The following is a 144,179-nucleotide window of genomic DNA, read 5'->3' on the forward strand; positions in this document are numbered from 1 at the left end:
ACAACTTTCCTTTCTGGTTTTGGGCATGGCCAGCCTTGGTCTAGCACTTCAGTAATAGACTGGTTTATGCCCAGTTTTGGTCCCCACACTTTTTAAAAAGGTATAAATTCAGGAGTCTATAGAAGGGGATCAAAATTTTTCCAGAACCTGGCTCAAAGGTTTAAATTTTTCACTAGCAATACTACAAAAGACCACAAGATGGCAACAAAAGAACTCCAAAATGCCACTTTTTTTTTAAGTCGATTTGGAAGTGTAACAGACCAGATGTTCCTTGATGAAAACAAGAAAAAGAGTTTAAGAATGCATATATTTTAAAACTTACAGAATAATCAAAATACTTGCTCTGTAAATTTTTGCAGAGTAAATTTGTGCTTACTTATTGTTTAGGTAAAGGATTTCATACACGTTGAAGGATAGTATTGTAGTGTCACTTACACGTGAATCTAAAAAAACACCTCAAACTCATTGAAACATAGAGTAGAAGAGTGGTTTCTAGGGACTGGTGGGGAGCAGAGGATGAGTTGGTTAGATGGCATCACTGACTCACTAGACATGAATTAGAGCAAACTCTGGAAGATAGTGGAGGACAGAGGAACCTGTTTTTTGATGTGCTACAGTCCATGGTGTCACAGAGTCAGACATGACTTAGCAACTGAACAACAACAACCGCCACATCTTTACCCATTCCTCTGTCAGTGGACACTTAGATTGCTTCCATGTCCTGGCTGTTGCAAATAGTGCTGCAATGAACACTGGGGTGTATTTTTTTGAATTATGGTTTTCTCCAGATGTATGCCCAGGAGTATGATTGCTGGATCATATGGAAACTGTTTTTAGTTTTTTGAGGAACTTCCTTATTGTTCTTCATAGTGGCTGCAGCAATTTACATTGCCACCGACAGGGTAGGGGGGGTTCCCTTTTCTCCACCTCTCACCAGCATTTGTTATTTGTAAGTCTTAATTTCTTTAGGATCAATTTCTGGATATAAAATTGCTATATCCAGAATGGAGACATTTTAAAAAAAGGTGTTGCTAAGGTAAAGTGCCTTCCAGAAAGAGGGCATCCCCATTGATATTGAATAGGAAAGCTCATTTCTGTCCCTTAGGAATAGGGCTTTCTCTGTTAAGCTCCTTCAGCCAGTTTGACTGCTTCAGTCTTGGCTCCTGTCTTTAGGTATCTTTAAGGTGGGGAGGCACAGCTCATCTTCTTCTTGTCCACAGTCTGCATCCCAGAGGCTGGCTCACTACCTTGCGGTATATACCTTTGTCCCACCTAGAGTCATTTGGTGTGGGCTGGAGGGGGCCCGGAATGACCTTGACCCATCACCTGTCCTGTTTCTGTGGCTCTTTTTGGATCCTAATCAGATCTCCCATCATGTCTCCTTCTTCACTTTAAATTTTGGGGGGGGGGGGGGCTGTGCTGGGACTTTGTTGTGGTGCATGGTTTTCTCTCTAATTGCTTAGTTTCTCTCTGCAGGCTTAGTTGCTATGCAACTTGTGGGCTCCTAGCTCCCAGACCAGGGATTGAACCTTGCATTGGAAGATGGACTCTTCACTGCTGGACCAACCACCAGGGAAGTCCCTCCTTTACTTAGCATTCAGTAGAAACTTTTGCAATGTAGTAAGGTTAGTATGGCTTCCCTGGTGGCTCAGAGGTTAAAGTGTCTGCCTGCAATGTGGGAGACCTGGGTTGTGAAGATCCCCTGGAGAAGGAAATGGCAACCCACTCCAGTATTCTTGCCTGGAGAATCCCATGGACGGAGGAGCCTGGTGGGCTACAGTACACGGGGTCACAAAGAGTTGGACACGACTGAGCGACTTAACTAAGGTTAGTATATCTGATTCACACTATTTTGGGATTTCTGTCTAGGCAATAAAGGCACCTCTTTGCAAGGCTATTTATGATGTTTACTGTATGTTTTCAGATAGATCAATTTGACTGAAGCTTGTTCTTTCCTGCCATAAATAGTCAATTATATGACTTAGAATAGTTTCTGACTTTGAGATACAGAAAAACCAATTCAAACAAATTCTTTGTTTTACCTAACAGTAGTAGAGAGTGGGCTTCAAACTGGTAAAACTCAGCAGTGGCTCATTTATGTCATTATTGTTATTGTTGTTTAGTTCCTAAGTCATGTCTGACTCTTTTGTGATCCCATGGATCCCGTCAGGCTCCTCTGTCCATGGGATTTCCCAAGCAAGAATACTGGAGTGGGTTGCCATTTCCTTCTCCAGGGGATCTTCCTGACTCAGGGGTTTCTTTACTGCTGAGCCACCAGGAAGCTCTGTGTCATTATAGAACCCAGGTTTATTCCTCTCTTCATCTACTATTATCTGCAGAGGCTTCATCATAAGGCCGCCTTCTCGTGGTGGCAGGGGAGCTGCCAGTAACTCGGGAGAATACCATAGACTTCCTTGGTGATTTCTTGGAATAGAGGCAGGGAGGATCTTATTCTACTAAAATGAAATCTTTGAATTTGTTATAGTATTGCTTCTCTTTTATGTTTTGGCTTCTTGGACTGAAGGCATGTGGGATCTTACCTCCCCAACCAGGGATTAAACACATATCGCTTGTGTCAGAAGGCAAAGTCGTAACCACTGGACTACCAGGGCAGTCCCCTCACTTTTTAAAAAAAATTTTACTTTTATTTATTATTTATTTTTTGGCTGCACCTGGTCTTAGCTGTGGCAGGTGGGCTCTCCAGTCTTCATTGCAGCATGTGGGGTCTTCAGTTATGGCGTGTGAACTCTTAGTTGCGCCCAGGCCCTCTGCATTGGGAGTGTGGTCTGAGCCACTGGTCCACCAGTGGAGAAGTCCCTCCTCAATCCTGAATCAACTACTGTGACATGAGAATGGAATATTCTGATTGGTCATGTGTCTACTACGGTGTGTTTGGGGTGGGGGGTGGGGGGGTGGGGGTGGTGCAGATCAGCAACACATAAACTACTTAGAGGTGGTTCCCTTCTGGAAAAGGGTTTGGTTGCTGGAAGAAGACAGGAAAATGCTGGGAAGGCAAAAACAACAGTTGCTCACTATGATGGTATTTTATTAATAGCAGTTCAGAGGAGGTTAATTTGACTAGAGCAATGGCCTTCAAGTTGTGGTCCCTAGACCTACTGAATCAGAATCTCTGAGGATGGGGCCATCAGTCTGTGTTTTAATAAGTTCATCAGGTGATTCTGATACAGGATGAAGTTTGAGATCCAGTGATAAAAAGGTTTCCCTCAGGGGCTGTGGAAGTGCAGTGGACTATCAGTTAATTCTGGGTATACGGGGATTTCTTATGGGAGGCCCAATATTGTTGGGTCCTAAAGTAGGAGGAAGACCTCACTGAGTGAGGAAATTTCCATTTCGTACTCTCTAATTTCCTGTTTTTCTTTTTCACTGAAGCCTGTGAAAGCCTTTCACTGTCAGTTTACCATATTTATCCTGCCTCTTTCAGCCACTGTGACTCATCTTTTTTTTATCCTAGAATATCCTTTTTTTTGGTTGTCACGGATTTAAACCCTGTATATGTGCTCTGTGCTAAATCTGTTCAGTCGTGCCCAACTCTTTGCGATCCTGTGAACTGTAGCCCACCAGACTCCTCTGTCCATCGGATTCTCCAGGCAAGAATACTGCAGTGGGTTGTCATGCCTCCTCCAGGGGATCTTCCCGACCCAGGCATTGAACCCACATCTCCTACACTGGCAGGTGGGTTCTTTGCTGCTAGTGCCACCTGGGAACCCCTAACCATCCTTGAAGGTTCAGTTTAAACTTTTCTCTTTTCCAGGAAATCTTACCTGGTAATCTCAATTTTCATACGTTTAATGATTCCTTGTATACCAGGTAGCACCGTGGTAAGTACTAGAATTGTCTAAATGAATTATACTATTTGGTTTAAAGGATATATATGCGTATTTTTAAAGACACTATTAGAATGCCCTCTAAAAAAGGCTCTACCAGTTTACACATTCACCACCTTATGAGGATACTTAGTTCCCTGCATTCCCCTCGTCAGTATAGACACTATCAGTCTCTCTAATTTTTGCCAGTCTGAAAAATGAACTGTATCTTGTTGCTGTTTTAATTTGCATTCCTTTGACTTTTACTATATCTGAACATCTTTTCTTTGTTGGCTATTTGCATTTCTTCCATATTTTTCTTGTTAATATAATACCTGTGTCAGTTTGTGCTTTGTCAGAATATTCTAGAGTGAGTGACTTATAAACAGCAATATTTAAAATATTTAAAATATTCTAAGTCCATTAGTTTTCTTTTTTAAATTATGATAATAGTAAGTGGTAATACTTGTATTATGAAAATAATAAAGTAATAACAGAAAAAGTGATCTTTTTCTTTTGGTGTACTTTTTTTTTTGCATTTTAACACATATATAGGTTTATGTAACTGCCACCATAATCAGGATAAAGAACAGTTTTTGGACTTCCCTGGTCGTCCAGCAGCTGATTCCACACTCCCAGTACAAGAGGCCAGGGTTCAATCCCTGGTCAAGGAACTTGATCCTGCATGCCACAACTATTATAAAATCAGGTGCAGCCAAGCAAAAAAAGAAAAGAACAGTTTCATCATTCCAAAAACTCCTTTGTAGTCATACTTTTCCTCACCCATAACTTCTGACAACTACTGATCTGCTCTCCATAACTATAGTTTTGTGGCTTTGAGGATGTAAAAAAATGAAATTGTATAGTCAGTTCAGTTCTGTTCAGTTGCTCAGTTGTGTCTGACTCTTTGTGATCCCATGGACTGCAGCACGCCAGGCTTCCCTGTCCATCACCAACTCCCTGTAGCTTGCTCAAACTCATGTCCATCGAGTTGGTGATGCCATCCAACCATCTCATCCTGTATTGTCCCCTTCTCCTCCTGCCTTTGATCTTTCCCAGCAGCAGGGTCTTTTCAAATGAGTTAGCTCTTTGCATGAGGTGGCCAAAGTATTAGAGTTTCAGCTTCAACATCAGTCCTTCCAATGAACACCCAGGACTGATCTCCTTTAGGATGGACTGGTTGGATCTCCTTGCAGTCCCTTGGACTCTCAAAAGTCTTCTCCAACACCACAGTTCAAAAGCATCAATTCTTTGGTGCTCAGCTTTCTTTATAGTCCAACTCTCACATCCATGTTTGACTACTGGAAAAACTATAGCTTTGACTAGACGGACCTTTGTTGGCAAAGTAATGTCTCTGCTTTTTAATATGTTGTCTAGGTTGGTTATAGCTTTTCTTCCAAAGAGCTAGCGTCTTTTAATTTCATGGCTGCAGTCACCATCTGCAGTGATTTTGGAGCCCCCCCAAATAAAGTCTGTCACTGTTTCTTTCCATTGTTTCCCCATCTATTTGCCATGAAGTGATGGGACTGGATCCCATGATCTTAGTTTTTTGAATGTTGAGTTGAAATTGTATAGTATGCAACCTCTTTGACCTAGCATGATGTTTTGAATTCTTTCAAGTTGTTTCATGTATTTGTTCCTTTTTATTGCTGAATAGTATTTACTGTATAGATGTACTAAAGTTTGTTTATCCATTCATCTTTTGAAGAACCTTTGGGCTGTTTCCAGTTTGGGATCATTGCAAATAAATCTGCTACGGATATTTATTTGTATACAGTTTTTGTGTGAACGTAAGTTTTTATTTCTCTAGGGTAGATACCCAAGAGTGGGATTATTGGGGCATACAATAAATGTATTTAGCTTTGCAAGAAAGCAGCAAACCATTTCCTAGAGTGGCTGTATCATTTTGCATACCCACCACAATTTATCTTATTACCTTACTGCCTTTGCCACAACGAATTAAATCAGGGGTAAGTGCCTTAGACTTGTGAGTAGACTGGCATGAGAACTCTGCAGCAAAGAGGACAAGAACACCCTCAAAAATTGAATTTGAGATTCTTAAAAAGAAGAGAAGCAAAAGCTAAAGTAGAAGTGAAGCACAAACCTAGAAATACTGAGTCACCTGTGTAGACTTATTAAGTAGGGAACAATAAGTGCCTGTTTCAGAGGGAGTGAAGAGATAAATCAGCAGAGCTGCTGTTGGATCATGAACGATGAAAAGCTCATAGCCCATTGTTCCTTGAAAACTGGCCTGGCTGCTGACTTGAAGACTTACACTTCTTATTTTTTTTCTTTTCTGTGTAGCCTTAAACTCTCGTTAATTATGAAAAGAACTATTAATATAAAAGCTTTATGAGATATAATTCATATACCATAAAATTCATCCATTGAAACTATTGTTTTTCGTATATTCATAGTTAATACACTCATAACCACAATCATTATTAGAAACATTTTCATTACTTCAAAAAGAAACTCAATACCCACAACAAAACAACCTTTCTTATTATGGGGACCAGGTATAGTTCCTGCTTATCCCTAAGTAATAGGTTTACTTTTCTTGCATGCCTATGAACGTATTCAAACAAGGTAATCGCAGCTTACTGCAGGAACCAGGTATCAACCTACATTCTCAAAATTGCAGAGCTTATCTTCCACATGTGATTATTTACTCCCATGGGGTCCCGTGTGATGTCCTCCTCCCCAGGCTGTAAGTATAGTAAGTGAGAGCAAACTGCTCTCAATCTCATTTTTCCAATGTTGGTTGTCATGTGTTCAGTCATGCCCTTAATCCTAAAATGGGCATCCCAACTTCACGAATAGGGCGATTAAGAAGGAAATTAAAACAAGCGCCCAATAGTAGATTTGAGTAAGCAAATCAGCACACTTTAAAATAGTTAATTGAGATTTTCTCGTTTCCTTCCTGAGGAGCAGGAAGGAAAAAAAATATATAAATTTTTTAAAAAGAATAAACCCTAAGAGGTATGTGGGACAGCATCAGACATAGCAATATATTACAGGAATCCCAGAGAGAAAGAAAAGAGAAAATATGAAAGAAGGACATTTTGAAGAAATAATATACAAAAACTTTCCAGATTTGGTGAAAGACATAAAATTACACATCCAAAAAGTTTAATGAATTCCAAGCAGTGTAAGAGAGATCACTGGAAGACACAATATAGTCATACTGTTAGAAGAGTAAGACAAATCTTGAAAACTTCCTTGTAGATTTCTCTCATCTATAGAAAGGAGGCAAGAGAGAAAGGACCTATCTTGTACAAGGATGCCTCAATAACAATGACAGCCAGTTTCTCTTCAGAAACCATATTAGCTAGAAGGCAGTGGGATGACTTGCTAATGTGCTAAAAGAAAAAAATGTCAATCAGGAATTCTATGTCTGGTAAAACTATCCTTAAAAGGTGAAAGAGAGTCATATTCCTTCAACTGCCATTGCTGCCATCCCCAGAAAGATGGAAGGTGGGAGAGGAGCCCATGTCACTTGTCACTCAAGTCCTCCAGTTGTCACCCCAAAGAGTTTAAGATAGCTCACGTATGCCAAGCTTGTTAGCACTCCAGCTCTGATCCAAACTGGATCCAGGATTGCATCCAGTGCAGTGTCTACATCATCAGTATTCTGTTTGACTGGAAAGAGCTCTACAGTATTTAATGGGGCCCGGAATGTGTGTGTCTCAGCTAATCCAGTGGGAGTTTCCACTGGATTACTAGAAGCAATAAGCAAATTGCTTATTTTGCTAGACTAGAGCAATAAGCAAAGACATTGATAACTACAGCCAAATTTATTGACACAAGTGCTGTAACAGAAGGAATATCTGGTTCTGGTGCTGGTATTGAAACAGTCTTTGGTGGCCTTATCATTGGATATGACAGAACCCCTTCATGAAAGAAAAACAGTTCTCATATGCTATTTTTGGATTTGTCTTGTCTGAAGCACTGGATCTCTTTTGTTTGGTGGTTGCTTTCTTGATTTTTTTTTTTTTTTGCTTCATAACAGAAACTTCTGCTTAAATGTTTTCATTTGTATTAATTACAGATGTAATTGTGTATCTTACTGTGACTCTGAAAACTATAGTGTTGGTGTTGTGGAAATGTATGTTATTTCCAAAGTCACTTTATTGAAGGTAAAAACAAAAGACAAATGAAGGAGAAATGAAGATATTCCCAGATAAACAAAAACCAAGAGAATTAGTTATTAGTAGACCTGCCCCATAAGAAATGATAATGAAAGTCCTTCAAGATTAAATGAAAGAGCACTAGACAGTAACTCAAAACTATATGAAAAAAAAAATAGTAGAAGTATTGACAAAGGTAAATGTAAAAGTCAATATTATTGCAAGTTTGGTTTGTAACCTTTTCTTCCTATATGATTTAAAAAGTAAATCTATGGTGTAAAGTAATAACTATAAATCTATATTAATGGGTATGCATTATATAAAGATGTAGTTGGTGACAATAACAACATAAGGAGGGTGGAGCTGTAAAGAAATAACTTTTTAATAAGATCAACATTGAATTGGTAGAAAGTTTATTTTACCTAACACCAGTATAGCCTCTTCAGCTTTTTATTATTGGTATTTGCTTGATATTGTTTCCCATTCTTTTACTTTCAACCTAATTGTTTCAGTCAGTCTGTAGTGTGTGTCCTGTAGACAGCATTTATTTGGACATGCAATTTTATCTATTTTGATGATCTCTGCCTTTTGATTGGATTCTTTAATCCATTCACATATAATATTATCTATATGATGGATTTGTGTCTATTTTACTTTTAGTTTTCTATTAGTCTCATAACTTTCTCCCTTCTGTTCCTCCTCTATTGCTTTGTTTTGCATTATGTAGTTGTTTTCCTGGTGTACCATCTTAATTCCTTTAATAATCTTTTTCTTTATATAGATTGTTTTGAATTATTTTCTTAGTTCTTGCTCTAGGGTTTACCATGTACATTTAGACTTTTCAGAACCCATTCAGATTTGTACTGACTTTGTAGTGATATTTAAAAGCATTACTCTTATATAGTTCTAGTGCCTTGTCCCCTTTTCATTGCTTTAAAAATAACATTATATATGTTACACATGCCAAAATATAGTGTTATAAATATTACTTTATATAATTTTATGTCTGTTGGAGAAGCTGAGAGAAGAAAGGAGAGCAAGGCTATATTTACAGAATTTGGTATAGTAACCTTCTTATTTACCATTTTTGGTTCTCTTCACTTCTTCCTGTGTTTTCAGGTTACCACCTGGTGTCATTACCTTACTGAAATACAGATTTGCTTTCATTCATTTTCTTCTATTATTGTCAAAATGGATTACATTTCTATGTGTTGAGGTCAACCATACAATTATATAACTGTTCTTTTATAAGTTGATTTTTAAATCACTTAAGAGAACAAAGGAAAATAAATAAACATTTATATTGCCTTTCATAATTACCTTTACCATGGTGTCTTTGCTTTTTCATGATGATTTGAATTACTGTCTGCAGTCTCTTGTTTTCCACCTTAATAACTTTGTTTAGCATTTCCTGTAAGATAGGTCTTCTTGCAACAGATTCTCAGTTTTTGTTTATTTGGAATGTATTTTTTATTTTTATTTTTGGAAGATCGATTTGCTGGATATAAGATTTTTGGTTGACAACTTTTTTCCTGCAACACTTGATTATGTCATTCCACTGTCTTTTGGTCCCCATTGTTTCTGATGAGAAATCATTATGGCATGAGTCATTATTGTATTGTTGCTTTCAAAATTCTTTTTTGTCTTTGTCTTTTAACATATTTACAATGATTTGCTTGTAGGTGGATATATTTATATTACTTGGATGAGCTTCATGGATGTGTCATTAAATGCTTCTCATCAAATTTGCAAAGTCATTGGACATTATATCTTAAATTCTTTTTTTAACTGCTCTTTATCTCCTCTCTCTTCTTCTGGTACTTTCATTATGCATATGTTGGTGTACTTACTGGTATCCAGCATTCTTCTGAGGCTCTGTTCATTTTTCTTCAGCCTTTTGTCTCCTGTGTTCTTTAAGTTGCATAATTACCATTGGTCTGTCTTCAAGGTGCTTCGCTGGTGGCTCATGGTAAAGAATCCACCTGCCAATGCAGAAGATGTGAGTTTGATCCCTAGGTTGGGAAGATCCCCTGGAGAAGGAAATGGCAACCCACTCCAGTAGCCTAGGAAATCTACAGTCCATGGTGTCACAAAGAGTCAGATACAACTTAGCGACTAAACAACAATAGCAGCAACAATGAATGTTGTCAAGACACCTGACTCTTTCTTCTATTAGTTCAGATCTGTTGTTGAACCCCTTTAGTTAACTTGTCATTTTAGTTATTGTACTTTTTTTACCTCCACAATGTTAATGTAAGTTCTTTTTAAAAATTACTTATGTTTACTGACATTCTCTACTTGTTACAACTTTGTCATACCCTTATCTACTTCTAGCATGGTTTTCTTCAGCTCTTTCAATATGTTTATAATGGTTATTATGAAATCTTTGTTAAATCCAATACCTGGACCCTCTCATAGCCAGTTTCTGTTGCCTACCTTTTTTTCCTATGTAAGAGTCAGGCACACTGTCCTGTTTTTTTGTATGCCTTGTAATTTTTTTGTTGAAAATTAGACCCTCTAGATCTGTAGCGAATCTGGATACTGATTAGCCCTCTCCCCTGGGACTTGTTTGTTGCTCTTTGTCTACTTAATTGTTTAGTGACTTGACTATTTTAGTGAAATCTATTGCCCCTGTAATATTCAGACTTACTTGCTCCTCAGAGGTTATAGCCTTCAATGTGCACAGATTGCTCTGGGATGACAGTGTTTCAGCAGGGCTCACTTTGTGTCTTTCCCTGATCTCTCTGTTAAGCTGTCTGCCTCTATTGGTATCACACCCAGCTTTTAGGCTGATTTTTCTGCTGTTTCTGTGTGTACCCTGGGACATAAATTACTTTGTAGTTTGGTCCAATTTAATTTGGCCTCCTTTACTAGGGTACTTTTTGAGACTAATCTCTTGACATGTTTTCTGTCCCTAGAAGGCTATTTTAGCTTTTTCTTTTGCTGGTTCTCTCTGTTAAACTTGCTGACCTAACAGTTTAGCTTGCTGTCATTATTGAAGCTATCAGACTTCCTTTTAATTTCTTAACTCAATTTTTCCATTATTTTTGATATAATATAAAAATTGGCTTAGGTTTGAACTTCCCTATACTGTTTTAAATAAAGTAATTTCCTCTTAGGAGAGATTAAGAGCTCTCTGTTGTTATGGCTGCCTCTCTGCCTGGGCAAAGTTTCTGAGCCACTGTGCCAGAGCAGGTGTTGGGGACAGTGGCCCACTTCTTTTGGAATGACAGCCCTGCTTAAGAGCAGATCACTGGGTGGGGGCAGTAGCCTCTGGTCTTCTTGGAATAGAATCTCTGTCCTACCAACAGCTTGAAGGAAAGTGAAAGTGTTAGATACTCAGTCATGTCCGACTCTTCGGGACCCCATGGACTGTAGCCCATCAGGTTGTTCTGTGCATGGAATTGTCCAAGCAGGAATACCAGAGTGGGTTGCTATTCTCTGCTTCAGGGGATCTTCCTGACCCAGGGGTCAAACCCAGGTCTCCCACCTTGCAGGCGGATTCTTTACTCTTTGAGCCAGCAGGGAAGCCCACCAACAGCTTGGGACAAGGCCAATTAGGGCCACAGGATCTTTGGCCTGCTGCATCTGGGACTGAGCCTCCAATTTATGTGTGTGGCCTAGGTTTAAGAAGGGAGCCCTAAACCTCTTTGCTGTACTTGCCTAAAATTTATTCTCTGTGACACAGAGTTAGGAGGGAAAAGAAATGTTGGTGGCTCATCTCTCCATCACATGAGATTGGTGGGAGTGACAAGTGAGTGGGTTATGGGTAAAGTGCCACAAACGTTCACTTCTTACCAGGAATTAGTAGATTTTCTTAAATGTTTCTTCATTTGCCGTGTGCCTTAAGGACAATTTACAGAGACTTTAAATTATTGTTTTTTAAAATAATTTTCACCAGTATGTTTGGTTCACTGAGGGGTATGTCTATAGAACTCTCCATGCTTCTACTCTTGAAATGGATCTTTTTCTTGAGTTGCTTTTGTAGCTGGTATGTAGGATCCATACAGAGATGTGTGTGTATGTGTGTATGTGTTGCTCAGTTGTGTTCAACTCTTTGTGACCCCATGGGCTGCAGCCCACCAGGTTTCTCTATCTGTGGAGTTCTCCAGTTAAATCCTGGAGTGGGTTGCCACTCCCTTCTTCGGGGATCTTCCCAACTAGGGAATCAAACCTGGGTCTCCCGCATTGCAGGCAGATTCTTTACTGTCAGAGCCAACAGGAAAGCTCACATGTAGAAGTATAGTGGTAAATCATTCGTAAGATGAAAATCCTGAAGGTAAAAGATTATTCTCATATTTTATGCATGAGGAAACTATTTATTTGTACTGCATAGAGTTCAAGTCAAAATTCTGTTATTTCTAAATGCCAGGTGCTTGTTCACTGACCAATGTGCTTTTGATTTGTATTTTTAATGAATTGAGACCCTAATCTTCAGATAACAAAGACATTTGTTATGTACTGCTACATAAAAAATTACCCTGAAACCTAATGGCTCAAAACAAAAATATCCTTTTTTTTTTTCAATCCTTACCATTTCGATGGGTCAGGAATTCATAGCTGGGCAGTTCTTCCTTTGAGTCCGGCATGAAGTTGCTTTCAGGATGTTGATTTAATGTAGTCATTTATGCTTCACTGAGGCTGGGGGTTCTGTCTCCCAAGTGACTCCCTGAAACGGCTGCCAATTTCGTGGTAAGTTGTTGGCTGGAAGCTTTAATTTCTCTCCTTACAGACTTCTCTGGCTTTCCCTAGTGTGAGTGATCCAAGGAGAGAAGGGAGAGTCAGTCAGAGTTTACCCTTTTCATGGCCTAACCTTGCAAGTCACATAGCATCACTTGTACCACATTCTGTTCATTAGAAACAATCTGGTAAGTCTAACCTTCCTTCAGAGGAAATGGAATTGGGCTCTTTGTGAAGTGAAATGTATCAAAGAATTTGTGGACTGATTTAGAAACCACCTTAAGAAGAGGCAAACAGATTTCAGTTCACCATTGCATTAGCTATGATAAAAACTCAGAAAATTGACTAGTTTTCTTGAGTTAGTTTCTACAGTTCTTTATATATTATACTTGGCTACACAACTTACAGTCTGGCATAAATCCTGCAAAATTCAAGTATCAGTAAGAACTATGTTTTCTCAATGCTTGTGTTCTGTTGCAGGACCTGAAATGGTGTGGGATTTCTCAAATTTTCATCATGGCCGCTTGTCTATCCCAGTACTTAGAGTTGGATTTTAAAGACAATGGTTGCCCCCAAATTCTATTAGGATAGTTGCCACTGAGATGAAATGGCGATGAGATTCTTTGTGATTGAAACAAAGCCCCATTTATGTTGACAAATCACAGGATATGTTTGTGATGACTGTTCTTTTTCTAATAGTTTAGGCATTGACTGGGACTGTGCTGAACAGGCAGAAACTGGGCTCTGGATAGAGCTGCTCCGTACTTGTCTGATCAGTCAGAAAACAGAGTGAGTAAAAGAAGAGGATGGGGAGTTGCAAAATAAGGGTGAAGGGGAGAAGAGGATATGGGGTAGGATAGCTTTTTTTCTGATAGTAGACATTTTTAGATGGGAATGAGAATATCTGTAAGTGGTTCAAGGAGACTGCTGCTGCTGCTGCTAAGTCGCTTCAGTCGTGTCCGACTCTGTGCGACCCCATAGACGGCAGCCCACCAGGCTCCCCCGTCCCTGGGATTCTCCAGGCAAGAACACTGGAGTGGGTTGCCATTTCCTTCTCCAATGCATGAAAGTGAAAAGTGAAAGTGAAGTCGCTCAGTCGTGTCCGACTCTTCCTGACCCCATGGACTGCAGCCTACCAGGCTCCTCCGTCCATGGGGTTTTCCAGGCAAGAGTACTGGAGTGGGGTGCCATTGCCTTCTCCACCAAGGAGACTAGATGACATGAAATCCTGGAGTAGCATGAATATAGTAGACTCTAAAGAGCCTGGCAGGCTACAGTCCATGGGGTCACAAAGGAGTCAGACACAACTTAGAGACTAAACAACAATAAGATTAAAAAAATATTTTGCCATGAATATTGATAAGCATCCTTCAGGAGATTTCCAGACTCACATCTTAATAGGCAAGCTAATCTGGTCCCCTCCCTTTAAAGAGATTGAAACTCAATGAGTTTAGTATCAGAGCAGGGACTAGAAAGGTCAGTTCCTGATCTAGTGTTTTATTCAGTGTTTTTATATTGTCTTGAGTGGTTCATAAGGCTTTGCATTGTCTGGTTCCTTGATCCCTCTCCACCCTCAATTTCCCCTGCATCCCGTCACCTCAGCTGAGCTGGCTTTCTTATTCCTCCAACACACAACATGCTCTCTCCTCTCCAGGGAGGACCTCTCTGATTACCTTCATGAAAGCATTACCCTGCCCTTGCTTCATCATTTTCCCTTACTTGCTTTATTTTCCTTTAAAGAAGTTATTACAGTTAAATGAGATCAGATGGGTGGGCCCTTATCCATTATGACTGATGTTCTTTTAAGAAAAGGGAGAAACACCCAGAATACAGAGGCACAGAGAAAAGCCCACTTGAGGACACAGCAAGAAGGTGGCCAACTTTCTTGTCCAAAGAGAGAAGCCTCAGGAGAAATCAAACCTGTCCACGTCTTGATCTTGGACTTCCGGCCTCCAAGACCATAAGAAAATAAGTTCTTGCTGTTTAAGTCATCCAGCCAGTAGTATTTTGTTATGGCAGCTCAAACCAATATTCCCGGTTTCCCTCCACTCATCTCCTTAGTTACTCATGCTGTTGCGGCCTTGTTGGCCTTCTTGCTGTTTCTCAAATATGCCAAGCTGGCTTTCACCTCAGTGAAACACCTCAGTGTTTTACATTTACTCTGCCTGGAATACTCTTCCTCCCAGATATCTCTGCAACTTATGCTTTTTCCCACACCTTAGTCAGGTTTCTGCTACATGTTGCCTTCTTTATGATCCCATCCTATTTAAATTTTAGCCTCTGTCACTTCCTGGTTCCCTATGTCCTGATTTCTGTGTTTGTTTTTCCTCATACCACTTATCACCATCGAACATACTACATACTTACTTTATTGTCTGTGCCCCCCCATTAAGGCTGGAGATGCCATGAGAGCAGGAGTTAGTGTTGTTTTCTGGTTTGCCACTGATACTTTGGTACCGAGAGGGTTCCCAGCACAGAGTAGGCCCTTGAGTAATATTTATTGTATCAGTTGGTGGATGAACAAATGGTACTGGCCCATAGGTAGGCAAAAAGATTAGTACCATAGACTAGAGAGGACATAAATCCATTTTTATATATAGCAATTTAATAATTTGTTGTCATTTTTTTTAAAGGGAAGAAATTACAGAGAAGGGGGAAAATGGTTGTTTACTTAATATATGGAAATTTCATGGCTGATCTAATACATTTGGAAGAAGACAAAGTTAGGTTGCTACTTTTTATCATAAAAAGAATTCATCTTAGATTAATTGAAAGTCTAAATGTAAAAATGTTATAAAATTGTAAGCAAAAATATAGAAATTTTAGAAGAATTTTTGGATTATTTCTGTGTGTATATGCTTTGGGTTGGGTGGGGTGGTGAGATGAGGCTTCTTAGACCAAAAGCAAACAACAAACAAAATGCCCACGCCATTTAGAAGTCATAACAGAATAAATGACAAATTTGATTACATTTAAATTTTATAATGGCAAAAGACACTAAGAAATAAAAATTGTCAATGAGGAGGAACCAATTGCAACATATTTGACAAAGGGTTATATTCCTTGTATACAAGCACCATCTCCTGATAAAAGAGACAGCTAGCTCATTAGAAATACAAATTATATTAAAAGGGCTTTTTTTTTTTAAAACTCATCAGGATCATTCATCCTTTCATCAGATATACACTGATTTTATACTGTGTGCGAAGTATCATTCTAGGTATTAAGAGATAAAGCAGTAAAAAAATCAGATAAATGTCCCTGACGTCATAGAGCTCATGTTCTAGTGGAGGGAGATAGGTAAGAAATAATGAGATAAACTACATGGTATGTTAGAAGGTGATAAGTACTATAGAAATAAAGCCATGTAAGGGAGCAACATAATGGAAATGAATATAGGAAGAGGTTAGTGTACCCAACTCTAGGGAAATGAATTAGAAAACTTAGATGGAATGGATACTTTTTCTAGGAGAATGTAAATTACAAGAATGGTTGTGGAGGCAGGAGAGAAATTCTAGTGAAATTATTACATATCATAAAATATCTAGAGAAGGTTGTTTAAGAGCAACTCCTAGAAAAAGTGCCAGAAGAGGTATTTCAAACATGAATTCTACCAAGCTTAAAGAGCAGACAGGTCCATTGATTTTTAAACTATTTTAGAGTTTAGAGAAAGAAGTGAGGTTGTAGAGGATGATCATTTGTTAACATATTTAGTAACAATGGGAATTCATATAAGTTTTTTGAAAACTGTTGTGTCAATATCTAGTAAAATTAAATTATCTATCTCCTTTAATCTGGCTGTCTCACTATTGGGATTCTTGCCTTTGGAAATAAAAATATCAGTTGGTAAGACTGTATAAAACAACGTTTGTAGTGTCAACTTTAGTGTTCAACAGATTGAATTAATTGATGGGTGAGTTATACTATGAATATTTTATGCAACTATTTAAAAAAGAATTTATATGATTTACTTGGAGAAATGTCAGTAATCAGGAAAGCAAACAGCAGGCTAAGGTATAAATCTTTGGGAAGAAAAGAATGAAGAACATTTCCTATTACACGCAAATAACATGTTTGTGTATGTTTATATGAATATAAAGAAATATATGAAAGGAAATAATCACACTTGAACCTTGATTATTTGGAATTTGGGAATAGCTTGACTTTTTCTTTGTTGTTTTTGGCTTGTTGCCTCTATCAAGATTTTTAGTTTGAAATGAATATCCAGGAAGATATTTTATAAAAGACTTTTCTTGCAGCATTTTGTATGCTAATTTTAATGTGAATGAAAGAAGTACATCTGTTTGGGTACTAGATAAAGCTGATGCTCCAAACGGGGTTGTTGATATTAATTTGGTGGTATCCAAAAGGCAGGATATGTGAATTTGACCAGATTTTGCCAATGATTGACTTTTTTGGTGGTATAGTAGAGTTACTTTGAGAAGTTACTCAAGTTCTCTCAACCCAAGGTTTTTAATTGATAAAGGTTAAAAATATTTACCACATTAGGTAGGTGTTTTTATTGTTTAACAACTCAAGAAAGGATCTTTAAAGTGTTAAGCTTTTAGCTCAATAAGATTTAATTGAATTCAAATTTCCTGACATTTGCAGTGGCTATGATATACCTCGCATTATTGCAAGCCTATATCTATTTCTGTATCTTTATATAGAGGATAAAAGGCAGGCAAAGCATTACAATATCCAATGCCAGCTGAATACTGTTTATTTTAATGTATTATTGAAGGCAAAAATGATCAGGGAAGACTTAATGGAGGAGGTGAGACAATGCAGGTCTTACATATGCTCATGATTTGGACAGGACAGTATTGGACCGGCACAGAACCGGCAGAGGCACTGATACCGGTGCCGGAGTTTTGCCACGGACGCCTGGAGTACCACAAGCGAGAGCGCCCCCTCCCGGAACCAAGTTCCTCGGGTTGGTTTCTCGTGTCTACGGGAGAGCCCTGGGCCGGCGGTACGCAGGCGCCGGCAGCAGATGAGGGCTCGCAAAGGCTCGACAGACGCGCATGCGTGCGGCTCTCTGGAGGCGGTAGCTTCTTCGGCGTCGAGACTGGAGCCTGAGTGCTAAACTGTGGGGCGCAAATGGGATCCGGCGGTTAGTCGGGTAGGCATAGGTAGGACGGCTGCCTTGTGGGGAACAGGGGGCTGGAACGCGGGAGCCCAAAGCGTGGGGGTCCTGAGCCTTTCCTGTAAGATCCAGGCCGACTATTGTATCTGTGTCGCAGCGACTGCGCACAAAATGGCGGCGGGCTGACGGCGGGGGCGGGAGGAGACTGGGGGACCCCCGGGATGGGAAGGGAGCTTGGCTCCCCAGCCACAGCGTCGGTTCAGCGCGCTGCTCCGGAGGGCCAGCTCGGGCGTCGGGGCTAGGACCCTGCCTCAGAAAGAGCCGCCTGACGCCTTTGCACTGGGCGGAGGAACGAAAACAGCCCTTTGGCAAGGCCGTGGCTGCCCCTTCCCCATCGGCGCAGGGCCGGCCGGGCCGCGCCAGGCCTGACAGGAGGAAGCGGTGGTGAGGGAGCATCGCGGAGGGAGGAACCATTCCCGTCGGGCCCGGAGGAGAGGCAGTGGAGCTCGAGCTGAGCCCATTAGCGAGCGACATTGTATAAGAAGCGTGGAGGAGAAGAACGTGTTTGTGTTTGGGTCTGGGGAAGGGGGAGTTGAGGTGAAGGGGGAACGTACGATGTAGCGGCTTGGGCTGGTCCAGGGGTCCTCTGCCTGCCTTGTGCGGGAATGAAAGCAAAGAGAATGTCATCTCAGATACGAAGAGCTCATGAACTGCTCTGATACTTATTTCCAGATTTCTCAGAGGAATCGAGAATTCGGATCGCTAGTGTTTCCTAGCTTGGGCCCGTTCTGTTCAAGTTGGGGGGAGAACGTGTAACCACATACAAGAATCCTTGAGGACAGCTGAAACAGATCTTCTGTTGAGATAACTGTGAATGAGGGAGACTTCTATTATTACAAGATCTTTAATTGAACTAGACTGCCTCAAGCTATTTCCTCTTAATTTTAAAATTTGCTCCTAGGCGAAATTTGCGGGGGGGGGGGGGCGGAATCTGTTTTATCTGGAGAAGTTTTGAAAAAAATTTGTTATCGGGATCCGGCGATTTATGTTGGTTTAAATTCTTTTTCTAATCAGCTTTGGAATTGTGCACCCAAAAAAAATTTTTTTTTATTTGTTGTAAAGGGTTAATTTATTGTTCAAGGATGTCTGTTGGTTCAGATTTACAATTAAAATTGATAAACTGAAAAAACTTAAAAAATGAGTTTAATGAAATTTATACAGAAAAATGAACGCATAATTTACATTATTTCAACATAGCTTTAAATATTGTTGACGAGGTATTCTAGACTTAGTGGGCCTATGTTGTATTCTTTTTATTTTTGGCAACATTTCATACACACTTTATTTTGTATTCCCATACTTTGTAATATACACTTTTAAATAATTACATAACATCAGTTTAAAATAATATGTAATATACATATTTTCTGTAATAGACACTTAAATATTATATGCTTTTTAATAATTAAAAATTAACACGTTAATACACTAAAATATGCTGGACCATTCTCTTCTTGATTGGTTGTTGAAACCAAGTGAGGGAAAGATAAAACAGTTGGAAGAAATCACAAAATCTCATCCGTTTTTATTACTAGCTTTATGTCACACATATCTAATACCTTGAGTATTGGTTATATTTTAGTTTTGTAACTAATGTGTTATTTTGTTATGGAAGGTGTATACAGCAGATAGTCAGGTTTTAAAAATGCTTCTTAGAATCAGTGACCACTTTGTATTTCATGGCTGTCTTAAAGGTTTTCTCTTGGGTGCTCTTAAGAAGGTCATCTCTGGAAATTTTGTTTTTATGTAGTGAAAGAAAATGAGAGACAAATAGTTTAGTGGAAAGAGAATAGGCTTTGGAATCAGAAGATTTGGCTTCGAATCCCAGTTTTCCTCTTACTGTCTGAGTGAGATGTGGGGTAAGTTATTTTAGTCTTCCTGAACTTTTATTTCCTTATCTGTAAAGTGGTAATAATACTGCTTCCTGCCTGGAATTATTGTGAGGGAGAAAATGTGTGAAAAGTCCCTATCCTTTGATACATAACTAGGTGCTTAATAAATGTTAGTTGTTATACTGCAAATTTTTAAGTGCTTAGGAAGCATCTTTTGATAGAAAATTACAACCTGTGGATAGTCCCTCTTAATAAAAAGAAGAGGCTTAAAGAATGTAGGTTAAATTGATGGAATTTTGGAACTGAAAGATCATCTACTCTTTCATTAAAATACTTTGTTCATCTGTAAACTTTATGTATACCTCTTACTTTACGTATACCTCTATTGAAGCACGTATCAAAATTGTAACTATTTATGTGATTGTTATGCTCATCTTTGTATCTGTCTTAATGCCTAGTTTGTGTTAGATACTAGCAGGTCAGGTGAATGAACTCAACTGATGGTTGCCTGAGTCTGCGTAAGAACACAGGCTTTGGGATCCAAATCATGCACTGTTTGCTATGACTTAATGTATATGGATCAGGGTTTGGAAAAAAATCTGTCCAAATGATTATTAATAAAATGCTTTATATACTGAGAAATAGTGCTTCTAGTCTGGGTACCCAGTAACATATTTTGGGCTGTTTTGCAAGTAAACAAGCCACTGAATGTTGAAATGAGGTGGTTTAGAGATCCTCCAAACTGAAAGTAATTATACTTGTGGCTAAAGCCAGTAAACCCTCTTTATATTTAACTTTACTTACTCTTTCACTACTTCAACTTATTTGTTTATTGTAGTCTGAAATTTGTGATTGAAATGAAAATGAGAGGAAGATAGGTACATGGAAAATAAGAGTAATGGAAAGGAAGAAACCATGGTAGGGAAAAGGTGAGGTATAAAATAAAACACGGCTCTAATGATCAGTGAAGATCAAGAATAATAGTTTTGTACTGAAAAGAGAAAAAAAGTTCAGGGGATATAGGAGAAGGAGTTTTTAAGGTGTGCATATTTTGATATTTTCTTAGTGCTACCTTGGGATACTTAGGTTTTGGATTATTTTTCAACTCTTGAGCCCCTTAAATACCAAAATATATTTATTGTTACAGTCTTTAAGTTTTCATACTTTTTCCTTGCCTCATTTCCACAGTCTTCATTTTGTTAAACTTTCAGGTGATTTCTTTGTTGTCTCTGTTAATGAGTGAATGTTACCAACTTTCTATTCTTTTTAATTTCCTCACTTGTTAAAAAAATTTTTTTTAATTAGGGAAAATTTTAAGCCTATACAAAAGCAGAGAGTATTATATAATGATGCACCCATATACTGATCACCCAGCTTCAACAATTATAATATACAACAATTATAAGTAAATCTTGTGTCTACTCTCCATCCTATTATTTTTAAGCTATTCCTGTAACATATTCCTCAACTTACAGTTCAGAATTTTTCTCTAGAATTTTAGAAAAAGACATGCATATCACACCTAAAGTAATAATAATTCCTTAATGTCAGAGATTCAGTCAGTTATTGAAATCTCCCCATTTATTTCTTACACGCTACACCACCATATTGAAATTTTTGGAAATTACCAAGGTCTTAATGAAAGAAACTATTACCTGCTTCTTAAGTAAAGCATTTTGTTTATTAATGTAACATTTTTTGAGCCATCTGTTGCATGTTGGGGGGTATAATTTTAATCATTTTTTACATCAACTTTACATGGAGTCATGGGTTAATCAACTTGCTGAGGCTCACATTTTTAGCACTCCAGGATCAGAATTAAAGTGCTAAATCTAGGGTCTAAGTTCTTAAAAAAAAAAACACTATGCTATGTTAGTCGTAAATTTTATTTTCGGGAGTTACCCAGTTTTGCATGAAATCACTTGCTGGCACCCTTCGTAGCAGGGTGGGTGTCTTCAGATCAGTGGAAGTTTCCCCAAAGATCAGATTATTATGGATTGCATAATGGTCTGACTAACAGTCAATAGTTAGGGAGTGAACATGATGTAGAAAAAGAATAGCCAAATCCAAAAAAGTGCTTAGGTCTGATTTTTTTTTTTATCATTGCCAACTTTCTGCCTGTTGCCATACTTGCTTATAGTCCTTTTTTGACTGAGTATGTAACTAAGATGTTAGGTAGCCCATTGTTGGGTCATTAACTATTTTTGAATGAGTTAAAATGCTGACTGACAGGGGAATACCCTGTTTCCCTTCCCTCTATCCTTTTGCATGCTTGAATGTGCACACACCCTTATTTTTTCCCTGAACTATTATGGAAGTAACTTGCACATACTGTACTCCTTTACCCTTTATTAGTTTATTAGTTAGTTTAGTAGTTTATTTCCTAAGAATAGGATATTTTCTCCTATGGTCACAGTGCAGTTATCAGTGTCAGTAAATTTAATGTTGATAATTTTTTTTTTTTAACTTTTCTGATTTTTTTTCAGTTGACCCAGTAATGTTTCTTGTAGCAGTTCTTTCTCCCTGTAGTATAGGATCAGTCTGGGATAAGGTAACTGCATTTAGATATCATGTTTTTTTAGTCTTCTCTACTTTGGAATATTTCTATAGTCTTTTTTATCTTTTGTGAGGTTGACATTTTTGAAGAATACTGTTTGCTTTCTTTTTATTTAATAGAACGTTTCTCACTTCAGATTTTTTTTTCTTCTTTTTTTTTTTAATGTTTCCCTTATATGTCCCTGGCCAGAAAAATCAAGTTTCTATGTTTCCCCCCATGGTACCAGATCTAGAGGTGCATGAAGTTCATCTACCCTTCGTGAATTATGATGTCTGAGCACATGTTTGGTCAAAATGTTTTTTTCCCCCTTGAACTAACTGATCTGTGGAGAGATATTTTAACACCACGCAAATGTCTTTTTCCTCAGTAAAATTTCACTCAGGAGTTTTGCCTGAACCAATCTTTACATTACTATGATGGTTATACAGTGATTTTCCAACTTAGTAATTCCTCTACGTTTACAATGATTGATTGCTATGGAGATGTGGACACCTGGTTTTCTTAGTGGTTTGTAATTTATTACTGTCCAATTCTTTATTGCTTTCTCTTATTCCATGTATATATGCACGTGTGTGTGTGCGCGTATGTGTGTGTATTTATATGTGTGTGTGTGTGAATCACTCAGTTGTGGCCAACTCTTTGCAACCCTGCAACCACATGGGCTGTAGTCCACCAGGCTCCTCTGTCCATGGCGTTTTCAGGCAAGAATACTGGAGTGGGTAGCTATTCCCTTCTCCAGGGGGAATCTTCCTGATCCAGGGATCGAACCCTGCACTGCAGGTGGATTCTTTTACTGTCTGAGCACTAGACAGTATATATATATATATAAAATCCTGTTTTCCACAGTGAGAATCCTGGTTCCCAGCCTCTGCTCAATCCCATGGTATATCTGAAGTTATTTAAGAATTAATTCATCCATACCACTGCAAAAAAAAGCAAAAAATCCCAGACTACTAAAAAGAGTGAGAACTCTTAAAAGTTCTCTTTCCTCCTAAGTCAAATAGTGGGTTCATAAATTACTTGCGTAGTTTTCTTTTTTCCTTTTAATGAGCTGTGGTGTTCATTTGAAAAATGAATTGGTTTGCTTTCAGTTTTAGCTTTCCCCTCTTCTTCCCATCCTTTTTACATTAAAAAAAAAAAATTACATTGTTAACCTGGTTCTGAAAGTCAAAATTATATAGTAAGGTGTACTCCATAAAATATCATTTCCATTTATTTCCTTTCAGTCCTTTCTGTTACCCCTTATAGGTAACCTACTTAATTGTTTCCTGGTTATCCTACTTCTTATAACCATTAAGCGGATATATGTGTCTTGTTTCCATTTTTTACATAAAAAGACACATATGCTGTTTTCTAGTTTGTAAAGACTTTAAGGCATTTGGCATTTTAAGACGTTTGGCCAGATAATTTAGGTATGCGTAATTGAAGATTTTGATGGCATCATCGATGCAGTGGAGATAAACTTGGGCAAACTTTGGGAGATGGTAAGAGACAGGAGGCCTGGCTTGTTGCAGTCCACGGGGTCGCAAGGAGTCGGACATGACTGGGTGACTGAACACCAACAAGTTTAAGATTTTGGAAACCCATTTTAGGCAGATGGGAACATTTTTTGGCTCATGCACTTGAGGGCAGGGAGGGCAAAGATGCAGCTTTACCTCAAGAACAGCTGGGTAGTAAATGTCTTCAGTATTGTATTTACCTCTTGGTCCTGCTTACCTGTTACATTGGCATTATTTTGTTTCAGTGTTTGTGCTTTCTCACTAAGGTGGTGAGTGCTGTCAGCTGCATTTTGGCAACAGTTTTATCAGTACTTAAGATTTCTCTCATTTCTAGTTTTAAAAAAATTCCAGAAAAGATTTCTTTATTCCAGTTTGGATCTGGTGGTTTCTTTTGGACTAATGTATTGTATTTTTTGAGAGTAGCAAAATAATAAGCAGAACCACCAAAGAACATCTCAGGGGGCATCATTTACTGGGAATACTTTGTTGTCTGTAAAGAATCATTTATGTGTGCAGTATGTATATTCCTAAAAAATAAAAAAAGCATATGATTATACTCACATATCTTGTTTATAAAAAAGGTTGTGTTCCTGGAAATAATAACTATCAAATCATTGCTATCCAAGGTTATTAATGGCTTTCATGGTAATCTATTTCTGATATTGTGCATTATTAGCAAGTTGATCTTCCATTTTCTTTCAGATCTGAAATCATGATGGTTACCAGTCCTTTGTGAAGTTTGTGATGCCCTTAATGATAAACACAATGTTTCTAGTTTTCTGCTTATTTTTTCTTTGTTTCTTTGGTACTTTCATTGAGGTGTGCCACATTTTGGCATTTTTAACATCCAGCATGATATTCTGTATTTACGCTTGTGACACCTTCAGAGTTCTGTGACTTGGATACCTTTTGTGGGACAGAGCTAAAGGTAGAAAAGAGTTGGCTGAGTGGATCTGTCTATATATACTAGAGGAGATTAGAAGGTTGAGAACCAGTTAACCTGAGAACAGCACAGAAGTGACTGGCCAGTGTACTACTTGCGTTGTTAGTAAGTGTGAAGGTAGGTTTATATGTATTCTGAGACACAGTTGATCTGACCCAGGGTATCAAATCAGGTATGTGGGTATAAAACTAGAAAAGTAATGTTAATGGTAGTTTTCCTTTTGTGGTAAGGTTATAGAAGACTTTTTATTCTTTTCTGCATGTCATGAAGATGATTTTTCTTTCCTTTGGGGAGGGTGGTCACAAATAGGTATTGCTTTTTTAATAATTAGGAAAAAAAAAAAAGCTATAAAATTTAACTTTTATGTACCCAGAATCCAGGATGGAAAGAACATTGAGAGGAGTTCAATTTGTGACCTTGCCAGTTAGTTCTAAGGCTTTATTTAATTGTAAACTTGAATTCCCTTGCTTACTTGGTTGTTGTAAGCTCAGATGAGATAATGAATATCGAAATGCTTTTTAAACCATGAAGTGCTTTAAAGTTCAAGTATGGGGTTTGATATAAATCTTTTCATTATGAATTTAATTGAAGCCATTATGATCTGCCTGACTAATTTTTGGTGATGCTTTTATATTTTTAGATTTCAGACTTCTTTATCAATATGTATAAAGAAAATGAAGGATTCCTTTCCATCTGAAAGATTGTATCAAAATAGCAGGTAGTTTTTGATTGTGGTAGTGAACATGTCAGAAAGTATCTCAAGGGATAGAATGGTGAATTTTTTAATACATCAAGCTATTTCTTCATTTCTGCCTCAAGAATTCAGTTTCTCCTAGATGCTTCTAGTTTTTCTCAATGACATTTTATTGGATATATCTAGTTTCAGAGAGGCATGTTCTAGTTGATAGGGCATGGAAGATAGTTTTTAACTGCTACTTGTCTTCAGGAGTTCAGAATGTTTTCTGACCATTAAATACCCTGTTTTTGAAGAATATTAAACATAAGAAAATAAAATGTTGATTTAAAGTAGCAACTAGTATAGTTCATACAGTGAAGTTTTGTGTACCTTCTTCCCCTTTCCATCCATGTGTGTATGCACATATACAAAACTAGAAGAAATTCCATCAAAATATTAGTTCATTATCAGTAATGATTTTACTGGTAAGGATTTCACTTGCTGCTTTTTATTGTTTTCTTTAACAAGCATATGTTATTTATATCATCAGGAATAAAAATTCATTTTAAAGGGTGAGTATTATTTAATCACAATTGTGTTCAAAGTAATTAATAATTAAGAACTCAGATCTCAATTCAGATTTTTCTAAGTTAGTTTAATGATGTGTTGATTCTCTGTAAATTTGTTGGGTGAATGAACCTCTTTGTGGCCAGAACTGGAGTTAAATGAAAAAGGATTTATAATTGTTGTCTTTATTTGTTCAGTTGTTTTCCAGGTGTTAATACTGAATTTACCCTTGTCTTACTGGTTCTTGTTTCCTACCACATTGTTTTTAGGTTATATCAGTTGCATTCTCAAAAGACTTGAAGGTTTATTTTCTTTGGTGTGGGATAACCTAATTGCTAATAATAGGCTTCATATCAAGAGCCCTTGGCTTGTTTTGCTTAATTTTACTCAATCTCACAGATAGTTTTTCCCCACCAAAATAAATATTGAAACAGAGAGGAATGAGATATGTTTGTTATCTGAATGAATGAACTGTCAGTTGAGTCAGGTGAAGGAATGATGTAGGGGAAAATGAACTAAAATGAGATTTTAGAGTTAAATCTGCCTGTTATTTATATGTTACCTGATAATCATAACAGATTAGCTGATTTTGGCTTTGTTAGACTTTGGTGTGATAATGTTAGATTTGATAGAGAAGTATGAAGTTATGTTGGTTTTATACTCTTCAACCCTCCTTTTTTGTTTTCTGTTAAAATTTTCATACTTAATATTTAGTACTTTTTTTTTTTTTTTTTTGGTAATGTTCAAATGCGTGAAAAAGTAGAGAGAAAAGGTAATGAATTCTTTTGGACCCGTCACTCACCTTCCTCAACAAATATTTTTTCTAGTTGTGCTTCATCAAACTTCCCTCACCCACTAAACACCACATTTCACCCCTGCCAAAGTGCATCCTTTGTTTTCTAGGTTATTTTAATGAAGATCCCAAGTTCTTGTTGCACTTGTTAGGTACAATAACATTTGATTCTTTAAATGCTGGTGCATCAGTGAACCTCTGTGTATAACTATAGATTATCAGTTTACAATAGTCAAGGGAAAAGTGTTTAGTTGGGGGTTGGGGAGCTTACCTTTTTCTAATCTTTTTTGCATTTTAGAGTTTTTTCAAAAAGACATTTCCATTATTATGAATTAATTGCTTCAAAACATTTTTTGTAAAGCACAGTTAATTTTGGTGATTGCTTTTATTTTTGAACTTCCAGAACAGCTGTTATATTATAGTTCTTCCAGGATGGGTCTTGTTTTCTGAAGATTTAACTCTGTTCTTCTGAATCTGTTAGGATAGAGGTTGTATGTGAAAGGAGTTAGAAATTATTTTTATGATTTCTGCTTTTGCTCATCTCTTAGCCCCCTGCCCCAAATTTAACTCCCCTCTGCTTTGCAAAGATTAAAAAATACTGGTGCTTAGGAGTGTAATTTATGTGCCTGAAAGGCCCGTGCTTAATTGAGTGAGGGGAGGAAGAGTGAAACTAACGTTTATTGGGCAGCTCCTTTATTAGACATTATACATATTTATATTTCATCTAACTTAGTCCTTAACAGTAATCCAGAGAGGAAGATACTTTCCCATTTTACTCATGAGAAAACTTATGGTCTGGAGGTTAAGTAGCTTGTCCAAGACCTTAGTAGTAGGTAGTGAACCTTGTAGAAATCAAACCCTTCTCATCTGACATACATTATTAGCTTAGAAATGAATTTGAATATTGCATGAATACTGCATTTATTACACTTACAGCTGAAAGTGTGCCATTGTTCAGTTGCTAAATTGTGTCCAGCTCTTTGTGATCCTATGGACTGCAGCATGCCAGTCTCCCCTGTTCTTCACTGTCTCCTGGAGTTTGCTCACACTCATGTCCATTGAGGTGATTATGCTATCCAACCATCTTGTTGTCTATCATCCCCTTCTCTTCTCACTGGAGTGGGTAACCATTGCCTTCTCTGGGGGATCTTCCTGACTCAGGGATTGAACCCAGGTTTCCTGCATTGCAGATGGATTCTTTACTATCTAAGCCACCAGAGAAGCCCAAAGTGTGCCATAGGAAATCCACAGAGAGATTCTTGTGGGGTGTGACTTTGAAACAATCCTGAAGAGTGAGTTTGGTTCAGAGCTAGGGGTATTCTAGGTAGTACAGTATGAATAAAGTATGGAAGCAGTAATGTTGAAAGTGGTCAGGAGATTGCAAATAGACCCATTTGACTGTAGGATACATTTTAAAATTTAACTTTACGTATTTTTGACTGTGCTGGGTCTTTGTTGCTGCGCTGGCTTTTCTCTAGTTGTGGCAAGTGGGGACTCTTCATTGTGGTGTGTGGGCTTCTCATTGCGGTGCCCTCTCATGGAGCATGGACTCTAGGTGTGCGGGCTTCATTCAGTAGGTGTGGCAGATGGGCTCAGAAGTTGCGACGCACAGGCTTATTTGCTCCACAGCACAGAATCAGTCCAGAGTCTCCTGCATTGGCAGATGGAGTCTTTACCACCAGTCAAGCCCTTGCAGCAGAAATTTTTCATTAAGTATTATTGGCTAGTAAAATGTGAAAAGTAGATTGAGATTAGATTATATACTAAATGCCAGGTTGACAAGTTTGGACACTATCTTGCAGGTAGCAATAAAGTAGTGAAGGTTTATGTAGAGGAGTGATAGTGAAAGAAATGCTTTAAGGATATTAGTAATGACAATGAATTGGGATGAAGGGCAGCTGTGGTGAGAGTGATGAGAGCTTGCAGTAGCGTTGTGATGATGGTGAAAGGAAAAAGAAAATTCTATATTAGAGATTTTGACAGGAATACATAGAATTTTGTAGTTAAAAAAGTTAGTTTAAAATGGAGAATAAGATGCTTTTGAGCCTATGTGACTGAAGGAATTAGTGTAGAGAACAGTATTGAAAAATGGATAGTTAGGGAGAAAATTCCAAAGTCAGTAAAAACAGTAGCTAAAAGTTGGCATAAAGGAGAGGGGTTCTGGACAAGTATTTTTTTCCTCTTGTCTTCATAGATAATTTTATTAAATAGTCCTGGAGTTACTGAATATTCACATGTCTTAACTGAAGCTACATTTTGTCTTGGGGAAGAATACTATAGCTTTGTCAGAAACATGCAGTTGATAAATTTAATTAGTTTTAAATTTTTAAATCATCCCAGCAGTCTCTTTCATCTTATTACAATATTTTATTTAGAAATCTTAACCTAGGCTCTTCTACATTTTCTAAAATTTGGTAAACGCATGTTGAGTAAGACCTTGTTATCTGAAATCTCTCTTCTCCCAATTTCCTCAAAACTCTAGAAGATACCCATCCTGTGAAGCTCAACTCAGGTATTCTTGACTTCTTCCAGAAATAAATCTATTGCTGATGCTTTTTAGCATTGTTGTAATAATGACACACTCTTTATTTTGTTTTTCTTGTTAGATTGCTTGCACTTTGCCTATAGGAATCATGTTTTACTTGGCTTGAATACTTGATAATGACTGTCATATTAGACAAAAATTTTTAATAAAGTGAATGAATAATTCTGAACTCATTCCTTTCCACTAAAATCAGAAGGACCGGGGGTGGGGTGGGGGGGGAGATCTTTGGTGATAAACAACAACTGAGAATTTACCGACCACAGCAACTGAATGTATATTTTCACCCCATCCCCCAATGGCATGCAGGATTTGGACACTTCTAAGAAGTTTTAAAAGGAGTTGTAATTGCCGTTATGCACCTAGGACAGCACCCAGCGCAGCATAGTGTACGGGAACTCTGGCTTGTGGTTTGGGGTTTATATTCTGGATTCAGGAAAGAAGAACAAGTTTTTGGGAAAGTTTAAAATCCTCATAAACACTAAAAATGTATGAAATGCAGAATGGTTTCATGGCTTTGTTTCAAAATGTTTTACACTGGCTGTAGAACCCACTTCATGAAGTAGTTTGAGTTAAAATGATCTAATATTTGTGTTTTAACTTTCAGCTTTGTGTTATTCTTGGAAAATTTCGCACCACTTGTGAATTCCTTGAACCTGGGCATTGCAAACCCACTTCTGTTGGGCCCATCTCCTTTGCACTTTGCTCAGATTAAGACTCAGTTGGCGCTGCAGCAGCTGAATGCCATTGCCTCACATAGTTCAACACCACCTTATACTTTATTAAATCAGGCTTTCTTGAAAATAGCCATGTCGAGACCCAGGTTTAATCCTCGAGGAAACTTTCCACTTCAGAGGCCACGAGCACCTAACCCTTCTGAGATGAGGCCTCCAGGACCATTTATGAGGCCTGGATCTATGGGTCTTCCAAGATTTTACCCAGCAGGGAGAGCCCGTGGAATTCCACACAGATTTGCCTGCCATGAATCTTATCAGAATATGGAACCACAAAGAATGAATGTTCAGGTAACTCAACACCAAACTGATCCAAGATTGACCAAAGAAAAATTGGATTTTCATGAAGCACAACAAAAGAAGGAGAAGCCTCATGGTAGCCGATGGGATGATGAGCCTCATATATCTGCATCAGTGGGAGTGAAGCAGAGTTCTGTAACGCAGGTTACAGAGCAGAGTCCTAAAGTACAGAGCCGCTATACAAAAGAGAGTGCCTCAAGTATCTTAGCAAGTTTTGGATTATCTAATGAAGACTTAGAAGAACTCAGTCGCTATCCCGATGAACAGCTAACTCCTGAAAATATGCCATTAATCTTGAGGGATATAAGAATGCGAAAAATGGGGCGCCGATTACCTAATTTACCTTCTCGGAGCAGAAATAAAGAAACACTTGGTAATGAGGCAGTTTCGAGTAATGTGATTGATTATGGGCATGCAAGCAAATATGGCTACACAGAAGATCCACTTGAAGTACGTATTTATGATCCTGAAATTCCAACTGATGAGGTCGAGGATGAATTTCGGTCACAGCCAAGCATTTCTGCATCTGTTCCTGCTCCAAATGTGATGTGTAATTCTATGTTTCCTGTTGAAGATGTGTTTCGACAGATGGACTTCCCCAGTGAGTCCTCCAATAATCAGTCATTTTTCCCAGTTGAGAGTGGAAGCAAGATGTCAGGTTTACACATTTCAAGAGGACAGTCAGTCCTTGAACCTGTAAAATCTGTCAGCCAATCCATTAGCCAGACAGTTAATCAGACAATGAGTCAGTCTCTCATTCCTCCTCCTATGAACCAGCAACCTTTTTCATCGGAATTAATTTCAACTGTAAGCCAACAAGAGCGGATCCCACGTGAACCTGTCATTAATTCATCTAATGTACATGGATCAGGAGGAAGTAAAAAGAATTACCAGTCAGAGGCTGATATCCCCATTCAGTCTCCTTTTGGGATTGTGAAAGCTTCGTGGCTACCAAAGTTTTCGCATGCTGATGCCCAGAAGATGAAGAGACTTCCAACTCCTTCTATGATGAATGATTATTATGCAGCATCTCCAAGAATATTTCCACATTTGTGTTCTCTGTGTAACGTAGAATGTAGTCATTTGAAGGTGAGTGTTTTTAAAGATCACTGTATCATGATAACTCAGTGCCCAAGTTTCATCTAAATTCTCATATGTATGCTGGTGTTAACTAGTCATTAAGGAAATGGCAGAAATTTTGATTGCACTGTCAACGCTTAGTTGTAATCTAAGTATTGAATTGAGTGTTAGGCTTTCTGTATTCCTGTGACTGGGCACACCACATGGATTTTTCCATTTATTTTGAACTTTTGAGAGGTTATCCCAGACAATGCAACATAAAATTTATATGACACAAACTGTACTTAGAAGACAATGTCACATGAGTTACTTTTATCTGAATAAGAGAACCTGTTAGTATAAAAATAAAAACTTGGAATAAAATATTTGTACTGCACACTTTTAAAGAGACAGTATATTATAGCCTTGCATGTATCTGCCTGTCTTGAGCTAAAGATAGTTAATATTGATTTAAATATTTTCTGACTCTATTATTCTTATTTGGATTTTTAGTGCTTCATGAGAAGGAGCTTCCTAAGATAACTAAATCCATACCATAGCAAAATTGAGTCAGGATAAATTATTGGGACCAGCTGTGGGCACAGAGCATAGAGTGTAAAATGATCTTTAGAGAGAAGAGTCTTTAAAAAACAAAGAAGCTTTAGGTGTCTTCATGGTTAGGAGAGTTAGAATGAAGTGTTTTACTGAGTTCCCGAAGAATAACATAGAATATATTGTTTGATAGTAATCACTGGTGGATTTGAGTAGAATTTTCTGAATATGTTTTATTTACTGTATATGTTTGGAAACTACTGTTTCTTCGATTTACTAATGTGATTTGAAGATTTATATTACATGTGACCAGGAAGGAATGTATTGCAGTATTTCCTATGGGAACAAGCTATGATTCAAGGCTGTAGCATTGATTGTATACTTTAATAGGCTTAAAAGTTTATAGGTGTTTGTTCCCTTGTTTTTTTTTTTTCTCTTTCCAGTATTGTCCTTTTATTGTCTTTCTGTTAACCCACTCACCAGGTTTCAGCCACCAAGAATCTGATACCTGGAACTGATGCTTCAGTCAGAAACGTTATTGAAAGCAAAGGAAGTCAGCATTCTACCTCATTTTAGCCAGATTTTCTGAGTGCTAATAATAATCGCCTTGCTCTATCAAAGGGAATAGCAAAGTCTTAAAAAAATCTCAGCACTTGGTTAAAATCTAGTAGCCCTGGCCCAAGTACTGAATTGAGTGTTAGCCCCTCTGTGTTCCATTTTTTTTTGAACTCTAGTCAGTCATGATGAATCTAAGAAAAAATAATACCTTAAAAATTTTAATTTTTATTCTGTTGAATAGAAAATATACACATTCAATAACTATTTAGTGGTTACTAGTTTTGTACATGATGCTACGTTAGGTGCTGGAATGAAAATAAACTATATAAAGTTTACATGTTGTTCTTAAGCAGTTTATATAGTCTCGCTGAGGAGAAAAATTAACACACCTAAGGAATTTTTAAAAAATTAGAAGGCAGCAAATAGTTTGGTGATTGTAATTGACTTATTTGGATAGGCTATAGGGGGAGAGATTGAATATTTCTATCTTGATTGCAGGCTTGTATCAGTTTAGGTCAGCATTATCAACTTACCAATACTTATTGTGTATTTCACAGTGTGTAATTAAAAATTATACTTTTTGGCATCAGGAGACTTCTATACTCCAGTTAGATAAGACTTGTTGAGTGACTAGGTGCACTAAGTCTGTCTGGACTAAAGTGATCTGGGAGGGAAGACTTCATGGAGTAGGTTGAAGGTGGTTCTTGAATGATGAGTAGACTTAGATGTACCCAGGGGAAGAGGGATGACATTTCACGTAGGAGTAACAATGATAAGTTTGAGGGGTCTAGAAAAACTAGCCCAGGGAGTTTAGATGTGAAATGAGAGGCGTTAAGAATCTACTTAAGATTCTTGATACGTGAAATGACACGTTAAAAAATATATTTCAGGAAGATAAATCTGACTGATGTGTGCAAGATGAACAGGAATGAAGAGAGATAGGGTAGGACACCTAATTTGAGGCTTCCCTATCAAGTGTGTGTTGGTGACAGTATGGATTAATATGATAAAAGTATAATAAAAATATGACCCAGGGATCAAACCTGAGTCTCCTGCACTGCAGGCAGATTCTTTACCGTCTGAGCCCCCAGGGAAGCCTATAATATGATAAAGGAACATTAAACATTAAAAGAAATCATTTAATGATTATTAGCGTTCATAGAAATTGATTGCCTTTTTAAATGAACAGATACCTTTTAACAGTTGGAACAGCACAATGAACCTAACTAACGAATTCTCTACTAGGTGACAAATGATAGGGATTTGTGAACATGGACTTAGGTAGTATAACCTACCTCTCGTTTCTGTGATGTATTTTGCTGCCCTGTAAGTGTGCATGTATTTGACATTATAAATGTGTAACCAATAAATATAAATTACGAACTGCACATTTTTTTCTTGCTAAGTAACAGCTAACAATGTTACCTACCCCTGAGTCAAAACTACAGTCTGAAAAAGACAAGAAAATGAGAAATTTTTTTTTTTATAAATTGAATTTCAGACATCAGAGAAGTCATGCTTAGTTTAGAAGTTACATCTTTTTGATTGTCACAGTTGGTTTAGAAAAGCTATGTTTTTCTGACTGAAATAATTCAGTTCAAAAAAATACTGACATAAATGGTTTTTTAAAGTAGTTGGTAGATAAGAGAGTGATATGGGTAGGTGTTTTCACAGTTGGATTCTGGGTCCACTCAAGTCTACAGTCCTTGCAGCATCTCCTGCCTAGTAGGTAATTATAACTCTTTCTCTGGAGAGAAGCCCTGCTTTTGGACCCTTGTCGTCTTGGAGAGTAGAAATTGGGGTGGTGTAGTTATATTTACTGAACCTAAAAGTGAGGAATGTCAGTAAAGTGTGTGTGTGTGTGTGTGTGTGTGTAGAACTGGACAGAGTATGCCTTAAATAACTTTTAGCTGTCAGCATTAGCTGATAGTTGCTATGTCAAATACATATCTAGTACTATAATTATATCTTCATGTTTTTTCAAGAAAAACTGAAAGTCTGGATTTTTATATGTTGGCAACTTAAATAAAACACTTTGTGGTCTGATTAAATCATGCCCAATTTGGTACCTGTCAGTGTGTCTAATGTAAACAATATTTAGTTACTATCAAAGACATGGGTTTAGCAGTACTAAAGACTCTTAACTGCCAGTCTTTTCTAGCTTTCTATTTCCCTGAGCAGGGTATGCAGACTTTATTTTTTGTAATCCAGTCAGTTCCGTGGCTTAAGGAAATAATTTAGGGTTTGTCATAACCTGCTGCTGAGTATTGCAAGTAGCATGCACTTGTTTTCAGATAGTTCTTGACAAGGCAGAGTCCAAAATTAGTGTTAACTGTGGTTTTTAATTGGATAGTTCTAGTTCGTCTTTGGCAATGACAAACTAAAATGCTTTTGAAATGGAAATGAGTAACATTTTCCTTAAAAAAGTTTTAAAATATGAAAGGAACTGTTCAGTAACTTTTCTGCCTGTCCAAATATTGGAGACACAATAAAACATTACTCACACTTTGCTTTTAACTAATTGTTTCACTTGGGGGACTCTCTTTGAAAATTGTATTGCCTTTAAAAAAAAATCAGATGTATCTTCTAGGAGCTTTTTATGGGTGCAAAATATAATTTTAGGGCAGCTTTGTGAGTGAAATTAAATGAGAAAGCATTTTGTTGATTGTAAAGTTCTACATGTAAGGCATATTATGTCTTTGAAATGATACTGCTTTCCACTATATCCTGATAATAAACATTTTGATCAGCAGCATTTTTTCATATTTTTACTAATCTTATCCTTTGTCAGTACATAGTGAGTACCTTGTTTGGAATGGTATTGGCCTAAGAGGTAGGATTTTTTGTTGTTAATGTTGTTAACTTGAAGTTTACAGTTGTAAGGCATTGAGACTGTATTTTGGAGATGCCATTTCAAATAGCATTCTATTTATAGAGTTCTTGATACTCTCTGTAGTGTGGGGTTTTTTTAAATATTTGAGATGAGTTATTTCTCATCCATGCTTTTATTTTCTCCAAGTTTAAATGTATGTTTGGCATCAAATTGAGTATCCATGGGTAGGATTTTTGAAATGTTTTCTATAGCTAAAATGTTTTAAAATGGCATCAATGAATTGATATTAAGTGCTTTTGATTGGAGTCCTTCTATTTGTGAAATTTTTATTGAGTAGCCATATGGCATTTATAACTAGGTTTGTTTAATTTTTGAAAACGCAAGGGATGCTGTGTTACGTTAAAAAGCCTAATGTCATTAGTCAAATGAGGAATGTTCTAATTTGTGCACTTTTCTCCTTTTACAATAGGATTGGATTCAGCATCAAAATACATCTACTCATATTGAGAGTTGCCGACAGTTACGTCAACAGTAAGAACAATTTTTTTCATTCTTATAGGTAGCAAATTTACAGAATAGTTAAATATTTCAGGTATGATTGTTTGATACCTTTAGTGTGGTATTTTGGAGAAAAATATTTTTAGAAAGCTATTGCTTATTTGAAATACTAATCTTATACAAATATATTTAAACTTTTTCTAAAAGGAGAGAATTAAATATGATCCTTTTTTCTGACTCCTTCCCAGTACGTAAATTTAATATAATTGGTTCATTCCTGCTACCTTGGCTTCCTTGGAATGGTTTATCTGTTTCAGAACACATAGCCTTCCCTTCTCCTATACTTCCCTCTCCTTCTTCCCACCCTTTCCTCAAAGGATAACTAGCTAAAAACCACTCAAACCAACACTAGTATTTAATTTCAGGTCTAAATCTCTCTTGGTTTAGAACCTATTTAAAAAAAACACCCTTAAGTAGGAGATGAACAAGCTAGATATGGTGCTTCCTAACCATTGGTTCTTCAGTTCTTTCACCTTTTCCTTCTTTAAAAAGGACAGGGCACCTATGAAGGTAAAAAGTATGATTTTTCTCTTATATCGTCTGGAATTACATAAAATTGTGTTCCCCTAGATTGTTAAACATGCTGATTCAGTTCTGTGTCAAATTCCTGGTCATTATACTCATGATAGTAGCATGTTCTTGAGCAAATGAATTTGTGACAGCTATTTTGTTTTTTTGTGTTGTTCTTTATGAAAATGTCACCAAATTTTTTTTGAGATTATTCATGACTCTCCTAATCATACATGATAAACCTTACTCAGACTAATTTTTTTTAAAGTAAGGAAATTTATTAGCTCATTTAATTAGAAAGCTTGGGTGTTTCTAGTTTCAAGAAGATCTGGATTAGGTGCTCAAACAAAAATCAGAGTGTCAGTAATACTTTCATTTCTTGTCTGTTTCTTTCCTCTTTGTCCTCATGAGGACACTTCTCCACAAAGCAAAGTGACCCCCTTAGTTCCAGACTTAAGTGCTCTGAATATCTAGCATTCCTGGAGTTAAAAAATAAAGCACTTCTTTTCTCATAAATTCTGCAGAGGTGTTTGGTTTTTGGACTACTGTGGGCTAGTCCCTCTCTAAACCAGCTACAGCGGTTGCGGGAACAGGGCTCCGTAGCTCGGTCGGCGCCGTGTGCCTGCGCCTGATGCACAGTGCGATGCAAGCCCTTCCTGCGTCACGCAGGCTGCGAGCAGCGGGAGAGCCGCCGGCCTGTGTGGATCTGCGGCGCAGACGGCGGTTGGCACATGCAGATCATTTGTTACTTGTATTGGACCTTACTGCCCCTGTAGATGGAAATCTCTCCTAAAGTCACAAATTTTCCCACAGAAACCCAGTGGGACGTCTCATTTTTATGAAACTAGGGGATTTAGATGGGAGGGAATTAATTGCTGTAGGTAGGCATTAAATGCAAGTTACAGGAGTCTACCTACATGCACTGCCATTAATTTTCTATGCCAAATGGCATTTATGCCTACTGAAAACTTTTTGTGTAGATAAGTCTTTTTTTCATGTACATAGCACCCTGATTTTAAAGCATGTCCTTTCCGTGCCTGCTACTTTGTTGCACTGTTTTACATTTTTACCTTTTTCAGGTACTCTTGAATAATTTCATCATGACTTTCTCTCTACTGCTCAAAAATTAACCAATTCATTAGATTTGATTAGCTGCTTTGGATCTTTCCAAGACAAAACATATGCTATTTCATTCTTTTTTTATAAGCAGCATTGTGCTTCTGTACTTAAATCTGTTTAGTCATTCCTTTACTGATGTACGTGTGAGTGCTCAGTTGTGTCTGACTCTTTGTTACCTCAGGAACTGTAGCTTGCCAGACTTCTCTGGCCATGGGGTTCTCCAGGCAAGAATATTGGACTGGGTTGCTATTTCCTCCTCCAGGAGATCTTTGCAACCCAGGGATCCAACCTGTGTCTCCTGCAACTCCTGCATTGGCAGGTGGATTTTTTTTTTTATTAACTACCGAGCCACCTAGGAAGCCCCTACTGATATATATTTAGGTTCCAATTTCTTTTCTTAAGGTTTATTATCGCTTCTCTCTCTTCACCTTACTGCATTTTTCTGAATTACAACACAGAAGTAAAATTGATCAACTTGAGAAAAGATAGTGTGTTAGCTTTAGTATTAAAAATAATAAGTAACATAATAGAGAGCTATATGCTTGTGTGTTGGGTATTCTTCTAAGTGCTTTACACAGTGCCTGTAATCTTCAAAGCAACTCTGTGAGATATTTCAACCCTGTGAAATAATAATATTTCATAATATTAACTGAAATGTTATGTGAGAGATACATGTAATGATTGTGATTTTACCAGTGAGAGGCAGCTTCTCAGCTGTCACACAGCAAATAATTGGCACAACTAATACCTAACTCATGGCTCTTTGTTAAAACTTTTCCCTCCTCAGCACTTTATTCTGAAAAGTTTCTAAGGTGCAACAAATTTGAAGGGATGATAAACATAGTCTTCCTCTTTATTAACCAATTGTTAACATTTGATGTGTCTATTTTATTATACTTTATATGCACATTTTTAATATTAGTTAATTTTTAAAAACTAGTTGAAAATACATTGCAGACATTGTAACACTTAACTCCTTAATTCTACATCTACCTCTTAAAAAGGAAAATTTTTAAAAAAACTTTTATATTGAGGTGTAGCTGATGAATGAACAATGTTGTAATAGTTTCAGGTGAACTGGGAAGGAACTCAGCCATATGTATACATGCCATTCTGCTTCAAGCGCCCCCTTCATAAGAATAAGGAAATTTTTCTACAGTGGTTATCTGTTATAACTACAATATGACACAATGATTAACAATGATTTCATAATGCCTTCTAATACATAGACCAAATTCAAATTTTCCCATTTTTTCCAAACTGCCCCTTATAACTATCCTTGCCTATTTCACTCCCCACACTGTTTTTGAGGATATTTTCATAATGGTTGACTTTTGAAATGTCTTGTCTTGTAGACTATTCCACATTCTGCACCTTTCTGGTCTTTTTCCTCTTCGTTAAATTCAGGTTGAACATTTTTGTCACAAAAACTTTATAGATGATATATATACTTATGTATCACATTGGGATATAGATGATGTCGCTTACTTAGGTCCTTGTTCTTAGCCATTATATTGTATTGTCATGTATTATGCTTCTGAAACATTTTAAACTGGTTAGGCAACACACAGGCAGCAGATATAAGAACATGTATTCTAGTGGTTAACTTAGATATGAAACATCATTTCACATCTGAAATATTATTACCCGCTCTTGAATTGGAAAGCTCTGGAAATTTAATAACTTCTTTGTGTTGACAACAAGCTGTGTTTCCAGGATCGCACGTAAGAGAAAGCTAAGGTTTACATGTATTAAGTAACTGACTTTCAGATTGTTGTACTCAGTCATGTCTGACTCTTTGTAGCCCCATGAACTGTAGCCTACCAGGCTCCTTTGTCCATGGAATTATCCTGTCAAGAGTACTGGAGTGGGTTGCTGTTTCCTTCTCTAGCAAAATGCAGTACTTGGTGTAATCTCAAAAACAACAGAATGATATTGGTTTGTTTCCAAGGCAAATCATTCAACATCAGGGTAATCCAAGTCTTGCCCCAAATTCTGATGCCGAAGAAGCTGAAGTTGACCTGTTCTTTGAAGACTTACAATATCTTCTAGAACTAATACCAAAAAAAAGGATGTCCTTTTCATCATAGGGAATTGGAATGCAAAAGTAGGAAGTCAGGAGATACCAAAATAACAGGCAAGATTGGCCTTGGAGTATAAAATGAAGTAGGGCAAAGGCTAACAGAGTTTTGTCAAGTAGAATGCATTGGTCATAGCAACCCAAGAGATGACTCTACATGTGGACATCACCAGATGGTCAATACCAAAATCAGATTGATTATGTTCTTTGCACCCAAAGATGGAGAGGCTCTATACAATCAGCAAAAACAAGACCTAGAGATGACTGTAGCTCAGGTCGTAAGCTCTTTATTGCAAAGTTCAGACTTAAATTGAAGAAAGTAGGGAAAACCACTAGGTCATCCAGGTATGACCTAAATCAGATATCATATGATTATACAGTAGAAGTGACCAATAGATTCAAGGGATTAGTTCTGGTAGAGTGCCTGAAGAACTATGGACAGAAGTTCGTAACATCATTCTAGTGGCAGTGACCAAAACCATCCCAAAGAAAAAGAAATGCACGGAGGCATAGTGGTTGTCTGAGGAAGCTTTATAAATAGCTGAGGAAAGAAGAGAAGTGAAAGGCAAGGGAAAAGGGAAAAGATATACCCAACTGAATACAGAGTTCCAGAGAATAGCAAGAAAAGATAAGGCCTTCTTAAATGAACAATGCAAAGAAATAGAGGAAATCAATAGAAGGGGAAAGACTAGAGATCTCTTCAAGAAAATTGGAGATATCAAGGGAACATTTCATATTCATGGAAGGATGGACATGATAAAGGATAGAAATGGTAAAGACCTAACAGAAGCAGAAGAGATGAAGAAGAGATGGCAAGAATACACAGAAAAACTATACAAAAAAGATCTTGATGACCTGAATAGCTATGATGGTGTGGTCACTCACCTAATACCCAGACTTCCTGCAGTGTGAAGTTAAGTGGACCTTAGGTAGCATTACTACCAGTAAAGCTAGTGGAGGTGATGGAATTCCAGCGGAGCTATATAAAATCCTAAAAGAAGATGATGTTAAAGTCATAATCCCTTATACATACATACATATATATACACACACAGTGGAGGTAACAAATAGGTTAAAGAGATTACATCTGGTAGACAGAGTGCCTGGAGATCAGTGGATGGAGGTTTGTAACGCTGTACAGGAGACAGCAACCAAAACCATCCCAGAGAAAAATTGTAGTAGTAGATGAAAAAAATCGTGACAGTTGTTGATGCTGAGTGATAGACATACTGGGTTGAAGTTAAGCTTTTTGCCTTCTCAATCTGTCACATTGTGGTAGTTACAAGATGCTTCAGCCTTCATGTCTGCTTCCAAAGCAGGAAGGATGGTGCAGAAATTTTCTCAGAAGTCAGCCAGTGGTTTTGCCACCTATACATCATTGGTTTGAACCTATCACTGGCTGTCTTCTAAAGAGACTAGGAAAGCAAATTTAGCTTTTTTTAGCCTTTGTTGTGGAGGCAGACCTGGGGAAAGGCAGTTGAGAATTGTGTGTGTGTGTGTTTTTGACTGTGCTAGGTCTTTGTTGTGGCACCCAGTCCTCTCTGGTTATGGTACATAGACTCTCTTATTTGGCACACGGTGAGAATTGCTTCTGAGTTAACCTGCCAACAATATCTGAGACAAATGTCAACAAATAAAAACTATTTTACCTTTAGTTAGTTTTCTACCTCACTTTATTTTCTTGTCAGGTGGTTTGCTGCCTGCATTTCCTTACATAGCTCTCCTCTTGGCTACTGAAATTGTATTTTTGTACATCAGCGATTTTTATTCCCATTAACATGTGGAGTCCAGATTCTCTGGAATAGTTGAAGATGAAGATGTCTTTTTCTTGGACTTCTGTGGTGTTAACTTTTCCTCCTACTTTTTCTTTCTGTGATTACCCCTTAATTTCTTTCATTGGTGTATCTTTGCTTTACTCATAATTGTTAGTGTGCATAAGATTCTGTCCTCAGCCCTCTTTTTTCCCTGTAACTCCATTCTCTCTTTATCTCGTTAACTCTTGGTGCTGTAGTTGATGCCTGATTTCTAAATATCTCAACACTCATTGTTTTCTCTAATCCAGACGTTTATTTCCAGTTGTTTCGCAAACATTCCTATGTTCCCTTCACTTCAAAAATGTTTATTGTTTTCCATTGTTTTTTACTTAGGTTCAACCTCCTTAACATGACTTCAGGGACCTTCATAGTTTGTCTCTGAGCTGTCTTGCCAGGTTTTCTGCCTCATAAATCCTTTTTGTCATGTCCATGTTGTGGTCACACTGGTTCCTGGAATAGAACATATGTTTGCCTCTCATCCTCCTTTTATGTATTGCCACTGTGTGAAACCTAACCTGATCCATGCCTCTTGATAACCCTTTTTAAAGGGCTAACTGAAAAGCAACCTTTTCTTTGAATTGTCTCCTGAGATCCTCTCTGAGGAACACTTGGTACAATATAAGGGGCAGCATTCATGTCTCATTCTGTAGAATGGTGTCCTCTAGAGTTCTGCAGACTGAGTGAACTATCTTTAACGCCTACCTAAGCTGGTGTTTTATAAGCTCTTCTATACCTCTTAACAGTTTTATGTGTATTTCCTGTTTTACCTAAATAAATGTCAAGGCATTTAAAGTATGGGGAATGTGTTTCTTTTTCCTGAGTTGCCTAAAACTTATTATTTATTGAACTAGACACTCAAAATATTTTACTTTGAAGAAAATATTCATATTTTAATATACTAATAAATCACTTAAAATTTTTTAAAATTTTTTTAAAATTAAAAAATTTTAATTAAAGATTCTTTTTTTCAATTTTTTCAAATTTTTTTTTTTTTTTTTTTTTTTTTTTGGCTGCACCACACAGCTTATGGGATCTTAGTTCCCTAGCTAGAGATTGAACCTGTGCCCTTAGCAGTGAAAACACGGAGTCCTAACCACTGGACTGCCAGGGACTTCCCTTAACTTTTGTTTTGAACAGTATTCTCTATATATTGCAGGGAAAGATTGAGCCTTATAATCTTAACTGTTCATTAATATTGTTTATTCTCAAAATAGGTATCCTGATTGGAATCCCGAGATCCTCCCATCAAGAAGGTAGTTATTTTTTTTAATAGTGGTATTATTGAAATTTGATTTTCCTTTAAAAGTAAACACGTACTCTTTTTTTTTTTTAAGGCACTGTTTTGAATAGAATCTCGTTTTTACCATTTTTATTTTTAAAGAGTAGGGAAATGCAATCATCTCTAGGAATCTTTAGTTACCCCAGTTTACCTGTAATAGCTCCCATCTGTGAACTTTTCTTTTTTAGTCTTTTCTGAAAATTCTTTATGCTTTTATTCTTATTTTGTGTTTGTGGGATCTTAGATTATAAATGGCTTGAAGGCTGAGAATGGGGTTTCCCTATTCAGTGTGTATAAATACAAGTATAGGAGTCAAATATTTGTGGAAGGCATAATCTTTGTGGGAAAATTGTTGAGAAACATTTGTTATTTCCTAAATTATTTAATATAACTTAATACTTTCAAAACATAATTGGATATAGTAGTGATATAGGGAAAATGCAAGAAATTGGTGATATTTATTTGTGAGTAAACAAAACAGTAATGTAAGCAGTTAAAGAGGTGATCATCTGCTTTGATTGATCCTTTTTCATTTACAAAACTGAACTGCATCATAACAAGCAGGTTTTTGTTTTATATAAATACATGGTATTAGAGTTTGGCATTGTTAATATCAATAGCTTGATTTTAAGAAGGTAAATCTGTCATTGATATAAATTTAAATTTATATAAAACTAATGAATCTTGTGGTTTTTTTTCTTGAACTTTGTAGAAATGAAGGCAACAGAAAAGAAAATGAAACTCCAAGAAGACGATCTCATTCCCCCAGTCCGAGGCATTCTAGGAGATCAAGCTCAAGTCACAGATTTCGTCGATCTCGAAGCCCCGTACGTTGTATGTATAGACCAAGAAGCCGAAGTCCAAGAATTTGCCACCGTTTTATTCCTAGATACAGATCCAGATCCCGTTCACCGTATCGAATGAGAAATCCTTTTAGAGGTAGTCCAAAATGCTTTCGATCAGTTAGCCCCGAAAGGACATCAAGGAGATCAGAAAGGTCATCAGGTACATTTATGTTTGTGAATAATAAGTACTTATTTTGACTAAACCATTTCAGTTTTTTTTTGTTCATTTGATTTTTTTCTTAAATTTCTGTATTTACATTAAGCTTGAAATGGTGACTTATTTACTCTTCTCAAGATATTTTTAAATGTTGACATTTTGAGATATTTGGCTCAGCTCTTTCTGAAACTTCTAAGGTTTTTAAGAAATTAAATGTTGTAATTTGTTAAATTTTAGAATTTCTGTATGAAATTTGATTTACATTACCAGCTGTTTCATTCTTCCTTTTACTATGTATCATAAGAAATGTGGGAAAGTGTATCTACATAGCCAACATCAAACTTAAAAAACCAGGGATATACAGATATCTTAGTTTGCCTTAGTAATTGATTATAGACTTGTTTTCCATGAATTAATTTAAAACATTTTAAAATTGTTCAAATTTTCAGCATGTGTCTTAATGTTGGTTTAGTGACCTTTCCAGAAATATTTTTTACATAATTTTTTTCTGAAATCTTTTCAGAGGTCTGTGATATTTTTCCTTTTTCAACTACACATGTCTGAAATTGGATTTTTCTTAAAATATGGTAGCCAAAATAGTGTATCCAGCACATTGAATGCAGAATTCTCTAATTAGAGACTTCAGATGTCTTCTTTTAAGCCCAACATTTAAGTGTTCAGGAATATAATACTCATCTAAATAATTTTTGTTTTGAAATTAAAGTTTTTTTTTGTAAAAATATATTGTTTATGTTAGCATAGCAGTTTATTATTAAATAATATTGTAAAAATTCTATATTAGTTTCTTTTGTGGTAAATATTGATACTTTGAATACAAATGCTCTTTGGAGTTCTCAGTTTTTAATAATGTAAAGGGATACTGGAATCAAAAGTGTGAGGATCTCTGGTATAAGAGAAGCTCACTGAATAAAGGGTCTTCATGTGAATACTTTTTGAGTGAAGAATTAAAGACTAATAAGTTTTTTGTATGTACTTGCCACCTGCTTGGCCTAACAGTGGCTCAGTGTGTTAAATATTTGGTCACTTGAGGGGTTATATTATTTTTTTATAAAGTTCTTTTCAATTGAAGTAGCATTTGTGTACTTTTAATAGACAGAAAAAAAGCATTAGAAGATGTAATACAACGATCTGGGCATGAGTCAGAATTCAGCAAACAGAAGCATCTTGAAGCAGTTGATAAAGGACCCTCACCAGCACAGAAACTCAAAACTGGCAGTGGGGCAAAGATGTCAGTTAAATCTACAAGCTCTGCAAAGAGTGATTCAAACATAGGAGGACACTGTACACGCCACAAATCAAAGAGTCTGGAAGGTGACACCGCATCAGAAAGTAAACAGATGGCTGATAAAACTGCTTCTCTGCAACGTAAGGTCAGTAGTTCTTTGTTAGTGGAAGTACGTACGTACACTTGTTAATATGACAAAGAGAAGCAAAGTTCAGAATTGTTAATTTTCATATTTCTGATGAAATTATGATTTGTTTTGTTATGAAATATTTTTTTATTGATTTCTGTTTTGAATACAGGAAAAGTCCAATAATTAAAATCTTATAGATTACAAATATCAAAAGTGAGAACATTTTGATTGTTTGGTGTTTTTGGCTGACCACACTGATGCGTGTTATAAGCTTTGCTCTCTGATTGGGGAAATGGACATAATCAGTAGTATTAATGAGTTTTTGTGATCTTTGTTAGTAATCTATGAGTGACTTTCTGCTGAGAAACATTTTTAATCTGTTTTATGTTTTTTTATAGTATAGTTCAGAAGCTACTTTGTTCCCCAGTGTAGAATACTAGTCTGTTTTCTGGGTACTAACAGGTGTATTTTGTAATATTAACAAATCTTCAAGTGTTTAGGTATACATTTCTCATAACATTGTCTTAACTTTAAACTATTACAGTTCCCTGCCCCCATAGAGCTTATATTTAATAGATTGAACTTACAATAATCAACCTGATACTACAGAATTTTAAAGAAATATTGAGTACAGGGAATTAATTTTGAAAAGGCTAAATTGTTCTGTAACATTCATTTTGTTTCTAGATGGCAGCAGTGGAACTTTAAAAGGTTTTTTTGAGTCAATTTTTAACATAAGTGGTAAACAATAAAGTATATTCAAATTGTATATATGAATCTATCAGCAAGAACAAGACCAAGAACTGACTGTAGCTCAAATCATGAACTCCTTATTGCCAAATTCAAACTTAAATTGAAGAAAGTAGGGAAAACCCCTATACCATTCAAGTATGACCTAAATCAAATCCCTTATGATTATACAGTGGAAGTGAGAAATAGATTTAAGGGACTAGATCTGATAGAGTGCCTGATGAACTTTGGGCGGGGGTTCGTGACATTGTACAGGAGACAGGGATTAAGACCATCCCCATGGAAAAGAAATGCAAAAAAGCAAAATGGCTGTCTGAGGAGGCCTTACAAAATAGCTGAGAAAAGAAGCGAAGCGAAAAGCAAAGGAGAAAAGGAAAGATGTTCCCATCCGAATGCAGAGTTCCAAAGAATAGCAAGGAGAGATAAGAAAGCCTTCCTCAGGGATCACTGCAAAGAAGTAGAGAAAAACAACAGAATGGGAAAGACTAGAGATCTCTTCAAGAAAATTTGAGATACCAAGGGAACATTTCATGCAAAGATGGGCACAATAAAGGACAGAAATGGTATGGACCTAAGAGAAGCAGAAGATATTAAGAAGAGGTGGCAAGAATACACAGAAGAACTGTACAAAAAAGATCTTCACGACCCAGATAATCACAATGGTGTGATCACTCACCTAGAGCTAGACATCCTGGAATGTGAAGTCAAGTGGGCCTTAGAAAGCATCAGTATGAACAAAGCTAGTGGAAGTGATTAAATTCCAGTTGAGCTATTTCAAATCTTAAAAGATGATGCTGTGAAAGTGCTACACTCAATATGCCGGCAAATTTGGAAAACTCAGCAGTGGCCACAGGACTGAAAAAGGTCAGTTTTCATTCCAATCCCAAAGAAAGGCAATGCCAAAGAATGCTCACACTACTGCACAATTGCACTCATCTCACATGCTAGTAAAGTGATGCTCAAAATTCTCCAAGCCAGGCTTCAGCAATACGTGAACCGTGAACTTCCAGATGTTCAAGCTGGATTTAGAAAAGGCAGAGGAACCAGAGATCAAATTGCCAACATCTTCTGGATCATCCAAAAAGCAAGAGGAGTTCCAGAAAAACATATATTTCTGCTTTATTGACTACACCAAAGCCTTTGACTGTGTGGATCATAATAAACTGTGGAAAATTCTGAAAGAGATGGGAATACCAGACCACCTGACCTGCCTCTTGAGAAACCTGTATGCAGGTCAGGTTAGAACTGGACATGGACCGACAGACAGGTTCCAAATAGGAAAAGGAGTACGTCAAGGCTGTATATTGTCACCCTGTTTATTTAACTTCTATGCAGAGTACATTATAAGAAACGCTGGACCGGAGGAAGCGCAAGCTGGAATCAAGATTGACAGGAGAAATATCAGTAACCTCAGATATGCAGATGACACCACCCTTATGGCAGAAAGTGAAGAACTAAAATACCTCTTGATGAAAGTGAAGGAGGAGAGTGCAAACGTTGGCTTAAAGCTTAACATTAAGAAAAATAAAAAAAGCTTAACATTCAGAAAACTAAGATCATAGCATCCAGTCCCATCACTTCATGGCAGATAGATGGGGAAACAGTGTCAGACTTTATATTTTTGGGCTCCAAAATCCCTGCAGCTGGTGATTGCAGCCATGAAATTAAAAGACACTTACTCCTTGAAAGGAAAATTATGACCAACTTAGATAGCATATTAAAAAGCAGAGACATTACTTTGCCAAGAAACGTCAGTCTAGTCAAGGCTATGGTTTTTCCAGTAGTCATGTAAGGATGTGTGAGTTGGATGGTGAAGAAAACTGAGTGCCGAAGAGTTGATGCTTTTGAACTGTGGTGTTGGAGAAGACTCTTGAGAGTCCCTTGAACTGCAGGAAGATCTAACCAGTCCATCCTAAAGGAGATCTCAGTCCTGGGTGTTCATTGAAAGGACTGATGTTGAAGCTGAAACTCCAATACTTTGGCCACTTCATGCGAAGAGTTGACTCATTAGAAAAGACCCTGATGCTGGGAAGGATTGGGGGCAGGAGGAGACGGGGACTACAGAGGATGAGATGGCTGGATGGCATCAACGACTTGATGGACATGGGTTTGGGTAGACTCCGGGAGTTGGTGACAGACAGGGAGGCCTGGTGTGCTGCGATTCATGGGGTCACAAAGAGTCGGACATGATTGAGCGACTGAACTGAACTGATTAAAATATTATGCCTATCTAGATATTTTTGAAATTATTATAACAGGCTAAATAAAGCTATAACTTCAGCTTTACCGATGATGTGCCATCCAATTTCATACAGAAAAGTGCTGTTTACCAGTTCTGGACTACTTTATAGGTCTTGTTTGTTACGACATGCTTCAGCACAGAAAAGAGCATCTGTGATTGGTTGCCTATACACTGCCTGCTGTTGGGTTTGAGTGATAAAGGATAAAACATTTCTTCTTTTTTTTCCTAGCATTTCAAAAAGTTTTTAAATGTTCCAAAATATTTTTATATGCAGAAAGTATAAGAATTATTTATATTTATTAGCAGAAAATATAATATTTTAATAAAAAAAGACTGCTTAAAGTACTAAGATTAATGGTAGAAAAATTATATTGGGAATTGTTGTAACTATGCCTTGTCACTTAATTTGATTTAATTTTCATTCAATTCAAAAATAGCTTCGGAAGGACCAGTCTTCACATTATGGTCCTGTTCTTCTGATATCTGATTTACCAGAAGATGGCTGTACTGAAGAAGAAATTAGAAAAATATTTCAACCGTTTGGAAAAGTTAATGATATCCTGATTGTTCCATACAGAAAGGAAGTGAGTTATTTAATCTATTCTAAAAAGTCGTAATTGTATTTTATAAAGACTAGTCAGATCTTTCAGCTTTTACTCCATATACACCTGTTATTGAGTTATGTAAATGTTTGGAATTGAATGAACAGGGTTCCTAAATACTCCTTTATATCCCTTAAAACTACACACTGTTCTTTTTAGACGAGCACACCTTTTCTTTGAAGGTCCAGATGATATTTTAGGTGTTGGCATGTCATAGGATTTCAACTACTCACTCTGCTGTACAAGTGTGTTTTAGTACTTCACAGTCATAGATGATATATAAATGAATACTCATGGCTGTGTTAAAAAATCTTATTTAACAAAAAAACAGATGGCAGGCCATAGTTTGCCATTCATTGCTTTAGCACTTCAGTGAGGTGATGTTAAAAAAAATAATTTTGTTTGAACAGTATTTTTTTACATTTGAATTCTATTTCTGTAACTTATATAGTAAAGTTTTATAAACTCTACAAACCCTGGAGTAAACAGAACATGAAATTAGGAGGTAAAACAAGGGAACATAGTTGGTATAATTTTGTTTGTTGCAAGAAACTTTAAAAAGGTCAAATTTAACAGCAGCTAGACTAGATCCTACCTGCTATCCTGTTGTTCAGTGAGCCCTGCCTTACTGTTTCTTACTCTTTTATGATCTGGCCATGGATTGCTTCCTTCTTACCTTGGTAATGGTATAGAAATTCCATTAGGTTAAATGTCCATTTTGTGTGTGAAAACATCCTAAAGATCAGATTATACTTTAGCAAGGTGAAAAGAGGTAAAATCAACCAGCACTTGAGATAATTTCAGTTTTATATTCCACAAGGAAGTATTAAGTCACACAGAGAATTTTAAGATAGATTTTTGACTTAAAATATGCTTCATTTTAGGCTTACTTGGAAATGGAATTTAAAGAAGCAATTACTGCAGTCATGGAGTACATTGAGACAACACCTCTTCTGATAAAAGGGAAAAGTGTGAAAGTATGTGTTCCAGGAAAGAAAAAGTCACAGGTAAACTGAATTTAGTTCTTATGCACTTCATTGTTGTTTAGTTTAATTTTTTTTAAAGTATGTTATATACAGAGAAATGCATAAAACTTAAAATGTTAACTCCATAGACTGTGTATAAATTCAGGTACACTGAACTGAACTTCGTGTATACATGTGTGTGTTAGTTGTTTAGTCGTGTCTGACTCTTTGTGACCCCATGGACTACAGCTCTTTGGGCTCCTCTGTCCATGGAACTCTCCAGGAAAGAATACTGGAGTGGGTAACCATGCCCTCTTCCAGGGGATCTTGCCCACCCAGTGATCGAACCCACGTCTCATGTCTCCTGCATTGGCAGCCAGGTTTTTTACCACCAACAGCACCTGGGAAGTCCCATATAGGTTTCATAGATGTTTGCTAATTCTGTTACATTGATATTTTCCCCTACTGGATTGCTTGCCAAAATGGCAAATTGCTTGCTGCGCTGTAAACAATTAAATGGTAAGCAATAGAGTAGGGGAAAATATGTAACAGAATTAGCAAACATCTGTGAAATCTCTGCCTAGGTCCCAACTACAACCTTGACTACATCCTGCAAGCGCCTTGCATATTTCAGTCGCTTATTTGGAGATCAAACCATGTTAACGCTTATAGATTTTCCTCATTCTTTCAAAGTTCTATGTGGCTTTACTTTGTATGAATATACCATGATTATTTTATCAGTTCCCTCATGGATTGCTTTTTAGGTTCTAGTTTTTCATTACTATAAACAGGACTTCAGTTAACTTTCTTGTACATGGCTTTCATAGGCCTTATGCATTTTGAGGTGATAGCTATACTGGACTTGTTGGGTATTAGGATATACTGTAATAAGAAATGTTGGGGAAAAAAAAGAAATGTTGGATTACCTGTTAAATAGCTGTAACAATTCACAGTCTAATAATTTATGTGAATACAGGTGTCCTCCATTATAAATGACATTTTAATATTTGCAGTTTTAAAATCCAGTATGTAAAAAATGGTATCTACTTTTTATGATCATCTTTAATGTTGTGTTTGAGTTGCTTTTTTTTTTGATGTGTTTTTCAATTGTAGTTTTTGGATTTGCTATTCCCACAAAGTTTTCTATATATGTACAAGGTATTTTAAGTTGCTGGTCTCTTTCCTGTTTAGAGAAGTTGCTTTAGTGTTTGTTGCAAAGCTGGTCTGGTGGTGTTAAATTCTCTTAGCTTTTGTTATTGTTGTTGTTCAGTTGCTGAGTTCGAAGCATGCCAGGCCTCCCTGTCTTTCACTGTCTCCAGGAGTTTGCTCAGATTCATGTCCATTGAGTTGGTGATGATGCCTAATCATCTCATCCTCTGCTGCCCTCTTTTCCTTTCCCCTTCAGTATTTCCCAGCCTCAGGGTCTTGTCCAATTGAGTTGGCTCTTTGCATCAGGTGGCGAAAGTATTGGAGCTTCAGCTTCAGCTCCTATCCGTCCATTGAATAGTCAGGGTTGATTTCCTTTAGAATTGACTGATTTGATCTTGCAGTCCAAGGGACTCTCAAGAGTCTTCTCTAAGTTCAATTCTAACCACAGTTTAAAAGCATCAATTCTTCTGCATTCAGCTTTCTTTATAGTCCAGCTCTCACATCCGTACATGACTACTGGAAAAACCATATAGCTTTGACTAGATGGACCTTTTTTGGCAAAGTAACGTCTCTGCTTTTTAATAAGCTGTCTAGGTTGGTCATAACTTTTCTTCCAAGGAACAAACGTCTTTTAATTTCACTGCAGTGACCATCTGCAGTGATTTTGGAGCCCCCCAAAATAAAGTCTGTCACTGTTTCCTTTGTTCCCCATCTATTTGCCATGAAGTGATGGGATCATATGCCATGATCTTAAGTTTTCTGAATGTTGAGTTTTAAGCCAACTTTTTCACTTTCTTTCACTTTCATCAAGAGTCTCTTTTAGTTCCTCTTCGCTTTCTGCCATAAGGGTGGTGTCATCTGCATATCTGAGGTTATTGATATTTCTCCTGGCAATCTTGATTCCAGCTTGTGCTTCTTCCAGCCCAGCATTTCTCATGATGTACTCTACATATAAGTTAAATAAGCAGGGTGACAATATACAGCCTTGACGTACTCCTTTCCCTATTTGGAACCAGTCTGTTGTTCCATGTCCGGCTCTAACTGTTGCTTCCTGACCTGCATACAGGTTTCTCAAGAGGCAGGTCAGGTGGTCTGGTATTCCCATCTCCTGAAGAATTTTCCACAATTTGTTGTGATCCACACAGTCAAAGGCTTTGGTGTAGTCAATAAAGCAAAAGTAGATATTTTTCTGGAACTCTGTTGTTTTTTGATGATCCAGAAGATGTTGGCAACTTGATCTCTGGTTCCTCTGCCTTTTCTAAATCCAGCTTGAACATCTGGAAGTTCACAGTTCATGTACTGTTGAAACCTGCCTTGGAGAATTTTGAGATTACTTTACTAGTGTGTGAGATGAGTGCAATTGTGCAGTAGTTTGAGCATTTTTTGGCATTGCCTTGCTTTGGGATTGGAATGAAAACTGACCTTTTTCAGTCCTGTGGCCACTGCTGAGTTTTCCAAATTTGCTGGCATATTGAGTGTAGCACTTTCACAGCATCATCTTTTAAGATTTGAAATAGCTCAACTGGAATTCAATCACTTCCACTAGCTTTGTTTGTAGTGATGCTTTGTAAGTCTCACTTGACTTCACATCCAGGATGTCTAGCTCTAGGTGAGTGATCATACCAACATGGTTATCTGGGTCGTGAAGATCTTTTTTGTACAGTTCTTCTGTGTATTCTTGCCACCTCTTCTTAATATCTTCTGCTTCTCTTAGGTTCGTGCCATTTCTGTCCTTTATTGTGCCCATCTTTGCATGAAATGTTCCCTTGGTATCTCTCGTTTACTTGAAGAGATCTCTAGTCTTTTCCATTCTGTTGTTTTCCTCTATTTCTTTGCAGTGATCACTGAGGAAGGCTTTCTTGTTTCTCTTTGCTATTCTTTGGAATTCTGCATTCAAATGAGTATGTCTTTCCTTTTCTCCTTTGCCTTTCACGTCTCTTCTTTTCTCAGCTATTTGTAAGGCCTCCTCAGACAACCATTTTGCCTTTTTGCATTTCTTTTTGTTGGTGGTGATCTTGATCCCTGCCTCCTGTACAATGTCCCGAACTTCCATCCATAGTTCTTCAGGCACTCTGTCTATCAGATCTAATCCCTTGTATCTTATTTCTCCCTTCTGCTGTATAATTGTAAGGGATTTGATTTAGGTCATACCTGAATGGTCTAGTGATTTTCCTTTCTTCAATTTAAATCTGCATTTGGCAATAAGGAGTTCATGATCTGAGCCACAGTCAGCTCCTGGTCTTGTTTTGCTGACTGTATAGAGCTTCTCCATCTTTGGCTACAAAGAATATAATCAGTCTGATTTTGGTATTGACCATCTGGTGATGTCCATGTGTAGTCTTCTCTTGTGTTGTTGGAAGAGTGACTCAGTTGTAGACATATGTATTCTCTTTTATATTCTTTTCCATTATGGTTTATCACAAGATATTGTATATAGTTCTCTGTGATGTACATTAGGACTTTATTGTTTATCCATTCTAAATGTGATCATTTACATCTACCAACCCCATACTCCCAGGCCATCCCTCTCCCTCCCCCCTCAACCTTGTCAATTCCAATTCTGTTCTCTATGTCTAAAAGTCTTTCCATTTTACAGATAGGTTCATTTGTGCCATATTTTAGATTCCACCCATGTGATATCATGTGATAATTGTTTTTCTCTTTCTGACTTAACTTCACTTAGTGTGGTAATGTCTTTAGTTGCATCCACGTTGCTGTACTTGGTGTTATTTCATTTTTTATGACTGAGTAGTGTTCCGTTATATATACTATATCTTTGTCCGTTTATCTGTTGATAGAAATTTAGGTTGTTTTGGTGTTTTAGCTCTTGTGAATAGTGCTGCTGTGAACATAGGGATTCATGTGTCTTTTTGATTTACAGTTTTGCCTGGGTATGTTCCCAAGATGACTGGATTATATGGTAATTCTATTTTTAGTTTTGTGCAGAACCTTTTCGTTTTCCTTTGCAACTGTACCAGCTCACATTCCCATCAGCAGTGCAGGAGGTTTCTCGTCGCCATATCTTCTCCAGCATTTGTTATTTATAGACTTTTTAATGATGAGCATTCTGACTGCTGTGAGATTGTACCTCATTGTAGTTTCCTTTTCCATTTCTCTAATAATTAGTGAGGTTGAGCTTCTTTTCATGTGCTTACTGACTCTCTATGGCTTTGGAAAAATATCTGTTGAGATGGAGGAGTAACTATTAGATCTTTTGCTCATTTTTTGATTGGGTTGTTTGTTTTTTTGTTTTTTAGTTATATAAACTGTATATTTTGAAGATAAGCACTTGTTGATCTGATCATTTATAGAAACTTTCTCCCACTCTGGATCTTGTCTTCATATTTTTTTGTTGTTGTTGGGTTTTTCTTATAGTTTTCTTTGGTGTGCAAAAGCTTGTAAGTTTTGTTAGCTTCAATTTGTGTGGTTTGTTTTTTTGTTTTTGTATCTGTTGCCTTGGGAGACTTAAGAAAAACGTTGGTACCATTTGTATTAGCATGTTTTTGGTATGCTCTCTTTTAGGAGTTTTATGGTATTAAATAAATAAAACTAGACACTGAAGGTGGCAGAGCAGAAGGATATAAACTCACGTCTTACAAAAACGCCAAAATATGTTTTAAGTCTTTAAGCCATTTTGAGTTCATTTCTGTGTGTTGTGAGAGGGTATGTTCTAACTTCATTTATTTACATGCAGCTGTCCAACTTTCCCTGCACCTCTTGCTGAGGAGACTCTCTTTTTCCCATTGTTTATTCTTGCTTCCTTCATTGAGGATTAATTGACCGTAGATGTATAGGTTTATTTATTTATTATACTGTTCCATTCATTTGCATGTCTGTTTTTGTACCAGGTGCAAACTGTTTTGTTTACTGTAGCTTTGTAGTATTGTCTGAAGTCTGGGAGAGTTGTGCTTCCTGATTTTCTCCCCCCTCCCTGCCCCCGAAAATTGCTCTGGCAATTGTGGGTCTATGGTTCCACATAAATTTTTGAATTATTTTACTTCTATGAAAAAATGTCATGGGGGGTAATTTGATAGGGATCACATTAAATCTCTAGATTGCTCTGAATAGTGTTGCCATTTTAACAATGTTCTTTCAATTCAAGAGCATGGGCTATTTTTCAGTTTCTTTGAATCTTTTTTTTTTAATATTTTATAACTCTCAGCATGTAAGTTTTTCACCTCTTTGGTGAAATTTATTCCTAGTTTTAAATTTTTTTGGTGAGACACTTTTTTCTCATGGAAGTTTTCTTTTCTTCTTTTTTTTTTTTCCAATTTATTTTTAATTGGAGGATAATTGCTTTATAGTATTGTTTGTTTCTGCCATATATCTTTTGGTGATATTTTAAAGGACATTCTCTTTCTGATATTTCATTGTTACTGTGAAGGAATGCAACCAATTTCTGAATGTTCATCTTGTATCCTTCTACTTTGCTGAATTCATTTATTAGATCTATTCATTTTTGTGTATAGTTCTTAGGGCTTTCTATATATGTAGCATGTCACCTGCATATAGTAACAATTGTACCTCCTCCCTTCCAATTTAGATCCTTTTTATTTGCTACGTGATAAGAGTTTTTATCTTGAATGGATATTGAATCCTATCAAATGCTTTTTCTGTATCTGTTGAGATGATCATGTGGTTTTTGACTTGTTACTGTGATGTGTTATGTTGATTTGTGTATGCTGAACCATACTTGTGAACCTGGGATGAACCCCACTTGGTCGTGTTATATATGTATCAATGATACTGACCCTGTACTCTTCTTTTTTGGTGATTTCTTCCTCTGGTTTTGGTATTAGAGTGATGGTGGCTTTATAGGGTGTCTTTGAGAGTGTTTTCTCTTCTTCAGTCTTTTATATTCTTCTTTGAGAGAGTTTGCCTATGACGCCCTCCAGTCCTGGGCTTTTTGTATTGGAAGTTCAGTTTTGTTTACCCTTTCAAAGAACCAGCTGTTGATTTTGTTGACTTTTTTCCCCCTATTGTTTTCTTAATCTCTATTTTATTTCTCCCCTGCCCCCATCTTTATTTCCTTCCTTCTTCTGACTTTAGGTTGTTTATTCTTTTAAAAATTCTTTTGTGTAGTAGATTAGGCTTTTTACTTGGGATATTTTTCTTTTTTTTGATGAAGACCTGTATCACTATGAACTGCTCTCTTAAGAACTGCTTTTGCTGGATTGCATAGATTTTGTGTGGTTGTATTGTCTCAAGGTACTTCTTAATTTCCTTACTGAGCCTTTTTTTTTCTTCTTTTAGTAGCATGTTATTCAGTCTCCATGTACTCATTTTTTTTTTTCTTGTTTTCTTTGGTTGATTTCTAGTTTCATGCCATTGTGATCAGAAAAAATGCCTGAAATAATTTCTGTACCCTTAAATTTGTTTAGGTTAGTTTTGTGCCCCAGGACATGTGGTCAATCCTAGAAAATGTGTGTGCACTTGAAAAATATATATATTCTGTGGGGTTTTTTTGGATGCAGTGTCCTGAAAATATCTAATAAGTCTTACTTTTCTGTTGTAACATTTGGACCTCTGTTGCCTTATTGATTGTCTGGAAAATCTCTCCACTGATGTGAGTAGGTGTTAGTCTCCTACTGTTATTGTCTTCATGCTGATTTCTCCCTTCATATCTGTTAGTTATTTATGTATTTGGGTGCTCTTAAATTACGTGCATATTTGTTGATGAGTGTAAAATCTTCCTCTTGTATTGATCCTTTTATCATTATATAGTGTCCTTTATCTTTGTAGCCTTTGCTTTAAAGTTTATTTTGTCTGATATGAATATTGTAAGTCCCACTTTCTTTATTTTTGCATGAAATATCTTTTTCCATGCCCTCACTTTCAATCTGTATATGTAGGTGGATCTCTTGTAGGCAGAATATTGTAGACCTTTTTTTTTTTTAAATTTTACACGATAGTGTATATCCACTTTTCATCTTTAAAAGTTAATTAATATTTGACTGTGCTAGGCCCTTGCTGTGTGTGGGCTTCTTACCGCGCACCCTCTGTTGCTGGGCACGGGCTCTGTGGCGCGGGTTCAGCAGTTGCGGCACACAGACTCCTCCGCTGTGGGTCCAGGCTCGTGTGCTCCCTGGCACGTGCAGTCTCCAGCACCCGCGATCAAACATGTGTCTACTTCAGTGGAGGCAGATTCTTATCCAGCACACCACTAGGGAAGTCCCACTCTATGTCTTTGGATTGGAGTATTGACATTTAAGGTAATTGTTGATTCGTGTATTTATTGCTTTTTTTTTCTTTAAAAAATTTATTGAAATATAGTTGATTTACACTTTTCATTAAAAAAAAATTTTTAAGTGTAGTTGATTTATGTATTGCCACACCAAACTGTAGTTTTCAGTTGATTTTTTGCTTCTTCCTTTCTTTTACTTTTTGTGATTTGATCATTTCCTTTTTTTCTGCCACTCCCTTCTGGCCTGCAGTATTTCTGTATCGAAATCAACTGATAGCCTTATGTAGGTTCCCTAGTAATGAACTCTTGTTTTTGTTCTGCTGCCTTTAGAGTTCTCTGTTTAACTTGCCATTTTTATTATGTCTTGAAGTAGGTCTATTTGGGTTCATCTTGTTTGGGACCTTCTGTGCTTCCTGTATCTGGATATGTTTCCTTCTTTAGGTTTGGGAAATTTTCAGCCATAATTTCTTCAAATACATTTTCAATCCCCTTTTTTCTTTCTTCTTCAATCTCTGCATAGACTGACCTGCTTTATATTATCCCATAGGTCTCTTATATAGCTTTTGGTTTTTCATTTGGCTTTCTGTCTGCTCCTTTGATTGGGTAATTTCCATTAGTCTGTCTTCTAGGCCACTTATTCTTCTGCATTATTCTTTTTGCTATTTACTACCTTGAGCTCAGCTTTCATTTTGGCAAATGAAATTTTAGGTTTTACTTAGCTCCTTTTCACAGTTTCTAGTCCTTTTTTTTTTTTTTTTTTTTTAATAATAATCTGTATTTCTCTTGATAGCCTTTCTTAATTGCTTCAGTATTTTCAGTACCTCCTTTTTCAACTCAGTGTCTATTAGACTGAAGAGTTCTGTTTCATTGTTCCTTCAGGGAAATATTCTTGATATTTTAACTGAGAGTGGTTTCTCTGCTTCTCATTTTCCTTGTACTTCTCTTAGTCCGAGAGTTCAGGAGAAACAACTGTCTCGCGTAGTGTTAGAGGCTATTTATAAGCAGAAGCATCCCTGTGTAGCTTGTGTGAGTTTTAATATTTTTTTGATGTGAAGGCCGTTTTTGATTTGGATTCTTGCTGTCTTTCTCGTCAGCATGTGCTGGTTGTTACCACCTTGATAAGGAGTATGCAAGTGCACAGATTCTCAACTCATGCAGGTTCCTAGGAAGGTGGGGCCTGCAGTTGTGTTCCACTGCAGTGACAGTGTTATTTTGCAAACCCCCAGAGAGGTGGAGTCAGTGGTTGGCATCGGGTCATGAAACCCTTGCAGTGGTGGCAGGCCTCACACGCTCCCAGGGGAGTTGACCCTGATGGCGGACTCGCGGCAGTGGCAGGCTGTGCAAATTCCTGGAAAGGTGGGAGCATTGACCTGCATCCGTTTGTAGAACTCTTGGCAATGGCAGTGGCAGCAGTCCGTGCCTACCTCTGGAGTCTGAGATGGTAGTCACGACTTGCACCCACCCCTGGAATTTGTGTGGGCCGCCTATAAGCATATGGAGAAAGAAGCTTCTATGACACCCCTCTCCTCTTGCGCCCCTTAACAGTGGTCCCTTGTGTCTCTGAAGGACCCAGGCTTCTTGGACTCCCATCAGTTGTGGTGTTCTACCTCGTAGCCCCTTCAGACTGTCTTCACACAGCCAACTCCAGTTCTGTCCTTTGGGCCTGACCTCCAAAGCCCAGGCCTCAGTACACAAGCTCCACCTGCCCTAATGGTTGACTGGACAAGCATTTTAGGCTGTGGGGATCAGGTCTCTCTTGGCTTTGTCCTCTGCACATCTGTTGCTGAGCTCTCCTCTGAGGCTCCATTCCTCCCCCTCTGTTCCAGCTGATCTCATCAGTGAGGGGACTTCCCAGTGTGCAGAAACCTTTTCCTCTTTCACAGCTCCCTCCTAGAGGCACAGGTCCTGTCCTGATTCCTTTCTTTATTTTCTCTTTTCTTTTGCCCTGCCCAGTTATGCAGAGATTTTCATGCTCTTTTGGAAGTCTGCCTTCTGGTATTGTTCAGTAGATGTTCTTTGAAAGTTGGTCTACGTGTAGATATACTTTTGATTATCTGTGGAAGGAGATCGGTGCATCCTATTCCTCACATTTTTCTGTTGGGTTATTTGCCTTTTAAAAAATTTTCATCTGAAGGTATTCATTATCCTAAGATACTAATTTTATATTATACATGAGAAGTATTTTCTTTTAGTCTGTTGCTTACATGATACATAAAGTTTTTTTACTTTTGGTGTACTCCAGTTTACTGCTCTTTTGCTCTTAATGGATTTTTTCTTTTATTTTAGAAGACCTTTATACCAGTGCCAGAAAGATATGTTTCCATTATTTTTTAAATCTATTATTTGTGATACAGTGTGTGAATGATATGACTGTTTGCAAAATGGGTAACCAATTAACCCAACACTGTTTATGCCTCATTTATCTTTCCTCATTGATTTGTAAAGCTGTCTTGTGTATAAATTACCCTATACATATAGATCTGTTTCAGTCTTTTTATTTTCATATGAATACTATGTGATTTAAATTTTTCTAACTATAGCTTTATAATACTTGTCATTTTTCTAATAGAATAGTTTCTTTTTTCTCTCCTTCATGTATTTTTGCTTAATCTTAAACATTTACTCCTATATATTAGATTTAGAATCAGTTTGTTCTCTAAAAAATCTTAATGGATGTTTAATTGGTACTGTACTGAATTTGTATTGATATATTTTCAGTACTAAATCTTTTTGTGCAAAAACAGGTTTTATTTCTTCATTTATTTAGATTTCATTTTGTGTCCCTCAACGAATTTTTACTTTTGTTTCATAACATTCTTTTGTAATGTTTCTGTAACATGCATTTTGGAAGAAGTGCTAATTTTTATTTATTTGTGTATGTTATAAATACTATTTCAATTGCTATTAAAGAAAAGAGTTGTATTTTTTATGTTTTCTTATTGGAGTAACCCATCATCCTGGTTTACTAATATTAGGTACATACATGCCCATCTCATTGTCCCGTTGTCCTAATTTGAATAATGATTACATGGTGACTGTTGTCATTACCAATTTAGAATTTCTTTCATTTTCAGTTAACGGAAAACTTCTCCAGTGGTTTATTAAACAAATAAGAGGTTTATTTATCTTATAACAGGAAATTGACTGGTGGGTGATCTGTGGCTGTAGAGCAGCTCTAAAATATCTTTAGGAACACAGCCTTTTGATTTTTCTAATTCACTGTCATTAGCATCTACTTTTTCATCCTTTTTGTAAGATGGTTGTACCTTCTGGCATTATTTCAGTCTTTCGAAGAGAAAGAAAGGAATGTGTCAGGAACACAATGAATTTTTAGTGTCCCCCCTCCGCCCCGCACACCCCCCCCACCAAGAAGGAGGAGTTCCGCAGCAACTTCCACCTACATTTGATTTATCAGAACTGTGACACATATCCTCCTCTATTGCAGAGAAGAATAAGGGGAAGCAAGAATTGAATACATAATTTAATAATTTAAACTTTATTTTGAGACAGTTAAATGTTATTCAGAGTTTTCAGTAGGGCTGTGACAGTGAAATTGATGGATTTTAAAGATTCATCAGGAAATGATCTGCAGAATGAATTAGTTGGGGAAATGACTCTGAGGGCAAAGAAAGCTTAGCATATTGATTAAAGGAAAGAAGAGAAAAGATCACTGAAATCCAGTTAGAGCACTCATCTAGCCAACCAGACTACTCTAAGAGTAGTAACAGTTTGGGGTGGATTTTAGCCTTGAGAATAGAAAGAAGAAATAGCTTTTATACTATTGACTCTCAAGCAGGACTAGCTGATTATTAAATTTTTAAATGCAAGATCAATATTCTTTAATTCTAAAATGTTTAATCTGGGAAAATGGCCGAGTAATGATACATTTAGGGTGTTAGAGTATTTCAAGCAGATTAAAATAATTCTCTTAGATGATTTCTTTATAAGGTTGGTAAGGCAGCAGTGTAAGTTGAAAAGTTCAGTCATTTACTATTTTGATTTTCGTAGTAATGAATGGCCTAAGTATCAACACTGAAAACTAGAAAACATGCCATCTACCTGTCACAGACATTGATGTTCTTCAGTTAAATATGGTTTGAATGGTGCTGAATTAAAGCCTTTGAAGGTTTACTCATGACTTCTCTCTTGTGATTGACCCAGAGGGAACCCCCAACAGAACTCTGGTTATGGCTTCTTCAAGGTTAGAAGTTTATGGGATAATCTTTTGGCCTGTTACCATAGGGGAAGACATTAAGTTTTCCTGTCAGAGCAAGCACAAAATAGACTGGAAACTCAAACTAGGAAAAAGAAGGTCAGCCCTATAGATTTCTTGGTCTACACATTAATTTTGACATGAATAGTTAAAGTCATGACAAAACCTTTATGCCCACATTTGATGTTTCATGTTAGGACTGCCTTGGACTCTGTGATTCAGAGAATATTCTCTTCATTTTGCTACTTCTTGGAATCAGTAATAAAATGTTAGAGAAAAGGTAAAATTTTTCTACATCCCTGTATTACACCTGAAGGATTAAAGTATGGTTCTTCACAGTTCTGGTGACAAACCTTGTCTGACAAATAACCTTGTGTTTAATTACAAACCAGCGTAGACATGAGTCTTTAGCAATGATTCTTAACCAATCTGCTGAAAGCAAGCATTCTTCTTTTCCAGAAAAATGGGCACATGTTGGTACTCAAAATTTTCCTTAAGGAAGCAGGAGCTTTTGATACAGAAAGGAATATAATCAGAGTTTTCAACAAACAGAAGGACCTTTGCAGTTATAAAATAGTGCTAAGGCTCTTTAAGAAAATAAATCAGAAAAAACAAGACTTAAAAAACTCAGATTTACTGGTTTCAGCAAGATTCATGGTGACGTTATATCTAAAAGCTAGAGCAAGCAGTCAGCTTAGATTTAAGAAGACTGCATGGAGAACAAAAACAGTGCCAGGAAGCAGTGTACAGTGGTTTGAGCATTATGGAAAATCTAATTAATAACAGATAAAACTGAGGATATACAATCAGTTCAGAAGAGAGTTTAGTTTCATTTTAATTCAAAAAGTATTTCTTGGGACTTCCCTGGTGGTCCAGTGACTAAGACTCTGTGCTTCCAATGCAGGGGGGTGTGGGTGTGATCCCTGATCGGGAAACTAGATCTCACATGCGACAATTAATAGTTGGTTTGTTGCAACTAAGAACCAGCACGACCCAATAAATAAATATTTAAGGAAAGAACTATTTCTTAAACATCTTTTGTATGTCAGCCATTGTGGTACATGCAGAAGATGCATTAATGAACAAGGCAGATGTGCTTCTATCCTTCTTAGGACTTAACAGTCTATTAGTAAAGGTTAAAAAGTCTAAAATAATGAAGAGCAAAGTCATGGTGGATACATCTAAGAGACCCAGTCTGCATATAACTAGGATTCCAGAAAGAAGATAGCACTTAAAAACTGGTGAAGATGTTAAGTTTCACAATTATAAAGGTGAAAGCCCTAGTGATCCGGGCAGATAACTGTGTAAATGTAAAAAGCGGTAGACCAGCCTTAGATAGCCAAACAACTCATTCCCAAGGTTGAGTGAAAAAAAGATTGATTCATTGTAATTTATTATGCAGATTTCAAGTCAAATAATCAAGTTGTATGCTAGGACAGTATTCTCAGACATGTATGGGCTCAGAGAACCTTTCATCTATATGTATTTCCTAAAATATAATCATCAAAATGAAGAACTTAAGAAATGGAGAAGTTATGATATAAAATGGTGATTGCACCAGGCTTCCCTGGTGCTCAGTGGTGAAGAATAAGAGTTGGACATGGTTTAGTGACTAAACAACAATGAGTAATAAAACCGTTTAAACATAGAGTGCATGTTTGTTCAGTCATTTCCGACTCTTTGCTACTCCATGGACTGTAGCCCACCAGGCTCTTCTGTCTGTGGTAATTCCCAGGCAAGAGTACTGAAGTGGGTTGCCATTTCTTCCTCCAGGGGATCTTTCTGATCTAGGGATCAAACCTGAGTCTTTTGGATCTCCTGAATTGGTAGGCAGATTTTTTTTTTATCACTGAGCCACCTGGGAAGCCCATTTAAGCAGGATAAAACACAAATAGTTGTACCTTTATAAAATAGTATAAATTGTTCCGTTGAGCCCCTTTTTTGGAGGGAGTTGGGGTGGGCAAGAATAACAGAGTCGGTTGCCATTCCCTTCTCCAGGAGATCTTCTGAGCCAGGGATCGAACCCAGATCTCCCGCACTGTAGCCACGTGGAAAACTTTACCGCCTGAGCTACCAGGGAAGTCAAAATAGTATAAATTGTTAAAAAAAAATAAAAACAATAACTTTGTCCTAAAATAGTGTCATTAAAAATTAGCATGTAAGCCACCGGTGTCAGGGCTTTTAAATTTATAAGAAGAAATCAATAGTTTCATATTTCTTTTGAAATTGGAGATACCCATTAGTAGAATATAAGTAGGAGGATGAGTATCTTCTAAACCAGTGGGGGTAAGGGAGATGTTTGGATAAAATCCCGTATGGCACAAAAGGAAATGTCAAGGATGCCTCCAAAGAACAGAAAACATAAAATGAAAACAATTATAAGTTCAAATCATTTTAACACATATTTATTGGATGTTCACTAATTGCCAAGCTTAAAGAGCAACACACCGTTCAGTAAGGTAGTTATGGAAGGTTTCATTAAAAATGTGAAAAGGAGGTGAAGGTGTAAATTGTTCCTTGAATTGGGAGCATTCCAAACAGCAACTGCAGAAGACTTCTCAAGTCCATGCCTATGTAGTTTGTTTTGTTTTAGGAATTTAAAGGGTGCTTGGGACTGAAAGTAGAGATATATGTGGTGATTTTGGGGTTAGAGAGTGGGTGAAATGAGTAGTGTAAACTTTTTTTTTAAGTGTTAGCTTTTTTTCTGAGTGTGATGAAAGGTTTTGAGTTTAGGAGTGGCAGTTATCAGTCTGGTTCTAGGTTAAAAGTGGTGTGAGGGTGGTTGAAAAGCAAAGACAGAAGCAGAGAGCATTATGAGTTTATTATAGTAATTAAAACAAAAGATTGTGATAGATTTGACCAGAATGATAGTAATTAGATATCAGAAATAGTATGGCACTATTAGAAATGTCTTTGAAAGACAGTGATAGGAAAATGTCAATAAGTGATAAAAGACAAGATGTAAAATTACACTGTATAATCACAAGTTGAAAATATTTTATTTCTGTCTATAAATAGAAAAGGTAATTAGCATTTTTACTTCAGGGTAAGAAGATTTTTATTTGTGGTTATATATGTGTGTAGATTTCTTATGCTTTTGTGTATTTTGTATATTCCCTTTCATAATTTGAGAAGAGGCTTAAGGTTTTCAAAATATTTTTCCTTCATAGAACAAAGAGGTGAAGAAAAAGATGTCAGATTCAAAGAAAACATCTGCATCTACTTTAAAGTAAGTAATTCTATGATTTTCTGTGTGAGAACAAATATGCATATGAATTAAATTTTAAAAGTTTTGACTACATTTTTATTATATTTTCTCTCCCTGTTCAAATGGGACATCATTCTAATTGAATTATTTTAAACTTTTTTAGATTTAAGCTTTGCATCTTTAGAAGATTTTTGTTAGAATTTCTTTGCTAATTTTTTTCTTCTTTTAATAGAAAAGATATAGATGCTTCCACAGCTGTTGAAACTGTGACTGCAGCTTCTGCTAGTAAGTTGTTACTTTTAATATTCCTCCAGTATGAGTATATTTTGTCAGTTTACTGGAAACTTCTTGGAAGATGATGCTAGGAAAATAGTATTCATTGTGCTTTAGTAGAAGGGATCCACATTGGCCCCTATTTTAAGTTGGTGTTCCACTGGAGAAAGCCCATAATTCTTCAGCCTTGCATAAATGACCCTTTACTTTTTCCCTGAAACTTTTTCAGTCTCTTGTCACACAGATGTATATTATGTTTCAGTTACTCAGAGCAGTTTATTTTCCAGTTCTTCTGTCCTATTTCATTTCTTTTTTTTTTTAATAGGACATGTGATTTATTTATTTATTATTTTGGTTGCGCTGGGCTTCCTTGCTGCGAGAGGGCTTTCTCTGGTTATGACGAGTGGGGGCTACTCTCTAGTCTCTGTGCAAGGGGGTCTCACTGGAGTGGCTTCTCTCGTTGTGGAGCACGGGCTCTAAGGCACGTGGGCTTAGTAGTTGTGGCACCCGGGCTAAGTTGCTCCGTAGCACGTGGGATCCTCCCAGACCAGGGATCGAACCCGTATCCTCTGCATTGCAAGGCAGATTCTCAACCACTGGGCCACCAGGGAAGCCCTGTCCTATTTCATTTCACAGGTCTTTATACTGTGAAATACTCCATTCATGTGGAGTCATTGTCTAAATTCCAGTTAACTTTACTTAGTAACAACCCGCTCCAGTATTCGTGCCTAGAGATACCATGGACAAAGGAGCCCAGTGGGCTACTGTCCATGGGGTCCCACAGAGTCAGATACTACTGAAGCAACTTAACATGCATGCATGCATTGGAGAAGGAAGTGGCAACCCACTCCAGTATTGTTGCCTGGAGAATCCCAGGGATAGAGGAGCCTGGTGGGCTGCCATCTATGGGATCGCACAGAGTCAGACACGACTAAAGCAACTTAGCGGCAGCAGCATCAGTAAGTACTTCTAAAGTACCTACTTAGTAAGTACCAGGCCTTGTGCAAGGTAATGAAAATACAAAGCCAGTTAAAACTCCTTTTAGAGGGTCAAGGTGGGGCAAATTCTCATTTATTCTTTAAGGCCTGTCTCAGAAAGTGCTTCTTTTTGATACCTTTCATGACCCTTAGGCAGTTCAGTTCAGTTCAGTCACTCAGTTGTGTCTGACTCTTTGTGACCCCATGGACTGCAATAGGCCAGGCTTCCCTGTCCATCACCAACTCCTGGACCCTGCTCAAACTCATGTCCATTGAGTCGGTGATGGCATCCAACCATCTTATCTTCTGTTGCCCCCTTCTCCTCCCTTCAATCTTTCCCAGCATCAGGGTCTTTTCCAATGAGTCAGTTCTTCACATCATATCTTTGATCTGCTTGCAGGCTAAGGGACTCTCAAGAGTTTTCTCCAACACCATAGTTCAAAAGCGTCAATTATTGGGCACTCAGCCATTTTTATGGTCCAATTCACACATTCCATACATGACTACTGGAAAAACCATAGCTTTGACTATACAGACCTTTGTCGGCAAAGTAATGTCTCTGCTTTTTAACATGCTGTCTAGGTTGGTCATAGCTTTTCTTCCAAAGAGCAAGTGTCTTTTAATTTCATGGCTGCACTCACCATCTGCAGTGATTTTGGAGTCCAAGAAAATAAAACCTACCACTTTGCACTTTTTCCCCAACTATTCACCATGAAGTGATGGAACCAGGTGCCGTGATCTTCATTTTTTGATTGTTTGAGTTTTAAGCCAGTCTTTTCACTCTCCTCTTTCACCTTCATCAAGAGACTCTTTAGTTCCTTTTTGCCTCTGCCATAAGGGTGGTATCATCTGCATATCTGAGGTTATTGATATTTTTCCCCACAATCTTGATTCCAGCTTGTGCTTTGTCCAGCCCAGCATTTTGCATGATGTACTCTGCGTATAAGTTATATAAGCAGGTGACAATATACAGCTTTGACATACTCCTTTCCCAATTTTGAACTAGTCTGTTGTTCCATGCCTGGTTCTAACTGTTGATTCTTGACCTACATGCAGGTTTCACAGGAGGCAGGCAGAATACCAGGGTGGTCTGATGTTCCCATCTCTTTGAAGAATTTTCTGCAGTTTGTTGTGACCCACACAGTCAAAGGCTTTAACGTAGTCAATGAAGCAGAAGTAGATGTTTTTCTGGAATTCTCTTGCTTTTTCTATCATCCAGCGGTTGTTGGCAATTTGATCTCTGGTCCCTTTGCCCTTTCTAAATCCAGCTTGTACATCTGGAAGTTCTTGGTTCACGTACTGTTGAATCCTTGCTTGAAGGATTTTGAGCAAGACCTTGCTAGCATGTGAAATAAGTGCAGTTGTGTGGTAGTTTAAACATTCTTTGGCATTGCCCTTCTTGGAGATTAGAGATTGGAATGATACTGACCTTTTCCAGTCCTGTGGCCACTGCTGAGTTTTCCAAATTTGCTGGCATACTGAAGGGCAGCACTTTCACAGCATCATCTTTTAGGATTTGAAATAGCTCAACTGGAATTCTATCACCTCCACTAACTTTGTTTGTAGTGATGCTTCCTAAGTCTCAACTTGACTTCCCATTCCAGGATGTCTGGTTCTTGGTGAGTGATCACACCGTCATGGTTATCCAGATCATTAAGATCCTTTCTGTATATTTCTTCCATGTATTCTTGCCTCCTCTTATTAATCTCTTCTGCTTCTGTTAGGTCCATGCCGTGTCTGTCCTTTACTGTCCCCATCTTTGCGTGAAACGCTCCCTTGGTGTCTCTGATTTTTATCTCTAGTCTTTTTGCACTCTGTTGTGTTCCTCTGTTTCCTTACATCATTCACTTAGGAAGGCTTTCTTGTCTATCCTTGCTATTCTTTGGGATTCTGCATTCAGTTTGTTATAACTTTCCTTTTCTACTTTGCCTTTAGCTTCTCTTCTTTTCTCAATTATTTGTAAGGCCTCCTCAGACAACCATTTTGCCTTTTTGCATTTCTTTTTCTTGGGGATGGTTTTATCACTGCCTCCTGAACAATATTACAAACCTCCATCCATAGTTTTTCAGACACTTGATCAGATCTAATCCCTTGAATACTTGTTACTTCCATTGTATAATTGCAAGGGATTTGATTTAGATCATACCTGAATGGTCTAGTGGTTTTCCCTACTTTCTTCAATTTAAGTCTGAATTTTGCAATCAGAGTTTATGATCTAAGCCACAGTCAGCTCCTACTCTTGTTTCTGCTGACTGTATAGAGCTTCTCCATCTTTGGCTGCAAAGAAAATATCATCAGTCTGATTTCAGCATTGACCATCCTGTGATGTCCATGTATAGAGTCGACTCTTGTGTTGTTGAAAGAGGGTGTTTGCTATGACCAGTGTGTTCTTTTGGCAAAACTCTGTTAGCCTTTGCCGTGCTTAATTTTGTACTCTAAGGCCAAGCTTGCCTGTTACTCCAGGTATCTCTTGACTTCCTATTTTTGCATTCCAGTCCCCTATGGGGGGACTCTGTAAGGTGTTCATTCTGTAAGGTCTTTCAGGTCATCATAGAACCATTTAACTTCAGCTTCTTTGGCATTAGTGGTTGGAGTATAGACTTGGATTGCTATGATATTGAGTGGTTTGCCTTGGATACGAACAGAGATCATTCTGTCATTTTTGAGATTGCATTTCAGACTCTTGTTGACTATGAGGCCATCATAGAAGCATTCAACTTCACCTTCTTCAGCATTAGTGGTTGGGGCATAGACTTGGATTACTGTGATATTGAATCATTGGCCTTGAAAATGAACTGAATTACTGCAGTATTGAATGGTTTTCCTTGGAAACAAACTGCGATCATTCTGTCGTTTTTGAGACTGCACCCAAGTGATGCATTTTGGACTCTTGTTGACTATGAGGGCTGTTCCATTTCTTCTCAGGGATTCTTGCCACCAGTAGTAGATACAATGATCATATGAATTAAATTTGCCCATTCCGGTCCATTTTAGTTCACTGATTTCTAAAATGTCAATGTTTACTCTTGCCATCTCCTATTTGCTACTGCTGCTAAGTTGCTTCAGTCGTGTCTGACTCTGTGCGACCCCATAGACGGCAGCCCACCAGGCTCCCCTGTCCCTGGGATTCTCCAGGCAAGAACACTGGAGTGGGTTGCCATTTCCTTCTCCAATGTATAAAAGTGAAAAGTGAAAGTGAAGTCGCCCAGTCAGGTCCGACTCTTAGCGACTCCCTGGACTGCAGCCTACCATGCTTCTCCGTCCATGGGGTTTTCCAGGCAAGAGTACTGGAGTGGGGTGCCATTGCCTTCTTCAGTCTCCTGTTTGACCACTTCCAGTTCACCTTGATTCATGAATCTAACATTCCAGGTTCCTATGCAGTATTGTTCTTTTCAGCATTGGACTTTACTTTCACCACCAGCCACATCCACAACTGGATGTTGTTTGAGCTTTGGCTCAGCCTTTTCATTCCTTCTGGAGCTATTTCTCTGCTCTTCTCCAGTAGCATATTGGGCATCTACCATCCTAGGGAGTTCATCTTTCAGTGTCGTATCTTTTTGCCTTTTCATACTGTTCATGGGGTTCTCAAGGCAAGAATGCTGAAGTAGTTTGCCATTCCCTTCTCCAGTGGACCACGTTTTGTCAGAACTCTCCATCATGACCTGTCCGTCTTGGGTGGCCCCGCATGGGATGGCACATAATAAACCAGGCTGTGATCCGTGTGATCAGTTGGTTAGTTTTCTGTGATTGTGGTTTTCATTCTCTCTGCCCTCTGATGGAGAAGGATAAGAAGCTTATGCCAAGTTAGCTCTTTCCTAAATGTAAATTATATTTTTTGTAATGTGTTACTGATGTATTTTTCTTATTGTTTTAGCGAAAACTGGACAAACCAAGACATCTGCAACCAAAGTAAATAAATCTTCAGGTATGTTTTCTATATTAGGATGTTAGACATATTGATTAAATTGTTTAAGATGGTTTTGTCATCAGTCTTGGATTTCATGTGATACAGTGTTTGCTGAATATATACCAATTTTTGAAATTTACAGTCATCTAGAAGTTTTGAGAAAGCATGTTTAGTAGACAATGCTCTTTTCCTGCAGTTATTATCAAAATAAGATAATTTAACTGGCAAACTATTTCTCCTGATGAATATTAGAAATATTTCCCTTTTTCTCTCTTATTTTGGTCTTTGTTTACTTTTCGTTTATAAAATAGTCCAGATAACAAATTTATGGCAAATTATGTTCTTTTTGCCTTTTTTGTAGGCTACATTATATTTTAAGTAACTAATTTAATTAACTAATTTAATTTTTTTCTGCTTGCCCTAGTATTTATCCCCCTTTCTGTTTTTCCTCTAGTAGAAGTAGTAAAGTGAATTGATTTGTGGTAATAGCATAGAATAGTGAAAGAAACACCTTAAGGGTTCATTTGGGCTTAGGTTACTGCAGTGTGACAAAACTTGGGCATGATTAGGAAATGACTGGTTAAATGACAATATAAAAATTAGTATTTCTCTTTTTGAGCAAAAATTAAGGTCTCTCTTTGGATATGAGCAGTGGATTTGTAAGCTATTTTGATTAAATATTGTAGATGTCATAATTCATTTTAATAACTTTTCAAAAGCATGATCATATTTTCACAGAAGGTCCTGTTAAATAGGGTGATTACCACCATTGTTTATAAAGGGGTAGTGTGCACAGCAATCAGTAAATTATCCCAGACTTCACAATTTAACTTGGAATTCAGCTTGGATTTAATGACTTCTGAACCTGGTCTTTTTCCTCATATACTGTCTTGCTACTTGTTGAGAATCCTGATTTTAAGAACTAAACCTCTTGTTGCTCTCTGAATAAAAAGGTTCAGTTTTTCTTGTTCTCTGGCAGTCTTTTTAGTGACACTTAGATGATCACAGTCTTTATATAAACTTCATTTTGGAATATAGGCAATAGTAACATATGCATATGTACAAAGTGTTAGAGCAGTTCAAAAAGTTCTGTTAAAATAGGACCCATTATGAATGAGTCAAAACAATCTTGATATGGCCTGACCATGATATAGGTATTCTTAAGGGCTTCCCTGGTAACTCAGCTGGTAAAGAATTTGCCTGCAATGAGGGAGATTTGGGTTTGACCCTTGGGTTAGGAAGATCCCCTGGAGAAGGGAATGGCTACCCACGCCAGTATTCTGGCCTAGAGAATTCCATGGACTGCAATAGTCCATGGGGTTATAGAGAATCAGACAAGACTGAGCGACTTTCACTTTGAAGGGCTTTTTAATCAACTGGGAGCCAAGGAAGCATGAATTGGGAGGTCCTAAATATAACTGCTTTTGGAACCATTAAAGCCATCATAGAAATGTTTTTATATCCTGTACTTAGTAATTTTGCTTCTAGTTGATATGATTTAAGTAACTTGCCTGAATGCTATTTTTTAAGTACCCAAAAAGGGAGGTGCATTATCATTTCTAATTTAGCAAATGATCTGTGTCCCTAAAGATGATAGCATTTTATGTTTTGAATAAAATACAGTCTGTTGCTCTTATATCCTTTGTGAGGTTCTTTGAGTATTGTTGATACTAATTAATAAATAAACCAGTTTTGACTGAACTTTTGTGATTTAGGGAAGTCAGCGGGTTCTGTCAAATCTGTGGTAACAGTAGCTGCTAAAGGTAATAAAGCTTCAATCAAAACAGGTAAGACTGTTGAAAGGTTATATTAAGTTTATTCATAATTCTGTTTTAAAGAATATAATAAATATAATATCAAAAGCAAGTTTTATATAATTCATATCTATTAACATCTTGAAAAGTTTAGTAGATACTTCTTTGATACTTAAAACTTGACACACATATAACTTTTGTTTTTAGGTGTTTTGGTCTTTGACAGCTTTTGCCATTGCAGATATTTTTGGAAAGATTTCTGACAGCTGCATAATAGGCTGCCATAACCACTTCCCTCCTGTTTAATCTTTCTTTTCCTCATATTTTTAGAGTTGTCACTTCATATTATCTTTCTCAGCTTATAGAACTCCCCTAATATTTCTACTTTAAAGATTTTCTTTCCATGTTGTAAGAATGTATCCTCCATCAAGAAATGGAACACTAAATTGTAACATGTTGAAACTAACATGATCTGTGTATTAATATATTTTCCCAGTAGACTAATGTTAATTGTAAAGAATCTTTGTGAAAATAATAAAGTAGAATTTTTGTGTGTGATTTGGTGTGCTTTTGGCACATGAGGATCAAATTTGTGAATCAATAACCCTTAACAAAAATTATATCTCAGTTTATATTTTTGTTTAATCTTACTGGTAAACAGATACTGGAAAAAAATTAGAAATAAATACATGGAAAAGAGCTGCTTTTATAGTGAAATTGAACTAATTTACTGACATATTAGTATGAAACATGGTAAATGGCTGAATAGAACCTTATAATAATGGTTAAACTCTACTTTTAAAAGCAAAATCTAGTGGAAAGAAGTCCCTGGAAGTCAAAAAGGCTGGACTTGTCAAGAACAAAGACACCAGTAAATCTGTGAATGTACCAGGTAAGCTTGAACTGCTATCATTCAGTACTTTTGTTTCATTAAATCCTATTGGTATACATTCGAGATATATTTTGGAGTCATTGCTTAAAAATGAAAAGGATTGTTTTGTGTTTCAAAGGAAAATTTGTATTAGCTTTGTCTTCAATCAGGTCAGCTTATGGAGACTTGAAGTAACAAAATAACCTAGCATAAGTTCCTGTTTATATTCATTAGTTTAATTGTATTAGTGTGTTTTTCTAGACTAATAAGGGCTCAGCTGGTAAGGAATCCGCCTGCAATGCCGGAGACTTGCATTGGTTCGATCCCTCAGTTGGGAAGATTCCCTGGAGAAGGGAAAGGCTACCCACTCCAGTATTCTGACCTGGAGAATTTCATGGACTATATAGTCCATGGGTTCACAGAGTTGGATGCGACTGAGAAACTTTGACTTTCACTTTAATCTTGCAGAGAGCTCTGAAATGAAGACAAATGTGGAAGTCAAAACCACTGAAAATGGTGCTAAAGAAACTATTTCAGGTAGGTAAATAGAAATTTTATTTTGTTTTCTTATGTTTAAAGATGAAAGATTAAAAAAAATTTTACTAAGGTTTTTGTGTCATATATATATGTAGGAAATATATACATATTACATATATATATATATATATATATATATATATAGTATGTTGGAAATGACAACCCAGTGTAGTATTCTTGCTTGGGAAATCCCACGGACAGAGGAGCCTGGCGGGCTACAGGCCATGAGGTCGCAAAGAGTTGGAAACAGCTGAGTGATTCAACAGCAACAACTATATATATGTATATATATATATATTTTTTTTTTCCAATATCAGGGTTATATCTAGGTGAATTTAAGAATATTGTGATTCAGATCTTCACCTTATCTCTTGATTTTGCTCTCAGAAGAAGTAAAACTGAATGTATTAATTGAAAGCCAGTTATTTTTGTAACTGTATGCTATTTAAATTTCTCAGGTCTTTTGTCTGTTACATACATTTTCATGAAGCTACTAGTTTATTGTGGAATAAAGTTAGATCTTGATAAATAAAATATATTTGCATGAATTCTTATTTTATTTTGTATCTTTAGCTGCTGTGGAGGCCACAGAAAATGAACCAGTCAACAAGGTCAGTTTTTAATTTCCCTCTTTTTTTTTTATAAGCTTAAGAGATTGTGACACAGTATAGTTTTCTTACTATAAACCTAGGTAAAAGATGTCAAGGTATGGTGAAAATCATGGTCTTTTGTGCCCTTGTAATAGATGGGGAGACAGTGGAAACAGTGTCAGACTTTTTTCGGGGGGGCTCCAAAATCACTGTGGATGGTGAGTGCAGCCATGAAATTAAAAGACACTTACTCCTTGGAAGGAAAGTTATGACCAACCAAAATGTGCATATTAAAAAGCAGAGACATTACTTTGCCAATAAAGGTCCGTCTGGTCAAGGCTATGGTTTTTCCAGTGGTCATGTATGGATGTGAGAGTTGGACTGTGAAGAAAGCTGAGCGCCAAAAAATTGATGCTTTTGAACTGTGGTGTTGGAGAAGACTCTTGAGGGTCCCTTGGACTGCAAGGAGATCCAACCAGTCCATCCTAAAGGAGATCAGTCCTGGGTGTTCATTGGAAGGACTGATGCTAAAGCTGAAACTCCAGTACTTTGGCCACCTCATGCGAAGAGTTGACTCATTGGAAAAGACCCCGATGCTGGGAGGGATTGGGGGCAGGAGGAGAAGGGGGCGACAGAGGATAAGATGGCTGGATGACATCACCGACTCGATGGGCGTGAGTTTGAATAAACTCTGGGAGTTGGTGATGGACAGGGAGGCCTGGCATGCTGTGATTCAAGGGGTCGCAAAGAGTTGGACTCAACTGAGTGAGTGAACTGAACTGAAAGTGTGTTTTGAGTTTAAAAATCTTGAGTTGCAAAAGTAAGTCACAGAAATTGAGGTGCAGATTATCATAAATAATTGTACATGTTACTGAGCATTTCTTTTCACTGAGAAGAAAGTGTTAAGCCAGCTGGGTTTTTGAGTAGAAAAGCAACAGGATTTTGTGAAATTATTTTTTTTTTCTTATAGAGGCAAATGGGAGATATGTTAATACTTAGAATACCAGTTAATTTTTTGTATGTTTAGAGGAGCAAGTGGCATTTGCAGTTCTGTTTCAAGGGCATTAAGTTCACATTGTTTTCCTGTGCCTTATATGTGTCATTTTGAATATGTTAAAATTTCGTTAATTTAGAAATTAGTGGTTAAGATCCTGAGACCCTTCAGGTGCTGAGGGTAAGTTCATATTAGAGCGGTTGCCCTATTCTTCAAGTAGTAATTAAGTAGTATGTGTTAACTTACTATTTTGGTTTGAGAAGAATATTTTAAAGCAGCAGTAGAATATTTAGATTGACTTATTGCATTCTAGAAGGAATCACTTGTGAACACAGTTTGCATGCTATTTAAAAATCATTCTCAACTAGCTTATGAAAATTATAATTTCCTACCCTCTCACCCTCCAGAAAGAAAAGTTACAAGTTGCTAAATTTAGTGTAGTGCACTTTTGTGGATTTCACCCAACATCCACTAAAGGAAAAGTTGGCATTTTGGGGGGAGTCATCTTGAAGAATGAAATAGATCTAAGAGAAGAGAAGGCAGAAATGGAAGTATTTTGTAGTGAGGATTGGGTTATGGGGTAAGGATACTAAGAGACTAGATAAGCTTTTTTATGTTGCTTACAAGGAATTATTTTACTCAGTATGATAAAAGGATATGCCCTGATTTCCAGTAGTCATGTATGGATGTGAGATTTGGACTGTAAAGAGAGCTAAGTGCAGAAGAATTGATGCTTTTGAACTGTGGTGTTGGAGAAGAGTTTTGAGAGTCCCTTAGACTGCAAGGAGATCCACCCAGTTCATCCTAAAGGAGATCAGTCCTGGGTGATCATTGGAAGGACTGATACTGAAACTGAAACTCCAGTACTTCAGGCCACCTCATGTGAAGAGTTGACTCATTGGAAAAGACCCTGATGCTGGGAGGGATTGGGGGCAGGAGGATAAGGGGACGACAGAGGATGAGATGGCTGGATGGCATCACCAACTCGATGGACATGCGTTTGAGTAAACTCCGGGAGTTGGTGATGGACAGGGAGGCTTGGCGTGCTGCGATTCATGGGGTTGCAGAGTCGGACCCGACTGGGCGACTGAACTGAACTGAGCTGATTTGGAGCATCAAACATATTAGCATCACAAGGCACAGGAATGGGAACAGTACACGAAAGGAAAGAGTTATAGTCAAAGACAGGCAGTGTTACGTTTTTAAACTTGTTTTTAAAAAAAAACAAACAAACTTGTTTTTAAGCAGTGGTTACAGAAGAGAACTAAAGACCTTGACTAGATGACAGAATTACTCTGTGTACTTAAAGAGTGGAAAAATGCATTTTTTATTGTTTTTAATTTGTGGTTTAGACCAACTTTCTAAATTAATCAGAGTATTAAATGCAATTTAAATACTAACAGTGATCTGCAGTGTCAAACTTAAATAAATATAACTAAGTAAGTAACAGTTTTAATGTCAGTTCTTAAATTTGTTTTGAAGGAAACAGAAGAAATGTGTCTGGTACTTATTTCTGATTTGCCTAGTAAAGGATATTCTGTTGAAGAAGTTTCCAACCTTGTAAAACCATTTGGTGGCTTAAAGGATATTTTGATTTTGTCATCTCATAAAAAGGTAAGAGTTGAAAATAGTTGTGAATTCATGTTGTCTGCAAGCGCATTTTGAAAAACATTAACTTTACAAAACTTGGAAGAAAGGGTTTAAGAGCAACACCTCAAAATAAGCTGTCTCAAGCTAAGGCATTTTTAAAATACAAAATACAGTTAATCACTTATTTTTAAAGTTTTATTCTATAATTAGGTGTAGTTTTATGGTGGGAAGGATGGATTTCCCCATTAAAAATTTGCTTGAACATTTAACAGAAAATACCTTATATAATAATAGTTTTTTAACAACTTACAAAGTTTTGTTTAGCTGTCTTTACTAGTATTTCTGCTTTTTTTTTTTTTTACCGTTTATACTCAAATGGGAAATAACCATTTTCAGACTCACACTGATGGAGTCATCAGTACATAGAACCAGCCTAGTTTTATCTGTATGTCTTCAAGTGTTTATTACTTTTGTAATTTTAAAACAAAATGTGTTAATAATGAACAACTTGTAGAAAATATTTATAGGACATGAAGGTTCAGAGAAGTTTAAATAATGGAACCAGCACCCTCAGAGTGGTGGGGAGTAGTGTTCTTATAGAAAGGAGTTGGTGATCATTAGAAATTTTTGAGAGTCAAACCAGTGTACTCAAGAAAACAAAGAAGGAAGGGATCATAAGTGTAAGTAATTATATTTAGTTTTCAGTTCAGTTCAGTTCAGTCTCTCAGTTTGTCCAACTCTTTGCGACCCCATGAATCCCAGCACACCAGGCTTCCCTGTCCATCACCAACTCTCGGAGTTTACTCAACCTCATGTCCATTGAGTGGGTGATGCTATCCAACCATCTCTCATCCTCTGTCGTCCCCTTCTCCTCCTGCCCCCAATCCCTCCCAGCATCAGGGTCTTTTCCAATGAGTCAACTCTTTGCATGAGGTGGCCGAAGTATTGGCGTTTCAGCTTCAGTATCAGTGCTTCCAGTGATCAAAAGTAGATTACTTGAATGATTGCACAGCTCTACATTAAAAATCATTGAATTGTACACTTTAACAGGTGAACTTTATGATATGTAAACTATATTTCATTAAAGCTATTTTCTAGAAAGCACATTATTTGTAATGTTTAGAGATGGATAAAAATTGAAAAAATACTTTTTTTAATATAAGAATTTTATGTGATAATACCTTGAAATAGGGGGAAATTGTGAAGCTCTGGGAATGAATAATTCAGATTCATAGTTTGCATCATATACCCAAGTGAATGTGCATAAATGTAAAATCCAAATACAAATCTAGATTATTTATGCCCACTTTTGATTAGAGTTGAATAGACTATTAGGTTTTTGAAGATTTAATATTTTTCTAGATGTTATGTGGAAAAATATCAGATTCACTCATATAAACATTTTAAACATTTTGAAATTAAAATTAACATAAAGCAAAATTGAAATAAAAGATTTAAAATATTTGTGTAAATGGGAAACAAAGGATTTGTATAAACATGCTATAATATACTAAAAGTTTGATAAATATGCTAATGACATAAAGAGATAATTCATTTTAGAAAGCTACAACTATAAATAAAAATATGGACTGTTTTCACCTCATTAACTATCAAATGTATGGAACAAGATTCAATCTTTTTACTTAACCCAGGTATGAAAATTAAAACCAAATTGTATGGTGCTCCAATTTTATACTTAAGAAAATAACAGGACATAACTTGATAACCATCACACATTTCTTTGGTTCGTTCATTCCTCATATTTCTCATATTTTGTCAATCATTGGGTTTCTTTACTCAGTACATGTTCGTTTGTTGTCTGCTACATGCTAGATACTGCTCTCGGTAGTAAGGATATAGTGATGAATAAGATAAATAAGATTTCCTTAGTGTCATTTACTACAGTGTCCCTTGTTATTCCTCTTTAGTATTGCCTTATGAATTCAGTCATTATTTCTTGGTTTTAGTTGTAATGTTCTTAGTGTATAGGCCTTACCTTTCTAAGGAATGCATTTTTTATTTTAAAAATATTTGCGAAGTTATGAAATTCATTTGACTTTTAAGTATTAATTTTTTTAAGAAGTAACTTAATAAGACTTTTTGTTCTTGTAATTTCTATTTTAAAAGGCATTTATAGAAATAAATAGAAAATCTGCAGATTCTATGGTAAAATTTTATACCTGCTTCCCAATATCAATGGATGGAAATCAACTCTCAATAAGTATGGCTCCTGAAAACATGAATTTAAAAGACGAGGTAAATAATAGATTTACCATCATATTTACCAGAATATTATTAAAATTTTTAATCAAATTTATTATAGTCTGTTTTGTTTTCTAGTTTTCTCCTTTGGCTCATGTGTTTTTTTCTCAAACACTAAGAAAGCATCTTCCTGTTTCTCCGTAGTCTCCCATCTCATTGTTTGAGAGTTACTTCCATACTGAGGGAATCCAATCCTTCATGTATGGTGGAAGGGATTATTTCCTTTCATTTCTCATAACCAGCTGGTGCTAGGTCTGATCTGTTTTAACTCCTGAAATTTCTGGAATTTGTTCTCTCTTCATCCCATTCACCTTTGCCTCACCTCTTTAAAACTCATACTAAAAATAGTTGTTATATGCTCTGCCTTCAGTTTTGTCTCCCTCAAAACCTTTTTCACAAAGTCATGACACTGGCATAAAATTCAAATCTATTCGAATTTAACTGATTTAGAAATCCTTCATTGTTTTTGTGTGGCCTACAAACATTTCCTGCTAAGAGGCATGAAGCAGAGATACTAGGAATCTCTAGAGAAGGGTGGAATGCATGTCTTTTGAAAAAGCTTTCCATAGAGAATCATTCTAATGTGATATATTAGCTGGGGTAGTTTTATATATGTCAGCATTGAAGAGAAAAAAAATGTTAAGAATTCTTGTCTCATAAGGTAAAGTTTGTTCTCTGTGCATTTAAGCCTTTTATCTAGCTTCTTCCAGCTTTGATGTCTTTGTGTGGTGCCACTCTTGGCCTGTTTATATAATTCAGTAACATCAAATTGCTGTGCACTTAATAACCTTGTGGTGGTTTTTTCACTAGCTTATATCCCTGTTCTCATCCTCGAGTTTGCTTTGTAATTTGAGTTCTCTTACTGTCTGCTAAATTAGATCTCTTATTCCTTGTATGTGAATTTGAGTGTCTTTCCCTAAATGGTACCCCCTTACTAGTCTTTAATGTTCTTAGAAGACTAAGAAGAATTATAAAGTCTATGGTTGGGTGTGACTTAAATAACTTGTGTAGAAAGAGGGAAAGATTTTTGGAAGGAACAAAAATTTTGCTTGACTCTCATTTTATGAGGTAGTTCTTAATGCTTGTTCATATTTTATTATAAATCTTGACTAATTAAATATATAAATAAGAGTGTGCACCTTTAATCTTCTTTATTTTGCCTTTCTAGGAAGCTATATTTACAACCTTGATTAGAGAAAATGACCCAGAGGTAAATTTTGCAGTTAAATGCTTTTGTACGCTTGTTGAATTGATAAAAAGCATTGTTTGTTTTATTGTTTTCACCTGTTAAGAATTAAAGAAAATCTTGGCACTAGTTTTAAAATATTGAAGTGATGGAGATGTCATATGAGTCTTCTCTTGGTAAAAAAATAAGAGAGGATAAAGGAGTCCCTTATGTGAAATATTTTTTAGATTCTGGAGCCATATTAACTGACTTGGATAAATATTGGGTATATTAGGTATTTTGGGTACATGTTATGTTGATAGAAAAAAGATTATACTTCCATTTAAAGCATATTGTTTCACTGATCATTCAGATATAAAATTAATACCACATTATCTTTACCTATATAGTCATTTTCTTACTCGTGGGAGAGGATGTCACCTGACCTCTGAAAAATTAAATTATTGTTAATCTGTGTTTTGCAGTTTGACACTTCAGCTATGTGTGTGTGTGTTTTTTTTTTCTGTGCTGTCTCTTAAAAAAAAAACTACAGGTAAATGTAGATAAAATTTACGATCGATTTGTACATCTTGATAACTTACCGGAAGATGGGCTTCAGTGTGTGCTTTGTGTGGGACTTCAGTTTGGGAAGGTGGATCACCATGTATACATGAGCAATAAAAACAAGGTAACAAGGGCCCTTCTCTTTTAGCTGTTTATCTTGTAGAGAAAATATAACTGAACTATATATTCAGTATGGTCTGCAACTTTTAATTCAACTTCTGAACTGAAACACCTGTAAACATTACTCAGCTTCTGAGCAGAATTATAATATACCATCTTATTTTCTCCTGGGCTGTAATAAGAAGGAAGAACTCTTAGTTTTAAGGGGAAATAGAAACTTGCACAGGGTAGAAAGGTAATGTGTACAAAGACCATTATCTTATGGGGAAGTTTAGACTTGAGTTCATCTAACCTTAAATACCTTTGTGACCTTAGCTAAGTTGTTTACACTTTTAGTTCTTATTTGTAAAATGAAAGTGGGTCAACCAGGTATTTTCTAAAGTCCTTTCCAGTGTTAAAATACACAGAGATAATTCTGTTAAGTTATATGTAAAGAAGTAGAAATAATCATACCTTATTTTCATAATTTGGCTAAACCCAAAAGGATAAATCCTTTTTACATTTGCTGTACCCTCTGTCTTAATTCAGACCATGTGCCCATGAAAATTAGGGTTTGGTTAACTATGTCTTGGGGCTTCCCAGGTGGCTTAGTGGTAGAATCCGCTTGCTAATGTAGGAGACATGGGTTCAGTTTCTGAGTTGGGAAGAGCCCCTGGAGGAGGAAATGACAACCCACTCCAGTATTCTTGCCTGAGAAATCTCATGGACAGAGGAGCCTGGCAGGCTACAGCCCATGGGGTAGCAGAGTCGGACATGACTGAGCACACACGGACACAACCGTATATTACCTAGAAAGTTTGAAAGGATTTTATAGCAAACTTAACAGTATTTGCTCCATAAAATATACCTGATCTACCAAGTAGTAGATACTAATTTCCTTGACATATTTAAGAAATTTCTTTAATCATGTTTGTCAAAGTTGAGTAGTGTTAACCATATTTACATTATTGTTCAGCCATCACCACTCTCCATCTCCAGAGCCTCTTATAAACTGAAACTTCCTGCCCATTAAATAGGAACTCCCCATCCCCCCTTTTCCTAGCTCCTGGCAACCACCACTCTACCGTTCACATTTGTGTCGCTCTGAATTTGACTGTTGATATTTTAGGTACCTCATATAAGTGAAATTGTATAATATTTGTCCTTCTGTGTCTGGTTTATTTCACTTAGCATAATGTCTTCAGCATGTGTTGTAGCCTGTGTCAGAATTTCCTTCCTTTTTGAGGCTGAGGCTGACAAAATATCCCATTATATGCACGAGCCACATTTTATCTGTCTACTCATCTGTTGATTGACACGTGGGGTTGCTTTTGCCTTTTGACTGTGTGAATAATACTGTATGAACATGCATGTACGAATACTTGTTCCAGTTCTGGCTTTCAGTTCTTTTAGGTATATGTTAAAAAATGAAATTGCTAGATCTTATGGTAATTCTACTTTTAATTTTTTAAGAAACTTAATTTTTTTTGTCTTCTCCAAAGGCAATTCTTCAGTTAGATAGCCCTGAATCTGCTCAGTCAATGTACAGCTTTCTGAAACAAAACCCACAGAACATAGGTGACCATGTATTGAGCTGCACATTATCTCCAAAGATGGACTCATCAGAGGTAAGATTATTTTGTATCAATTTTTGTTTGTGCTTTTAGAAAATGAAGAAGACATAAAGGTTATTTATTCTCCCAAAGCTAGAGGATGTAATCTGAAAGTAATTTTGAGAATTATTCTTGGACAGTAGTCAAACTGGTTATAAGTTTAGATAGTTTGCTTTAAAATTTTATTTTGCAATCACTGTTCCAGTTCTTATAGTTTATGGAACAGTGTGAATTTGTCTAAATGAGAATAAATTGAGGTAATCTTAGGAAATGTAGCATATATGGTCATATATGCAGAGCTATTCAATATCCATAGCATGATTATCTCCAGAATGCAGAATCTACACTGAGTCCATTTTTACTTCCTCCTTATAGAAGTTTGTTTTTTTTTCTTTTGTTTAAATTATTTGCAAACTCTCTTCTTGTATAAAAAATGAGATTTTACAGTTTCTTGGCTTGCACCATAGTAAAAACACTGTCTCGTGTTACTCGGTTCATGTAACTTAGTTACCATTTGTTGAATCTGCTCTCAGAGCTGTTTTTCTTATACTCTGTTCTGAATTTATGGTCATTTGCTTTGTAAAGCACCTGTATACCTTCGCTTTTCTTTTTATTGGTCTTCTGAGTTACATTTGTTGTTTCTTGGACTCTGTATCTCCTACTCTCTTGGATTACTTTCTGTTTGCTAGAATACATTGTCAGCTAATTTTCCCAGAATGTATGTGAGGCCAGTAGACCTTTTGAATCCTTGCATATTTGGAAATGACTTTATTTTTCTCTCACTTATTTCATTGATAATGTGTCTAGGTGAAGAATTCTTTGCCCATATTGTTCTTTTGTTGTTTGTTTTTTTAGTGGAGAAGACAGACTGTAGATAATTCACACACACACATATACGCCTTATCTATTATAAAATAGGTTAGCTGTAATATATTGTGTGTGTGTCAGGTGGTTAAAAAGTGCTGTGAAGTACTGTGGAGACAAATCAAGATAAAAGGATACAGAGTGCTGAATGACCGGGTATGCCAGGGGGATATGTGTATTTTAGACTGGTCAGGCCCCTCTGAGAAATAACTATTTGAGAGACCTAAAAGAAAGAAGAGAGCAAGTTCTACTAACATAGCAAGGAGAAGAGGTCTTTAGAGAAAATAAGCTCTAGGGCCTTAAGGATAGTTTGGTGATTTGGGAGGATCAATATGATTAAGTACAGTGAACAAGGCATTAACTTGATTTGGATTTTATTTCCTACATTCTGCAGATGTAAAAATTGGTATGTTCCTTCACCTGAGGAAAATTTTTCTCTTACGTCTTTGAATATTCAAAGTTTAGTGTTCTGTCTTTCTGAAAGTAGCACTTGTACTGATACTGTGGATGCTATATCCTATTGAATTTAAAAAATTTTAAGGACAGTTCTTTAGAGAGTATTCTTTAGAGTTGTTTTTAAAGGAGTTCTCTGAAGTATCTTCAGTCAGTTTTGTGTGCTTAATTTGTTCTCTCTCGTGCATTTGTTTTCTCTCTTACTAATTTATAAATAAAAAATCAAGTTAGCTAATACAGGTATCTGGTATAGATTTCCTTCACTATCATATAGGTTGGTTTGTTTTCTAACAAGCTTTCTCTTAACAAGAGAAAACTGTTTGTAAGCACTGTGGATAGGGTTTATACTGCCATCTTTAGTTTTCTTTATATATCATTACAAAATAGACGCAATACCCTACCAGGTATCCTAGTAAAGAAGGCCTTTACTCTGGGATGTCAACTCTCACACCAGGAACCTCTCTAGAAATATTATTCAATTTCTATATAGTATAGTTCTTGACTTTTAATCTGATAAGATCTAAAGAAAGATAATTCTCAATTCAGCACACATGATTCCCACAGAAAAAGCCTTCAGCTAGTATGTAAAAGTTCTGAAATGTGGATATTTTTGCTGTTTTGTTCAGTGATGTCTCCTAAGTGCCTGGGTCAATGCTTGGTACATAAGCACTGAATTTTAATTCCTGCTTCTTTGATTTTGGGCTCCAGGACATTGCTTTCTTGGTGGTTCAGATATATATTTAAAAGGATTATTGTTAAAATTTGTCCAGCATTTCTGTATGTTTAGTGTAGAAAGCTTTTTAAGTCAACTAGTCTCCCTTATAAATATTAATAGAAGTCTTTTAAAATTATAATTTCACACAAAAAGATGTTGATGTTTCAGGTTTTTATTCTTAGCAGAAGTGGCATTGCCAGGCTTTTAAAGTTAAAATTTTCCCTATTATCAGCATTATGGAGACTTACTTTTTTCATTAATTTCTGTGTATCATTTATTTTGTTTAACCTTATTTAGAACTCTTTAAAAATGGGGGGGAAAGTTCTAGAACATGATAATTATATGGACACTGAGAACTACCTGTTTTGATTTATTTTTAAGGTATGGTTTTGTCTTTTTTAGCTTAGATTTTTAAGAACTGAAAACACTGTATCGATGAGTTGAATATTTTAAATCCAGTAGAATAGACGCTAATAAAATATGGAATTATATTACAGGTGAAAACTGAGAAAGACCCAGAACTAGGAAAGGAAAGGTAGGTTTCTTTAAGTTTGCTAACATTTTTTTAAAAGTTAATTACTGAATTTTATTTCTATATTTTATGATAATTGTTTACTTACAACAAAAAGTTTATCTTCATGATAATTTTGTGTGTATATGAGTGTTGTCAGGGTGTTTCTTGTTTTGTTTGGAGGTTTTAGGGGCCTATGTTTGACTTTGGGGCTTTTTGTTACTGTTCTTTTTGGTCTCTTTCAGATATTTACTGAATTCTTTTTCTTTTCTTTTCTTTTCTTTTCTTTTTTTTTAAGGAAAAGAGAATGTATATACACAGTTTGTATTAAATATATAAATTTGACTTTTTTATAAAATGTTTTACTAAGACTTGAACAGTTCAACTATGTTATCATTATTTGCTAGACTTTTCTATTCCAAAATAGTTAGGCACAGTAGTAAATTTTCAATTTTTTTTGTAGAACCCTTTGAAAGTTCATTGAGTTTTTAAAATGAAGAAGATACTATTTAGTGTGTATTTTGGTATAAAACAAAATAATATGTACACTGCTTTATATTTTCAGAGGTTGAAAGTTTGTTCTTCAGAGTCTATACAAACTAGTAACTCACCGCTTTTTTGGACTGCATATGGTATATCCTCTGCTTAGTGACTTTCTCATCCTGATAAATATCATACTCATTACCACCTTTGTCCCACCAATGAATAAACCCCCATTTTACTGGTCATCACTGGGAATCACTCATTGAGAATTCTTTTCCCTTTTATAGTAAGGAGTTTACCCTTATCTCCCAGTCAGTTGTAGGTAAGAGCTTATCAATTTGAAGGAGTTTGAGTGTTTAAATACGGGAAGTTTATCTTATTTGATACACTGCCTCATTATAAGATGCCTGAAAAACAGAACGTCTTACAAGTTTTTGTCTCAATTTTTATAAAATGAGACTTTTAAATAATAAAGCTGATTACAGGTATCAGTTCAGTTCAGTTCAGTCGCTCAGTCATGTCCGACTCTTTGCGACCCCATGAATCGCAGCACGCCAGGCCTCCCTATCCATCACCAATTCCTGGAGTTTACTCAAACCCACGTCCATCGAGTTGGTGATGCCATCCAACCATCTCATCCTCTGTCGTCCCCTTCTCCTCCTGCCCCCAATCCCTCCCAGCATCGGGGCCTTTCCAAATGAGTCAACTCTTCTCATGAGGTGGCCAAAGTACTGGAGTTTCAGCTTCAGCATCAGTCCTTTCAGTGGACACCCAGGACTGATCTCCTTTAAGATGGACTGGTTGGATCTCCTTGCAGTCCAAGGGACTCTGAAGAGTCTTCTCCAACACCACAGTTCAAAAGCATCAATTTTTCGGTGCTCAGTTTTCTTTATAGTCCAACTCTCATATCCATACATGACCACTGGAAAAACCATAGCCTTGACCAGACGGACCTTTGTTGGCAAAGTAATGTCTCTGCTTTTTAATATGCCATCTAGATTGGTCATCACTTTCCTTCCAAGGAGTAAGCGTCTTTTAATTTCATGGCTGCAGTCACCATCTGCAGTGACTTTAAAAGTGACATCTTAAAGCTTTTTGGGCTCCAAAATCACTGCAGATTACAAGTATATTTATAAGCAATAGATTGGCTATATGTGTTCACACAGACTTTTTTAAGTTGCACATCATCGTACCAGTTACATTTACATGCCTAAGATCTGGAAACCAATAGCAGTGTTTGCTATAAAATAAATAAACAGTGCCACATGTGATAATATAGATAGACCTGCAGTTTGGGCACAGTAACTGGCTGGTAAGTAAGTTGGCTCTTCCAAAAATCCACTTTATATATTTCACCTGATAGTTTCTTTCATGTGTGAAAGAATAGTTATTGTTTGTGTTTTGGTCATTTTCTCTTTCATTGTTTTGACTTTTAAAATCAGGTGTGTCTTAATTTACAGATAGTTGTCTGAGCTTATGAAAATAATTTTTAAAGTTCTAGCACTAATAATTTTTAAATTTCCATTTTGCAGTCATTTTTTTCTGATATATGTATGACATTAGAGAAAAGAGATGTGGGATATTGCTGAATGCTTCACGTTTCTTTTTTCTCTCTCTTTTTTATTCACATTTCTTTATTGGGGTGATCCTGAGAAAATACTGATGCTTATTATATTATTTTTGTTAAATTCATTAATATGATCCTCTTGATTATAGTTACTGTAAAGTGTTTCCTTTTTAAAAGAAATCTCACATGGATATATTAATAACTTAATAAAATTCTGCATTTTACCTGCTCTAACTGCCCTCCATGTCAGCATTATCTATCATGTGATTAAAACTGCAAATAAGGGTGCAAAATGAAGTGTTTGCAAGTTCATTAATAATGTTGGGAAAAACTCAGTGGCTGTAACTAATATTCAGTGTTACGTCTCATTCTAAAGTTTCTTGGAAGTGTGTTGTGTTCAGTCGCTAAGTCGTGTCTGACTTTGCAACCCAATGGACTGCAGCATGCCAGGCTTCCCTGTCCTCTACTGTTTCTCCTGGAGTTTGCTCAAACTCATGTTCATTGAATCAGTGATGCTGTCCAACCATCTCATCTGCTATCAACCCCTTCTCCTGCCCTCAATCTTTCCCAGCATCAGGGTCTTTTCCAATGAGCCAGCTCAGGTGGCTAAAGTATTAGAGATTTCAGCGTCAGTCCTTCCAATGAATATTCAGGATTGGTTGCCTTTAGGATTGACTGATTTGATCTCCTTGCTGTCCAAGGGACTCTCAAAAGTCTTCTCCAGCACCACAGTTTGAAAGCATCAGTTCTTCAGCACTCAGCCTTCTTTATGGTCAAACTCTCACATCATACATGGCTACTGGAAAAACCTTTGCTTTGTCTATATGGACCTTTGTCAGCAAACTGATGTCTCTACTTTTTAATATGCTGTCTAGGTTTGTCATAGCTTTTCTTCCAAGGAGCAAACAATCCATTTAATTACATGGATGCAGTCACCATCCACAGTGATTTTGGAGCCCAGGAAAATAAAATCTGTCCCTTGTTTCTACATTTTCCCCCATCTATTTGCCGTGAAGTAATGGAACCCAATGCCATGGTCTTCATTTTTTGAATGTTGAGTTTCAAGGCATCTTTTTCACTCTTTCACCCTTACCAAGAAACTCTTTAGTTCCTCTTCACTTTGTGCCATTAGAGTGGTATTATCTGCATATCTGAGGTGGTTCTACTTCTCCTGGCAGTCTTGGTTCAAGCTTGTGATTGATCAAGCCCGGCATTTCGTTGACGTACTTTACATATAAGTTAAAGAGACAGGGTAATAATATATAGCCTTGACTTACTCCTTTCCCAGTTTTGAACCAGTCTGTTCTATTTCTGGTTCTGTTACTTCTTGACCTGCATACGAGTTTCTCACAAGGCAGGTAAAGTGGATGAAGTAGATGTTTTTCTGGAACTCTTGCTTTTTTGATGATCTAACGGATGGTGGCAATTTGATCTCTGGTTCCTCTGCCTTTTCTAAATCTAGCTTGAACATCTGGAAGTCCTTGGTTCATGTATTGTTGAAAACTTGCTTGGAGAATTTGGGGCATTACTTTGCTAGCATGTGAGATGAGTGCAATTGTGCGGTAGTTTGAACATTCTTTGGCATTGCCTTTCTTTGGGATTGGAATGAAAACTGACCTTTTCCAGTTCTGTGGCCACTGCTGAGTTTTCCAAATGTGCTGGCATATTGAGTGCAGCACTTTATCAGCACCATGTTTTAGGATTTGAAATAGATCAACTGAAATTCCATCACCTACCCTAGCTTTGTTCGTAGTGATGCTTCCTAAGGCCCACTTTACTTTCACACCCCAGGATGTCTGGCTCTAGATGAGTGACCATACCATCATGGTTATCTGTATCATTAAGACTTTTTTTTTTACAGTTCTTCTGTGTATTTTTGCCACTTCTTAATCTCTTCTGCTTCTGTTAGGTCCTTACAGTTTCTGTCCTTTATTGTGCAAACATGGAAAATGTTTGTATGGTGTTAATCTTTGATCTCATGGCCAGCTTTTATTATATATCTTCTCTGAACGTTTTGAAACCCTGCTGTTAGGGTGGGATGGGGATAGGACGGGGATGGGAAATTAGATACCTCTGTACTGAATCCTGCCTTCCTGAAGTCCTTTTTTGGTCTAGTTTCCAGAATATGATGTTGTTTTCTTTGATCTTTTAAGAGACTGATTTTTTGACTCTGGTGTTAATAATTTCACTTATTTGACTTCTCAAACTTACTCTCCAAGTTAAGTTGGTGAACACTGGAGCTTTTTCCATATTAGCCAGAAAACTAGATACTATTTGAATCCTGTGAAGAAAGCAGTATAATTTTAAAAGACTGACACACAAGAACAAATATAGAGTTAAGCTATTTTCCCAAGTAGACTCATGCTGTCTGTCCGAAGTGTGGACTTGCATAGTGATTCATTATGTTAAAAAAGATAATAGCTTTTTAAATTTACTGACAAAATGTAAATATGGTAAACAGGAAGGACTTGTTATATCCTAGAGTCAGGAATCAAAATCACCGTTTTTCTCTTTCTAAAGCCCGATAAATGGGTAGTTTCATGTAGCTCTAACTTGTAAGCCTTTAGGGTTAATGCGCAGTTCTATAATGAGGCAGGAATTTGAGTTAAATCATTATTGGAAATCAGTCTCTTAAAAATGAAACTTATAAATGAAGTTATAAATTTATAATTTAAAAATGAAAACTCACCTTTTGAGAAGTAATATTTATATGACTGCTTTAATTGAATATTAAAGACTTCACAGCTTTTTCTTTATCATATTTGTGCTTGGCAACAAGTTTTTTCTTCACTTGTGTTAAGAATTTGAGACATCAGAAATCAGCCATTTTATATTTTAGTATAAGGGATGCGAATTATTTCAAATAAAAGTCTTTAAATCTTTTCAGCATACAAAGGGTAGCTTATACAGATGAATAGAATATTATTTGATTAAAGTCTGTGGTTACTGACTTTTTAACTTAAATAAATTCTTGAAACTCTTTGCCTTAACAGCTTTCGTATTCAAGAGGTGTTTCTCTGATCTCTTAGGAAAGTTTTCTCCTTTGGAATTTTAAGTTCACCATCTTTGAGGGAGGAAGGAATTGTTTATTGGCTCATATGATTAGACCCTAATATGATAGCAGTTTTTCCAAACTTTTAAAATATTATTAATGTCTCAGGACACAGGTAATACATCATCTTGCGGTAACTGAAGAGTAGTGTATCTTTAATTATTCTCTATAACTGGAAAGATTTAACATCTTTCTTCTTGTGATATAGCAAAGGCACCTACATACTTTATAATAAGACTACCTGTTTATGTAAAGGTGATTCTATCAGCTTTGCCACAAACTTCATTTCTGACAAGAGTATTTAAAAGATATTTCCCAAGAAAGTTTTCTTGTAAGTATTACTAATAAATATAGTTCTTGGGAGATTAAAACAAATCTGTTTCACATCCTAAAGAAAGAGGTGACATATTAAGAGTGTGAACTTGCACTTTCTCTTTATGTTCCTTTTTGGTAAGGCTTACTTAGAAAATTGTAAATTTTAAAGCATGAGTCATTAGTTTTATGAACCATGAATTTATTTTACTGTTGGGAAGATAGGATCTAATAATAATTTGCAATGTCTTGAATTCACATTCAGCCTTCTAATATCAGGGGGGGAAATGACACAGAAGGGGAAAAACTGGTTATAACTTATGTGGGTAAAAAGTTCATATCAGTAGTCATAATATTGCCATTATTTCATTGAGCTAAAAAGAAATCATTAGTGCAGTGGAGGCTCTTTTTAAAATTTTATGTTATCTATAAATTTACATCAAAACTTCTTAACCATTTTAATGTTGATTGACTGGATTTCCCAGTGATTATTGCTATTGCATTAGGAAGTTTTAACAGTTAGCATTGGCAGGGTTATTTATGATGGTTGAATTCTCATCATAATTTGATTTTTGTGTTTTTGTTTGTATTCTTTTTGTTTTTAAATACTTTTAGCCCTGACTTGAAAAACAGTCCAGTTGATGAAAGTGAGGTGCAAACAGCAGCTGATAGTCCCTCTATTAAACCTAGTGAGGTTGAAGAAGAATCTCTTCCCAACATTCAAACAGGAACTTTTATACAGCAGAAAGAGCCTTTTGAGGAAGAACCAGAAAAAACACTATGTGTCTCTGATTTTGCTCTTGAAACATTTGAAGTTGAAACTCAAGGAGAGGAGGTCAAAGTGGAAATTCCTCTTGTAGCGTCCACGTCAGCCAGTATTGACTTATTCACTGAAAATGTAGGGGACTCTGTTTTAAATCAGCAGGTATATACCAGTGACTTTGAGAAGGAAGAGACAGAAATTATTAACCGGGAAACAGAGTTATCAACATGTGATAATACATTTATAGAAGAAAAGAACATCAAAGGAATTCTAGAAGACTCTCCATCTGAAGCAGATTTCTTTTCTGGGATTACACAGTCTGTGATAGAAGCTGTAGCTGAAGTAGACAAACAAGAAACTGTTTCAGAAATAGTACCATCTACTTGTGTTGTGGCCTTAGTACCTGGAATTTCTACTGGGGATGAGCAAGCAGTGAGCACAAAGGGAATTTCTGAAAAAACTAACATGGATGAGAAGGAGGAGAATGAATTAAATACTAGGGAAACCAGAATGGATCTGAAAATAGGAAGAGAGAAGGCTGAGAAGAATGATAGGATGGTTACAGAGAAGCTGGATAAGGTTGTAGCTGCAATGAAAGAAAAACCTGCAGAAAACTCAGTGACCAAGGCATGTCCAAATAAAACAGTGGTTCAGGTCAATAAGCCTGATGAAACTAGTAAAATTAGTATGCTGGTTGCATCAAATGCATCTAGCAGTAAATCAGGCATCAAGGCTGATGTGTTCTCTTCTACAAAGGCAAAAGCTACAGCTTCAAAATCTGAAAACCAGAAAAGTTTTCTGAAATCCGTACTCAGAGATCAAATAAATGCTGAAAAGAGGCTTTCAGCCAAGGAATCAGGTCTGCTTAAAGCTACAAGTGCCAGGTCAGGCTTGGCTGAAAACAGCAGTAAATTAAAACCCATTCAGAGCGGTGTTACCAGAGGAAGCAGTGGAAGGATCTCGGCCCTGCAAGGCAAAGATTCTAAACTGGATTACAGGGATGTTACAAAACAGCCTCAGGAAACAGAGGCTAAACCTTCAGTCATGAAACGGGATGACAGCAACAATAAGGTGAGGAGGGTAGGAAGAATGGCTAAGTGTCTTTGAAGTGATAAGTCTCTCTATTGTAGCTAAGGAGTAGGAGATGTAATTCCGTTTTATACGTTCATCTCCTCACTCCTTTTGCCCCCAAACTCCCTTTTCCCTTTCTTAAATGACTCCATTGATTTAAGCCAGTAGACAGTTAGAATAATAAGCTCAAATTTGTAATTAACATGTGAAAAGCATTATTTGGATAAAATATGGTCAGTAATAAAACTTTGAATTAAAAAAAAATTCTTCAGTGAATCTCCTGCAGTGATTTAACATCCTGCTTCTGAAATGGGAAACTGTTTTTTCTTTTAAATTGAAGCTTCGTTTATCAACTTACTGATAGACATTGTAGCTATTGAAGAAAAGATCAGTAAAACTGATTTTAACTACAGTTTATGGAGATGATGCCTGTACTGTTAAAATGATTGTTGACTTCACTTGAAATAGCTATTAAATATTTGTATAATTAAATGTGTTTGGGTAATATTTGCTTTCTTCATTCTTTTTTGGTTTTAAAGGACATTAATAATCTAGTTGTAAATTTTGTTTTTCTGTGTTTCTTATTTAATATTTCAGACTCTGACAGGGCAAAACACTAAGAATCCTAAAAACACCACTGGTAGAAGTTCAAAATCCAAAGAGGTAAGAAACAGTCCACTAATATGGACCCATCTGTCCGTCATTCCATGAGAGTTTGTCTACCTTGTAATTTGTGTCTCTCCTATGGTAATTAGCTTGGTATAGAGCAAGGGACAGGAATGAGATATTTTACTTTTGGCCTTACTACCAGTTTATTTTCTGACCTTGAGCTAAGCTAAATAGTTTGTGTTCTTAGTGTGAGGCAAAAAGTTATACAAGGATGGAAAGGGAATTAGAAAGGGAGACACCTACAGTCTCCTCTCAGTAGGAGTTAGGTTATAATACAGAATAAAGTCTTGTGTGTAAAGGAGGTTGACTTTTGACTGGAGTTCTCTCCAATTTGTGGTCCTTTTGGTATGGTTCAGTTTACCCTAACTAGATGAACTCTTAAGGGTTACTGACATCTACTGCCAAATAAACATACTATAATTTTTATTTGGCTAGTTGGTATTTTAGGTTTCTGTTACTCATAGATTATTTTTTCAGTTATTTTACATTTTTCTTCTGGTAGGGGATAAATTTGAACACATTTTATTAGGGCAGAGAGAAATGTTACTAGTTTAAAAAGCCAGAAGTAAGGATTATGGTTTGTTTCATGGCTTAATAAATTGATCATACAGTTGTGTACAGATTCCTTCTCCTGCCTCCAAATTAATGGGGTATGTATTCTAATGTCATTATTATGTTTGCTGGTAATTGACCATTGATAGCATACTAAATGTGTAGGAGGCCTGCCAGGAATTAATTTTCTTTAGTATTGGCACCATTTTTCAAATCACAGATAACTGGTTTTTTTTTTTTTTTTTACATGTAGTTATATTTGTCATTAAGTCTTAGTGATAAGTTTTCCATGTAACTTTCTCAAAACATAAACCTTATATAGGCATACCTTAGAGATATTACAAATTTGTTTCCAGACTGCCATAGTAAAGTGAATATCACAATAAAAGTGAGTCACATGAATTTTTTGGTTTCCCAGTGCATGTATGTTATGTTTGTACTATACTGTACTCTGTTAAGTGTGCAGTTGCTTTGTGTCTTAAGAAAATGTACATACCTTAATTTTAAAATACCTTATTGCCAAAAAACACTATCATCTGAGCCTTAAGTAACTCAATCTTTTTGTAAATAGAAACATCAAAGATCACTGACTAGAGATCATCATAACATATATAATAATGATGAAAAAGTTTGAATAATGTGAGAATTACTGAAATGTGACAGAGACATGAAGTTAGCAGATGCTGTTGAAAAAGTGGCACCAGTAGACTTGCTTATCACAGGGTTTTCACGAATCTTCAGTTTGTAAAAAAATGTATCTGCAAAGTACAATAGAGCAAAGTATGCCAGTATCTTAATATTGCATATCTTAAAATATGTATTATATGTGTAAATTCGTCAGTGGAACAATCTAGTTAGCTGTTAATTTTCTAGTTTCATTTGAAGTGCTTTTAGTAGTCTATGAAGTCTCCAAAACTCTTGCCAGATATCATTTAACATATGGAAGTTGTAAGCTTTGACATTATATTGTTTGATAAGTGCTTTAAATGCAGTGTTTTTGTGCATCATATTTTAAAACTCATACATCATTTAGGAAATAATTTTAATCTTACTTAAATTGAATTGACACTGTTAGGATTTACCTTAGGCATTGTTTACTCTTTGGCTTTTTGGGGCTTTGAAAAATAATTTCAGCTTTAGGAAACATTTCTATGCTGAAATTCTCATACTGTTTCTTGAAATTCTCACAAATGATAGATATGTCATACACATTTATTGAAACTATTCGGGACCTAGCCAGTTATCAGCAGTTGTTCACAATTCTGATTTTTAAAAAAAATTTTTCCAACAGGAACCTTTATTTCCATTTAATTTGGATGAATTTGTTACTGTGGATGAGGTTATAGAAGAAGTAAATCCTTTTCAAGTCAAGCAGAATCCACTGAAGGGAAAAAGGAAAGAAGCTCTCAAAAATACCCCTTCCTCTGAACTGAACTTGAAGAAGAAAAAGGGAAAGATCTCCGCTCCTCGTGTGGTTGAGGGAGAGTTATCTTTTGTAACATTGGATGAGATTGGGGAAGAGGAAGATGCAGCCGCACAGCTAGCACAAGCTCTGGTCACTGTGGATGAAGTAATTGATGAAGATGACATCAATGTGGAAGACATGGTTAAAAATTCAAACTCACTTCTTACATTAGATGAGTTAATTGATCAAGATGATTGCATTTCTCACAGTGAAACTAAAGATGTTACTGTGCTGTCTGTGGCTGAAGAGCAAGATCTTCTCAAACAGGAACGCTTGGTAACTGTGGATGAAATTGGGGAAGTAGAAGAGCTACCTTTAAATGAGTCAGCAGATATCAGTTTTGCTGCTTTAAATACTAAAGGAGATGAGGGAAATACTGGAAGGGATTCTATTGGGTTCATTTCTTCTCAGATGCCTGAAGACCCTTCTACTTTAGTTACTGTAGATGAAATACAGGATGACAGCAGTGATCTGCATTTAGTGACTTTAGATGAAGTAACTGAAGAGGATGAAGACTCTCTGGCAGATTTTAACAACCTTAAAGAAGAGCTTAATTTTGTTACTGTTGATGAAGTTGGGGAGGAAGAAGATGGAGACAATGATTTAAAAATTGAGTTAACACAGAGGAAAAATGACCATCCCACTGATAAGAGAGGTGATAGAAAAAAGAGAACTGTGGACAAAAAGAAGACAAAATTTGAAGCTTTGTCTCAAGTGGGCCCAGTAAATGAGAATGTTATGGAAGAAAATCCGAAAACCATGATTGAAAGACGTTCATCAGGTAGATACTTAGAAGTGGTAATTTTTTTTTTATGAGAGGACTACATTTAAATTTTTTTAAATATATTTTATAGTATTACTGATAATATCATTTTTAGCCAACAGATGGTTGTGGCCAAGTGATATTTTCCAAAGAAATATGTTCAAGATTCACTAAGTTGTCTTAGTTCAGATCTTATGCCTAAGTTACTGTATCTCAAGGAAAAAATAACAAAAATAGAAGGCAAACTAGGGTACCCAGATTAGAATTGGAATGACAGTGTTATATTTGTATTATTGAGAATAGTACAGCTTTGGTAAGTAGAAGGCTATTTATGTCTGACTGCCTCTTAGTTTTTGCTTAGACATAGAATTTAGGAAAAAGTTTGTGAAGGTACCATTTCACTTTTAAGTAATATTTTGATGGTATACAATGATAGGTCAGTTCACTTTTAGTACTTTAGGGAGAGCAAGATAATTTCCAATACAGAAATCTTGAGTGATTTAGCCATACTAAAATAGTACAAAATACTAGAAAGATCCCACAGGCTTGTGGAACAAAATAGAAAAAAATGTGTGTAGGTTCTTTAAGAAAAGCAGGTAGCAAAGTATAGTTTTGGTCAAGATAAATGGGAAAATGAAAGGAGGATCCTTAGATTAATGCTGAGTGTTTTAAAATAGAATTCTCCTATTTTTTTTTTTTATTAGAAATAGGTTTCCTAAAAAAAATAAAAAAAAATAAATAGGTTTCCTTTCCAAATTTGTACAGTCTGTATTTTTTGCAAAGAAGTATTAAAGTTGTTATTCAGAATTAAAACTAATTTAAACACTGTTACTGTTGTAATAAATTAGACTTTCTCTTTAAAGCTACAGTGCCAACCAAGAGAGTTAGAATTGGAAAAATGCCACCATCAGAAAAAGCTGTCACAGTGGAACCAGCAAAAGATGAAGAGGCCTTCCAAATTAGTGAAGGTAAGCTAAGATTAATTGAAGTGGGAGAGAGAGTAACAGGACATGAGGTGGTGGTGGTTAAAGTTCCAAAGATCTACTAAGAAAAGTATCGAAAAATATTGAACAGGGCAAGGGATGGGAGTGAGGGGAGGCAGGCTATTAATAATTAGATCTGGGTAAAGGTTTTTATCTTTGCATTAAAGTGATTAGTGGAGTGGGATAATAGAATAATAGGCGATCCTATTGTAATTTGTTACTAATTTTCATGGAAATGATCCATGAAAGGTTATTCTGACCATGTTGCAGCATCAAGTAGGGATCGTTTACTAGCTAATTGTTACTTGTGGACCAGGCTTCTCTGTCCATGGATTCTCCAGGCAAGAATACTGGAGTGGGTTGCCATGCCCTTCTCCAGTGTCTGTTATATTCATAGCAAAATGCTGAATTCCTTGTACCTTTGTCCCTGCAGCATCCTCGTTGCCCTCTTGCTTTTGTATGCCATGTTCTCTAAGGAAAGATCGCCAGCTGTGATGCAGTCCAGGCTCGTTGACCTAGCTCTCAGCTGGGTCCTCCGTGCTGCTCCACAGTTTATCTAGGCCTCCTTCCTTTCCCGTTTCCTAACCAGGTGTGATAGAAACTTGAAACCCTTCTGCTTTTTGTCAAACTGGGTAAAGTTTTTTTCGTTTTAGTCTTACTTGATTTCTCTGTATCATTTGTTACTGTTGATCATGTGCTCTTTCTTGATGCTCTCTCTCTTGGCTAAGTGGGTACTCCTCCTTTGTCTGTTCTTCTCCATTAACCTCTCCTTGATGCCAAACCATAGTCAGTGGTTTTGTTGTTGTTTAGTTGTTCAGTTGTGTCCAGCTCTTGTGACCCCACAGACTAATCTGCCAGGCGCTTCTGTCCACAGGATTTCTCAGGTCAGGTTACTGGAGTGAGGTGCTGTTTCTTTCTTCAGAGGATCTTCCCAACCCAGGGGTTAAACCATGTCTCCTGCACCACTGAGCCACCAGGGAAACCCAGTCAGTGGTTTTACTAACTGACAAATGCTTCTAGCATGATTTCATCAGAGCTTTTCCCCCCTCAGAATTTCTATTGTGATGCGGCAGCTTCAGCTATCAGTTTGCTTAGTACTGCCTCATTTCCACAGAAAAATAAAGAAAGGATCACTTCTTTACTGCTTTTGTAACCATTTATTTTCATTATTGGGCAATATGTTTGATGAAGAACCTAGCTTAAGAAAGTCATTTCTTAAACAATTTTAAATTTAAAATAATTGTTTCAATCTTTTAATTATTATGTAACTATATATATTAATAATGCATGTCATTGTTGTTTTTATTATTAGATAAATTGTGCCTTTGGAATGGTAGGAGCAAATATGTTTGAGAAAGCTTGTTACTCTGGTAAGGGAATAAATTCTTACAGCAAGAGATTGGAGGCTGTTTTAACCATCAAGTCAAGAAAAGGGAGACAGTCTTTTTAATCAACTCTTTGGGACTTGATGATTGTTAAAATGAAAGGAATAAAAGAAGAGTAAATAATGAATTCAATAGTTTCTAACCATTCCCTCAGATGTGGTAAACAGTGGCCCAGTTACATGGGCAGAGCACTGAACTTGAAGTCACAAATCTCCCATCACTTCCTGGCTATGCAACCTTGAACAAAATCAGTTTCTTACCTCTTGTGGTTTTTCTTTCTCCATTGTGAAGAAATATGGATAATAATGATTTGACCTGCCTATCTCACATGTGTTAAAAGCCAAATGGGATATATATATGAAAAAGATTTGTCAAGTGCTATATAACAGTTAGGTATTTCACCTACTGAGGGTAGCTAGAATTGCTTGGAACCAGTTTTTGGTTTTGTCTTCCCCCAAGATCATATTATGCAGTCTGCTGATAACATTGAGTTCTTTCTTAGATATTAATTCACTTTGGTGGATTTGAATGTTTGTAATTTTACTTGTGATTGAGTCTAACAAGGGTCTCAGTCCATCAGTGTAGACTCTGTTTTTCTTGGTTGGAATGGCTTCTATAGAGGCTGTCAGAATTATTCTCTGCTCCTGTGCTTTTCCCTTTAATCTTCACTCTTCTCCCAAGCCAGCACTTTTGCATCACACGCTAACTGTTATCCATAATGTAGAACTTGAACTTCTCCCATTAACCTTTGAATTTTTTCTGGAATCATGTATAAATATGCTGTTAAACTTCAGTCCCGTATCCTTAAGTTCATTTAGTAAGGTTGAACCAATTTACGCATTTATTCCTTATATAAAGACTCTTGGAAAAATAGTTGGGTGAGAAAGGTTTACTTAGAGAGATGATCTATAAATTAGTCTTTGAAGGCAGAGATTATCTGATATTAGCCTCACAAAATCTAGAAATGAACCTATTTGCAGTGAAGGAATGGAGATGCAGAGGTAAAGAATGGACTTTGTAGACACAGTTGGGGGAGAGAATGAGTGGAATGAATGGAGAAAGTAGTATCAACATATATACACTATTGCGTGTAAAGTGGATAGTTGGTAAGAAGTTGCTGTGTAACACAGGGACCCAGTCTGGTGCTCTGTGATGACCTGGAAGGGTGGAATGGGAGGAAGGGAGGGGATGTATATATACACATAATTATGGCTGATTCACGTTATTGTATAGCAGAAACCAACACAGCTTCGTAAAAATTAAAGACAAATCTGTAAATCTATTTTGAGTAACTTTTTTCTTTGAAAAATTCAATGACTTTAGTTGGTGAAGAATCTGGATTAGAGGATTCAGAACCAGAACAGAAACGCAAGAAGATTGAGGACTCTTCGGGGAGATCAGTGGCACCTGATGTCCCTGAAGGTAAAGTAAAAATAACATTTTTCCTTATCCACGTGAAATAAAAATTCAGTATCATAATAAGTATTCTGCTGTTTAGATAAGTAATGTGGTGACCTTGCTTAGATGATTAGAGTGTAAATTAACAAGTTTTGCACACTGGCGTTTCTGTGTTTTGACCTGGCAAAGATATTTTTATTGCACTCTTGAAGTCTGGGATATGTACTCTCTTTTCTGCTCTGGTAAAAATTGAGTTATACTTTCCCAGACAGAAATTATAGTTGAGTATTAGGACATGCTGGAAAAGCTTGGCTAGCAAACTTTGTTCATGGCCAACTCAGATGAGCTGGGGGGCACTTTCTTTGTTTACCTAATATATTCCTCAAGCAGACAGTTGCCTGTCATTTTGCCTCTTCATACCATTATACCGTTTCTTTAAAAAAAAAAAACAACACAAAAGCAGTGGATTCTTAAGAGATTTATTTCAAAGACTGCCAGATTCTTTTCCAGTGCCCTGGCATCCTGGAAGCTCTGGGATGTTGTAGAATTCATTTAAAAATAAAGACCTCAGTTTTGTGATTAGAGGTTTAATTGCTCTTGATCGCTGTGTTTGTGTATATATAAATGTATGCTGTGCTTAGTATGTTTGTTATGTTTAGATAAATTTATTACACAGCTATAGAAAAAATAACATTGATTTTTTTTTTTTCCCTTCCTCTTCCCTTTCTCTTTCTGAATTTTCAAGATTTAGACTTTCTTGTACCGAAGGCTGGATTCTTCTGTCCAATTTGTTCCCTCTTCTACTCAGATGAAAAAGCAATGACGAATCACTGCAAGAGTACACGTCATAAGCAAAATACAGAGGTGAGTTCTTTATTCCTAACTCCTCAGAATCTTCAGGTGTTGCTACCACAGTCAGAGTACTGAAGTACCCTTACAAAATGTACGTTCTTTCCCTTGGAACAACTTTTTAAGGTTTGTGCCAGTTTATTTGTGTCCTTCACTGTATCTTGCCACTAACTTGTAGCTTTTATTCCTTATTTTCTGGTAGCATTTGTCAGAATAGATTTCGTGTATTATTTGTCCCATGTGACACTCCATTAAAGTGTGGGAAACTATATAATCTGATGCCCTCTTGCAGAGTCATGGACACATAATGTATTAATGTTTTGGACTTGTCTAGCCAAAGAATCCGCTTAACTTTATTTAAACCATTTCCTAACTTCCACTACCCCTTTTTTAAGTTGTATATCTTTGGGAAGCATTTAGATTACAACCCCAGAGAATCATCATTAGCCATAGTTGAAACAGTGGTTCTCATTTCCTCCTGAATGTTTGAGAGTTGCTCTATAGTATCCTGTATGTTTTATTTGTGGCACAGACACTCAACTAACATTCTTTGAGCTGTTATTTATTTGCTGGAAGCTTATTCAATCCCCCAGTCAACTTAAAGAGTATCTAAACCCAAGGATCTAATCCCCAAGATCACATAGCTAGTTAGGGGCAGATTTAGGATTTGAACCTACTTTTGTTTTATTCTAGGCTTGTGCCCTTAAACATTGTACTATGTTACCTGTGCTCTTAAGTTAACATATCACTTTTCCACTTGAAATCTTCCACTGGCTTCATATTACCCTTAGAATAATATCTAAACTTCTTATTGTGGGTCTTTAAGACCCTACATGATCTAATTCTTTTCTGCTTTTCTGACCTCCTATTATTGCTCACTGTGTTCCAGCTTTTTTGTCTCTTTATTTTTCCTATATTAAAGGCCCCTTTACACCTTTATATTGCTATTCTTTTGCCCTTTCGTGACCCCTTTTGTCTAACTGGTTCTTCATCATCTTTTAAATCCCAGTTCAAACAACAGCTTCCCTGAAAGGCCTTTGACAGAGAAAAGACCTAGCTAAAATAGAGAACTCCTCCCACCTAAAAAAGGATCAGTCTCATTTACTATACTGTCTTTCTTTCCCTTATAATACTTATTGCCATCCCCCCAAATTATCTTAATTATTTGTTTATTATTTCTCTTTCCCCACTAGCATGTAAGCTCCATGAGGTAAAGGGTCTTACCTATCCTGTTGACCACTGAGTCCCCAAGCATCAATATAATGCGTAATATATCATAAATACCAGATGATTGATGAAAAGAAGTAATGTTAATGTAAGGCACTGTGTTTCTTTAATCTTTATCTTGTAGGATCAAGCTTTATAAATTGTAAATACAATGAAATGTATTAGGTATAATTGTAACACAGCAAAGCAACATCTAATAAATATTTTATATTGTGAATTACTTTTAACAGAAATTCATGGCCAAGCAGAGAAAGGAAAAGGAGCAGAATGAGGCTGAAGAAAGAAGCTCTAGGTGATTGAGGGGGTGGGGGGAAGAAGTCATTAGAAATTTGTTTAGGGTCCAGTTGATTTGTGTATTTTTGTTATCACTTAATTTGTAATTTTTGTTTCAGAAGCAAATATTCATGTTGTACAAATTTCTGATTGCCCTTGATGTAGAGAGACTGATGGGGAAAGTATGATGGGTTTGATTTTTATATCAAATCATCAGGCATGGAGAAATATCTTTTAGAAGTGTTAAAATAAATGTTCCTACTGTATATTTAAAATATCATGTTGTGTTTGTGGCTGATTTATTAAAGACTTGCTTGTCTCTGGTTGCAGACAGGCTTCTCTACAACCACTGTGACTTGGGGTGCTTGGGGATTCTTTCTTATGTTACTAGGAATCAAGGCATGAGTGTTTGGCTTTGCTTCAGCTATCCTTGTACAGGTCAAAGATTTCTTAAAATTTTCAGTTTTTCTGGATAAAATTTAATTATGGCATGCTTAGCCCAGGTAGGTTTGAGTAAAACTTTGCTTGAGTTTTTTAATGGATTAGAAAGATAGTTTTTCTGCTTTTGATAACAGCTGTTTTTGCCAGGATCCATTTAAGGTGATTCCTAGCAAGTCATTTAATATTATCCTGAAACTGCAAAGACAGAACAACTTTTACTTCCTATAGACCACAGGAATTGCTTTGTAAACCATTTGAATTATTATTGCATATGTTCGTAGGGAGTTATAAAGGTGCAAAAAAGGAACTCACTGAATTGTTAGGTGCTGGACACAGTCCTGTACTGTGAAGTTGTAGATTAAACTGTGCTTTAGACACAAGCCTACTGACTTTGAATTTTTAATATCTGATCCTTCCATCTCTCTATATTGCTGCTGTTTTAGTTGCTCAGTCATGTCCGCCTCTTTTGTGACCCTGTTAACTGTAGCCTGCCTGCCAGGGCCCTCCATCTGTGAAATTTTTCAGGCAAGCATGTTGGAATGAGTAGTCATTTCCTTCTCCCAACCCAGGGATCAGACCTGTGGCTTCTGCATTGGCAAGCAGTTTTTTACCATTAAGCCACCAGGGAAGCCCCTCTTTTTATTAGAATGCACCAATTAACAAAGAGGGTGAATGGAAGGAAACAAAAAACAACTACTCTTTTAGATCTCTTACTCCCATAACAGCGCACATTACCTCACAGTCAGCAATAGTGAAATGAAGAACACAAGACAGCATTTTTCTGTTGTTGCTCACCACACCAAGTGCACAATCGGTTCACATTTAACCACAGCCTAAGCAAAATGGCATAGTACCACTTGCCACAAACTAAGGGATGGTGTGTGGAGAGGGATGGCTTGTGAATGCCATGATTCTGTTATAATTATTAAAACCATATAGGTGAATGAGGTGACAAGAGAAGAACTGTTAAAAGATTGGAGTATAAGGTGCTGGCAGGCACTTTCACTGCCAAGGCTTGCATTCATTCACTCCCTGGTCTGGAACTTTTATTTTTGGCTGTGTCTTTGCCAGCAAAGATTCATCTAGTCAAAGCTTTAGTTTTTCCAGTAGTCATGTATGGATGTGAGAGTTAAACTGTAAAGAAAGCCGAGTGCCGAAGAATCAATGCTTTTGAACTGTGGTGTTGGAGAAGACTCTTGAGAGTCCCTTGGACTGCAGAGAGATCAAACCAGTCAATCCTAATAGGAATCAGTCCTGAATATTGAAACTCCAATACTTTGGCCACCTGATGCAAAGAACTGAGTCATTTGAAAAGACCCTGATGCTGGCAAAGATTGAAGGTAGGAGGAGAATGGGACGACAGATGATGAGATGGTTGGATGGCATCACTGACTCGATGAACATGAGTTTGAGTTAGCTCCAGGAGATGGTAATGGATAGGGAATCCTGGTGTGCTGCAGTCCATGGGGTCGCAAAGAGTCGGACACAACTGAGCAACTGAACTTAACTGAATTGTGGCTTGCAGGATCTCAGTTCCCTAACTAGGGACTGAACCCAGGGCATGGCAGTGAAAGCATAGTCCTAACCACTAGATCACCTGGGAATTCCTTAATCATAAGAGTTTAAATGTGAAACACTCATTTCCTTCAAATTAGTTATCGGGACATTGAGATTCTAAATTAAAAGGAACTGTTAAAGTGTGAAAGTATAGTAGAGGTGATTTATGTGTTTCATCCGAGTAACAGATGTTGATGTTTTCACTATATGTAGTAAACAGTGGTCTCTCTACTGCTGCCTGTATTTTAAGACTGGGGAGTTTTATCTTAGGGCTCCAAGTATAAAAGATTTTTATTTATTTGTATCCCCCCCCCAAAATAAGCATATATTCTTTGCATATAATCTTAGACGTATTCTAGACTTTTCCAGAAAAGCTTGGAAATATCTCCCTCCCTTTATTCACACTACATACATGGACTGTTATTTGCATAGTAGTTTCTGCTTACTAGTTAGTTAAAGGACATAATTGGATTACAACTTTTATCATTTCATCATAGTTTGTATCATTTCTTCATCTAGACACCAGAACAAGAAAAGGTTGTGTTCAACATCTCTATAAAAGCTTTTAGATTTTTTACTCTTTCTGGCACAGAATGTGGAAGTTTGCCTCTCCAAAATGCCTCCTTTTGAGTTCTTAAAAAAAAAAAAAAGGTATGAGAGTCAGGTTTTAATGTTTTATTATATGATTGTAGAAAATATCAAGCATTTTAAAAAGAATACAGTAATTTATCTGTACATACTTAATTACCTAGTTTCACTTCTCATTATTATTGTAAAGTAAATCTCAGCATGTCATTTTACCCATAAATGTTTGATTATGTATTTCTAAAAGATAAGGATTCTTAACCAATAATATGATTAAAAATATTTCTTAAATATAAATCAAGGTTTTCTACTCTTTCATAAATGATTTTTCTTTTACTGTTTGAATCAAGATCAAAGTTAGATCCATATATTGTTGGTGTTCATAGGTCTTTTAAATTATTTTTAATATATAGACTCTCCTCTGGTATTCTATTTAATGAAGAAATGAGATACTCAGTTCTGTAAAGCCATGCTACTCAGAATTTGATCTTTGGATCTAGGGCCAGTCCACAAACTGGTATTAGTACAGAAATTGAAAGAAAATTTATCATAGTTTCACAGAGACTCTCTTGGATCTAATAATTTTTAAAATTGGGCTTGTGGTTTTTTTTTTATTTGATTTAAAAAATTGTACAAATATTAGTCTGTGATTGAAAAATAGGGGTAAAAACTAAACATGCATTACATAGTTTGAGAAGCAAATTTTAAGTATTTTAATTCATAAATCTTAGTATATTTGTTGCAAAACCTTTGCAGTATTAGCCTGTTGATGTTCAAATTGTTTGATTTTTGGTCTTTTTGATTTGACTTTTCATTCTTTTTAACATGACACAGGTAATTTTCATAGGTTCCTTGCTATTAGTATGTGAAGGTTTTGCAGACTCATTTTGTATACCTCCTGCCCTAGATCTGGAGTCAGCCATTTCTTAAAGAACAGTGGCTATTTAGGGTGTTCATTGCTTATATTTGGTTATTGCTCTTCAGTAGATGGAATTTGGAATTATATGTTTTGTTTTTAAAATAAAATGCATCATGGGGAACTTCCTTGGTGGTCCAATGGCTAAGAGTTTGTGCTCCCAATGCAGATGACCCAAGTTCAATCCCTGGTCAGGGAACTATATACCACATGCCACAACTAAGACCGAATGTATTTAATCTCTTCTGTCTTAAATCTAAATCTTTCTTTGTCCTATGTTAGAAATTCTGATTCTTAAGGACATCAGTTAGAATTAACAATATCAAGAGCACAACCAACATTGTGATTATTAAAAACAAAATTTTAAAGTCAAAAGCTTTTCTATATCAAAAGAAACCATAAACAAAATGAAAAGATGACACTCAGAATGGGAGAAAATGTTTGCAAACAAAGCAACCAACAAGATTAATCTCCAAAATAACTGGGCTGGCCAAAAGGTTCTTTCAGGTTTTTCCAACCCAAGTGAATACACAAACAGCTCATGCAATTTAATGTCAAAAGAAACAACTCAACAAAAAACGGGTGAAAAATTTAAGTAGACATATCTCCAAAGAGACATACACATGGCCAAAAAAGGACATGAAAAGATGCTCAGCACCATTAATTATTAGAAAAATGCAAATCAGAATACAATGAGGTATCACCTCACACCAGTCAGAATGGCCATCATCCAAAAATCTATATTAATACTGACAGTAAATGCTGAGAGGGTGTGAAGAAAGGGGAAACCTCTACACTGTTGGGAAGGTAAATTGGTATAGCCACTTCGGAGAACTGTATGGAGGTTCCTCAAAAACCTAAAAATAGAGCTACCATATCATTCAGCAATCCCAGTCCTGGGCATGTATCTAGAGAAAATCATAATTCAAAAAAATACATGCAGCCCAGTGTTCATTGCAGTATTATCTACAATAGCCAGGACATAGACGCAACCTAAATGTCCATCAACAGGAATGGATAAAAGAAGATGTGGTAGTGGTACGTATCTACAATGGAATATTAGCCGCAAAAAAAGAATGAAATGATGTGATTTGCAGCAACATGAATGGACCTAGAGATTGTTACACAAGGTGAAGTAAGACAGAAAGACAAATACATGGTATCGCTAAGTGGAATCTAAGAAATGTTAAAAATGAACTTACCTACAAAACAGAAGTATGTATTTGTATAACTGATTCACATTGCTGTATACCTGAAGCTAACACAACCTTGTAAATCAACTGTACTCCAATAAAAATTAAATTTTTTTTCTATTTCCCTTTCACTTTGTCTTCAAAGTATAGGGCTTTCAAGTCACCTCCGATAGTTAACAGTTATGCTGCCATCTAGATTAACACTGAGGTTTATTTCATTTCATTTTTTGTTTCTAAGGGTTACCTTTCCAATTTAATTTTGTGTTACCTAAAACATTTTACATGGTTCTAAAGTCACACTTAAGAAGAAACCTAGCTTCTATCTCCATTCTCTTGGTTTTCTTTCTGATACAAGTAACCTTTCTTTGTTAATTTTGTAATATATTTTTATGTATATATGCAGAGTCATACCCATAGGATAATCAGATAACCTTGTGCCGTTGATTGCCAGCCTAAATGGAGATTGTGTGCGTGCATGTGTGCTCATCATGTCTGACTCTGTGACCCTATGGACTGTAGCCCACTAGGCTCCTCTGTCTATAGGATTTTCAGGCAAAAATACTGGAGTGAAGTGCCATTTCCTATACCAAAGTATCTTGCTGACCCAGGAATCGAACCCATGTCTCTTGGGTCTTTGGCCTTGGCAGGTGGATTCTTTACCACTCTGCCACCTTAATGGGGATCCAGTGACAAGAAAAACAGAGGTTGAAGGTAGAGGAGAAGCTGTGAATATCTGAATCCTTTATAAACATAAGAGGAGGGGATTTGCCAGATGCTGAATCTTTAATATATTACAAAACTGCTGAAGTTAAAATTACATGTTCCATGAGCTGAAGTACATCTTTTAATGAAACTTTAGTATTTTTTTTTTCTTAAAGGAGTGGTTTTTATAAGAAGATCTTTAGAAGATTTGAAAGGAGAGAGTGGGAAATGGAAAACGTATTCTATGCTACAGAGTCCATGAGAAAAGGGAGATAGGGTTCTGTGATTGACTCTACCATTTTGCTCTGCCCTGACATCTATGAATCTTCATCAGCAAAGCATTACAGGCTTCTAAGGTATTTGCTGAACTTTTTTTAAAAAAGGGTATGTGTAAATATATTGTATATAAATCATGTTCCTGTCTTTTTTCAAAGGGTTATATGGGAACAGAAACATAAAAGATAGTTGACAACTTCACCTGTGCTGAATGCTGAGAGGTATAGATGTTGAGAATTGGAACATATGGAAAATTAAAATATGGAAGTAACATATGGAAAAGAAAAATTACAACAACAAAGAGGAGGAAGGTTAGTAAAATGGAATTATACTGTTGTAAATTTTTATGTTCCTTGTGAAGTGGTATAATAACTCAAGATAGATGGTGATAAATTAACCATCTACCACCAAACCAAAAGAAAAAAACCTGATACGTTTAAAAAGTCAACAGAGAAGATAAATGATATACTAAAAAATAATCTAACCCCCCCCCAAAAAAAGGAAAGGGCAAATAAAGGATTAAGTTTTCTATTTGAAAACTTAAAGAAAGATGATAGACTTGGACCCTATATGTATCAATAATTTTATGAAATGTCAATGGACTATATATTTCAATTGAACTAAAGTATACTTTAGGCATGAACTGAAACTTAAGTGGTTAGCACATCCTCCTTGGCCAGCTTCTTTTACTGTAGTGGGCACTAAACTTGTAGATGAAGATTTTACTTTTTGTAAATTTTAAGTTTTCTTACAGAGAAAGTAATACAACCTATGAGGGAACAACTCCAGTGACTGTAGATGTATAATTTGTATGAAAATTCTTTCTTATGTAAGATGAGCTAATTTATCAAACTAGACATTGGAACTAGAGTCAAGAGTGAGTGAAATAAAGAATATTGTCTGGTAGAGTGTGGACTTATAGTATTTAATTCTCATAATCTAGGAGTATGTGGAATATGAATCTTATCTATGTGCCAGAATGCTAAATGTTTTGCAGCATTCTCAGTTAATCTTCAAAATAATCCTAGGAAATAGATGCTATGATAATTCCCATTCAACTTAGTGAGGAAGCAAGCTCAAAGAGATGGTGACTACATCTAGCAAGTGATAGCCCTGGAATTGAAAACCATTATCCCCAGAGCCCCATGCTTTCTTTACCCTTCAGAGTTCTGGTCGGCTGATTAGAATCCTTGGGGTCACGAGGAAGAGAAATTGATAGATAAACATAGTGATGGAGTCAGAGAAGGAGGAAGGATGGCCTTCCTTGCATGGGGATGGAGTATTTTGTTTACTTGCAAAAGCATTAGTGAATAAGGTGGAAAATCTTGGTAGCTCACTGGTAGGAGTGGTTTCTGGTAGGGTAGGGGGTATTTTATCACTACTATTGTATAGAGTTTCCTGCAGTAAATGATGATGATAAAAAGCAGTCATGTTCAATTTTTATTATTTTTAAGTATTTTACAGACTGCCTCTTCTCCCAGTTTGGCCATTATGGAATAGACCTGCCCATTGCTCTGCCTCTGTACACCCCTGCTAGTAGGCTGCATTCCCCTAGCAGGGGCAGCCCTGCTGCATCTGGGGTGACTCCTTCAGCCTGTATAACAGCTGCAGCCTCTGAGCCTCTCCTCACTTGCCAAGAAAAGCTTCCTTGTGGGCAAGAGGGGGCACCTGGAGTTTGTTAGTGCCTTTTTGAAAAGATTAGCCAGAGGCTTGAGTGGAAGTGTAATTGCACCACCGCTTCCTAGGCTTGGTTGCAGGGAGGACAGCCTCTTGACTCCAGGTGTGCGTAGGCCCCAAGGTGGTGCTAGTCATGATTTAAGGACCAGAGAGAAGATGCCTGGCTTGTAACAGACACTGCAGGCACTGACTGGGACCTGCACTCAGGTGTTATCTATCCTGTTACGGCCCTGTTGTCTGAAACTTTCTAATTTTCAGTCCTCTAACTCCAGCAGACCTGTTGCCACCACCTTCCCGAGGCAAACCCATGTGGTCAGCTGTCACAGCCAGGGACGGAGGGGGTCAAAACACCTCAGGGATGTTGCAAAGGTGAGGTTCAAACTTTTGCACTGAGTTGTAACTACTCTGCAGTTATAGAAGTGGCCTCATACTTCACTGTGAGCTGTTGGGGCTCTTGTTTAGTGCGACCCAATCAAGTTTGTCTAACTCATAATAGTCAAAGCTAAATTATGTTAGAAACCTGAGAAACACTTAGACAAAAGGAAATGGAATTCAACAGAAGAATGTTGAATCTGTTCTTTTCTTTCTTTGAGCCCTTGATTAAGTAATTAGCTTGTATTTCAGGCCTTTCTTACTTAAATACATTGTGTCATTAAACTTAGAATTATACCTGTGACCTACAGTTACAAGGAAGGCAAAGATCATGTCTTCTTGTATTCATCCAGGGCACCTTTCTCCTTGTAGAAGAGTAGAAGAGCTTAGTACGTAAGTATTTCAAACTTCCAATCTCATCTGTCCAGCATGTCAATTAAAGGAACATATACTATAGCTCCAAGACCTGAGAGAGAAGGGTTGATGTGGGGAAGTGAGGTTTAGAGGTGGGAATGAAAGATATTTAGGAGGACTTGTATATATGTGATTACTGATGCTTGCTTGTGAAGCACTCATTTCTTCCCTTCTAGGTAGTCCTGTCCTGCCACTGGGGACCAACGTGGAAGCCACCCTACCTCTGGGTTTTCAGTTCTGAGAACTAACACATGTTCTTAGGTTTTGTCAGCATTCTCTCAGACTCATAGCTTTAGATGTTCAGGTAAGGAGTTTGAACTTCATCTCATCGTCAAGGGAAAATTTGCAGAGTTTTGAGAGGAAATCCCATATTTAGGAAAATTACATTTACACAGTGATTTTTACATGCCACCTGCTCTGACGCTGACGTAAGGGAATGGCTTTTTCCCCCCACATTTTCTGTAATGTAATATTGCTGCTTTCCTTGTTCATCTGTGGCTGATGTCCACTAGTCTCTTTTCTCTTTCATCTCCTCAGCCTTGCTTCAAGCATCCACACACACAGTGACTGTCATGTCTTGTGGACAACCCCAGTCTGCGTCCTCTGACTCCTGCCTGAGTCCTAATGCCAGTGGTTAGGACCTCCACACTGACTATAGTTTCCATACTTTTCAGGCTGTTTGTTGTAGCTGTCTTGGCAATGGAATCTCAGTTCTGGGAGGGCTGTCTGAGGTCACCAAGAGCAGTCCTCAGAAGCTTGAAATTCTCCATGGCATTTCTACCACAGACTGTCTCTCCATTGGAGGAGTATTTTCTAGGGCCTGGGTGCTCCCACTGTGGACAGTTCCAGTTTTGCTCTCACTGTGAACAGATACAGTTATTATAATCCTTTCTTTAGAATTCGAGCCTGATAAACCTAGAGATAATCCAAGAGAGAAGTCCTTCAGGTTAGAAACTGTTAAGGTATTTTTTGTTTGGCCTTCCAGATCCACTCTACCCTTTCTCACCCTGCTTTCTGGCTAGGAGGCTAACCTGTGTGAACTGCATCCCTTGCTTGTCCATGTCTTAGTGGCTTTGAATAATGAGGAGCCAGGGAAAGAGATTGAACAGAATGAGGTTAGAGTATTTCTCCTGGCTCCCCCCCTGCAGGATCACCTCAGACAGGCTTTGTACTTCGACCGCAGATCAATATTTTTTATCAAGGCTGTGTGTTCTTTATAGGAATCTCCATTTAGGTTCCAGTAGCTAGTAACTGCTGATACTCATCCTAAGGTGCTGAACTACCCGTTGTTCCCCCAGAGCCTCCATACCGTTATTAAATCTTCCTTAAGTTATCCTAATATCAGTATGCTATTTCTTTTTTTCTTTTCAACTTTAAAATAAATTGTATTGGGGTATGGCCAATTAACAACGTGGTAGTTTCAGGTGAACAGCCAAGGGGTTCAGCCATACATAGACATGTACCCATTCTCCCCCAACCCCCACCCCCCACCATCCAGGCTGGCACATAATGTTGAGTAGACTTACCTGTGCTATACAGTAGGTCCTTGTTGGTTATTCATTTTGAATATAGCAGTGTGTTCATGACCTTCTCAAACTCCCTAACTATCCCGTCCCTACCAGCAACCATAATTTCATTTTCTAAGTCTGTGAGTCTTTTTCTGTTTTGTAAGTGAGTTCATCTGGATCATTTCTTTTTAGATTCCACATATAAGGGATGTCATATATTTTTCCTTCTCTGCCTGACTTCACTCAGTATGACATCCCTAGGTCAATCCATGTGGCCGCAAATGGCATTATTTCATTCTTTTTTTTTTTTTTTTTTTTTCAGTGGGTTTTGTCATACATTGACATGAATCAGCCATATAGTTACATGTATTCCCCATCCCGATCCCCCCTCCCACCTCCCTCCCCACCCGACTCCTCAGGGTCCTCCCAGTGCACCAGGCCCGAGCACCTGACTCATGTATCCCACCTGGGCTGGTGGTCCGTTTCACCATAGATAATATACATGCTGTTCTTTCAAAACATCCCACCCTCACGTTCTCCCCCAGAGTTCAAAAGTCTGTTCTGTATTTCTGTGTCTCTTTTTCTGTTTTGCATATAGGGTTATCGCCACCATCTATCTAAATTCCGTATATATGTGTTAGTATACTGTAATGTTCTTTATCTTTCTGACTTACTTCACTCTGTATAATGGGCTCCAGTTTCATCCATCTCATTAGAACTGATTCAAATGAATTCTTTTTAACGGCTGAGTAATATTCCATGGTGTATATGTACCACAGCTTCCTTATCCATTCATCTGCTGATGGGCATCTAGGTTGCTTCCATGTCCTGGCTATTATAAACAGTGCTGCGATGAACATTGGGGTGCACGTGTCTCTTTCAGATCTGGTTTCCTCAGTGTGTATGCCCAGAAGTGGTATTGCTGGGTCATATGGCAGTTCTATTTCCAGTTTTTTAAGAAATCTCCACACTGTTTTCCATAGTGGCTGTACTAGTTTGCATTCCCACCAACAGTGTAAGAGGGTTCCCTTTTCTCCACACCCTCTCCAGCATTTATTGCTTGTAGACTTGTTGGAAGTTTTGGCCACAGCAATCAGAGCAGAAAAAGACATAAAAGGAATCCAGATAGGAAAAGAAGAAGTGAAACTCTCGCTGTTTGCAGATGACATGATCCTCTACATAGAAAACCCTAAAGACTCTACCAGAAAATTACTAGAGCTAATTAATGAATATAGTAAAGTTGCAGGATATAAAATTAACACACAGAAATCCCTTGCATTCCTATACACTAACAATGAAAAAACAGAAAGAGAAATTAAGGAAACAATACCATTCACCATTGCAACAAAAAGAATAAAATACTTAGGAGTATATCTACCTAAAGAAACAAAAGACCTATACATAGAAAACTATAAAACACTGATGAAAGAAATCAAAGAGGACACAAACAGTTGGAGAAACATACCGTGTTCATGGATTGGAAGAATCAATATTGTCAAAATGGCTATTCTACCCAAAGCAATCTATAGATTCAATGCAATCCCTATCAAGCTACCAACGGTATTTTTCACAGAATTAGAACAAATAATTTCACAATTTGTATGGAAATACAAAAAACCTCGAATAGCCAAAGTAATCTTGAGAAAGAAGAATGGAACTGGAGGAATCAACCTGCCTGACTTCAGACTCTACTACAAAGCCACAGTCATCAAGACAGTATGGTACTGGCACAAAGACAGAAATATAGATCAATGGAACAGAATAGAAAGCCCAGAGATAAATCCACGAACCTATGGACAGCTTATCTTTGACAAAGGAGGCAAGGATATACAATGGAAAAAAGACAATCTCTTTAACAAGTGGTGCTGGGAAAACTGGTTAACCACTTGTAAAAGAATGAAACTAGAACACTTCCTAACACTATTTCATTCTTTTTAATGATTTGAGTAATATTCTACTGTATATATGTACCACATCTTCTTTATCCGTTCCTCTGTTGATGGACATTTAGGTTGTTTTCATGTCTTGTCTATTGTAGACAGTGCTGCAGTGAACACTGGGGTACATGTACCCTTTCATATCATTTTTTTTCTCCAGTGATATGCCCAGGAGTAGGATTGCAAGGTCATATCGTATCTATATTTTCAGTTTTGTAAGGAACCTCCATGCTGTTCTCTATAGTGGCTGTACCAATTTACATTCCCCCCAACAGTGCAGGAGGGTTCCCTTCTCTCTACACCCTCTCCAGCTTTTGTTGTTTGTGAAATTTTTGGTGATAGCCATTCTGACCAGTGTGAGGTGATACCCCCTTGTAGTTTGATTTACATTTCTCTAGTAACTTGTGATACTGAATATCTTTTCGATACTGAATATCTTTTCATGTGCCTGTTGGCCATCTGTGTGTCCTCTTTGGCAAAATGTCTGTCCAGGTCGTCTTCTGCCCATTTTTTAAGTGGATTGTTTGTTTTGATGCTGTAAAGTGTCATAAACTTTTTAAAATTTGGAAACTAATCCCTTACCTGTCTTATCATTTGCAAATATTTTTTCCCAGTCGGTGGGCTGTCTTCACTTTGCTTATTTTTTCCTTTGCTCTGCAAAAGCTTTTGAGTTTAAGTAGGTCCCATTTGTTATTTTTGTTTTTATTTCCATTATTCAGTGTGCTGTTTCTTACTGAGACAGATTGAGATCAGTACTGCAAGTGGCTCTAGGAAACTATACTTCAAAACTGGGCCACCAGTTCTTTTAAACTGGTTATATTAATATCAGATAATTATACTCTAAAGCAAAGTGTATTACTAGAGACAAAGAGGAACATTGCATGACAATGAAAAGACCAATCCACCAAAAAGATGTAGCAATCTAAATTTTTAAAACCAAGCAAGAAAGCTTTAAAATACGTGAAGCAAAAACTGATAGAACTAAAAGAAGAAGTAGAAAAATGAACACCACACTCTGACTGATTGATAGAATTGCTAGAGAGAAAATCATCAAAGATATAGAAAAACTGATGAAAATCATCATATCAACAGGAACTAATTGGCAGTCATAGAACACTGAGCAATAGCAGAATACACATTCTTTTCAAGCACATATAAAATGTACACCAACATAGACCATAATCTGGACCATAAAACAAACCTTGACACATTTAAAACAATCAGAATAATGCAGAATAGGCTCCTTGACCATAATGGAATCCCACAGAAATCAACAGCATAATGACTGAAGAAAAGTTGCATGGCTCAAGGTAGCCTGGAATTAAAACTCCCTTCCAGGTCCTCCCCACCATTCTAGGCAAAACAAAGAACTCTCACCCAGAGAAAAAATAGACATTAGGTTGATTACACCCAGCTCCAAGCCGGCCCAGCCTCTGGCTGATCTCCAGAGCTCCTTGCCCCCGCTGTTTAAGAGATAACTACTCCCAGCAACCTTGGAGAACAGGCCCCCTTAAGATAGTAGCTTTCTACATACATGCCTATATATACTTACTCTTTTCTTAGACAAGTGCAGCAGCTCACTAATCTGACTGCTGCCCCTTCTCGCCTCATTAAAGGTGATCTGTTCCTGTAGAGTGCCAGTCTCGTTCTTTTTCTGAACCTCGCCTACTCTAACTCCATACCTTACATTTTTGGTGCCAAAACCCGAGAGCTTGAGGTTCCTTCTTCTCCACAGCCAGCTCTTTGGAGCGTGGAAGCCTGCCAAGCTCACTTTCCTGCCTGGGCTTTCACGACCTCCTCGAGAGGATGCCCTGTGCCTTCGTGAGTGGTACAAGTCCTGTGTAAGGACTTTATTGGTTTTCCACGTACCCCGAGGAATATTGGCCTTTCTCTCTCTCTATCCCTTCCTGTTTTCTCTACACACTCTTTTTCGCAAGACTGATCAACTCCAGGACAGAGGCCTTTTGCCATTTGACCGCTTTACACACAACACTCCATTTAGGCCGGCCCCTAAATTAAGGTAAGATCCAATCTGGACGGTTTTCTAGAGGTGCCCTAAAACTTAGTCCTCTCCGGGTCCCGGGGACCCCCGGCCTAGGGCCACTCTGTAGGTGACGATGGGGGACACTCCACCTCGACACAGAGCTCCCTTCTCATAACTCCTATTGCGATTATGGGTGACGACTCTAGCTCCCAATAGGAGCCTCTGCTTGCCTTTCAATTACAGGGTCTGGCCAATCTGTCCCAAAGGATTCCCCTCTGGCCTGGGTTCTCAAAAATCTCAAGCCACTCTCTCTCACTGAACTCAAAGCTAACCACTTAAAACAACTCTGTATACAGATCTAGCCTCAATACCAATTAGACAACCAAAACCACTGGCCTGAGTTTGGGACTTTCGATTTCAATATTTTATCAGATCTCACAAACTTCCTCAAACAGAATGGCAAAGGGACCTCCAACCCTTTTGGGCCCTTCGGAGCAGCCCCTCCCTATGCAAGAACTGCTCCACCCACAAGGTCCTTCTATGCACCTTGCCTCCCAAACCTAAGGGCTCTTCAACTAACCACTGGTCACGACCTTCTGCACCCCCAGAGTTTGACCCAGCATATGAGCCCCCTCCCTGTCTGCCACACCAACCCTCTCCTTCCCCCTCATCCAATTCACCTACTGACCCCAAAACCTCTCCTGACTCCCCCTCAACCCCGCTACCCCATCTCCCCGACTCACCCTCCCCTCTCCCCTCCCCTCCTGCCACATGGTCACGTACCCAACACATGTTTCCCCTGAGAGAGGTGGCAGGGCCAGAGGGCCCCACCCGAGTCCATGTGCCATTTTCATTGTCAGATATGAGCCAGATAGAAGAAAAGTTAGGATCATTTTCTGAAAATCCTACCAGATACAGAGAAGAATTCCTGAGACTCTCCCAGGCCTATAACCTCACATGGAATGACATATATTATATCCTAAATGCCACTCTCACCCCAGATGAAAAAGACTATATCTGGCAAGCAGCAAAAGTCCATGCCGATCACTTACATAACGAAGAACGGGACAGCCCAGTTGCTGATGAGGGGGTGCCTCAGTCAGTTCCCCAGTGGACTTACCAGCCCAGTGACCCAGGTATCAAGAGACTCAATCATATGATTACTTGCCTTCTAGAAGGAATGCAGAAAAATTCTCACATCCATGTCAATTATGATAAAGTTAGAGAAATCACCCAAGGGGCAGACAAAAATCCAGCCTTATTCTTGGCATGCCTCATAGAGGCAGTCCAAAAGTATACCAACCTAGATATCACCACCCCTACTGGGTTACTCTACCTTCATGTTCAATTTATCAGCCAGTCCGCCCCTGACATAAGACGCAAGCTTCGACAACTAGAGAAGGTTCCTCAAAGAGACCTTCTAGAAGTAGCCTTCAAGGTGTTCAATAATAGGAGGAAGCTAAGAGAGAAAAAGACCGTGAGAGAAAAGCTAAATATGCCCTTTTGGCAGCAACAATTAAGGGACGAAATCAGCCTGGCCCAAGTCATCCCAGACTGGGACTTAAGACCCGCCCTGGACCCTGCTTCTGATGCAACCAGTCAGGACGCTGGGCAAAGGCTTTCCCAAACCTGTGGCCAGTGGGGGCACCAGAAGATGGACTGTGCACTGGAGATGCACTGGAGATGGACGCCCCTGGAGAGGTCCCCATCTCCCAGACCTGGAGAATGGAATGTCCACAGGGACGCCCTGGCACCCCTGGGCAGATCCCCACTTCTCTCCAGAACCCCAGCCCAACACTACAAGAGTTGTTCCAATGACGGGGCCCAGATTACAGTCCCCCAGCCCATGTGCTGGACATGAGCTCGGAACTTAGGGTAGACAGGATAGTGGCCGGAAAAAAGACCTCCTTTACAGTAGACACTGGAGCCGCTTTCTCTCAACTTCCTACTCTGGCCTAACTCAAGACTCAGAACTCGCAATCAAGGGGGTCTCTGGAGTTCCCTTAAGGCCAAAAATCAGCCCTCCATTACTCTGTCAATTTGGAAAATCATCATCCCTCATACACTCATTCCTCATAATGCCCAAGTGCTCAATGGCACGCCTAGGGAGAGATCTATTATCCAAATTGGGAGTCTTTATTACCATACCCCTCGCTCGATACAGTCTATATTCTGCATGCAGATGGCACCTGGACGGTCCCTATCCCTCACCCCTGACCTTCCCTTCGATCTACCCGCCCTAGACCCCCAAGTCTGAGACACTGATCACCCATCCATAGCCAAACATAATCCCCCAGTCCACATTACCATAAAAGACCCCTCAACTATAATCACCCAACAACAGTACTCCCTCACCCCGGAGGCCCACAAGGGACTTAAGCGTATCATAGACCATCTTCTTCAAGCCTCTATCCTACGTCCTACCCATTCACCACACAAGACCCCTATTCTGGCAGTAAGGAAGGGCCCAAACTCTTGGAGACTGGTCCAGGACCTGAGAAAAATCAATGAGGCTATTATGCCAACATTCCCAGTAGTCCCTAATCCTTATACCCTTCTGTCTGCCATACCCCCAACTGCAACCCACTTCACAGTATTAGATCTCAAAAATGCCTTTTTCACCATCCACCTCTATCCCCTCTCCCAACCCCTTTTCGCCTTCACCTGGCAAGACCCCAAGACTCACATTTCCCAACAACTAACATGGACAGTTCTCCCCCAGGGGTTCAGAGACAGCCCCCACTTTTTTGGACAGGCTTTACAAAAGGACCTACAGACACTCGACCTAGCCCCAAGTCATCTCCAATACGTAGATGACCTCCTTTGTAGCCCAACCCGAAAACTCTGTCCGCAACATAACTGCCAAACTCCTTGGGTCTCTGGGATCCTGGGGTTACCGGGTGTCCCGATCCAAGCCCCAAGTTTACAGACAAACGTCACCTACTTGAGGCTCTCCATATCCCACCAACAAAAAACTATTCCCCCAGATAGAAAGCAGGCCTTAATTAACTGTCCACTTCCAAAAACAAAAAGAGAACTCCTGTCTATCCTCAGCCTCCTAAACTTTTTCCATATCTGGATCCCTAATTTCTCCCTCATTGCAAAGCTGCTCTATGAGGCTACTAAAGGATGTCTAGATGAGCCCCTCTTTAACCCCTCCTCTCTGGCCAACCCTATTTGCCAGCTCACCGAGAGCCTCCTCCGAGTGCCAACTCTCCACCTGCCAGATCACACCAGACCATTCTTTCTCTTTGCCCATTCCAACCAAGGACAGACCCTGGAGCTTCTATGTCAGCGGGCCGGAGACACCTGGGCTCCCATAGCCTATCTGTCAAAACAGCTTGACATGGTGACCAAGGGGTGGCCTCCCTGCATACAGGCCATGGCTGCTATCACAGCCTTTGTACCCGAAGCAAATAAACTCTCTAGGCATGCCACTTTAAGAGTCTGTTCTCCACACACCTGAGACTTACTATCACATCGGCTTTCCTCTCCCTTCCCCCTTTCAGGGTGCAAGTCCTACATGCCTTTCTCCTCAACACTTGGCTCTCATTCTCCCCCTGCTCTCCCCTTAACCCAGTCAGCTTATTACCCACATCCTCTACAACAGACCCTCTCCTACATAGCTGCAGCCTAACAGTAGATCTTACCCAAAACCCCTTTCAACATTTAACAGATCAGCCCATCCTAGACCCAGATACCCCACACTGGTTTGTTGATGGAACTCTCAAAACTCCCCACCATTCACAGCAGGATATGCCACATCCAGGGGGACCTTTGGCACAATTACGAGACCCAGACAATTGAAGCTTCACCTCTGCCACCTCACACCACCTCCAAACAGGCAGAACTGATAGCTCTCACCAGAGCTTTGACTCTGGCTAAAAATCTAAGTGTTAACATCCACACAGACTCCAAATATGCCTATAACATACTTCATTCAAACTTCCTAATATGGAGAGAGAGAGGTTTCCTAACCCAAAAGGCATCCCCCATTATTAATTCAGACCTGATCCACAAACTTCTAGAAGCAGCACTCTTACCAAACAAAGCTGCCATCCTCCCCTGTAGGGGACATCAAAAGGGGAGTCTCATATCAGCCTCCAACAATGCTACAGACCAGAAGGCAAAGGAGATAGCCCTGTCCCATCCGTCCCTCCAGTCCCCTGTCATCTTAGCTCTGACTCCACCCGACCCTCCCACCACCAGAGAAATCCTCTCTTATCTACACTCACTCTTTCATCCCTCATCCAAGACACTCCAACAGTCCCTCCGTAACCAATTCCCCATATCCACTGCTGACCAACAATATTTAGATAACCTTACCTGCTCCTGTCAAACATGTCAACGTATTAATCCCAATTCCAACCTACCTCCTTTCCAACCCATCAAATGCGAGGCAGCCTCCCAGCACAGGATTGGCAGGTAGACTTTACTCATATGCCCCCGGTTCGGAGATTCAGATACCTCCTGGTCCTTGTGGACACTTTTTCGGGATGGGTAGAAGCATTTCCCACTACAAACAAAAGAGCCCACACTGTGGCCCAAATCCTCCTCACAGAAATTATCCCCAGGTTTGGCCTGCCTTCATCCCTACAATCTGATAAGGGCCTGGAATTTACATCCAAGGTCACCCAACAACTTGTCCAATTCTTACAGATACCCTGGAAATTTCACATTCCTTATCATCCCCAGTCCTCAGGAAAGGTGGAAAGGATGAATAGAATAGTCAAAGAAACCCTTACCAAATTAACCCTCGAGGTACATCTGGATTGGACTAAACTTTTGCTGATTGTTCTCAAAGCGCAGGCTTTGCCCAGAAAGCCCCTGGGGCTAAGCCCCTTTGAGGTGATGTACAGAAGGCCCATGCTCCCTCCTGGACTCCCCCCTGAATCTCCTCCCATACCAAGCTTCCTACACTCCCCTCTGCTGGCGGAATTCGGCAATGCCCTCTGGAAATTCGTCAACCACAACCTGCCTGCCCCTGACCCCCAAGCCTCCCTGCCCCTTTTACAAATTGGGGACATGGTCTGTCTGTCAGATAATCCCCAGGTTGTCCTAAACCCAAAGTGGCAGGGACCATTGAAAATCATCCTGCTTACCCCAACTGCAGCTAAACTCGAGGAGGTCACCTCCTGGGTACACCTCTCTTGCCTAAAATGGGTCACTTCTGATACTGCGCTGCCCTCCTTAACTGACCCCTATCAGGTCTCTCTCACAGGGCCTACCTCCTTAAAAATCACCCAGCGACAACCTCTGTCGACCATCCAAGAAGACACTGAATGACCTGGACACTCTTCAACCTACAGCTGTTTCTGACCCAACAGCTCCAACCCTGATATAACAGAAATATGCCTAGGCAAAAGGCTGTAGTTAACTCTTATCACATTATTGAAATAGACAACCCACTTTGCCTGAGATGTCAGCCTTAGACAGATTAGTACAACCTCAAGGGCCCCCCCCCCCAAAAAAAAATAGGGGGCAAAGAGATCTTTTAAATCTTAAAGCAGAAAACTGTGAGATCTCTCTCTGTCTGGATTTATATGTATGTCTCAGTGTATGTCTTTGTCTCTGGATAATATTGCTGAGGTTAATTTATAAATGAGCTGAGCAACAGTTCGTGGTTTCTGAAAGAAAGTAAGATGCATGTTTTCAGTAAAAAAGGTATAAGAAATGGAATTACATTTTATTAACAGTAAAAGGAAGTATGGCTTATAGATGGCTGTTCTACGAATGGACAAATAAAGTGATGAATACAGGAAATGTAAAAAAGGTTTGTGGCAAGTAGAAGAGAGTTTTGTGCATGATACAAGTTTCTTAAGACATTAAACTGCCTTTGCTAAAAAACAAACAAACATATGTTTCTATCCCATTATCCACTGGGGGTACTCAGATTGGGGCGGGATACTGGATCAAAATCAGAAAAAAAAAACCAACCAAGAACAAGTTATAATATAAAGAACTTAATTTCCCAGTTACAGAAGACCCCTGAGCCTTATAAACGCCTAGACCTCTTTTCCCAATTATGGCCTCTCCTAAAACCTACCTCTGATAACCAACACATTACCTGCCTTCTCAACTCTTCTTTCCAATTCTTCCAGTACACACAACACACATCCCAGTGTTGGATATGCATGTCACTGTCCCACCACACATAGCAACTTCCTTACCCTCAACCTGGCTGTCACAGGGTAACTATACCTCCTCTTCCCAACAAAAAATCACACAACTTATTGGGCCAGTCTCTGACAATGTCCTACTCTCAGCCTCTTCAAACCTAACCTGTATCAACTACTGTAGTCCCAACTACACTGGTCTTACAAACTCCACTCCCTCCTTCTGTTCCACTTAGGTTCTCTGGTACAGCATAAATAATTATACCAACCCGGGAATCTTCATTCTCTGTGGGACCTATGCATATTCATGTCTCCCCCTTGACCCCCCTGGACCTTGCATCTTGGTCTTCCTGACCCCAAGTCTAACATTCTTCAAAGAAGAAGAGGCAGAACAAATAGTCTACCCCCAAGGGAAACTTTCCCACAGAAAAAGACGAGCTGTCATAGCCCCCCCTCCTGATTGGGACTGGCATAGCAGCAGCCCTAGACACCGAGATTGGGGACATCTTGACCTCGGCCCATTTTTACTACAAGCTGTCCCAAGAACTTAATGAGGATATGGAGCAAGTAGCAGAGTCCTTCATTTCAGTCCAAAGACAAATTAACTCATTAGCTTCTGTGACCCTACAAAATAGGTGAGCCCTGGACCTCACCACAGAAAAAAGAGGGACCTGCCTTTTTCTAGGGGAAGACTGCTGCTATTTTGTTAACGAAATGGGCATAGCCCAGGACAGAGTCAAAGAACTTAAGAGACAGAATTGAATGCTGCAAAAAAGAGTTACAAAACCTTTAAACTCCCCAAAACCTGTTCCAACAGGCCCTCCCTTGGTTGCTCCCTTTCTTGGGACCATTGGTACTTATCATTTTATTCCTCTTATTTGGACCCTGTCTCTTCAATCTCTTTCAACCGTTCTTCCAAGAACGGATTCGGGCCATCTCTCAAGATCAAGTCAAGATTGTTTTTTTGCTTGAAACCCTGACGGCAAGAATAGAAAATCAACACTACAGGCCTTAGACTTCCTTCCACCCAGACTGCAAACCCCTGACCCTCATTTATCAGCATGAAGAAGCCCTGAGCATTAACAGTGCCCATATCTCTTTCTCTTTTTATATATATTCCTTAAGGTCTGGAATGAAGGAAAGTTGCATGGCTCAAGGTAGCCTGGAGTTAAAACTCCCTTCCAGGTCCTGCCCACCATTCTAGGCAAAACAAAGAACTCTCTCACCCAGAGAAAAAATAGACATTAGGTTGATTATGCCCAGCTCCAAGCCGGCCCAGCCTCTGGCTAATCTCCAGAACTCCTTGCCCCAGCTGTTTAAGAGATAACTACTCCCAGCAACCTTGAAGAAGAACAGGCCCCCTTAAGACAGTAGCTTTCTACATACATGCCTGTATATACTTACTCTTTTCTTAGGTAAGTGCAGCAGCTCGCTAATCTGACTGCTGCCCCTTCTCGCCTCATTAAAGGTGATTTGTTCCTGTAGAGTGCCAGTCTTGTTCTTTTTCTAGAACCTCGCCTGCTCTAACTCCATACCTTACAATGGCAGTAAGAAAATCACGAACACTTGAAAATTAAACAGCACCCTTCTAAGTAATCTATGGGTCAAAGAAGATTTTTGAAGGAAAAAAAGAAGGAATGAAGATGAAAACATCAAAATCTGTTGTTGTTCAGTCAGTAAGTCACATCCAGCTCTTTGCTGTATGGACTACATACAGCACACCAGGCAACCTGTCTTCCGCTGTCTTCCAGTTTGCTCAGATTCATGTTCATTGAGTCCGTGATGCTATCTAATCATTCAGTCTGCTGCCCCTTCTCCTTTTGCCTTCAACTCTACCCAGCATCAGGGTCTTTTCCAATGAGTTGGCTCTTCGCATAGCTTCAGGATTAGTCCTCCCAATGAATATTCAGGGTTGATTTCCTTTGGGATTGACTCATTTGACCCCTGCAGTTCAAGAGACTCTCAGGAGTCTTCTCCAACACAATTCAAAAGCATCAGAATTCTTTGGCACTCAGCCTTCTTTGTGCTCCAACTCTCACACCCATACATGACTACTGGAAAAATCACAACTTTGGCTATATGGACCTTTGCTGGTAAAGTTGCTTTTTAATATGCTGTCTAGGTTTGTCATAGCTTTCTTCCAAGGAGCAAGCATCTTTGAATTTCATGGCTGCAGTCACCGTCTGCAGTGATATTGGAGCCCAAGAAAATAAAATCTATTGCTATTTCCACTTGTTCCCCATCTATTTGCCATGAAGTGATGTGACCAATGGATGATCTTAGTTTTTTAGTGTTGAGTTTCAAGCCGGCCTTTTCACTCTCTTCTTTCACTTTCATCAAGAGGTTCTTTAGTTCCTCTCCACTTTCTGCCATTAGAATGGGGTACCATCTGCATATCTGAGTTTGTTGATATTTTTCCTGGCAATCTTGATTCCAGTTTGTGATTCATGCAACCTGGCATTTTGCATGATATACTCTGCATACAAATTACATAAGCAGGGTGACAGTATACAGCATTATCATACTCCTTTCCCAATTTTGTACCAGTCCATTCCCCCATGTTTGGGTCTAGCTATTGCTTCTTGAGCCACATACAGGTTTTTCAGGAGGCAGGTAAGGTGGTCTGGTATTCCTGTCTTTCTAAAAATTTTCCGCAGTTTGTTGTGATCAACACAAAGGCTTTAGCATAGTCAATGAAGCAAAAGTAGATGTTTTTCTGGAATTTCCTTGCTTTTTCTGTGATCCAATGAATGTTGGCAATTTGATCTCTGGTTCCTCTGCCTTTTCTAAATCCAGATTGTACATCTGGAAGTTCTTGGTTCACATACTGCTGAAGCCTAGCTTGAAAGATTTTGAACATAACCTTGCTAGCATGTGAAATGAGTACAATTGTATGGTAGTTTGAATATTCTTTGGCATTGGCCTTCTTTGGGATTGGAATGAAAACTGACTTTTTCCAATACTGTGACCACTGCTGAGTTTTCCAAATTTGCTGACATATTGAGTACAGCACTGTACTGAGGGAAATTTTTAAGTGCTTACTTTGTAAAAGAAGTGTCTCAAGTCACTAAGTTCATAGTTAAAGAAGCTAGAAAAAGAAGAGCAAAAGAAACCCCAAAAAGGAAAGTATAAAGAGCAGAGATTAATGAAATTGAAAAGAGGACTGTGAGAGGGATAAATTAATGAAACAAAGCTACTCCCTTAAGAAACCCAATAAAATTGATGAAGATTTTGTTGAATCAGCAAGATTCACCAAAAAAGACTTCCCGGGTGGCTCAGATGGTAAAGAATCTGCCTACAATATAGGAGACCCAGATTTGATCTGTGGGTTGGGAAGATTCCCTGGAGAAGAGAATGGATACCCACTCCAGTATTCTTACTTGGTGAATTCCATAGACAGAGGAGCCTGGTGGACTGTAGTCCATGGGGTCACAAAGAGTCGGACATGACTGAGCAACTAACAAGAAGAAGACACAAGCTACTAATATCAGGAATGAAAAAGGAAATGTCACAACAGATACTGTAATTAAAAGAATAATAAAGAAATACTATGTTCAAATTAAATTCAGAAGAAATGAACAAGTTCCTCAAAAATCTAAAGCCACCAAATGAAGCCAAGATGCAGTAGAGAACCCGAATAATCCTAAAATTGAATTTGTAATTAAAACACTCGAAAAAAAGAAAATTATAACTCCAGAACAAGATAGTTTCCCTGAAGAATTTTTTGAAACATTCAAAGAAGTACTTTATACAATTTCTTTTAGAAAGTAGAAGGAATACTTCCTGACACATTTTATGAGAGATTTATTCCAGATACAAGGTGGGTTGAATATGGAAACTCATCAATATAATCCAACATTATCAAGAGGCTAAAGCAGATAAGAGCTGTATCTTTTGATTCAGAAATGACATTTGACAAAATTCAGCACCGATTCATGGTTTAAAAGAAAACATTAAAAATGGATGGGAAATTCCACAGTCTCATAAAGAGGATCCACTGTGGAAAATCTACAGCTAGCATACCACTTAATACTGACAGACTGTTCTCCCTCTCAGATCCCAAGTAATGAAAGGCTGGCCACTCCCACATCTGTTACTCAACATCAGTCAGTTCAGTTCAGTTGCTCAGTCCTGTCCGACTCTTTGCAACCCCATGAATCGCAGCACACCAGGCCTCCCCGTCCATCACCAACTCCCGGAGTTTACTCAAACTCATGTCCATCGAGTCGGTGATGCCATCCAGCCATCTCATCCTCTGTCGTCCCCTTCTCCTCCTGCCCCCAATCCCTCCCAGCATCAGGGTCTTTTCCAATGAGTCAACTCTTTGCATGAGGTGGCCAAAGTATTGGAGTTCGAGCTTCAGCATCAGTCCTTCCAATGAACACCCAGGACTGATCTCCTTTAGGATGGACTGGTTGGATCTCCTTGCAGTCCAAGAGACTCTCAAGAATCTTCTCCAACACCACGGTTCAAAGGCATCAATTCTTCTGCACTCAGCTTTCTTCACAGTCCAACTCTCACATCCATACATGACCACTGGAAAAACCATAGCCTTGACTAGATGGACATTTGTTGGCAAAGTAATGTCTCTGCTTTTTAATATGCTATCTAGTTTGGTTATAACTTTCCTTCCAAGGAGTAAGCATCTTTTAATTTCATGGCTGCAGTCACCATCTGCAGTGATTTTGGAGCCCCCAAAAATAAAGTCTGACACTGTCTCCACTATTTCCCCATCTATTTGCCATGAAGTGATGGGACCAGATGCCATGATCTTTGTTTTCTGAATGTTGAGCTTTAAGCCAACCTTTTCACTCTCCTCTTTCAGTTTCATCAAGAGGTTTTTTTAGTTCCTCTTCACTTTCTGCCATAAGGGTGGTGTAATCTGCATATCTGAGGTTATTGATATTTCTCCTGGAAATCTTGATTCCAGCCTGTGCTTCCTCCAGCCCAGCATTCCTCATGATGTACTCTGCATATAAGTGAAATAAGCACAGTGACAATATACAGCTTCGACATACTCCTTTTCCTATTTGAAACCAGTCTGTTGTTCCATGTCCAGTTCTAACTGTTACTTCCTGACCTGCATATAGGTTTCTCAAGAGGCAGGTCAGGTGGTCTGGTATGCCCATCTCTTTTAGAATTTTCCACACTTTATTGTGATCCACACAGTCAAAGGCTTTGGCATAGTCAATAAAACAGAAATAGATGTTTTTCTGGAACTCTCTTGCTTTTTCGATGATCCAGCGGATGTTGGCAATTTGATCTCTGGTTCCCCTGCCTTTTCTAAAACCAGCTTGAACATCTGGAAGTTCATGGTTCATGAAGCCTGGCTTGGAGAATTTTGACCATTACTTCACTAGCGTGTGAGATGAGTACGATTGTGCGGTAGTTTGAGCAATCTTTGGGATTGCCTTTCTTTGGGATTGGAATGAAAACTGACCTTTTCCAGTCCTGTGGCCACTGCTGAGTTTTCCAAATGTGCTGGCATATTGAGTGTAGCCTTTCACAGCATCATGTTCTAGGATTTGAAATAGCTCAGCTGGAATTCCATCACCTCCACTAGCTTTGTTCATAGTGATGCTTTCTATGGCCCACTTGACTTTACACTCCAGGATGTCTGGCTGTAGGTGAGTGATCACACCATTGTGATCATCTGGGTTGTGAGGATCTTTTTTGTACAGTTCTGTGTATTCTTGCCACCTCTTCTTAATATCTTCTGCTTCTCTTAGGTCCATACCATTTCTGTCCTTTATCAAGCCGTACTACAAATTGTAGCCACTGTAAGAAAAAATATATATAAAAACACAAATTAGAAGAAATAGAAATCTGCATATCATATGATTGTCTACATAGAAGACTCCAAAGAACCTACAGCAAAACTTCTAGAACTACTGTATTAGTTCAGTAAGATATATGAGCAATAAAAAATGAATTTTTATGTATTTTCTATTTACTGACAATAAATAAGTAGAAGCCAAATTTTTTTCAAATTCAGTACTGTTTACAATTGCTCCAAAGAAAATGATTTAGATGTAAATGTACCAAAACATGTACAGGATCTGAGGGTGGGACGAATGGATAGAGTAGCATGGAAACATATACAATACCATACATAAAATAGATGGCCAGTGGGAATTTGCTGTATACTGGGTGCTCAAACGGGGACTCTGACCACCTAGAGGGGTGGGATGGGGTGGGAGTTGGGGCATATGTATGCCTGTGGCTGATTCATGTTGATGTGTGGCAGAAACTTAACACAATATTATAAAGCAATTACCCTTCAATTAAAAATAAATTTAAAAATATGTTCAGGATCTAGATTTTGAAACTTACAAAATGCTGATGGAAGAAATTAAAGGGAAACCTAAATCAATGGAGAGATTTATTATGTTCATGGATTGAAAAAATTAACGCAGTAAAAATGTTAATTTTCCTCTAAATTTTCTATAGGTTGGTGCAATTCCTGTCAAAATCCTAGCCAGCTTTTTAGTTTTGTAGACATAGACAAGGTTATTATACTGTATATATGGGACACAGAAAGTTGAAAGAGTGGAGAAGGATTGGCCAAGATGCTGGAGTAGAAAGACCCTGAGCTCACCTCCTCTCAGAGTCACAAATATTTGCAGAACAACCATTGGTGAAAAGATGAGAGCCTATCCAAGATAAAAAAATTATAAATCATTTTCTCATGTTAAGTCTTACATTTAGGTGCAGTAATCACTAGAGCATGGTACTAGTATAGGGAGGGGTACAGAGAACAATGAAACAGAAGAGAGAACCTGGAAATAGACCCGTTCACATACACCCAATAAGTTATTTACAAAGAAGCAAAGGCAATTCAATGGAGGAGAAGTAGCCTTTACATTAGATGGTGTTGTAGCAGTTGGACATCCATCAGCAAAAAATGGAACCTCAACCTAAACTTCATACCTTACATTAAGAAAGCAAAAGTGATCATGGATTTAAATGTAAAACATAAAATTATGGAACTTTGAGAAAAGAGTGTAAGGAAAATTTTAAGGATCTAGAATTTGACCAGAGTTCTTAGACTTGACACGAAAAGTTTAATGCACAAGAAGAAAAGGATAAATTGGATTTCATCAAAGTGAAAAGTTCTGTTTTGTGAAAGACCTAAAAGGAAAATAAAGATAAATTATAGACTAGCAGAAAATATTTACAAATCACAAATCCAACAAAGGTCTTATACATAAAATATATAGTCTTGAACTTCCCTGGTGGTCCAGTGGTTAAGAGTCTGTTTGTCAGTGCAAGGGACACTGGTTTCACCTCTGGTTGAGGAAGATCCCATGAGCTGCAGAGCATCTAAGCTCCGTGCCACAACTGCTGAGCCTGAGCTCTAGAGCCCATGCTCTGCAACAAGAAAAGCCACCATAATGAGAAGCCTTCACGTCGCAACTGAAGAGTAGCTCCCACTCACTGCGACTGGAGAAAGCTCGCTAGCAGCAAGGAAGACCCAGCACAGCAACCAATCAATAAATAGTTTTAAAAATCTATATTAAAAAAAGACGGAGAGAGGATAGGTGTAACTATAAAGGGGTGATGTGAAATTCTTTGATAATACAATTGATTTTCTTGACCATGGTGGTGGTGGTGCAAGGCTATACAAAAAACTGCATAGCACATATACACACAAGGGCATGTATAACTGGTGAAACTGAAAAGCTTCATGGGTTTTACTACTACCACTTGGTGATTTTCATATAGGTCTATAGTTGCTTAAATGTTAGCATTGGGTGGGGGGAGTTGGTGGGAGGGTACACAAAACTTCCCTGTGCACTTCTTTGCAACTTCCTGTGAATCCATACTTATTTCAAAGTGAAAATTTTTAAAAAGTGGATTCTTGAGTTGTGTTGGTCATTTGTTTGAATATTATGTAACCTCTTTGCCAGGGATGAATAGGACATGGTCATCTGGTATGCAGTGTCCTCACAGTTATTCCAGTTATCACCCGTGGTATCAAGGAACGATACCTTGTATAAAGGGCAGGCTTTGGAAGACCAGGTATCTGTGGCACTTACATCACTGTAACAACAATAGTGATTATAAACATTTTAGAGTTACCTGGTTTCCCATGGCCCCAGTTAGCACATTTAGGGGAAAATAGGCAAGTTATTAGCCTGCAATTAAAACAGGTGTGGAGAACCAGAAGGCCTCCATGGCAACTCTGAAGTAGAACCTCATCCGGTGTCACAGAGCAGATAAAGGTGAGTAGCCCCAGTATGACACATTCCCCACAGATCCTCCCAGTCGTTTGGTAGCCAGTTGATTATATTCAGCCTGTCTCATCATTGAGGGTACAATGCTTTGTCCTCACCAGGGATAATACACATTTGGGGTATGGATTTGTCTTCCCTGAACTTAGGACTTCTGATTGTACCACCATTTTTGGACTTTTGGATGGACTTAACCATCACCATGGAATAGCATTCAACATCACTTTGATAAGGAGATGCATTCTTTGGTAAATGGACATGTGGGTCATGGGCTCATGCCCACTGACTTCATAGGTTTTACCGTATGCTGCATAAAGCAGAAGCAGCTAGCTGATAGGTAGAATGAGCTGCTAAAGACTAGTTACAGCACAAATTGGAGCCAACATTTGGAAAGTGTGGGTGTTATCTTACAAATGCTTTAGACAGAGGCCAACAGGTGCCATCTTCCCCATGGCCAGGATGCATAGGTTTGGGAACTAAGGAGTAGTAACCCAACTGAAGGATTTTTATTTCCCATCTTTGTGACCTTGGCCTCAGTCTTTGGAAGTTCAAGTACCCAAAGGAAAGATATGTCCACCAGGATGAATTGGAAGCTGAGACTACCCTGTCACCTTTTGGAGTTGCTCATGCCCTGGACCAACAGAAAGGATAAGAGATCATTGTACCTGATGGATGATTGCTTTTGTTTACTGGGGAAAATGAGTTGCTGCTACACAGTGGGGGGAAGAAGGGCTATGTTTGGAAGCCAGGAGATTCATGAGAGTATGCTTCTTAAGACTCACTTGCCCAGTGGCCCAGGTCAATGGAAAACTGCCATAATCCAATAAAGACAGGACCAGCAAGGATTCAAATCTTCCCAGTGTTCCTGCTGGCAGAGCATAAGCAAAATATGGAATGAGTAATGGGAAATTAAACTGTGATGATCAATATAGGCCTTGTTACCAGATATAGAAGTGGAGACCATAAAATCATGTTATGTGATTCTTTTAAAAATCTCTTTTCCCTCCTACTATTTTATATGCTGGGTGTGACAAGCTAAGGATGCTCTGATGAGTACTCAATTCTAAAAGCAAGGACTTGAATATTAGTAAAGATTGATCCAGAGCCTAGGCTTGAAGAGGATCACTTTGGAGGAGAAAGTGTTCTCAAATTTTAGGATGCTAGTAGATCTGATCTCTGGATCAGACATCAGGTAATGATTGGGCAAGAAAGAAGAGCAACTGTAAAGTGCTGTGGCTGGGTGGGAAGTAGCAGTATCTTCCTCAGCTGACTATATAAAAAGAAAGCTCTCGGTCAGGGTGGGAATTTGCCAGGATCAAGGAGTTAAGTGGATTCCCTGGATTGGAGGGAGCCTAGTTGTGAAGAAAGTTGTGGAAGGACAGAGTCCTATTGAAATCACAGAGTTTGAGCCTTGAAAACCAGTCATCACCCTGGGTTGTGTTCATCCTAAAGCTGGTTATCCCCAGGCTTCCTTCTGTGCCTGCTTCTCCAACCAGTTCTTTCTTGTCGACCAGGATTATGCTCCATATAGCAGGTCCCTTCTTTTTCAGTTCATCTTCTAAGTGATGGACTGGTCCCTGAGGTAAGTCGAGATATTACTAGATGAGTACACCTGAGCTACTGTAACTTCACCCAAATGTCCAGAGAGTGGAAGTCTCTCCTCAGCACCTGGGCCAGCCCTTGCCCTAGAATCATCATCTCCAGTAATCATTTTCTCCAGTTTCCCCTCTCCTGTATTCCTCACATACAGCCCCTCTTGCATGAATCTTGGTGAGGATTTCCATGCAGGACTGTATCTTCTTGATCTGCAGGACTCTCTCTCCTGCTTTCTGGTAGTTATGCTACTTTGAACAAGGAGTATCTTCCACCCCCTTTTATTGTTGTTGTTCAGTCGCTAAGTTGAATCTGGGCCTCCTGCGTCAGGCAAGCTGGCCCAGCTTGCTCAGGTTTCCCCGGACCTTATTGTCCATTGATTAAACTGGAGCAGGGTATAAACCCTTTCAGACTCCAGAATATCTTTACATTCAATATCAGGATACCTTTTTGTTGTTTTGTTTTGGGAGGGTTTCTATTTGTTTGCTTTTGGGCTGTATCACATGACATGTGGGATCTTAGTTCCCTGACCAGGGATCGAAACAGTGCCCCTGTATTGGAAGGGCAGAGTCTTAACCACTGACTCCCAAGGAAGTCTCACCTGTTGGTTATTAAGGTGCTGAATTGCAAACGAGAATATTATTTGTAAATAGGACAAATCAAGACTGGGACTGTTGCCTAATGCCCATTTCTTTGTGTGCTTTTCCATCAACCCCCAGGGGTTAGTAAACTGCAGCCCATTTTTATAAGCAAAGTTTTATTAGAACACATCTATCTCCTTTACAATCCCATGGACGGAGGAGCCTGGTATGCTGCAGTCCATGGGGTCACTAAGAGTCGGACATGACTGAGCGTCTTCACTTTCACTTTTCACTTTCATGCATTGAAGGAGGAAATGGCAACCAGCTCCAGTGTTCTTGCCTGGAGAATCCCAGGGATGGGGAGCCTGGTGGGCTGCCGACTATGGGGTCGCACAGAGCCGGACATGACTGAAATGATTTAGCAGCAGCAGCAGCGTGGCAGGTAAGAATTCTACCACTGAACCACCAATGCCATGGCTTCCCCACTTTGGATTTCTGCAATACTTCTACTGTTAAAATCATAAATGCTTCTGCTATAGTCTGAATGTTTGTGGCCCCCCAAATTTACATGCTGAAATCCTAACCCCTAAAGGTGATGGTATTAGTGGGTAGGACCTTTGGGAGGTGTTTACATCATGAGAGTGGAGCCCTTAGGAATGAGATTAGTGCTTTTTAAAGAGGCTCCAGAGACATTCCTAGTTTCTTTCTACCACCTGAGGACACAATGAGAAGTCTGTGACCCCTAGAAGAGACTTCACTGAACCACGTGGGCTCCCTGAAGTGAGACTTCCAGCCTCTGAGTGAAAATTTTGTTTATGACACACCCAGTCTATGTTATTTTTGTTATAGCAGGCTATATGGACTAAGACAGTTTATAACATTTTTACAGATGTTGGAGATCTTAAATATTATTTGTGGAGACTCTAAATATTATTTGTGGCTTCACTTTTAAGGTTCTAATTTTATGAAATTACATATAGCTATAGTTTCCAATAGTAATAATAATAAAACAATAGTAGCAATTAACTAATATTTACTGAATGTTCAGTATACACCAGGCACATATAATGTTTGTAAAGCAGTGTATTAGAGTTCTCTGGAGAAACAGAACAAATAGGATACATATAAATATACGGAAAGAAATTTATTATGAAGAATGACACTTGCACTTACAGAGGATGAAAAGTCCCATGACCTGCTGCCTGTAAGCTGGAGGCCCAGAAAAGCCAGTGGTATGGTTCTAGTTCCAGCCCAGAGGCCGAAGAACCAGGAAGGAGTGGGAATGGAGGTTGCGATGGAATAGGTCCTGGTCTGAGAAGGCTCAAGAACCAGAGTACCAGTGTCTGAATGCAGGAGAAGGTGGATATCCCAGCTCAGGCAGAGAAGAAACCTGCCCTTCCTCTGCCTTTCTGTACCAATCAGTAATGATACACACCAGCATTGATGAGGGTGATCTTCACTTACTCTACTGATTCAAACACCAATCTCTTCCAGAAACCACCTCCCATACACCCAGAAATAATGTTTTACCAGCTATCTGGGCATCTCTTAGCCCAGTCAAGTTGACATGTAACTGTTAATCATCATGAGCACTTTCCTACAGTATCCATTTTACAGACAAGGAAACCAAGGTCTCAGGAAAGTAAGTTAATACGCCCAAGGCTATACAGCTAGAGAGCAAAGAGCTAAGCTTTGAATCCAGGTAGTCTGACTCTAGAGTCATCCTTTTACACTGCTGCCATTGTCCTTTACTTGTCCTACTGGTTTTACAGTTTTTAGCTGAAAATTATCTTCCTTACCTTTTCTCCCTCCTCCAAATGCTCCCTTTCTTCACTTCAAGCCAATCTCCAGATAAACATCATCTTCTCAGTCCTTGTGAAATGTACACCCTCTGGGTTCAAGAGAACATTCACCTGGCATTTAAAGTAATAATCCAAAGAGCCAAAGCCTGTGCTTTGACACTACTTAGGTCAGTGTTTCCTGGTCTTTGGTCCATATGAGAATAACTGGGGAGCTTTTAAAAGCCAGATTCCTGAGCCATTTGCAGACATTTTGATTCAATAGTAATCAGGAGTATGGAGGAACCTAGATGTCTCCATTTTTTTACAAGAAGAATTCAATGAGGAGACTTGGATCAAGCACACTTTAAGAAACACTAATGAGTCAAATGTTCACTTCTCTTGGTGTCCTTTCTCTTCCAAAGTCTCAGCCTTCAGGCAGGGAAGGCACACTGAAGATGCCAACAGTTTGTTGCCCTCTTAAGTCCTGGAAATATTCTTGACGCCTTTCTGGTGGTGTCTCCCCAGGTAGCAACAGGAGCCCTTTGGCGTGTAAGTTTCAGAAAGCTCTGTGGCTCGGCTCTGCCCAGAGATGCACGGTAGGCACCCCTCACTGCTGCTCTTCCTCCTGGGCACCCACTCTGCCTAGACCTTCATCTGTGCCTCGGCAGGGAGCCACCCATCCCCAGGACCTGCCTCCTCCTCTCTGCCGGGGCCTGGAACTGCATCCTGGGATGTTGTTGACTCTTCCAGAAGATGAATAGCCTCACTTTGGAAAAAGTTTATCTCTTGTTCTTTCCCATCATCACCTCGGTTTGGACCACCTCAGAAGTGCACTCTTGCCATCTCTCCCTTCCTCCAATGCCCCACCCCATGTACCTGTGGATGTATACTTTCCTCCATCCTCTCTAGAGGCTCCCCATCTTTTGGAATTGATTTGAAAGGAGGACAGTGCATATAGATGGACCTGCTTCTGGTAGTCCCAGGGCGGTTCTCCCTGCACTTCAGCCAACAAGCTGCTGGGGCTTTCAGGGGGAATTTCAGACCATGGGAACCCCAACTCTCCATTCGGAACACACACCTCTTCAGTAACCCAGCCATGCCTGAATGGATAAAAATAGTCTTTATTTATTGGGTCTTTACTAAGTGTTTCAATATTGGGTATTTACTAAGTGTTTCACTTCAGTATTCTTGCCTCGAGAACCCCATGAACAGTATGAAAAGGCAAAATGATAGGATTCTGAAAGATGAACTCCCCAGGTCGGTAGGTGCCCAATACGCACCTCCACCTTCAGTAGAGAAATAACTCCAGAAAGAATGAAGAGACAGAGCCAAAGCAAAAACAATACCCATTTGTGGATGTAACTGGTGATGGAAGCAAGGTCCAGTGCTGTAAAGAGCAATATTGCATAGGAACCTGGAATGTTAGGTTCGTGAATCAAGGCAAATTGGAAGTCGTCAAACAGGAGATGGCAAGAGTGAATGTCGACATTTTCGGACTCAGTGAACTAAAGTGGACTGGAATGGGTGAATTTAACTCAGATGACCATTATATCTACTACTGTGGGCAAGAATCCCTTAGAAGAAATGGAGTAGCCATCATAGTCACAGAAGAGTCTGAAATGCAGTACTTGGATGCAATCTCAAAAACAACAGAATGATCTCTGTTTGTTTCCAAGGCAATCCATTCAATATCACGGTAATCCAAGTCTATGCCCCAACCAGTAATGCTGAAGAAGTTGAAGTTGAATGGTTCTATGAAGACCTACAAGACCTTCTAGAACTAATACCCAAAAAAGATGTCCTTTTCATTATAGGGTACTGGAATGCAAAAGTAGGAAGTCAAGAAACACCTGGAGTACCAGGCAAATTTGGCCTTGGGGTATGGAATGAAGCAGGGCAAAGGCTAATAGAGTTTTGCCAAGAGAATGCACTGGTCATAGCAAACACCCTCTTCCAACAACACAAGACTCTACGCATGGACATCACCAGATGGTCAACACGAAAATCAGATTGATTATATTCTTTGCAGCCAAAGATGGAGAAGCTCTATACAGTCAGCAAAAACAAGACCGGGAGCTGACTGTGGCTCAGATCATGAGCTCCTTATTGCCAAATTCAGACTTAAATTGAAGAAAGTAGGGAAAACCACTAGACCATTCAGGTATGACCTAAATCAATTCCCTAACAGTTATACAGCGGAAGTGAGAAGTACATTCAAGGGACTAGATCTGATAGACAGAGTGCCTGATGAACTATGGATGGAGGTTCATGATATTGTACAGGATCAAGACCAAGAAAAAGAAATGCGAAAAAGCAAAATGGCTGTCTGAGGAGGCCTTACAAATAGCTGTGAAAAGAACAGAAGCCAAAAGCAAAGGAGAAAAGGAAAGATATACCCACTTGAATACAGAGTTCCAAAGAATAGCAAGGAGAAATAAGAAAGCCTTCCTCAGTTATCAGTGCAAAGAAATAGAGCAAAATAATAGAATGGGAAAAACTAGAGATCTCTTCAAGAAAATTAGAGATACCAAAGGAACATATCATGCAAAGATGGGCACAATAAAGGACAAAAATGGTATGGACCTAACAAAAGCAGAAGATATTAAGAAGACGTGGCAAGAATACCAAGAAGAACAATACAAAAACGATCTCCATGACCCAGATAATCACAATGGTGTGATCACTCACCTAGAGCCAGACATCCTGGAATGTGAAGTCAAGTGGGCCTTAGGAAGCATCACTAGGAACAAAGCTAGTGGAGGTGAGGGAATTCCAGTTGAGCTATTTCAAATCCTAAAAGATAATTCTGTGAAAGTGTTGCACTCAATATGCCAGCACATTTGGAAAACTCAGCAGTGGCCACGGGATTGGAAAATGTCAGTTTTCATTCCAATCCCAAAGAAAGGCAATGCCAAGAAATACTCAAACTATTGCACAATTGCACTCATCTCACACACTAGTAAAGTAATGCTCAAAATTCTCCAAGCCAGGCTTCAACAATACATGAACCATGAACTTCCAGATGTTCAAGCTGGATTTAGAAAAGGCAGGGGAACCAGAGATCAAATTGCCAACATCTGCTGGATCATCGAAAAAGCAAGAGAGTTCCAGAGAAACATCTATTTCTGCTTTATTGACTATGCCAAAGCCTTTGACTGTGTGGATCACAATAAACTGTGGAAAATTCTGAAAGAGATGGGAATACCAGACCACCTGATCTGCCTCTTGAGAAACCTATATGCAGGTCAGGAAGCAACAGTTAGAACTGGACATGGAACAACAGACTGGTTTCAAATAGGAAAAGGAGTACGTCAAGGTTGTATATTGTCACCGTGTTTATTTCACTTATATGCAGAGTACATCATGAGAAATGCTGGGCTGGAGGAAGCACAATTGATTCTCCCAGAATCAAGATTGCCAGGAGAAATATCAGTAACCTCAGATATGCAGATGACACCACCCTTATGGCAGAAAGTGAAGAAGAACTAAAGAGCCTTTTGATGAAACTGAAAGAGGAGAGTGAAAAGGTTGGCTTAAAGCTCAACATTCAGAAAACTAAGATCATGGCATCTGGTCCCATCACTTCATGGCAAATAGACGGAGAAATAGTAGAAACAGTGGCTGACTTTATTTTCTTGGACCTCAAAATCACTGCAGATGGTGACTGCAGCCATAAAATTAAAATATGCTTACTCCTTGGTAGCAAAGTTATGACCAACCTAGACATCATTTTAAAAAGCAGAGACGTTACTTTGTCAACAAAGGTACATCTAGTCAAGGCTATGATTTTTCCAGTAGTCATGTATGGATGTGAGAGTTGGACTATAAAGAAAGCTGAGCACTGAAGAACTGATGCTTTTGAACTTGTGGTGTTGGAGAAGACTCTTGAGAGTCCCTTGGACTGCAAGGAGATCCGACCAGTTCATCCTAAAGGAAATCAGTACCGAATATACATTGGAAGGACTGATGCTGAAGCTGAAACTCCAATACTTTGGCCACCTGATGCGAAGAGCTCATTTGAAAAGACCCTGATCCTGGGAAAGATTGAGGGCAGGAGGAGAAGGGGACGACAGAGGATGAGATAGTTGGATGGCATCACCGACTCAATGGATATGAGTTTGTGTAAACTCCGGGAGTTGGTGATGGACAGAGAGGCCTGGTGTACTACAGTCCATGGGGTTGCAAAGAGTTGGACACGACTGAGTGACTGAACTGAGGTGAACTGAACTAAGTGTTTATTATGGTAGATCTTCCGGAAGGTCCCTTTCATGGCACACTGAAAGCTTCTGACACTACCATGAGTTGTTCTCAGGGAATGCAGATGAGATGACCAGAGTGTGATCAGGGTCTGTGATTCTTAGCAAGCTTGGCAGAGATGTGTGTGGCTGAGAACATCGAAGTCATGGAGTGTTTACAAACACTTTCTTCTTAGTTGGCAGATAGTTAGCAGGTAGTGAGTGGGCATCTCTGCATTTGATAAGAAATAAAAGATGAATAAAATATTTGGAGCAGCCTCTGTATCCTGAAATGTTGCAATTTTTTAACCTGCTGTGATTAAAAAAAAAATCCTACCCAGGCCAGAAAAGTCTTAAAATAGTGTTTTACATGTGTTTTAGCCTCATTTTACCCTCGCCACAAACTGTGATTGTATTTATCTTTAGATGAGAAACTAAAGCTTGGTGATATTAAATGTGTCAATGGTCATACGATGACTGGGAGCTAACACTGATACCACCCCTACTTTCTGTCCCCAGCACACCTGACTCTCTGGATTCCTCTGCCCAGAACACAGAGCATGTGGTCTTAGAGGAACTGAGCTCATGGAAGCTAAAATAGATTGACCTTGAAGTTTCAAATAGTTTTTCTTTAAATTGCCTAAGTTGGGAAGGGTTCTACTTATTTGATTTCTTTCTCAGAGAAGAAACCAAACTGTAACTCCAGAGAGAGTTTCAAGAATTGAAAAAACGTTACTGGTAACTATAGGTAAATCTAAGCCAATCTTGATAAATCTAGGTAAGTCATCATGTAACCTTGGATGAAGCAGGGATTACTTATCGAGACAACATAAGTAGAAGCCATAAGGGAAAGGACTGATAAATTTAACTACATTAAGATGTATAACTTCTGTATGTCAGCCAGTCTATCTACAGAGTAGAATTCACCTTTGAAGGCTTCCTGAGCTGAAGCTGACTGACTGCCTGTTTAGTACCTTTAGCTAGAGATCCTGACTTTGACACAGTTATGGTTTATGAGAGTCAGCATGTATCATTGTTCAGTGCACTACGTGGCAGCCCCTGTTAGCTATTCTCTCATGCTACCCCAACTAAGGGATAGACACTAACCCACAAACCTCTCCCCCCCAACAATAACACACACACACACACACACACACACGCACGCACACACACACACACACCCTTAGGAATTTTTCTGAGTTACATCAAAGCTCTAAGTCCTCATGTTCTCCACTTTATGTCTTTCCTGATCTGATCCCAGCGATAGTTCCAAAGGAGAGAAGATATAGAAATATAAGACTCTAGTGGTGCTTCATATACCTTGAAAGTCACAGCCAAGGTTTTTTTCAATAGCAAGAAACAAGAGTTATGCTTCAAATTGCCCTAAATAGGATGTGGACAGATTCACTCTAAAGACACTGGGTACAGTTGGATTCTTGGCTGCTAGCAGTCTCAGCCACGCCTGGACATCTAAGTCAAGAGAGGATTACAGGAGAGCTTTGGGGACCCACAGAGTGGAGAAAAGCTGGCAGTGTTGGCTTGGGAAACAAATAGAACTCAGGGCGGCAGGAGTCACAACTGTGATCCTTCGTCCTACAGGAGGAACAGACTGGTCATTTGCTGTCATGTCAGCTGTCATGCATGACTTCCTGAAGCTCCTTAAGGACTCTGAAGTCCTGGGAGAGAGTGTCCAACTGACTGAGCCTTGGCCACGCTGCACAGTGACAGGAAGGGGGAGGCCCTGACTCTGATGTTTCCAGAGAGGCGGGCACTTCTGCTCTGAGACCACTTACGAGAAGTGGTGAGAGGTTTTTTAGGAAGATGAGGTTGAAAGCTGGGAGCTAATAATGATGAATATTCACCTCCAAGGCCATCTCAGAATTCATGGGCAGAAAGACTCATGAGGGATGGGATCCACAAATGCCTGAAAGTGTATCTTTCTCTCTGTCCTCTCCCCCAGCCCCTGTGATCTTTTTTTCTCTGACTGCTGAGCTTTCTCCATTTCTCACTGCATGGGGTGCCTTCTGAGCCTCTGTTTTATTCGTCTGAGTTCCAGCCACGCACAGAAGCTAGCATCTCTGTCCCAATTGCAAATTCTTGGGAGAGATCATAAAAATGCTTTGACTTGAATCAAGTGTCTTTCTCTATTGCTCGGGGTGTGGTCTCAGAGAACATGTTTCTTTTAAACAGAGAAGAAAACCCAAACATGCCCTATGTTGAGCAATAAAGTTGGGGGGCATTCCCACTAGGGGTTCATATCTGTACAGATGAGGCTGTGCATAACAAATTTGAAGAGAACTTGTTGCATGAATAAACAGCATAGAGAAGTTGCAAAGAGGATGTTTAACCTATAAAGAAAGCTGGTTCTTTTTAAATCACTCTAGTCACCATGTCTGGAAGCAGCTAAATGTTTCTTGGATCCAGTTTTAGTTCAGCCTTACAGCAGGTTCATGTTGCTTTATGCATCTGAATAGAGCCAAACTGTACTTTAAAAATAGACCATAATTTGGACTTTCTCTAGAGCAATAGGGCCTCTTGTCCTTCTTCCCAATGAAATCAAGCTTTACTCCCTACTTGGTACCCTTCTCTAAAACTGAAATCTGCACACTCCTGCCATATATGAGGCACCCTGTATATATTGGTTAGGGTTTCCCCAGTGGCTCAGCAGTAAAGCATCTGCCTGCCAATGCAGGAGATGCAGGTTCCATCTCTGGGTAGGGAAAATCCCCTGGAGAAGGAAACGGCAACCCACTCCAGTATTCTTTTCTGGGACATTCCATGGACAGAGGAGCCTGGTGTGCTGCAGTTCTTTGGGTCGCAAAGGACTGAGCAGCTGAAACAACAGCAATGCATACTGGTAAATGAATGAGTGAATCAGCCACTTGCTTCATCCATGCCAAGTGTTTTTTCTCCAGTAACAGATAAAGGCCAAGTTCAGCAGCAAGAAACTTGATCTACTCCACCTGCTCACAGAATGACCCTCCTACTTCCTCCCAGCTTTAACTTCAGCTCCATCTCCTCTTTCATGCCTGTGGGCTAAGTCACCACCACTCTCACTCTGACCCTCTGCTGTGGCTTCTAACTGGTCTCTTCACCCGCACTCAGGCCCCTTGCACCCCATTCCCCCACATGCAGCCAGAGGGAGATGCTGAAAAGTAAACCAGGTCCTACCATTCCTCTGGACTTGGGCCGCAGGCAGCTTCACACAGGCTTGTGTGATTCTCCAACCTCACCTCCTCCAATCTTCCTCCTCCCAGTCTGCACTCCAGCCAGATGTTCTCTCTTCCCTCACTGTTCCCAGGACCTTGACTCAGAGGATTTCCTTCCTTCTCTCAAGAAACCTCTTGTCCTCTGCCCAACCTCAGTCTTTACCATTTGAGCCACTGGGGAAGCCTCCAGTCTTGCCCAGTGAACTAACTGGCCTTCAAATCTCACCTCAAATACCTCTCGCTGTCCCAGGACCCGATAAGGGCTCCTTGCTATCTGTTGCCACGCACCACCGTTTTCTCTACTTTATTGCACTTACTGGAATGGTGTGAGATTGGCTTGGTTACTTGATAAGCACCAGCTTCCTCTACTGAAGTGAAAACTCCTTGAGGTCTAGGACTGTATTCGTTTTCTCTGGCTGCCATAACAAAATACCACAGGCTGGGTGACTTAAAATGACAGAAATTTGTCTCCTCAGAGTTCTGGAGGCGAGAAGCCTGAGATCAGTCTGTCGGTCAGCAGGTCTGGTTTCTTCTGGGGTCTCTCTCCTGGGCTTGCAGACGCCCTCTCATTAGAGTGTCCTTGCACGGTCCTTCCTCTGTGTGCATGCCTCCCTGGTATTAGTATCTCTTCATCTATCCAAATTTCCTCTTCGTATAAGAACCTGTTGGGTTGTGTTAGATTAGATCCCACTCTAACAGCCTCATTTTGACTTAATCACCTTCTTAACTGAGGTCAATGCTTCATTAGCCAAATTTTGAGAGAACATGATTCAGCCCCTAACAGGGACAATGTCACTTATGTTCACCTTTGTGTCATCACCCAGGACAGAGCTTGGCATGCTCTAGGACTCCATACATATCTATCTGTTAAATGAATGATTAAGCCCCCTCCTTCCCCCCGCCCCGCCCCAATCACATATTATTCTAGAGGCAAATAGGCACAGATTGTAGCAGGATCTACATAAGCGATCACAAGAAATGTCTGCTATTCTAATCTTAAAATCACAGATTTTTGGGGAAGCATTGCTACCTCCTGGTACCTTCATATAAGGCAAAGCCAGCATCTGATCCGTCCTGCCCTGGGAGTGTGTGCTACCCCAGTGGGCTCTTGAGGGACGAGTTTTACTGACAGCTGCACACCCACACCCATCCAAATGGCCCACTTTAGAAGGTGAGTCACCCAACTCCTGGGAATGGGTCCACACAGCTCCGGGAAAGCAGTTTAGCAACAGGTACTAGGACCTAAAAAAAGGCATGTCCTGTGCCCTTATAATTCCAAAGCTAGAAATCCCAACTGAGGAACAAGCAGAGAGGGGCTCAAGACAGGTATATATCCCAGTTTTTATATAAAAAGTGATTTCTTGCTACTGGAAAGAGCCTAAATATGCAGCAATAGGAGAAAGCCTTGAGAATTTAATATATTCATATGATAGAAAATTAAGTAGCTATTGAAAAAAAAACTTTATAAAGAATATTTAATGATGCAAGAAAATATTACTTGAAAAAGCAGGACACAGAACTGCACAGACACTTTGATCTCAGTCATACAATAAAGACCGTAACAACATGCATATATGCATGCAATTCACAGGAAAAAGTCTGGGTTGGTAAATAACCAAATGTTAATATTGTATTTTTTTCAGACTCAGCGATTTCTTTCTTGTATGCTTTTTGTTAAAAGTAGTATGTGCTGTTTTTACAACCAGAGAAGGGTACAAAGTTTTTAAGGCAGCCAGCTCTGCCGCTCAATGAGATTCCTCAACTATGGTCTTCTGTCTGGAAAGCGCCGGCCCTGCGCCTGCTCCTCAGAGCGTCCCCGGGCGGTCTGGCTGGCTGCGAGGGAGAGTGCTGGAATCCCCGCGGTGGGAGGCCACCGGCTTGGCGTCGCGCACTGCCCGAGGTGGAAGGTCAGGGGAGGGACCAAGTCTTTCTCCCGTCCTCGAGCGAGATCGGGACTGCGCTGGGCGCCCGGAGCCCTTGTTCAGTCCTCAGCCATCGCGGCCGCCGCCCAGTCCGCTGTTCCACCGCCAGGTGCAAAATGCCGTGTCATTGGGAGAGTCTGCGGTCGGAGCATTGAATTACAGCTTAGCCAAGCTCGCGCAGGGCGGCGCGGGTGGAAGATGAGCAGAAGTCCCTGTTCTCGGAGCACCCGCTGACAAGCGGGCTAAGCGTAGCCCGGGGCGCGGACCGAGTGGAGGCCACTGGAGCAGCCCGGGACTGGCCTTCCTTTCTCCTTCAAGAGTCGTTGCTCTGAGCTGGGAGTCAGTGATCCGAGCCAGCCTCCCTCCACCAGCCCTCTGCTGTGAGGGGACCCACGAGCTGCGCCTCGGCAATCCCCAATCTTCCCCAGCCCTCTCCGCGCCCTGGGTGCACGGGATCCTGACTCCCGTCAGTCATGCTGAGGGTCTTCATCCTCTACGCGGAGAACGTCCACACCCCTGACACCGACATCAGCGATGCCTACTGCTCCGCGGTGTTTGCAGGTAGGAGGGGCCCGCGATCCTTCCCGGGAAGAGGGGGTGGGAGTTGCAGAGGGGACGCCGCGGTCCTCCACCTCGAAGAACACCGGAATGTGAGAGAGAAGACTCCTCGGCCAGATTGACTTTGAGTGTTCCAAAAACACCCTCAGAGAGAGGCGACTCGGAGAAATGGAGGCAAGAGGGAGAGGTGGTCAGCGGCCGGGAAGCTGAGCCCCGGTCAGGGCTAGGAGGGGACTGGGAGGCAGGACCAGCATCTATCCTCGCACTCCCCGGATCTCTTAAAAGAGGCCTTTTTGCATTGTGTGCTGCAAAGCGTTGTGTTGCAGGGCTCCCCGCCTCTCCCAGGAAGACTGGTCCCGGGGCTATTTATAATCCAACTCTCTTGCCTTGGCAGGGGCCTGGCGGCTGCCCTCGGCCTTTGCTCTCTATCACAGGCTGGGCCTGCAGGCAGGCGCACACTGGGGACAGAGGCACCGCCCATCGGTCCAGGGGTCCTACTCTTGTTTTCTGGCACAAGATGCGGGAAATTCAGCACTTTGGGGGTGGCATCCCCGTCATCAGGTGGAGGAGCCTGCTCCCCCATCAGACTGAGACCTTCCACATGAAGGACTTTCATGGTGATAAATGGACCAGGAGGTGAGGGCTGGGCTCGGGTTGCTTCTCTGGGACTTCTGTGGGTGGAGCCAGGGCTGGGGTCTATACACCTGGCCTGTGTGTTTGGAGCCTTACTGGAGGACAAGAACGGGAGGACAAGATTGTGTGGGCCTGCTGCCCCACCCACCCTGTGGGTTTGCTCTCAGCCTCTATACCTGTCACTCCCTTTCTCCTTCAAGATCTAGCTACATCCCAGGCCTCCAGAAACCCCTGGCAATCCAATGGCCATTTCCTTTTAGTTTCACGAGCTTCTGATGCCCTGTTCTCAGACACCCCTGTGCCCATAGGCTCCCAGGCACATGCACACATGAAATGCATGTGACACTTGCAAGTTCCAAGGAGTAGGAACTCACAGAATGCAGGCATGTGTCCACAGCAATGTGCATGCGTGCACACACACACAGAGACACACGCACACACACACACTCCTGGGGGTGAGATTTCAGGTTTCTCTAGAAGGAGCTGCTGAATGGGCCCTTGGCCTGGAAAGCAATGTGCTCTTTCCAGGGTGAGGGGTAGGGGGAGGTGACACTCTGGCTGTGCTCTTTTCCTGACACCTTGCTTTGAACTGTTCTGACCAGTTTCCTACAGTTGCCTTCGGAAATGAGCTTTATCAAGGTGTTTCCAGGGGGAGAATGAGGGCATGAATGGGGTGGTGGGGTGGGGGAGGGGGTGCCTCCACACCTCTTCTACAACCTCAGCTCTGTGCAGGCCAGGACAGTGGTTCATCTGTAAGGCCCGGATGTGCAGCCTAGCTGAGGGCTCTGGCCTTAGAGCTGCAGACCTCCTGGGAGCACCATCCACTCTGTAAATAACCCCCTGACTAAGGGGAGGGAGGATATGCTGGAGGGAAACGAGCACCCTGGGCTTTGAGCATCCGCCTCCCTCAGCTCATCCGCCCCAC

At 38.5% G+C, this 144,179-nt stretch overlaps 2 protein-coding genes across 14 annotated transcripts in view; both read left to right on the forward strand.

The window, feature by feature from the left end:
* The first annotated feature begins 17,641 nt into the window (after positions 1–17,641).
* Positions 17,642–101,107, forward strand: ZNF638 (zinc finger protein 638). Of its 5 annotated transcripts, none has more exons than XM_065929500.1 (28): positions 17,642–17,769; positions 29,800–31,315; positions 35,698–35,759; positions 42,524–42,562; positions 43,301–43,593; positions 44,704–44,981; positions 48,396–48,542; positions 49,445–49,567; positions 64,242–64,300; positions 64,512–64,564; positions 69,404–69,454; positions 71,152–71,223; positions 71,996–72,082; positions 72,530–72,598; positions 73,172–73,209; positions 75,665–75,796; positions 77,900–78,028; positions 79,203–79,244; positions 79,753–79,887; positions 81,365–81,490; positions 84,005–84,042; positions 90,048–91,266; positions 91,864–91,929; positions 93,779–94,733; positions 95,579–95,683; positions 98,407–98,505; positions 99,227–99,345; positions 100,788–101,107. In XM_065929500.1, exons 2-28 carry the CDS (start codon positions 30,002–30,004, stop codon positions 100,851–100,853), a joined length of 5,916 nt encoding a protein of 1,971 aa, XP_065785572.1. In that variant the 5' UTR covers positions 17,642–17,769; positions 29,800–30,001; the 3' UTR covers positions 100,854–101,107. The 5 variants fall into 5 exon arrangements, with proteins under 5 accessions (XP_065785572.1, XP_065785575.1, XP_065785576.1 ...); XM_065929503.1 differs by having other exon boundaries at positions 99,233–99,345; XM_065929501.1 differs by having other exon boundaries at positions 17,653–17,759.
* A 41,033-nt stretch (positions 101,108–142,140) lies between these two features.
* Positions 142,141–144,179, forward strand: part of DYSF (dysferlin) — a 218,481-nt gene continuing 216,442 nt past the window's right edge. For 3 of the 9 annotated variants that reach the window (XM_065929517.1, XM_065929515.1, XM_065929519.1), the window contains exon 1: positions 142,143–142,624. In XM_065929517.1, the coding sequence (XP_065785589.1) occupies positions 142,537–142,624 (88 nt within the window). In that variant the 5' untranslated portion in view covers positions 142,143–142,536. Of the gene's footprint in view, positions 142,625–144,179 lie in introns of all 9 variants that reach the window. The other 6 variants (XM_065929521.1, XM_065929526.1, XM_065929523.1 and 3 more) reach the window with 4 other exon arrangements.

This window comes from Muntiacus reevesi, chromosome 3 (genome assembly GCF_963930625.1).
Source record: "Muntiacus reevesi chromosome 3, mMunRee1.1, whole genome shotgun sequence".
In the NCBI taxonomy this organism is placed as follows: domain Eukaryota; kingdom Metazoa; phylum Chordata; class Mammalia; order Artiodactyla; family Cervidae; genus Muntiacus; species Muntiacus reevesi.

What these genes read in the sequence shown, in the direction of transcription:
- ZNF638 (XM_065929500.1), top strand. Translation starts at nt 30,002, where the DNA reads ATGTCGAGACCCAGGTTTAATCCTCGAGGAAACTTTCCACTTCAGAGG. An exon ending in TAAAGCTTCAATCAAAACAG is followed by an intron (nt 71,224 to 71,995) that starts GTAAGACTGTTG and finishes TACTTTTAAAAG; the next exon opens with CAAAATCTAGTGGAAAGAAG. An exon ending in ACATGAGCAATAAAAACAAG is followed by an intron (nt 79,888 to 81,364) that starts GTAACAAGGGCC and finishes TCTTCTCCAAAG; the next exon opens with GCAATTCTTCAGTTAGATAG.